We start from the raw sequence: 113,257 nt of genomic DNA, 5'->3' as shown, positions 1-113,257 counted from the left end.
CCCCCCCCCCCCAAACTCTGGTTTGTATGAAATACCTTGTTTTCTTGGCGCTGCTATAATGTAGTCCCTATGATTACTGTAACGACCCGTACAGTACAACTAAATTACTTTCTTAGTAAATTGGTCTGGAGCTTGTTTTTTTTTTTTTCTAGGAATCCACACGAAGAAAATAAACATTTAGTGGTTTGTTTTACCAAAGTCAAAGCTGATGTGTGAGAACCTCTTGTTTTCCCTAAAATATCTCGTTTAAAAAAAACACACATATGAAAGACTAAAATCTGAGGATATTAACTGGATCATCGATTAATTGTTGCGGCTCCAAATACATTGCGAGAAAGTGCAGAGTCTCTTGCTTCAGAAACCGTTGGATTCATTTAGATCAGGGGTGTCCAAACTGAGGCCCGGGGTTCATTCGCGGCTGTTTTTTATTGGCCCATAGCAAAATATTATATAAAAATAGGAATATATAATTCATGTTATTGGCCACATATTAGTATCAACCGAAATCAGTGGAAAAAGGACAGTATCGATATACTATGGCCAATACCCGTCCACCCATCAGCTCCGCCCCCGCTGCACTTTACAAAACAGGCCTCAAAAATGTCTGACCAGGGTGGCGCTTCAACAAGCTTTACATTGGTGCGCCATTTGGGGCCAACCACTTGGCAGGGTGTGGCGAGTTTGAGGCTCGCCATGTGATGATCTGTCAGGCTGCGGCTAAAGCCCCGGTCCCAAACCACTGTACTTGCAAGTGGGGGCACAATTTGGGGATGAGTACCGCCTCATGCAGACACTATGTGGCGCTTTTAGTGCAGGAGGAACTTTGGTTGTGTGCGGGGCCACGTCGGACTCGGGACGAGTGAGCTGTGCTTGAAAAAGGGGTCGCGCACGCTGATATCACATTGATATCGTATCTCCTCTCCGGGCACAGATGAGGGAGTCGACTGCATCTGCGCTTCAGAAGGCAGCGAATGCAGCTGGAGGGACCCAGCAGAGGTGGATAAACCTGCTTTTCATGCAGGTTTGCAATGAACAGTGTGGGAAGACTATAAATAAATGCATTCGTGCAGTCAGTGGGGATATGAGGTTGCGAGTTCAAGGACGAGACGGCATGAATGACCACGATTAAAAAGTAAACAGAGAATTTGAAGATGGACTTTCTGGCGTTCTGACAACATTCTTCCCCGAGAGGAAGTCTCTGCAGGTATCGCCTTTATCTGGAAAGCTTGAAGCAGTAGGTAAAAATTAGAGTCTGGTGTGAATCGATAAACACCATCAAACACCAGGGAGGGGTCCCCCAATTTTCCCACAAAGCACTCCACCCCCCGGGTGGGGGAGAAACAATGGCGGGGCATCAATACCTGCAATTGAGAGAAGGCGGAACAGAAGAGACAAGCGAGCAAAACGAGACGAGTGGGTCAGCTCTCGTCCACGCAGCAAATGGGTACGCAATTGTTTGCATCAATTGCGAGCTGTGGGAGATGGAGGACACGATGGGGAAAGTGTGCCATTAGGAGTCACCGGCATAGAAGGTGGGTGCTGGGGAGAAGAATGGGGTGTGGAGGTTTTTAAAGTCGCTATAGCGATGGAGACGCGGGGGGGATATAGGTGTTTTCAATTACGCGCAAATTCAGAGCATTTTCCTCCTCTCTCTGACCACCCCCCCGACCGCGAGGCTGATGGGAGTCCCGGACAAAGGGGCGTGGAGATCGCAATTGTTTGACGCTGGGTTGGTGGGGAGGAGCAGGAGGAGGTCGCTTTTTCATCAATATACCTTTTTCAACCTCTCTCTCTCTCTCTCTCTCACCTTGCAGCTTGGAGACCACTTTATCTTTCCACAGTGGCAGCCAACATGAACGATCCTTTTAAAATACACTCATGTTTAATTGTCACTTGTCACCTTATAATTAACCTTTTTAAAAACGCCTCACTCCAGTACAGGGGGCAGCGTGGTGGAGTTTGTGTTGCTATGGTAACTGTGCAACCACGCTTGTGTCAACTTTAGAATAACGAGACTAATCAAATAACAAGCACTTCATTTGGAAAAGTAAAAAAGTCATAATTTCATAATAATTGCATAATTTCATAAAGCAACACAGCAATCCCTCAAATTCCTGAATTTCTTACTTTTTTAGTTTAACCATATAAAACCTGTTCATCCAAAAAAAAAAAAATTAACATTATTAGAGCCCTCTGGACATGAAATAGCAACCCTATAGTCACCGTTACACCCCTAATACCCAATAACCACTCACAGCAGTTGAGTGGTTAGCGCGCAGACCACACAGCTAGGAGACCAGGGTTCAATTCCACCCTCGGCCATCTCTGTGTGGAGTTTGCATGTTCTCCCCGTGCATGCGTGGGTTTTCTCCGGGTACTCCGGTTTCCTCCCACATTCCAAAAACATGCTAGGTTAATTAGCCACTCCAAATTGTCCATAGGTATGAATGTGAGTGTGAATGGTTGTTTGTCTATATGTGCCCTGGGATTGGCTGGCCACCAGTCCCAGGGTGGACCCCCGCCTCTCGCCCCAAGACAACTCCAGCACCTAAATAAGACTTGTGTTTCGGTGCTTCCAGAGCTGAGTGGTGGGGCGGACAGGAAGTGATGTCGGGGGTTGAGAGTTCAGTTTTAGCTTCAACAGCAGTCCATGTTAGAGATTATTGTGCCTGCTGTGAGATCATTCAAAGCTGCAATTAAAGCCTGTTGTTCCGGCGATCAAGCTGCATATTTTATATGAATACACCAATGTCCTTCAGGTCCTTCAAATGGAAAGTAGCCTAAACAAAAAATAGGTGTTTAAAGCAATACAAATTCAGTCACCTCCAAGTGTGTGTGTGTGTGTGTGTGTGTGTGTGGTATGACTTCTTTCCGGATGGTTAGGCTCATCTTCCCTCCCATGCACCCTCACCATGTACGCTACGCCAGATGGCCATAGCAGACAGAGCCGCTAATAGCGCCACTTGATCATGTCCGTGCTCTGCTATAAATCTCTATAGTAACCAACACATGGCATACATTATCGCTCTCCAAAGTGCGGCCCGGGTTTCATTTGCGGACCGCAGCTACTTATTTTTTTTAATTGACCCATGACATATTCCACAGAGGATACAAAAACCAGAAAAAAAAATAAAATCTAATGGAGCTTGTTGTTCTAACTCCATCCAGTACATGACAACAATGGTTTGCCACAGAATAAGAAGATGAAGCAGGAGGGATCAGTGTTTATATACCAATTTAGGCACAATTCTATCAACTTTTTTTGTGTTACTGGACAGATTTGGAGACTAACATGAAATCACGTATCGCTTTACTTTGTTCTAATATGGATGTTTGTGCTACATGCAAATTTAATTGATGAATTTATTGATTACTGCAAGTGCGGATTTAATACACGATCACTTGTATCTGCAGAAATGTATTTCTTACCCAGCATCCATGTGCGTCTTTGGTCCGTTGGTCGTTTGAGTGGACTGGCGGTTGCAGGACACTGTGAAATAAAAAGATGAAAAAGTTTCAATCATATTGTCCTTCATTGACTATCATTGTGTGAATGCCGAGAAGCACCTATTATTATTCCTCTTATTATTCTTTGTTTACACCACATTGCATAGCCTATAGGATTTATTCTGGTTGTAATAATGATCAATATATTCAAATCACAAAAGCATTAAATGAACATTTTAAAGTAAAAAAGTATCAGGTTTCAGTATATTGATATCAGAATATGCTGGGTATCACATCAGAGCCAACATTTGCAGTATCAGCCACCCATAGCTGCTTGACCTTGCTGGCTTTGGCCTCAAGCATCATCCTGTCCTGGTCTAGAAAACATGTTTTAGCCAACACTGCCATCTAGTGACCAAAGCCGGAACCACCAATAGAAGTTGACGAGAAGACATCACTTTGGATGATCACTTATTAACAGAAATTCACAAGATCCAAGAGGCCCAGTTTACACACATACTTCACAGCTGTGGAGCAACATGGTGTGGCCACCCTTGGTCCCCCTCCGGCCACCCCATGGGCCTTTTGTGAGTACTGGTCTCCGTGGTCTCGTCAGTGAAAAATGTCTGGTTCCACTGGGAACTATCATGGTGACTTAGCCGGGTTAATAGCTAGCCACCTTTGTAGTACAGACAAACCTCGCTTTGGACTAAACATACCAAACACACCAACCCCGTTTGGCGAGAACACCCCTGCAGATATTTTGCCATCATGACATTACGGTAAAAGTATGAGAACACGTGGTACAACCCGGAAGTGTTGCACCAAAACTATGCTTATATTTATGTACTGCCTCACGCTTTACATCAATCTTTGTTTATTTACAGGCACTATTAGAATCTATTAGTCTACTAATTAATTTTCCACATTCATGGAAAACAAACAAGTGAAAATCCATAGTGTAGTAAATTTATTGCATTTCATTTTAAATGACAAAAACATTGAAAATCCGAGACAAAATAAACCAAAATATTCAACTGCTGAAATGATCAACCCATTTCCTCCTCATCGTCCTCGCCAAATTCACCTTCCTCCTCAGCGGTGGCATCCTGGTACTGCTGGTACTCGGACACCAGGTCGTTCATGTTGCTCTCGGCCTCCGTGAACTCCATCTCATCCATGCCCTCACCAGTGTACCAGTGGAGGAAAGCCTTGCGCCTGAACATGGCTGTAAACTGCTCTGAGATGCGCTTGAACAGCTCTTGGATGGCAGTGCTGTTGCCGATGAAGGTGGCGGCCATCTTGAGGCCTCTGGGAGGAATGTCACACACGGCCGTCTTGACGTTGTTGGGGATCCATTCCACGAAGTAGCTGCTGTTCTTGTTCTGCACATTGAGCATCTGCTCGTCCACCTCCTTCATGGACATGCGACCACGGAAGATGGCGGCCACCGTCAGATAGCGGCCTTGGCGTGGGTCGCAGGCGGCCATCATGTTCTTGGCGTCAAACATCTGCTGGGTGAGCTCGGGTACGGTGAGTGACCTGTACTGCTGGCTGCCTCTGCTTGTGAGGGGAGCAAAGCCGGGCATGAAGAAGTGGAGACGGGGGAAGGGCACCATGTTGACGGCCAGCTTCCGCAGGTCAGCGTTGAGCTGCCCGGGGAACCTGAGGCAGGTGGTGACGCCGCTCATGGTGGCGGAGACCAGGTGGTTGAGGTCGCCGTAGGAGGGTGTGGTGAGCTTAAGGGTGCGGAAGCAGATATCGTACAGGGCCTCGTTGTCGATGCAGTAGGTCTCATCCGTGTTCTCGACCAGCTGGTGGACTGACAGCGTGGCGTTGTAGGGCTCAACCACTGTGTCGGATACTTTGGGGGAGGGCACCACGCTGAAGGTGTTCATGATACGGTCTGGGTACTCTTCCCTGATTTTACTGATGAGCAGAGTGCCCATACCAGAGCCAGTGCCGCCACCCAGGGAGTGGGTGAGCTGGAAACCCTGGAGGCAGTCACAGCTCTCCGCCTCCTTCCTCACCACATCCAAGACAGAGTCCACCAGCTCTGCGCCCTCCGTGTAATGACCCTTGGCCCAATTGTTACCAGCACCGCTCTGGCCTGCAAGACAGTCAAGAGTGAGCTTCACAACGCCAAAATGTGAATACAAACCATATAAAACACTTACCAAAGACAAAGTTGTCTGGTCTGAAAACCTGACCGAAGGGTCCAGACCTCACTGAGTCCATCGTGCCTGGCTCCAGATCAACCAACACAGCACGGGGAACATACTTTCCACCTTGAAAAGCAGTTGCATGTTTAGACGAGGATCCAAGTCATTTTAAAAAAAAAATATATGGTCCTTACCCGAAGCTTCATTGTAGTAGACGTTGATCCTGTCCAGCTGCAGGTCACTGTCACCATGGTACGTGCCAGTTGGGTCAATGCCGTGCTCATCACTGATCACCTCCCAAAACTAAGACAAAGCAGAATGTGTTTCAGCGAATAAAAACAGAAGAAATCACTTGTGGGGTGGATACAACTCATGATGTCCACTCAAGACTCCAATGACACCAAAGAAAATGAAACCAAACCATGCATGGACATGCTCACATAGGGAAATGTCTCTTTATATAAATATCTCCTGCTATGAAATTTTATATAAAAGATTAAAGTGACAAAGCAATCATGTTATGCAAACTAAGAGTGTGAGCTAAATGTAATGATGTAATATAGATTTTAGTTGTCGTCTGTGATACTGCAAATGTTGGTATCCACTAATACCACCATTGCTGATGCTTAAAATTTCCAAGCTTATGAATTAATTTCCTTAAATTATGGATCGAATACTATAATCGCAAAAAAATATAGCAACAATATTTTTGGCAAAATTAAAAAAAAGCTTTTTAAATATCACTGCACTCTAAAGCTAACCTAAACAAAATCGATCTCCTGATACTGACAGTACCAGTGGTTTAAAAGTAATCGATGTTAAGGTCGATCCTACCACTAAGCACTTTAAAAGGCAAAATTGGGACAATTAAATGACTACGTTTCTTTGTTTTTCCTACACGTTACTATACTTTTACCCAAATAAGTTAATTGTTCGTGTTATTTAACATTTCTGTAATAAAAAAGGTAAGCGTTTCCTTAACAATGCCTTTTTTCCAAGATGAGAACATAACCGGTGGAAACAAGTCCACTGTAGAAAGGTTCCGTTTGTATTTTCTGATTAGCTTCCATCGCTGCCCATCAGTAGTTAGTCAACATTTTAGTCAAAGGAAAAACAAAGATGAATAAAATATTGTTGAGCGTAGAGCAGTATAAATAGGCGTTGACTTACCTTAGCACCGATTTGGTTTCCGCACTGACCAGCCTGAAGATGCACAATTTCCCTCATTTTCTCGTGCGACTGGCGTGTTTGAGTAAAACGTGTCTCGAAAGTTCCAAGACAAAGTTTGCGAAAGATGGCTGAAAAGCGTGGCTTTTACACGGAGAGCCCGCCCTTTCATCGCCCAAATCTACTTGGCTATTGGTTGATAGTGACACGGGGATTGAAATGACGACCAATGAAATTGCAGACTTTTATGCGATTGGCCGACTGCCGGAAGTCATGCGAAAACACCAAGCGGCTTTTCTTCATGGACAGATGATGAAATAAACTTTATGAAGAAAGACAAAGTGTAAAGTCATTATACAGCGCTAAAAAGGGTTCCAGGGGTTCTTTGTGTTTTGTGATTATTGACGCCAGAGACGTTATTGACAAGACTGTTATATTTTCAAAGAGGAAAACCCTAAGACAGCTACACAAAATAAATATACATTAGGGGTGAATCTCAGCACTGCGATTCGATAAACACATCTCGATGCACTGTCAGCGATACGATACTTTAACGATACATGGAATTTTCTGACGATACAATGCGATATGATTCACCCCCTTCATGATACGATAATCATTTAGTTCAAATCAATGCAATTCGATATGATATGGTGCAATTTGTTGCATATTTGTTTGTTATATTAGCTTTACACTTTTAAAGCCCATTTCCATTCAGACTGCCCTACAGTGGTGAATGATTGAATATGAGCTTTTTATGTTATGATTTTGTGGAAGTGAAGGCTTTCACAGCTCATCAGGAGGTGGTAGCTCAACTTGTGTCCGAACAGAAAGAACAGCAGAACAGAAAGAACAGCAGAAATGCTTCAAAGAGCACCTGGATCTGAAGAAGAGGCAGGAGTACCAGAACATGATGGATAAGATGGAAAAAGAGTGAGATGATGACAAACATATGAACATAAATAGTCGCAGTATAAGTGTTTCATCCTTAGTTAACCAGCAAGCAACAATGTTCCAGCATTTGGTCTGATCTATGGTATACTTTAAATCAGGGATGCTGCAATCAGGGTTTATGCTGCTGATTCCAATACCGATCATTTACAAGTGAGATCCTTCGATTCCAATCACAGTTTTTCAATTTATTTATGATGAGTGCTACTGGCCACGAAAGTTTGGAGTATAGGACAATTCAAAGCTCCCCCAGGCAAAATGGGTAATAATTAAAAAGTAATGGGGCCAACATGTTTTTTTTGTGGGATTCGTCAGAATTTCTGACTGCAGCCCTGCTATTGGCTGTATGATGTGACACTTTATGATACTTTATCAAAGCATGAAAGGACCAAAAGGACACTTGAAGTTTGCTATAGCCTGACAGTAGCCACTTCTACTTCAGGAAGAGGAGACCAAAAACAAAACAGGTAAGTGACGACTATATTATTTGTTGTTTAAATTAAAGACACTATTTTTTTAATCCATAAGAATCCCTAGCCATAAATGCCGTATGTGTACAGTATATCTGTTTTACTAATGACGGGGAATAAACCACAATCCAAACAGAATTTATGTCGGTGATATAGTATACATTTGAATAATACTGTAAAACACATGACTGTCTGTCACATGCCACAACCACTTGAAAATGTTTCTATACGTCACATACATACACGTCATGAAAATGTCATCAACACTGCCCTCTTTCGACCAAAGCCAGAACTCCAAGTGCAGAGTTGGGCACAAGTAGAACACATAACGGACACAAAAACGATACTTGGTCAATATTAAACATTCCTTCCAGAAACATTACTTCAGTAATTGGTTCTAGTAAAATTAAATGGGGCCATATCAAACTTTGCTAGCGCCTCAACAAAGAACCACACACACACAGCCCTTGTTCTTTGGTTTGATTGGTGCGCGGCATTACAGTACTCCGCGCTGTCATTGGCTGCCGGAACAAAACGAAGGGCGACGAGTAGCAATGAAGCTAATCGGAAATGCTAAACGCGGCTATGCTCTTATAACTACAGTAGCAATTAAAACTGGAGCCTGACAGGATTACACGTCCAAAAATTGAAATGGACAAATACATCTATACTGTGTATATACATTAATAAATCTCATTTGAGTATCTTGTTTGCATCTAAACTTGCATTTCACTGAGTAATCTAGCTTTTCTGAATGTTTAGACACATGATAGCTTTGTATGAGGTTTTTATCTGTTGCCTCACCTTTAGACAACTGAAAAGTACATAATGTGTAAAGTTATCCATATCTTAACAGGCAGTTTCAACAAATGTCAAACAGCCATTTGAGTATGCACAAGGACTTTTATTGACAGCAGACAGAACACTGAAAACTGGAAGAAACTTCAATGTGAAAGTTTGGAACATTGACTAGCTGAGCTTTCAAAGTGACAGGAAAAACAATTAGGCAATCTCCTCCTCATCCTCCTCGCCAAATTCACCTTCCTCCTCAGCGGTGGCATCCTGGTACTGCTGGTACTCGGACACCAGGTCGTTCATGTTGCTCTCGGCCTCCGTGAACTCCATCTCATCCATGCCCTCACCAGTGTACCAGTGGAGGAAAGCCTTGCGCCTGAACATGGCTGTAAACTGCTCTGAGATGCGCTTGAACAGCTCTTGGATGGCAGTGCTGTTGCCGATGAAGGTGGCGGCCATCTTGAGGCCTCTGGGAGGAATGTCACACACGGCCGTCTTGACGTTGTTGGGGATCCATTCCACGAAGTAGCTGCTGTTCTTGTTCTGCACATTGAGCATCTGCTCGTCCACCTCCTTCATGGACATGCGACCACGAAAGATGGCGGCCACCGTCAGATAGCGGCCATGGCGTGGGTCGCAGGCGGCCATCATGTTCTTGGCATCAAACATCTGCTGGGTGAGCTCGGGTACGGTGAGTGACCTGTACTGCTGGCTGCCTCTGCTTGTGAGGGGAGCAAAGCCGGGCATGAAGAAGTGGAGACGGGGGAAGGGCACCATGTTGACGGCCAGCTTCCGCAGGTCAGCGTTGAGCTGCCCGGGGAACCTGAGGCAGGTGGTGACGCCGCTCATGGTGGCGGAGACCAGGTGGTTGAGGTCGCCGTAGGAGGGTGTGGTGAGCTTAAGGGTGCGGAAGCAGATATCGTACAGGGCCTCGTTGTCGATGCAGTAGGTCTCATCCGTGTTCTCGACCAGCTGGTGGACTGACAGCGTGGCGTTGTAGGGCTCAACCACTGTGTCGGATACTTTGGGGGAGGGCACCACGCTGAAGGTGTTCATGATACGGTCTGGGTACTCTTCCCTGATTTTACTGATGAGCAGAGTGCCCATACCAGAGCCAGTGCCGCCACCCAGGGAGTGGGTGAGCTGGAAACCCTGGAGGCAGTCACAGCTCTCCGCCTCCTTCCTCACCACATCCAAGACAGAGTCCACCAGCTCTGCGCCCTCCGTGTAATGACCCTTGGCCCAATTGTTACCAGCACCGCTCTGGCCTGCAAGACAGTCAAGAGTGAGCTTCACAACACCAAAATGTGAATACAAACCATATAAAACACTTACCAAAGACAAAGTTGTCTGGTCTGAAAACCTGACCGAAGGGTCCAGACCTCACTGAGTCCATTGTGCCTGGCTCCAGATCAACCAACACAGCACGGGGAACATACTTTCCACCTTGAAAAGCAGTTGCATGTTTAATTGAGGATCCACTAAAACGAGGAAGTCATTTTAAAAAAATGAATTATATGGCCCTTACCCGAAGCTTCATTGTAGTAGACGTTGATCCTGTCCAGCTGCAGGTCACTGTCACCATGGTACGTGCCAGTTGGGTCAATGCCGTGCTCATCACTGATCACCTCCCAAAACTAATTCAAACGAGGAAGAAAAAAAAACATTAGAATTAGTTTTAGCAATTTACCGTTGGAATGTATTGCAATCCATAGCTCGAAATGGCAGCTCCCGCCATTATGCATGAAACGCGCGCGCGCCCTCACCCCCTATTGGCTGAGGCCCCATTTTGAAAATGGCCTACGTCACTAACCGCCGGTACAACCCACTGCCGGCAAATGCCCGGCTCAGCTCGAGACGCAATGCGGTGTAGGCCTCATCCAGATCAGGCTTAAATTAAATCAAACCGCAATCGTAACGGGTCACTCATCAATAGGGTTTATCCATATTCCCATTTTAAAAAAGGACGAAACTACTTTTGTACCCAATATTAAATGACAAAGTTATCGAATTATTGAAAACTCAATTGAAATGACTAGACACAACTAGAGTTCATATTCTTTAAGAAAATGGTTGCGTAAAAAAGAATTTGGAGCAAGAAAAAAAAACGACGAAATATGTAAAAAATGAGCCAGATGCACTAAATATAGACCATAAAAACGATCCTTCGACATTGAGAAAGGCATAATTCAGAACCGTTATAAGGAAATCTAAAGTAGGACACGTTAGTAATCCTTGGGTGTGGTTTCTAGGGCACCAACAGGCACAAAGCAAAGACTCCATCGCAGCAGACACGGTTTCTACGCAATTTCCAGACACAAATGTCAAACTGTGAAATTGTAAAAGCTTTACTAACCTTAGCACCGATCTGGTTTCCACACTGGCCGGCCTGAAGATGCACAATTTCCCTCATTTTGTCAGGCGTCAACACGAGTTGCTCTACACAGTTCTTTGGCTTGCTGGAAATGCGCGCACAATGGCTGAACACCCAGCTTTATATGTCAATGACCCGCCCATTCCCTGAACTCCTCGACTGATTATTCGTCCACCATGAGGATATCCTGACAGACACAATTGACAACCAATGGGATTGCACTATGACTGTAGCCCATTGGCCAGGTTTCTTGCCAATCATTCTATCTCAGCCGGCCGATGTGAGGAAGTCAGGAGGCTTCAACCATGATGAGATGGCGAAATTGAAGAAAAGCAAAAAGACGAATGTAATGTATCTTTACAAACATAGTTGTTGAATAATAATACAATCTAATAGTTGTTTGATCACACCTGGTTTGTATTTCATTGGGAAACGTAGGACTATACAGAGTAAACAGAAACAAATCGCCAGATAGATAGGAAATGTATGGAGTAAAGAATTATAATCTATAGTCAAATATGTCCATTTTACCCATCAAATGACCCTTTAGATGTACTATGAATATGTCTTTTACTTCATGTTGCAGTTGCTATGGTCATGTCTCCAAGCACAGAAGGGGGTTGGGAGTATTTCAGATGGTTGTCGCCATGACGATGAAGACCCCCCACCCCCCAGGCCTTACAGAATTCTATGCATTATAACAGAGTTTTATGTACGGGTAAGCTTTACATTCACCATACAGCATTTACAGCAGCATTTACGCATGCCGCACATTTTCATGCAGATAATCTGCCGTCAAGTCTGGCAACGACTGGAATTAACTGCGGCCGACGAACATTTTGTCCAAATATTCTTTGACGTTTCTGTTGAGCCTCTGAAGGTGTTTTTTTTTTTTTAAATGAGCGCCACCTGTCATAAAGAGTATGTAGGTCATGCTATCTGTAATCTGACACACAAAGGCCTCCTCTGTTTGCAACGTGACAATGCCGCTGAAAGGATGGATTCAGATGACCCATGGTAACACTTCCCCGTGTGCAAATCAGCAAGTATTTTCCTGTTTTTACCAGTTGAGCCTCGGTAATGTAGCTTAAACATTATGCTTTGTAAAATAATTCATACAATGCATCATGCAAAAAACAACAACAAAAAAGACAGGAATAGCGGGTAGACAGGTAGGAGTGGGGGAGAATGCCAAATTTTGTTATCCATTCAATACCAGGTAAATCCACGGCCCTGTGTGAAAAAGTGATTGCCCCCAAACCTAATAACTAGTTGAGCCACCCTTGGAAGCAACAAATGCAATCAAGCGTTTGTGATAACATGACATGAGTCTCTTCCATCACTGTGGAGAAGGTCTGGCCCACTCACCCCTGCAGCATTGTAATTCAGCCACATTGGAGGGTTTACCAACATGAACCTTCTTTTTAAAGTCATACGCATCATCTTAATAGGACGGTCAGGACTTCAGGTCAGGACTTTGCTAGGCCACGCCAAAGTCTTCATTTTGTTTTGTTTTTTTCAGCCATTCAGAGGTGGACTGTTGTGTTTTGGATCATTGTCCTGCTGAAGAACCCAAGTTGGTTTCAGCTTGAGGCCGGACAGGATTTTTTTGGTAGACAGTAGAATTCATGGCTCCATTCATCACAGCAAGTCTTCCAGGTCCTGAAGCAGCAAAACGGCCCCAGACCATCACACTACCACCACTATATTTTTCCGTTTGTTATGATATTCATTCATTTTCTACCGCTTATCCTCACGAGGGTCGCGGGGGTGCTGGAGCCTATCCCAGCTGTCTTCGGCTGAGAAGCGGGGTCCAGTCAATCACAGGGCACATAGAGACAAACAACCATTCACACTCACATTCATACCTATGGACAATTTGGAGTGGCCAATTAACCTAGCATGTTTTTGGAGACCCGGAGAAAACCCACGCATGCACGAGGAGAACATGCAAACTCCACACAGAGATGGCCGAGGGTGGGATTGAACTCGGGTTTCCTAGCTGTGAGGCCTGCGTGCTAACCGTGCAGCCCTGTTACGATATTCTTTTCTCAAATGCAGTGCTACTTTTAATTATTTATTGGATAGTTATCTGCTTGCAGTTTGCCATTTTTTATTTTAAAGATGTTTACAGTTTACAACAATTGAATATGTTTTGCATTGTCACCCCTTATTTTACTCAAAACAGTCTTTCAAAGCAACATATGTACTGAACAGTGATGATGCAGTACCATTAGACTTTACTATCACACCCCCACCTTGTTGACGTGGTGGTACTTCCCATGACTCAGCATCCATCAGAGCACTGCAGCATTTAGCGCTCATCCCCCCAGCACTCTGATCAATACTGTAGAGGAAACAGATGTTGTTCCTGCTTGGCTGACACGCCCTGAATTGATTGTGCTCGCATGCTGTCATGTGGGGCGGTCCAAAGATTGAAACATTTTCTCCTGGCAACATTACTGTACAGTCCTCAACAAGAAAATTATGCAGGATATGGACCCAAGGATACAGTATATCACAATATTTTTGGGATGTACCAAGGTATCATGATGTACAATTTTAATTCAGCAGTATTGTAAAAAAAAAAACTACAATCCTGAAGCCATATCATGAAATACACTTGTCTCAAATGATAAAGTGCTAACCTTTCTAATGGGAGGTCAACCTCTGCCCACATTGCTACTAAATCTTCTACAAACTAACGCCTGTGCTTGTGATGAAGGAAGATGTAGTCACCCATGCAATTCCAACTGCATATAGAAGATATATTTTATGACACTCTGTTTGCGCAAATGTCACGGTCACGGCCGTTTCGTCAATAGCAGGGTATAACCAGGAATTCTGGGCCTCGTGAAGATAATCATGTTTCACCCAACATTACAGTAATGACACTTGTACAAGTGTAGAATACTACATATGTCTCATCTTTGAATGTGTCTTCTGGATGCTTTATAGTTGTATTTTAATTCATTCAGCCATTTTTATGCTTGACCATGCAACTTCTGAAAAAAAAAGTCTGAAGTTGATAATATATGTATGCTGCTTTTGTGAATATGAACATGGGAGCAGTTGTGGAACAGGTGACTGGAGCAGCTGTGTTCATGTACAGTAGGCCGGCGAAGAGGAAACACTGATTCACTCATATCGCATTACCCTGGCCATATTTCAGCTGCGTTCAGTCATTTTGCTGAGAACCCATCCAAATGTGTCAGCATGTCAGGACACACTTTGTGTTGAATCCAGGTTACACCCACGCCCATTCCATTGTCAAGTAGGCTCAAAACACAAAGAGGTCACATGGGAAATAACCTGGATGAATACACTTTTAATGTAGATGTGAAGATTCATTGGCATACTATATACTATATAGTGGGAGCAATTCATACAACACAGATTAACCCGTAAGAAGTTGTGTTTTTTTTTGTGGGTTTCTTCCTGAGCTCTGTCTGTTGTTGCTAATGTAGCAATACCGCCCTCAAGCGACCATTTGTTGAAACTGCATGCTAAGTTGGTCCTCTGGAGCCCAAGAATGAAACAAACCTGAAATATGACAATATTTCGTTTCAACTGCATGCATACAATAAAAAAAACTGTTGTAATAAGTAGCTTTAATTTTAATGTACTCTAAACCTCCAAGATAACAATTTCCAAATCATTTGTCACATAAATGCTCTGTGTAGTGGCAGAAATATTATATACAATGCAGTCACAGACAGATAAATGATATACATTGAGATTGAGAATTGTCAACAGAGATTGCACGTTTCAGTATGTCAATTGTCAACATTATATATGAACATATATATACACTGTTGCCGCTGTCTACGCATTTGTTTGCAATACAGTATTTGGAAACGACGCAGCTCTACGTTTGTGTGTGCGCGCGCATGCACGCGACAGTTATTTCGCCCCGCCGTTTTGTCCGAACTTCCTCGTCGTAACTTTGCCATTTTTGACTCTTCGGCACTTTGTTAAGGTAATTATAGCGCAGATTCTCGCCATGGCGGTTTTATTGTCCTTTTCACTAGGTTACCTATTAGCCGAATTAACCGATGGAAGTCTTTGAGTGACCATATCCAAACTTAACGAAGTTAGCAAGCTAGCTTGTCCAAGTTTATGTATAGAAACATTCCATGGGGGCGCAGAGGAGTTGTACAATTAAAGTACCCCTTTAATTGGGTTACTTCAGTGTGGACTCAAAAAGTCCATATTTACTGTATATACTGTATAGGTATTACTAATTCAAAAACTTTACATTTGACAAATAATACAAGTGTACAGTGTACTACTTGACTTAAACTTGACTTAACTTTTTCACCCTACAGTACAGCTTCTTTGTCAATGAGAAAATGCAATAAGGTCAGTATTGATAATGTCTGAATTTATAAATCCATGATGGTGAAGCATAAAATGTACAGTAGAGTAGTACAGCAAACATGTGTGATGGAAGTCATGATGGCAGCGCCAAGTGTGGCTATGGAAGCGCTAGTTTCCATGGTCAACTTTGGCACAATCTCCTGCCTCAAAGCTTGCAGCAAGGTAAATACAATAATATGTCATTATTGGTATTAGAACAAGCGAGCAGTGGGGTTTATTAATACAGTCTCCTCGGCCACATTTCAGTTTGAATTTTCAGAGACATCACCACTTTTCTTGGGATTTTATTTTATTTTTTTCCAGATCGGATTCGGCATCCAGTATATCTGGCTGTATGTTAAAAGCAGACATTTTATTATCAGCTCCTATACTGTTTATAAACTAGAATGTTGGGTTCAGCAGCTATCCAGAAGTTCTCCTTGGGCGTGTGACCAACCAACCACAGCGGGGTGGTTGTGTCTGGAGGTGGGCCTTGGGTGGAAGAAATTAAAAGTCGTTTCTTTTCTGCAGGAAATGCAGCTGGACTAGGTGCAGATTCTGGAAGATCTACAAAGCTTTCTGTGCTGGTTAGCTGGACGAAAAATGAGCCTAAAATGTCCCCTTTAAGCAAATTGTACATTATTTTGCCCAAATATAGCAGTGCTATTTCATGTTTACAGCGCTCTCAAGATTTTTAAAGGTCCCAAACAGGTTTTTGGGGCCTGTTACAGGGTTGAGGCCATCTTCTAAACAAAATGTCTTACTATCTACCCCAAACAGCGGTACCCTGGTTCATGACAAAATGTAAAGTCATTCTTTCCTCAAGAAATTGTGGACACAACAAAAACCCTGCATAGTTTGTATCATTAGTGAGTACAACCTCTTGATGGGCATCATCTTCATGGATGGTTAAAAATTCTAAGACCTTGGGTAATATTGACTCTGTGCTTGGGCATTTACCCAAAAGGTACGACCAGTTCAGGGACTACCCTGCCTCTCGCCCGAAGTCAGCTGCATATATGGAGCTGTTGGGAGTTTTTCAGTTCATGCATTCATGTAAGTTTGAGTTATTCGATATTTGGTTTATTTTGACACATTTATTCCACAATTTTATTTCCAGAAAGGTTCTCAGGAGCTCAGCATCACACACACGTCACTAGAAATCATTCAAATGCCAGCATGAAGGCAAAGGCAAGGTACATGCTTGTCAATCGTTAAATCCCAATGTCCTTTGTGAATTTCAAGGATGTTGAAATGGGATACAATCAATAGGACTCATAGCATCCCATTATTAACATTAACATATAACATTATTAATGTACAAAAATAAAGAAATAATGGTATTTTGATGTTTTTGTTAATTGTATCAATCAATTATTCACAGGAGAATAAAAATGAATGTAAAGCCAAGTGCTACGCCTAGTAAAAAAATTCTACCTACCACTCAGAGATTCCCAACAGGTACAGTACAGTGTTTCTTTGTCTATAACATTTCAGTGTCTCACAGAATTTGATGTAAAGAGATGTCCATTTTGGAAATATGGGCCATTATTTTATTCCACAAAAGAATATGCAATTCGAAATCCCACAGTTTTTGCATGTTTAATGCGAGCACTTTGCTCAACAATATTTGAACACACCTTCTAACTTTGTTTCATGCTACTACTATACTGTATTTTTCACCTCACATTTGTTTCCAAATGCCGATACCAAAGTGGGAATGCATAAAGGTAACATTTGAGGAGCTTATAGTGCTAATGTCCATATTTGTTCAGTATACAACCGCTCTGAAAAGCAAAGTCCAGGCTTGTACTGGTGGATGGTGACTTCAAAAATAACATTATATTTGTGGAATAAAAAAATGTATAGTTGTGTGTGGGAAGACCATTCACAAGCCAGTGGATGATTTTATGCTATTTTTCTGTCTGCTGTGGCGTCCACCGATCCGACATACACACAGGCACGACTCTTAAGCTGAAAGATGTTAAACGTAGGAATCGCTTTGGTGAGACTTTGCTCCACGAGGCTGTACTGAACGCAGACATTCAGCTACTGAAAGACATCCTTAAGTTGGGACCAAATGTCAACATGTCTGACAATACAGGTAAGGCGGCGCTTGATTTTCCGGTTACTTTAAACCTGCGCATTTTATCCACAAAAAATATTCTAGGTTCATCTCTTTGCTCGCAGGACGGACAGCCTTACATGAAGCAGCTCTTCGTGATCAGTATGAGGCTTGTTTGTGTCTACTTAATGCTGGAGCTCTGGTCAATATCTCGACACAAAAAAAAGTTACACCACTTGATGATGCCATCACATTTGGCAATGAAAAAGTTGGTAGCTGCATTAACGATTCTTAACGATACATTTCTTTTGAACGTTCACTATAACATGCACGGTTGTATTTGACTACAGATAGTGGAGCTACTAATGAAACATGGATCACATCCACCGCTTCAACACAAAGAGGAAGAAACTGCATTTGGCATGACTGAAGGACATTCTCGTCATGTCCAAGTGGTGAAAACCAAAACGGAAGACAATCTGCCTGCTGGATCAACAAACATGGCAGAAGAATTAGGAGGTACGATGCAAACTAATTTTATGCCAATAGTTCAGACTGAGAATATCTTCAACTTCCCTAAAGTCAAACATGAATGCATAACAGCTATCACCATATTAACAGGTATTCCAAGTAACCGTGGATGGAGAATATGCATGCTTGATATGTATTACTGCATCATTTGTATATACTATGAGCTATGGTTTTGGTAGACATTTATACACTTTGTTGGTTTGCATTGTCGCCATTGCCAATGAGGTCTCCGACGTCCAAACCATGGATTTATTTTTTTTCATCTCAGACTGAGATTTGAAGTACTTGAAGTACAGACAGGAAATCACAATCGGGCCACAGCATTTTCAAATTTGACAGTGATGCTACAGAAATTGAGTATTGTCTGCATCCATCATTTTACAGCAAACGTGCAACATTCTTGCTGTGACAGAGTAGGTCATCATTACAGTTGTATTCAGTGTACTACGCCTCAGTCGTTGTCAATGGTAGTATAATTGCCAGAAGGAGGCTTACAGCATGTTTTTTTTCTTGGAGACAGAAACTTTCCTCTTTCTTGTTGCAGCAAAGAACACCAACACCGAACGACACATAGATGTGGGCCTGGAAATACATGTTGACGTACAGCTTGAAAACTAAAACTACAATAAATAATAATAATAATAAACTAGAATACGTTATATATTTATAACTTATGAACTCTTGATTTTACGATCAGTTGACAAATTGCAAGAGTTTACATTTTGCACTGTTGGAGGAGGTTGGAACAGACTTTCAAAATACAAGAGGAAGAAAAGGAATTGAGACAAAAAAATGAGTTTGCAATTCATTCCAGGCAAGCAAGTGAAATTGGCTGATCAAAAGTTTAAGATCACAGCCTTTAAAAGACTAAATTTGACAAAAATGTGGATACAATAACATTTTCTGTCAGGTATTTGCACCGTTATGATCTGTTGATGGCAAAGGCAAAAAAAACGCTCTCTCTTTGAATGTCGTCTGCTTGTTGAGCTGCATAAGCAAGGCCTCTTGCAGCACGCCATTGCTGCTGAGGTTGGAGGCAGTAAGACGTTTGAAACATCCGATTGGCTGTCTGTTAAGACATGGGACGATCCTCGACCCAAATGCCAAGTAGAAAGAACAAGATCCCACCTGAGATGCTTTCCACATGGCCTTATGATCTGGGGTGCTTTTTCCTTCAATTGAACAAAGGAGCTCCAGGTTGTGCAGGGGTGTCAGACGGCAGAGGCATCCCACAAGATTGAAGGCCCTTGTTTGTGTGGTAATGACTGGCTTTTTCAACAGAACAAAGGGCCTCTTCCAGAGGACTAACCTCTTTTGGACCACCTGCGCGTTCCCCTGATCTAAATCCAACTGGTAACAGTTGGCCATTGATGGCAAGGGAAATTTACAAAAATGGACAGCGGAGGCCCTCCATGAAGCCATCTTCACTACTTCCCACTCGTCTTTCAGGGCTGACCGACAGCCTATTTTGGTAAAAAAAAAAAAAAAAAAATTGTCTCAATCCCATTTCTTGTTTGTTCATTTTGAAGCTCTACTTAGAACCTCTTTAAGATCTGACAGTGCGAAATGTAAATTCTTGTCTCGTCTTATTTCTTCTTATTACATCTACGTATTTGGTAATATACAGTAAATGTACAGTTGTCTATGGGGTCGAGAGGGCTCTAACTCCGACTATATTCAGATAAAAAGATAAAAATAAATTCATAAAAAGAATCCTACTTTGTGGAAATGTACTCATCATAGTCTTGTCTGGAACCAATTGACGGCGATAAACGAGGCATCTCTGTATTAATTGTCGGAGTTGTAGTTTGGTGGTAATGCATTTCATTTCATTCTCTCTCCGTAGGACCTTCACAAGCCAGAACAACCTCCAGTTCCGCAGGGGGGGTGGAGTTTTCTCCTCCAGGAAGCCAGCTGTTTTCGACACCAAACCATACCAGCTTGTTTCAGGGAGATTCCGAAGAAGAGAGCTGTGACAGCAGTCAAACTGTTGACTATTTTGGGACTAGTTCAGACGAGTCAGTGGACAGGGCCAGTGTAGCCACACAGAACTTCAACCTATCTCCAAGCAATGTGGACCATTGCTTTAACTTCCCCACTGAAAGGGATTGAAACGTGTTGTTTCCAAAGACGCAGTTGGTCTTATCTCGTTTTCCTGTAATTCTGTTGTATAACAGAATTCATTGTTATGATATTACAGGTTCAAGTGACCATTGTCAGTTTGGATGTCATGTATTGACGGAGGTTAGTGATATACTGGAGCTTATACTCTGTTCAAATGCAGTTCTCGTATGAAGCAAATTCAGTTAAATCATTTATTTTAAGTTATGTATGTGTCTTTACTGTGATATTTATGGTAATACTATATTTATACTCTTATTTACTTGTTTATTGATTTCAAAACAAGTAATTTATGTTCATAATTAAACAAATGCTAACACTCATTTGTTGGTTTGTGGTTTTATGATGTGATTAGAATGTGACTGAAACAGTTTACATATATTTTAAAGGGGACTGATTATGCTCATTTTATGACCCTTTTGTGGACTCCTATAGAGCAGCTACACACAATAACCTGCACAGAAAATGTTTCGATTTTGCAGAATCTGCACCTATTCCAGCTGTATTTCTTTGGATTTGTTGTTCCTGCCAAAACGGTCTGTTTTCATTTATTATGGGCGTGCAAACGCCCAAAGTGCTTCCTAACTACAAACGAACCCCAATTGGCAGTTTATATGACTGTAGTCACCAATATGTAAATTAACATTCAACAAAGTTGAATATGTTTTTTTTTTTCAGGTGTGAAAGTACAGAAAAAAACTGAGGACATGTTCAATCGGGTCAACAGTCGTTCTTTAACCACTGGGTAAGTCTGATGATATTTTGCAGCTCTTTAGTTCATATAAAAAGCAGTAATAGTGTACTGCAAGGAATTTAGGAAGTACAGTGGAAGCTTTGTTAGCATCATATACCTGTGGGTTGGAGTACGTTTATGGGGAGAATCTGTCTCCCGGATCTTGAGTTTGAACTCTAGGCCCAGGAGCCAGATTCAGCCCACCGCATTGTTTTTTGTGGAAATAATGTACAGCCAAAATGTGTTCTGCAATTTTTGACAGAACATTTGTACTGCATGCAATCATAGTTTTTTGATTTCATTTTGTTTTTCACCCAAATGAATTCCATAGGCCAGTAAGAGGATATTTTGTTCTTCAAAATGTATTAAGAACACTGTACGCAGTGGACTTGAAAAAATGGACACGAAACAAGGCAAAATTTGGGTGTTCATTTTTGATGTGAAGTGAAAAACATTCTAACCAGGATGTACACAATTGGGGTTCGTTTGTAGTTAGGAAGCACTTTGGGCGTTTGCACGCCCATAATAAATGAAAACAGACCGTTTTGGCAGGAACCACAAATCCAAAGAAATACAGCTGGAATAGGTGCAGATTCTGCAAAATCGAAACATTTTCTGTGCAGGTTATTGTGTGTAGCTGCTCTATAGGAGTCCACAAAAGGGTCATAAAATGAGCATAATCAGTCCCCTTTAAAATATATGTAAACTGTTTCAGTCACATTCTAATCACATCATAAAACCACAAACCAACAAATGAGTGCTAGCATTTGTTTAATTATGAACATAAATTACTTGTTTTGAAATCAATAAACAAGTGAGGTTCCACTATAATCCAAAATATGAATATTTAAAGGGGACCTATTATGTTTTTTCCAAAGAGGCGGCCCGTTTTGGCAGGAAGCACAAATCCAAGGAAATACAGCTGGAATAGTTTTCTAAAAAGTTTTCTGTGTGGGTTATTGTGTGTAGCTGCTCTATAGGAGACCACAGGTCAATACAAAGGGTTGAAAAAAAGAGCATAATAGGTCCCCTTGAAACATGAAGTTGAAACTTTTCTTTTTTTTTGAGGACCGATGGCTACTGTGAGAAACATGACAGCATTGAAGATGAATCGACATCAGATGACTCTATAAGCCTGTTGAGTGAGCTCAATCCCATCCAAAGCAGAGGGAAAATGGAAGAAAGTGGTTTCATTTTAGCCACCGATAGCAATGAGCAGACAAATAAGGGGGGAATAAACCAACTCAACTCTCATCCAAGGATAGATCTGGGAAATATGTCAGAATATGGAGTGGATGATGCAGACAATGGTGAGCGCTTCTTCTAATATATTTATGTATGACCAGCTGTAATGCAAAGTGCAACTGTTATGTTTAGGCTGAATTTCATTTTCTAAAATGTGTTTTATGTTCACAGCAAATCACTGCCAACATGGTAATATCCACAAGAGAGATGGAAATGCAGACGATCTCATTCACGCAGCATGCACAAGAGATGTGGCTTATGACCAAATCCCCCAAGCTGGAGCCAATGTTAGTGTGGAGGATATTGCAGGTTGTTTGGACGTTTTGTTTTGTCTGATATTTCCAAGTGTTTCATTTCCCACTGTGAAATAAAATGTCTTCAATTGTAATGCTGTGCAGCTCTCCACGAGGCCTCTGCCCAGGGTAACGTGGTCAAGGAGCTGTTCAACACTGGAGTCAATGCCATCGTACAAAGCCAGGATAATGCTGTTTTTTCTGGACAAGACCAGGTGATGGAGAAGCAATAATATTTCTTCTTAACTATAGTGAAGAATTGATCCCATTTTACTAAAATGTGTTAACAACCTCAAAACTTTGAGAGCAATCAAACCCGCAATAAGGGCCTGTTGTTCTGGCGATCAAGTCTGGTGCCTACATAAGATTATACTGTATCTATTTATTTGGACAAAATTGAAAACAGCAAAATGCCACAAAATGGAGAGCAGTGAAGCACACAAGTATATTCAAGAGTCAAATCATCTCTGGGTTTTTTTCCAACTTTCTCCAACAGTTGAATCATTCGGTGCCCATAAGTCAGATTTTGGCAGCTGTGGAGAAGAAGCAGAAAGAAATGTCCACTTGGTCCCTGACACAACCACAGGATGGAGGTACATTTATTTCATCTGCAATGTACTCTATCATCGAAGCACTGACAACATATGTAGTTTAGATGTGTTGTTTTTTTCCAGTGAAATATTATTCAGCTGTCACGCATATTCACAATACACTGGCTGAGGTCCTCGTCAAGCAGCGTTTGGAGAAGGCTAAACTTGCCCACAAATACAAGTCAGTTGTCCAAGTTGTCTTGCTTTATGTTGGGAACAGCCAAATCAAATCTTTACACATCCATGTCAGTTGGCCTCTGCTCTGTGTTTCTATTTTCTGACAATATACAGCTTTACTTGTGTTGTTTGTGCTACAGAAGCATGACTTCATCCATTCTTCGACATGGAGTGAAAATTCAACTGATCTCCCTTTCTTCGCGGCAAAGGAACTTTGTGCGCATCCTCCAGATGCAAATGGATTTGGTAATGCCGCCTCACATGTCCAGATGTACCACTAGTCATCAGAACAGTCAAAGCTTATTGGCCCAGGACTCCTCATCCGAGATGACGGAGACGGTGAAGGGTTCCCAAGACAAATCTGATCAACTCATTTCAAAAAGCCGACCCCGCAGGTCAAGCAGACAGAAAGCCATGACCCAGACTAATGGCAGGATCCTTACAGTGCTACCAAGTCACTTTCCATCAACAGCCCAGCTGACAACGAAAAGAAGAGTTTCCCAACCGGGAAACTCTCTGCAAGCCAACAAGATTCAGGCCAAAGATAACGCTCCACTGTCACAGACAAGAACTGACAAACATGGCCGACATCTCTCTCAGCTTGTACAGAAGGGGCTCATCCCAAGTGGAGGTGCTCTCCAGCTTTTGTTGAAGGTGAAGGCTTTTATGTAAACATCTGACTTCATAAATCCTACAAAACGCATGTGCTACTCTAGTTTTGCTCATCACACAAACCCATTAAGATCATTTGCCAATATCTTGCTTAAATGAGGGCTACGTTTGCTACACAAGTACACATGTAATCAAATACAAAGGAATACTTGAAACTCCAATTTAATCTCCCAATCTCAGCTCACTGTTGTAGTATTGCACATGTCCAATAGGGGGCACTGTGGCACTGCCTTAAACAAACACAGCAGCTTTCCTCAATAGTGCTTTTCAAAACAGGTTAGTTAGCCGGGGTCAAAGGATCACAACAGTTTGGCTACATTTACATCAACCTTGCATGGTCAGTTTCAATGAGGACTTATTCAATGTTATATATTCAATGTTGGACGTATTGTTTGTTATGTGTTATATCGTATCGGGATGTTCACATCAGAATTCTATGCTGGCAATACTGATAATCCATGAGTGAAATTGGCCAATACCGATTAAAATACATACAGTGTAAATGTTTAAATGTACTACTGGCTATATTAAGGGGTCACCAAGGTTTTTTTCTTGTGAGAGCTACTTCTACCAAATGGAAATGACCAAGAGATATTAGTTTTTGTAACATTTCTTTTTGTATTTCACAATGCATTTATTTACAGTCTGGAGCACCCCTAATATCATATTATTATATGTAATTCATATTAGATGTTAAAAATGAAGAATAGGCCATATTCAACCACAAAGCAGCATCATTGTCGCAATCAGGCATGTCGGCGTTGCGTTGCGACCCCAAGATGCAGAGAGCAAGACCAAGTGCAAACAAGTATTTTTAATAATAGTTTTGCAGTGCAGCAGCAGGATAACGGATAATGAAGCAGCAAGGAGAGAACCATGCACCTGAATCAAATAGGAAACAGAAACTCTATCCATCCATCCATTTATTTATTTTGAAACAGTGACACCGCAAAATTTGAAGCATGAAGTGGTGAGGGCTTACTGTAAATTCATTTTAAAAAGTTTTATTAAAAGTTCTCTACTTTAAAGTAAACCAACCGTAACAATTGGTGTGTCTTTGTTATAGTAACCCTACAAAATGTTCAGGTCATCAAATATTTATTTCTCCTACTGTCATTGACTGGCGATAAGCCCCTCCACTGGGATAGGCTCCAGCTCACGTGTAACCTTGAATGAATGAATGGAAAATCCCATTGTGTGTTTCCTTCCTCAGGGTGACTGGCACTTTGCACGCGTGCTGGAGGACGGCTCAATAAAGGACAGCAAAGGAAAATCCCACTTGTCTCCTGAGTGCTGGCTCCGGTCTATCCTAGCTAACAACATCCCTGTCAGCTGTACATATGCCTGGGACAAGGTGAGCCACATTGCGACCTCGGTGCTTTTATCATGTAATAATACTTCATGTATGAACAAGAGTTAGTTAGGGGTTTCCAAATAGTCGCTCATGAGCTACCTCTACGCCCTAAACACCTTTCAGGTAGCTCTCCAAAGGGTTCCTTCATTTATTATTTACTCATATACCGACTAAATTAGAAAGTGGGGTTCGGTAGTAGTCTGGAAGTACTCCAGAGCGCTTGGGAGTCTGACCAATCACAGAGGAGTGGGCATGCCCAGAGTCAGGCTGTGGGTGGAATAAATTAAAACCAAGGAAATACAGCTGGAATAGGTGCAGATTCTGGAAGATCTAGTTTGCTTTCTGTGCGGGTTATCGTGTGGAGCTGCTCTATAGGAGTCCACAACTCTGTTGCTATTATTTATGCATCTTCCGAGCGTTCAGAGCCATCCCAGACGTCTTTCTGGGCTCATTTCCAAATGTGCAAACTTCATTATCTGAAACTTTAGCATTGTTTAACAACATTCAAACTACATTTATAGGTCAGAAACGTGGAAAAAAGCATAATAGGTCCCCTTTAGCCATATTTAAAGACAGGTAGACAAGATGACAGAAAAGGTTCTCCAAGGGGAGATTCACTGGGGGGCCGGTGTAAAGCAATGGAAGCAAAAGAGGATTACAAGAAGGGGCTGAGACAGTGATGGAAAGGAAAGCACAGCACTCACAGAGCACTTTGGAAGAAGTCATGGAGATCAGCGCAAAGTACGGAGAAACTGAAAGGTTTATCCAGGCACACACACTCTTGGAAAGATCCATTTATGGAAGACTGCAATCTTCTATCTGCAATCAGGAGGGCCAAAGAAGGCTGCGACTAACGTGAGTCTTGATGGCGAGACCAAACCTGGACACATTGAGAGACAGGTTGCGGAGGCATGGCAGGCCATTTCCACGTGATGATGAAGGAACTACAAAAAGGGGACCACAAGCGTCTGAGGGATCGGAAACAAGATGGAGCACAAGATATGCCAGTTTCACCCACCGCAGGCGATGGGGGCACCAGCGACGGAAGAAAGGCCAGCGCAAGTGCAACCCCCTCCAGATCAGGCCATCAAGATTCAAGCGACTCACCTACCCATCTTCAGTGGTTGCAGCAGAAAAGTATTACAGATGGAAGAAAGATTGGGATTCACTTGAAGGACTGAAATAATCCACATGGATCAGCAGAGGTTTTGAAGGTTCACTTGATGCAGTATAGATGAAAGATAATCAAAGAACTAAGACTGACGTCCTACAGTAGTGGCAAAGACATATTGACAAAGACTGCCTCCTCTAAAGGAAAACAAGCCAAGGTAAGCCATCAAGCTGATTAGAAACATATAAATAAAGTGTGTGTGTGTGGCTAATTAACCTAGCATGTTTTTGGAATGTGGGAGGAAACCGGAGTACCCGGAGAAAACCCACGCATGCACGGGTAGAACATGCAAACTCCACACAGAGATGGCCAAGGGTGGAATCGAACTTAGGTCTCCTAACTGTGTGGCCTGTATGCTAACCCCTTGTCTGCTGTGCAGCCTCAATAGAGGATGTTTTTATGATTAAAAACCATTAAAAAGACACCAGGAGTGGAACAGATTCATCAACCACACATTTGCCCTAACCCTGTGATATAAGTGACAACATTTTATGATACTAGGTGCTTGTACAAAGTACACAATTGGCAAATACAGTAGTAACAAATTACTATGATGATTACACTGGGGAACACTCAAAATGTTGCATTTAAAGTAAGACTTGTTTTTAGTCAATTTAAGTGTGCTGAGTTCAAATCTGAAGTTAGTTTTTTTCTGCAAGCTACAGATTTTATGCAATCTTTAATTTTTATTAAAAATAGAAAAAAATCGAGCATTATTATAGGATATTGCAATGTCAGCCACAAATCAGTATATTTAACAAGGCAAAAGAAACAGAACATTAAAATGTGATTTTAGATTAAAGTACACCATTGTTAGAAGTGCCATATGTTTTTCTGGAAGCGTTTCTCAGAAAACAGTCTTTATCGCAACGTGAGATAAGCATAATTTACAACGTTCTTCAGATAAGAGTCAATCACAGCTAATAACGCGTATCACTTTCTGTCAGTACAGTATTTTAGTCAGGCAGGAATTTGCGTTTGTAACTTTTGCGTTTGTACACTTCATCTGGGCAATCTCGTTTAATACTCCAGCAGTAGTCGGCCATCATACTTTTGTCCCAGCGACCTTGGTAGCGTTCTTCCATGATCTTTAGGTCTTGGTGGAACCACTCTCCTTGTTCGTCACTCACAGCCCCCAGGTTTTCAGGGAACTGGTCAAGGTGGCTGTTCAAGAAATGAAGCTTGATGCTCATGTTGCACCTGAGAGCATGAAAAGCGAGGAGCATTCTGTTCACAAGTTCATTGTAGTTCTCTGCCTTGTTGTTTCCAAGGAAGTTCTAAGCGACTGCCACAAAGGATAACGATGCTGCCCTCTCCAAGGCGGTCATCTTGGCAACAAACTGATCATCACGAATGAGGGTTCGAATCTGTGGGCCATCAAACACACCTGCTTTGATCTTCTCGAACGACAACCCTGGTATAGCTTTGATTATGTGTTGGAAACATTCACCTTCGGTATCCAGTGCCTTGACAAATTGTTTCATCAAACCTAGTTGGATGTGCAGAGGAGGAAAGATGATCCTATCTCTGTCAACAATTGGGTCATGTGTGATATTTGGCATGCCTGCTTCAAGGGTTTCACGAACAGGCCAGTCCTTCTGGACCCAGTGTCTGTCTCGTGCTCGACTGTCCCACATGCAGAGGAAACATGGAAACTTGGTGAAACCTTTCTGTTGACCAAGAAGGAAGTTTACCATTTTCAAGTCTACACAAATGATCCAGTTGTGCTCACGATATTTTAAGAATTCCATGACCATTCTGATGTCATCATAGTCTTCCCGCAGATGAACTGAATGACCTACAGGCACTGCCCCGTAAACATTGCCATTATGCAAAAGAACACACTTGAGACTGTGTTTAGAACTGTCTATAAAGAGCCGCCATTCAGTTGGATCATAGTGAGGAACACCCAGTTCTTTGAGAAGACCTGGGATATCATGGCAGTAAACAAACTGTCTGTCTTCAGAAAAGAAGGTCACAAAAAGCTGGTCGCGCTTTCTGTAATATGACACTTTAACAGTGTGATCAACAAGATTTTTGCCTCGTAATCTTGAAAGACCTAAATCCCGAACTAAGTCATTCAGTTCAGTTTGGTGAAGAGGCTTGGGGACTGGGGGAGATTCAGTCTCTGAAGAACATTCCTCGGATTGTTCCCACTCAGTTTCTGGCAATTCATTGTCACAACTGTCTTCCTCGTTCGTATCATGTCCAATGTCTTTATCGTTTAATGAAGGCAAACCTTTGAAAACTGGAACAGGAATGGAATCTATGTATATAATCTCAAAACACATAGATTTGGGTTACGTAAGTTCATATATTTAGACTATTTAATCTATCTCAAATTGCATGAAAACTAGAGCTTATGGAGAAAAACTAATTTCAGATTTGAAATCAGCATCTAAAAATCATTCAGAATCAGTTAAAAAATCCAATGCAACAGAAAGTTGAAAAAATATTGTTCCCCAGTGTTATTCAGATGATTTGAACAAGAGAATAATGGAGAGATCACTGGTATGTAACAATGATTTGGATATTCATTGTAAATGAATATCCGTTATGGATCATGTATTTTTGCTGATTATGAGTATGAAGCGAGTATAGCTGGCGGTTAACCACAGCCGTAAGGGAAATCCTCATTGTGTTTGTATACAGTTCTGTAGTTCATTTTAAAAATGTATTCACTATTGACTCTTCAAGCTCTGTGATTGGCCAGTCACACACAGCGACCCTGCAGCTAGCAAGTCTGTCTGGATTGTGTTTGATTATGCAGTGGTCACCAGCCGCAATACTTGGAGTGCGTGCTGTCTGACCTGAAAACCTAAGTATGTACAACCATGACCCTAAGAGCTAAGTACGTATGTACAAAGCCTTAGTGATGTTCATAGGTGTTTCTCATGTTTGTCTCTTTTGCTAGGTGATGTTCCAACACAAACCTTTGTCTTACTTCTTCCAAAAGGTGTCTGACCAAGGCGCATCAGAGGCGCATGTCCAACGTTACAGTCATGGATGTACTCAGGAAACCCCGACCACAGGTCTGTTCTCCCTATCTCCTGTTATATTTGACCCTGGCTACCCCACTCATTTCCTGTCGTTGGCCCTTCCTTTATCTCAATGCAACATAAGAATAGGCAAGCCGCCCACTTTGAAGGGAAGTGTGGGTTTCAATACGTTCATTATTAATGACATGTCTTCCATCTGGAGGTTCTCTCAACACCAAGGCTGACAGCTGCATTAAGACTCCTTGCCTGTGTCCTTAAATAGGTATTAAATGTGTTCCATATTGTTTTATGCCAGGTCAGAATCATCTACCGGCTATCAGGACGCTTTATTTGGTGGCTGATGAAGAGCTGATACCAAACTCGATCATCGACAGCTACTGGAAGAGACTGTTACAGAGTGACGTCCCGCAATTCTAATGGCAATTTCTTCAGCATCTCCAGGTTTGATTTGAGTGAAAAGTTGGAAGAAATGTTGTCCCTTGAAGTTATGTACATTTTACTTTTTACTTGACATGTCATGCGTTAGCAGTTAAATGTATGGTCACCATACCCACTAAACGCTCATGTGATACTCAAGTCATTCAATAAAGTTTTGGTACAGTTACTTCATCTGTTCTTTTGGTGGCTTCCTCTGCAATTGGCTGAAGAACCAAAACAAATATTACTCAATCTAATGCAGTAATGTAAAGTTCTACATCTGTGGTGTCCAATACAATGTCAGTCAATATATACTATGTTATCTGAGCAAAAAGTCGACATCTTGGCCTTGTGTTGTAGATGACAAAGCAAATTTGTGTAGCACGTGGTCTTCAGTCTACGTAGGAGTTGCGTACCCTCAATAGATTGAGACAAATGCAGCAAAATGGATTATACACCTTGTGTATTCTTTCGTGGCGCACCAAGCTTCTTACTTTGTCCTTCTTCCGTACTTAGTTTGAAAAACTGTCTTGAGTTGAGAACAGATCAATTGGAGGCTCGCTAGCCCAGTAGCATGCTAAGTGGGGGCCGTCCCTTGTATCCCTGCAGTGTTCCCGTAGCCTGCGCATTACAGTTGAACAATGGGGTGTTATTTCCTGTCTATAGGGCTCTAATAATGTTCAAATTCTATTTAAAGTCTACAGGTTTTCTGTGCGCTAAAATATTCCTTTCTAATATTGAATCCTACTTTGATAAAATTCACTTATCACAGTCGGGCGACTGTAAATGTTGAATGAAAGGAATAAATGAACATTAAGGTTACGTTTACCTTCACTGAAGACATGATTGGTCCCAAAGACATGATGTGGCAGTGAGACATCACGCCAACACCACCTTCCTGTTTTGCTATGAGTTTTTTCTTGAATTCAGTTGTGTTTCTGGCTTCAAATCTCTGCTTCTATTTTGACCACTGTTGCAAAATAACGGATTTTCTGCACTGTAAGGCGTACATTATATGTTATATGACGCATGCTAAACATACGATTGAAGCGCCAAAGAGTGTGGAATGCAACTAGCAAACTTTATTTTTCACACTCGTAACTGCAGCAAAAGGAGAGGTCACCCCCCCCCCCCCCAAAAAAAAAAGGCGACGGAAGCAAAACAGTGAGTTTAGTTGAACTTTATTCGACTATTGAACAACAACACTCAGACAATACAATTAAAGCAGGTACCTTAGCCAAGCTCCACTCGCCAGGCACGTCCTCCATGTTCTCGTCAATTTGGCCTGCACCATTGCAAACACTGAAAAACTATCATCAACATAAATAAGCAATACCTCTTTGACAGAATATATCAAAGGGAGTATTTTTAGCTTATTTGAAAGTTTGCAGGCATAGTGTTGTGTGCTGAGTAAGCCAGTGTGTAAATAATAGATATGTACTTGCCTTGCAGATAACAGAAGCTTTGCTGTAGTTAATCATTAGAGAGGGGTGGGTGGGGAGGGGGGGGATGTGTAATGCTAGTATAGTGAGGGCCAGTGGGCGGACTGATGCCGCCTGGACTCCTTCCTCATTCCCTCCCCCAGTCACTCCACCTGAACAAGATCCTGTGTGCAGTCACACAGCCTGTTCTGTCCAAATTTTATTCATGGGGAACTTTGGTGCTGCCTGGCTTCCGAATGTGCCGTCACAGCTCCAGGCATCTTTCAAGGTGACGCTACATGCACACACACACACACACACACATGCGGTATGTTATCCAAATGTTTCCGTAGCACCGGGACACACCATGTTATCAATACATTCCTTAAACGGTCCATAAAATCAATCCCAAAAACTTTCCGACATGATGTTTAGCCGGAGTCCTAAAACGCTTTTTTAATTCTACATCCAGAACTTCTTTATGAACTATACAAGTGTTTCTGTCAGATTGTTTTACCTGCATATTTATTTCTACGTTTGTGGTAAATGTATTCTTTATGCATCCCATTTACTCTTATCCTATTTTCTCCTATTGACTTCATCATTTTTATTTCTATTCTTTCTCATGATTAGTATTTTCTTATTTCATGCATGATGCTCTATCGTGTCGCTTGTTTTTTTCTGATTGCCTTATGTTTTGCTGACTTTTTTCCTTCCTTCTTTCCCTTCCTTCCTCACTACATAAGCTATCTAGCTATTGTTTCACTTTTTTCTTTCCCTTTTCAAGAATGACACGGTGACTTTTGAAAAAAGGAAGTGAACAAACATTCTTGTGACTTTGTATGTAATCACACAAGTGTCAGCATGTTTAACACGTGGTGTGACTGAATTAGGCGTAACAGCCATGAGGATGTAGGATGTAGGATTAAATAAGAAATAATTAACTAATAATGAAACCATTATGTTATGTGCCTCAACATAACTTCATAACATGATAAGTAACATAATAACACTATTTCACATCATCCACACAACAAGGTACTAACATCTTCAGCACCAAGTTGTCTTTTTCAGTACCTTACATGACTAGAAAAAAACACGAATGCATGCTTCAATAAGTTAGGTTTGGGCTACTAAGTGACTGGATATCACTGAAGAAAATGTCACATTTCCCATAGTAGACATACGACATTCCGAATGTGCTGTCACAGCTCGAGGCATCTACACACACACACACACACGTGTGTGGAATGTTATTCAAATGTTTTCCATAGCACCAGGACACACCATACTAGCCCAAAAAGGAACCATAAATCTGAGGATTATTCTGGAGTTGGCCAGCATCACAGGAAAAATCACCTGGCATGATGAACGTCAACCTGACATCGGTCTGCCGTTACATCCCATCCAGTATTTGGATCAACTCCCAACCATTGCTCCGATTTCATTTGTCACCCTTTGGGCGGCTGTCTGGTGTCTTGGCCTTGTCCTCATGTCCCCCTCTCCGACAAGCTGACCTTTATCAGGGGGTCCTTGTCCTTCTTGCTCACTTCCACGTCTTCCCACTGCATCATGCTGTGGCTGTGTGGGAGCACCCAAACCCTTAACTATGGGGGTGTCTAGTTTAAGGCCGCCAGTAGCCTACCCGGTTGAAGAAGGCCAGACGTTCGGAGGCTCCTCCTCCAGCCGCAAATCGGCCATGTTTTCATGTTTACCCTGACATCATGACAGGATGATATATGCTGTCAATCATGACAATAGAGTAAGAAAGTAGTGACATAATTACAGTGTAAGCAGTAATATTGATACCCCCTTTATTTAGTTATTACTTTTTGGCCTCTTCGTTCATTTGCTGATCAGCAACAACACAACAACACAGTCCAGTCTACCAAATGATCAAATTGGCCGCCACAGTGGTGCACTGGACCCAATTACCACTGAGTGGGCTGTGCCATGCTCCCGTTCCCCTCTGGGCGCTATCAAGTTTACGTCATCATTATGCAAAGCTTGTCTTACAAGGTGTACTTGTATCATTATTACTATTTCTTATTGTCTGCTGATTGAGACTGAAGTAGCACATCTGCGCCTGCTAGCTAGCTTCAGCGTTGTTGTGTCCTGTTAATTATTCGTCATAGCTTAGTTGTTAGCTTATTAGCCCCTATGGAGTCGGTGACAACAGTCGATAAGTAGATCATAACAATACACTTACCACTGCCTTTCTTTCTTTTCTCCTCCTTTTCCTTCCTCGGCTTTTTTTTGCTGCCCCACAGGATAAGTCGTCAGTGCGTCGCTCTCAAGTGGGGGAAAAAACAAATAAATAAACAAACACTACGGTCAACTTGGTTTTTCTCTATCGCTGTTACTTCCAAGTTGGCATTTGGCTATATGGCTCCCTAGCAACAGTTGCTATGTCGGTCCCACCCATACTCAGGAAGTCAATAAATGACTATTGCACTGAAGAGAGGTTGACACATATTCTAAATCAAACCATTGACTTGCACACAGTTTGGTAGGAAGTAACATGGTTCGTTACACTTTGTTCTACGTCATAAGATACACTTTTATACACCATTGTGTTTTTCATAAGCTTTCTCAAAATACCAATCATTTGTGAACGTGCACTCCTATATAAAGAGTCTTCTAAATATTTATGTTCATGTTCAATGGTTTGATACGTATATACTGGTTATTAATAGCCCTGGGAGGAATTCATGGGAATTAATATGTCATTCATAAAAAGGTAAAAAAAAAAACATGGAGACAGACATTTCATCCAAGAACTTTGGTTAGCGCCCTCATTTCAACCAAAGAATCGGAATGGAGAATCGTTAGGAACCGTAATCGCTCAAATTCAAGCGATGCCCAACCCTATTTATGAGTGATAAAAACTTATTTCTATTTGTGGTAAAATGGCTTCCATTCAGAGTTAACTACAGACAAAATGTGATTAATCGCGATCAAATATTCCAATGATTGACAGCCCTAGTATTTACATATCTCTTCAATCTTTCCACCTTGTAGAAAAATGTTGCATTTATTTTCCTTTCAAATGCTGCACACATCAAACTGTCTGCTTACACAAATAAATCAATACTTGGGATTTACCAGCAAAGGAACACTTATGTGTCATTCAAGTATCTTTCACTATGGAATGATTGGATGAAAAGAAGACCAGAGAGACTACTGATACGTGACATCTATAATAGTTTGGAAAGTTGACCGAAAACCTCTGAAGTTTGAGTTGAAGTGCTGGTAATAAAGTGTACTAATTGTTGCCATGTCATTGTACAGCGGCATTGTTGAACAAGTCCTCCTCGACCACTTTCCATAGCAAGGTAAGTTCTTACTTTCCTTCTCGCATCGCTCCAGCGTACCCCTGACTCTAGTGAGGGATGCACAAGCGGAGAATCGAATGCGGATCTTCCTGATCTCCTTCACGCCAACCACTCGGCCACTGTGACATGCTACCTTACTGATGCTACAAATGTTAACGTAATTCATGAAATTAGCCACCGCCATTAACTTAAGTACAGTCCAATGAGTAATATGCATATGCTACCTGGTGTTGGCGTGCTAGCACACACAGCAGCCTTGAATAATATTAATAATAATCAATGGTTTTTTATCCATCAGTCTGACTTTTTCTTTCTTTCTTTGCGTTTGTGCAGCCCTACTTTTGGGGTCTATTTAGCACTGACCTTTGGATGACCTTCACATTTGACAACTTTTACTTTCCACTCTATTGTATTTTTATTGCAATACTGCTTTATTCGGTCACATGCTTATACGTGGGTCTCTTTGTCACCCTTTCCAGAATGAACACAAGATGTGGACGCTACATACGTAAACTGAGACACAGGTGTTTCCTGTTTTCTGTGTCCCTGGTGGCGGTGTATCTGGTCTACATCAAAGTGAGCGTCTACATGCACCCTTACGGAGTCTTTTTCAGCCTACCTGGACTTCACGGCCACCGCTATGACGTCAACTGCAGCGCTATCTACGAGCTAGACCCCGTGGAAATCGGCAAAGCTCTTCAAATGAAACAAAAAGTCCGTGTTGACGTGGACGACGACAGCACCGTCAGTCTGACTTCCGACTGTCAGACGTTTCTCCAAAGGAGAACGTATGATGGCACTCCGGTATCAGAGGTCGAGCACAGCTTCCCGCTGGCCTACTCCTTGGTGGTGCACAAGAATGCACCCATGGTGGAACGCATCCTTCATGCCATCTATGCACCTCAAAACATCTACTGTCTGCACTATGACCAAAAGTCCTCTCCAGCATTTATTACAGCCATGAAGAACCTTGCTCGGTGTCTTCCCAACGTCTTCGTTGCCTCCAAACTGGAGTCTGTGGAATACGCCCACATCAGTCGACTCCATGCCGACCTCAATTGCCTCTCTGACCTGCTCAGGTCAGCGGTCAAGTGGGAGTACGCCATCAACCTCTGTGGCCAGGACTTTCCTCTCAAGTCCAACGCTGAGCTGGTGTCGGAGCTGAGGCAGCTGAAAGGCGGGAACATGCTGGAGTCCAGCCGGCCCAGTCAACTCAAGAAGCAGCGCTTCAGCTTTAAGCACGAGCTCAGGAATGTGCCTTACGAGTACCGCCGTATTCCTGTGAAAACCACGGCGGCCAAAGGTGCTCCTCCTCACGCCATCATGATGTTCACTGGGAGTGCGTATTTTGTGCTGTCCTGGAATTTTGTGAATTACATCAGCAGCAACCAAGTGGTGAAGGACTTTCTGGCATGGTCAGCGGACACTTACTCCCCCGATGAACACTTTTGGGCCACTCTGGTCAGACTTCCAGGGGTGCCAGGACACATTTCCAGATCAGAACCGGATGTTAGTGACTTAAAGAGTAAAACGCGACTTGTGAAGTGGAACTATTTGGAAGGAACTTTGTACCCACCCTGCACGGGCACGCACATGCGCAGTGTTTGCATCTATGGAGCTGCAGAACTCCACTGGCTCCTCCATCGTGGCCACTGGTTTGCTAACAAATTTGACCCCAAAGTGGACCCCATCGTGATACAGTGTTTGGAGGAGAAGTTGATGGAAAAACGCTACGCCACGGCCAAATGACGCTAATTTGATCTCCAACGTAAATAGGAATGATTGTCTACTGATGGTTCATTTATCTTTGCAATAAAGTTTTTTAAAGTTCTACATGTAGTTGCCCCCCCCCACCCCTCCACCCCAATCAAAACAAATGAAAGCATTCAATAATAAGTCATATGGAAGAATAACACACGGTTCTATAATTTCCCGGCTTCACTCTATCATATATGACTTCCTAAATCATGCTGCTTCGTGGTTGAACATCGGTCAGCAAAATATGCATTTTTAAACGACATCTTCAAGTAGAACATATCCTGAGCCCACATACTGTGAGGTAGTCCGGATGGCATCAGTAGAACTCGGTGTTAGAAAAAAAACTCAACTAACTAAAACTCAGCGTGCATGGTCATCCCAAACTTCTCTCAGGACTTCCAAATGCTAAACCTCCTGATCTGAAACTTTGGCATTGTTTAACACCGTAATGCAACATTAGAACTACATTTACGTCGAGGTCAGAAACGTGAAAAAAAACAATGAAATCTAACAATGAAAATATGTACAAACCTCAATTTCCCAACTTTCTTTGTTTCTTTTAGCTTTTTCCTGACAAATGAGTTCCTGTATAATTCTGTTCTCAAACTTTCATTTGTGGAAAGCGTTGTTGGCATTGAACGCTACGCACCATTACTCACATAGCCTGACTAAAAACATACGAGTCGTGTTTTATTGAGTGCAACATGTTTATTGAGTTGCAAGTGCGAGCAGTTTGATAAAGAAGGTGAGAAAGATTGAAGAAAGAAGTCATCAGGAAGTCCAAAGATTGTGACCCCTCCCCCACCCTCTCAGCTCCTCCTTCCTCGCCAGTCTTCAGTGAAGGTAAACATGAAATGCTCTTTTATACATTTCATTCCTCATTTACAGTATAATGACTTCATTTACTGCATGTCAGACTGTAATTATTCTGTATAAAATGTATTTGTGCATATTTTTAGGGTGTCTGATTATTATTAATATTTCCTATGGGGAAAAACAGCTTTAACCTCATTGTAGTATTTAAAAATAAAATATGGAATTAGCTTTTCTAGCCGTTATTAACAGACATTGAGAAACGCCGCCATGCATCTTGAACTGCGTCTGTGTCATCCGTGTTTTCCCACATATCTTATCTCCATCTTCGCCACCTTCATATCTCACACATGTTATGTAAATGGCGGTCAGTTTGGAGTCCGTTTTTTATGTTAATGCAGTTTGCTCCTGAAGACGGTAACGAGAGAAAACTAGACTTTGGTTCAAATATTGTCACGTTGTTTTCACTTACTTTTCAGTCTCATTTATTTGTTTTATACCAATGACGTGCACTGCTAACAGCTGTTAGCAGCTTCATAACATAACAATATTAACATTAACAATATTAGCAATATTAGTTTAAACACTTGAACGACTTTCTTTGCTGAAGTCTGGAAAAGTATGTAGTCGTTCAAACCCAGCGTAAATATATAGTAGCCTTCAAAGACAATTTCACTTTTGGGGGGAATTTTGGCCATGATCCACAATCCTCGTGTGTCTTTCTCTTTTCTGTGCCTTTTAAAGATATAAAAACAGATAAAAAAAGACCGCTAAGAATGCACGGGACACATGAACATTCGTGCATGAAAGCCACCTTTCTCCAGTGATCCGTTGATGAAAATGTTCCTGTTTATTTTCTATCCCGTGCAGGCGTTCTAATGGACCTTTGAAAATGTCCGCTTCCAATCACATCATGAGGAATGAATTGAGAAGCCATATTGCCATATTGTGTGCTTGCTTCTTCATGGCTGCCCTGCAGTCAAGAGGCCGTTTAGGAAGGTGAAATGTGAATACAAGCCCTCCTTTTCTGCAGGTATATAATGAACAATAACCATCATTCATTCTTTCTGCTCTGGTATTTGGGACCTGATCCAAGCTGCCTTTTTCCACTCTTTCCACTTGGCCAACATATTCTTACTGGTGGTGTACGTTTGGAAAATTGTCACCCTCGTTATGTTTTCATCTCTGTTTATTTCTTCGTCAGTTCATTGGTTTCACTTCTCTGTTGTTCACTCTACAGCAAATTTCTACCAAAGTTTGGCCTGGGTTGGTGATGTACAAATACTCTATTCCACTTTCACCGCTGCTTGTATCTGGGCCAAGTGGCCTACTCCATGCACAGGGTCAGGGGTGTCCAACATGCGGCCTCCAGGCTGTTTGTTGTTTTACCAGATATATTTTTAATGGGATTTTTCTAAGTCATAATAACAAAACAAAACAAAGTTGTATTTTTTAAACATTTGGTTGGGAAAAAAGGAAAAAGTAAAAATGGCGGAAAGAGCAGAGTTGATTGGAATAACAGGCTTTTTTCACCCATATATAAAAGTGGTAGAAAAGGAATGAATGAATGCTATTTCCATGTTTTGCTTCTATAATAGAATAGATAGCATATAGCATATGCTAGCATATAGAATAGAATATAAGTGGCCTTTGCCTCTTTTCATTTTTCACTGAAAAAAGTTTCGACATGGCTGACTTTGCTGTATCTACTTGGGATTGCGGTAATTCTTTCTAGAAAAAGACTTTTCCAGTATGTGTATGCCCTTAGTATGACAAGGCAGAAAAAGCAATGCTAACGCTACACAAAGTGGTCACAGCCAGGTTTCAAACCCAGAAGCGTCTGGCTGTGAGGCGGACGTGCTGATCAGACCACTTCCTGGCTGTGCCTCCAGTTTAGAAAGAACGTGGTTAACATGTCTTCCGGATTCTCCGCGTGGAGATTCCGTCGCTAATACATGCACGCTAATACTTTTACTCAATGCTTCATCTTTTTTTTAGATTCCCTGATTCTTTCTCTTTGCATTCTCGCAGCCACTGCTGACCGCTGGAGAAGAGACCGATGTCCCGTGTCTTGCAGTGAACACACCACGCAACCTCCACCTAACCCAACCTCCTAAGGTCCACCGTGATGGTGCAGAAGTCCAAGCTCAGAAATGTAACTCAAAGGGAACAACGAGGCCTCAGGGAAATCCATCATGGAGCCTCTTTGCGTGTTTCCTCCCCAGGCCGTCTCCAACATTCCCCTCACCTCAACACAAACACCCGCAACGCCCACGTATCAAAAGCCACCTGCTGGACCTGCTGGACCTGCTGGACCTGCTGGACCTGCTGGACCTGCTTTAAGGATGAATTTAGGAGTCATTATTTGTTACTGAGGAACTAGTGACTAAAGCACTTACATTTAGAGTAGTTACTGAGGAACTAGTGACTAAAGCACTTACATTTAGAGTAGTTACTGAGGAACTAGTGACTAAAGCACTTACATTTAGAGTGGTTACTGAGGAACTAGTGACTAAAGCACTTACATTTAGAGTAGTTACTGAGGAACTAATGACTAAGGCACATACATTTAGAGTAGTTACTGAGGAACTAGTGACTAAAGCACTTACATTTAGAGTAGTTACTGAGGAACTAATGACTAAGGCACATACATTTAGAGTAGTTACTGAGGAACTAATGACTAAGGCACTTACATTTAGAGTAGTTACTGAGGAACTAGTGACTAAAGCACTTACATTTAGAGTAGTTACTGAGGAACTAATGACTAAAGCACTTACATTTAGAGTGGTTACTGAGGAACTAGTGACTAAAGCACTTACATTTAGAGTAGTTACTGAGGAACTAATGACTAAAGCACTTACATTTAGAGTGGTTACTGAGGAACTAGTGACTAAAGCACTTACATTTAGAGTGGTTACTGAGGAACTAGTGACTAAAGCACTTACATTTAGAGTGGTTACTGAGGAACTAGTGACTAAAGCACTTACATTTAGAGTGGTTACTGAGGAACTAGTGACTAAAGCACTTACATTTAGAGTGGTTACTGAGGAACTAGTGACTAAAGCACTTACATTTAGAGTGGTTACTGAGGAACTAGTGACTAAAGCACTTATATTTAGAGTGGTTACTGAGGAACTAGTGACTAAAGCACTTACATTTAGAGTAGTTACTGAGGAACTAGTGACTAAAGCACTTACATTTAGAGTGGTTACTGAGGAACTAATGACTAAGGCACATACATTTAGAGTAGTTACTGAGGAACTAGTGACTAAAGCACTTACATTTAGAGTGGTTACTGAGGAACTAATGACTAAGGCACATACATTTAGAGTAGTTACTGAGGAACTAGTGACTAAAGCACTTACATTTAGAGTGGTTACTGAGGAACTAATGACTAAGGCATATACATTTAGAGTAGTTACTGAGGAACTAGTGACTAAAGCACTTACATTTAGAGTGGTTACTGAGGAACTAGTGACTAAAGCACTTACATTTAGAGTAGTTACTGAGGAACTAGTGACTAAAGCACTTACATTTAGAGTGGTTACTGAGGAACTAGTGACTAAAGCACTTACATTTAGAGTGGTTACTGAGGAACTAATGACTAAGGCACATACATTTAGAGTAGTTACTGAGGAACTAGTGACTAAAGCACTTACATTTAGAGTAGTTACTGAGGAACTAGTGACTAAGGCACATACATTTAGAGTAGTTACTGAGGAACTAGTGACTAAAGCACTTACATTTAGAGTAGTTACTGAGGAACTAATGACTAAAGCACTTACATTTAGAGTGGTTACTGAGGAACTAGTGACTAAGGCACATACATTTAGAGTAGTTACTGAGGAACTAGTGACTAAAGCACTTACATTTAGAGTGGTTACTGAGGAACTAGTGACTAAAGCACTTACATTTAGAGTAGTTACTGAGGAACTAATGACTAAGGCACATACATTTAGAGTAGTTACTGAGGAACTAGTGACTAAAGCACTTACATTTAGAGTGGTTACTGAGGAACTAGTGACTAAGGCACATACATTTAGAGTAGTTACTGAGGAACTAGTGACTAAGGCACATACATTTAGAGTAGTTACTGAGGAACTAGTGACTAAAGCACTTACATTTAGAGTGGTTACTGAGGAACTAGTGACTAAGGCACATACATTTAGAGTAGTTACTGAGGAACTAATGACTAAGGCACATACATTTAGAGTGGTTACTGAGGAACTAGTGACTAAGGCACATACATTTAGAGTAGTTACTGAGGAACTAGTGACTAAAGCACTTACATTTAGAGTGGTTACTGAGGAACTAATGACTAAGGCACATACATTTAGAGTAGTTACTGAGGAACTAATGGCAAACTGAGGAACTAATGACCAAGTCATATACATTTAGAGGAATTGATCATTTAGAGCTAATGAAGGACAAATGAGTAGAGTAGTTACCAAGTAACTACAGTTACGTTGATAACTACTGTCTACCATTTTGTCTACCATATTGTAAAGTTGTTATTGTTGTTATTGTTGTTGTTGTTATTGTTGTTATTGTAACGACGCTATTAAGCCTCCAGTGTTGCTTTGTTGGTAAATCTGGCAACATTCCAAAAGCGACGAGCTCCAAATCGAGCTGTTTTTTCTGGCGTCATCAGAGAGATCAGAGAGCTGGTATTTCTGATCTGCAGTTCGTGTTCTCATCAGCGGGGGCTCCTGAGACGTCCTCCCCACCCCAAAAGGGTGGTCAGCTCGGTGAAGCTCCACGCATCCATGAAGCAAAGCATCGGCTCCAAATGTTCTGGACTCGCTGCTGCCAGCCTTCAGGGTTCCAACTCCTTAGACGTGGGGATCATACGGTATTTGATTTATGAATTTTAGGACACCTTAACGTAGGATGTCTTACCAAGTCCAATCCACCTGCATGGACAGTAGAGAAGTCTAGCACAGAGACCTCAACCAACCCAGACCTTCCAGATCACCTGACCGTGTGGCCAACATGCTATCCACTAGTCCACCGTGCGGCTCACCTCTCATCTCAATGACTGTAATTCCTGTCTCAGGGGTCCCTCAGACCACATCACACCAATTCTATTTCAGTTCTACTGGCTTCCTTTCATGGTGGATGCTCCATTGTCAGCATTGTATGGCCTGTAAGGTGACCTTGGGGTCTTTTGAAAGGCACTAAAAATAAAATGTCAATTGTTACCATTCTTTTCTTATGTTGTCTACTAGAGTATGTTGGACAACAGGAGTGTAAAGGTTACAATATGGCTGCTACTCCATGTCTCCAAGGCTCCAAAGTGCTTTAGTCTTTGCCTTTTTCTCCTGGTTGTGGGGCCACAAGCAGATGTGAAGCTCGTGTTTTCCTGAGCAAGAACAGCAATGTTTAGAAGTCAAAACCGGCCGTGGAGCTGACTTGTCTCAGCATAATGGAGGCCTTGTCTGTGCAGACGGCGTGTCACTCCATGAGCTAACTGGCTGCCATGGTCGCCACGACTCAGTCTCTCCGTGGCTCCGTGGCTCCGTGGCTCCACAGCACTCAGGTCACGAGCCATCATGAAATACTAGAACATGCAAACACTTCACATCTTCTCATTAAAACACAAGCAAGAGTTCAAAATGGAAAACCTTCTTGCGGTACATCCAGCACTTTTACTCAGAAGACATTCTGCTGATGTAGAAAATAAGAATGGATGAACTCCACACAACACGGAACTAACCGTAGTCAACATGGAACACGCTAGCGTTTTAGCTAGCTTCTCTAGCTAGCTACTCTAGCATCAAATCCATCCTCAATCAGCGATAAGGACTTATGGGAAGGATTTCTACATTTCTACATTTCATACATTCTTTTTATTTTATATATGTATATATATATATATATATATATATATATATATATATATATATATATATATATATATATATATATATATATATATATATATATATATATATATGATTTCTAAATACAGTGTGGCTGAAACAGAAAGCGTGTAGATGGAGGCTGCCCTCTAGTGGAGAAACACGGAAGCACAGTGCACGTGCTGATTTCATGCAGGAAGTTGTGGATTTAAGAAGACGAAAGGTTCCTCGCAGACACACCAAAAAGTCCCACAAGACTGGGGGTAAAATAGGGAAAAGACTTTATAGAATTATTAAGCTTATGTCTGTCCAATACACTGAAAAAAACATGTCATTTTGTAAAGCAATGTTTGATTTTAATTCATTCTTTTTTGTAGAATTTATTTTGATTGTATTTATTTAGTCATGATTAAGTCTGTAATAATAATGATAATAATAATAATAATAATAATATTAATAAGCAATAATATTAATAAGCTGAACTGAACAATCCCATCAATCTCACGTGGGGAATGAATGAGTGAGTGAATGAGTGAGTGAAGGAAGGAAGGAAGGAAGGAAGGAAGGAAGGAAGGAAGGAAAGAAGGAAAGAAGGAAAGAAGGAAGGAAGGAAGGAAGGAAGGAAGGAAGGAAGGAAGGAAGGAAGGAAGGAAGGAAGGAAGGAAGGAAGGAAGGAAGGAAGGAAGGAAGGAAGGAAGGAAGGAAGGAAGGAAGGAAGGAAGGAAGGAAGGAAGGAAGGAAGCTAGCTTGTGTATGTTTTGGAGAGAGTCGGACATTGTGGTGCAAATTCCCGATGCTAACCAAGGTTCCAGTGTATTTATACATGATTACCATCTCACGGTGAATGACATGTGTTTTCTATGGAAAAAAACCTTTAAAAGCTTTAAAAGAAAATCTTTATTTGAACCACCAATTTGCAACTGTGTGACGTTCCAGTGTCTTTACTTTTAGTCGTAACAAAAAAGTGCAATTGCAGAAACGGGCAGTTCAGATTTTTTTATTGGAGTTGACCTTGGGGTGTTATTCACATGGTTTCATGGTTTCAGTGTTTGTTTCAAGTTGGCGGTGCATTCAAGTCCATTCAATCTGCATATATGGCCATGTTGACTGCCAAGAAGAAAGAGAAAGGGTATAAAAAGCAAGATGGTGGGTGCCCTGGTGACACAGTATTACTCTAAGTCTACAATAAGAAGCTACTATTCACATTCATCTGTACACATTTACACAGAAGGGAAGAGTCGTTACCTGAGGAGTTGTGTCTCACAATTAGCATCACGCATTGTTTCTAGGGCTTAAAACAACCAAAAAAAACAAACACTTTTGATTGAAAACTTTTCCACGGCCAAATTCAAACGCTGACCTCCAGACTGTGGAGAGCGTGCTAACCACTAGACCACCGTGCATCCAAGTCACATTGCATTCCAAAACTCCTAAAGTAAACAACAGATTGACAACAATGTCGGCACATATTTGACATTTGCAAAAGCATTTAAAAAGGCCATTGTTTTGGGGCAACATGTTGATGTTTTCCTTTGTCGAGTCCGTTTAAGCACGGGCACCTTTCAAAAGTACCGATTTGGCATCTGGTATCTGATAACTTGGAAACAATCCAAACCTACTGACAGCCATCGGTTACTCATATAGCGATCCCAAGTTCGTGGCGGTTAATTGGGTCTAGCAGTGGTGTGCAGTCGTAGCCAGCAAAGCCTTCTCCGCTGGCCTAAATACGATCCAAATCACTCACATACGTTTGCAACGTCAATTCTCGTCCAGTCGTCCCTGGTTCGTCGTGGTTCATTGGTTTCAGACGCAATTCATTCATTTCTGAGATACAGGATTTCATGTTAAGAATTTGACTATTTTTGCAACTAGAGCGTAGAAAACCTGTTTATGATGTTTGAAATACATTTTTCTAAACATTATTAGAGCTGTTTAGACTTGAAATAAAACCCCACGGTCACATTTCGTCTGATTATTCATTTTGAGATGGCTGATAGCTAGCAAGATAACCAGTTAGCCTCTTTCTTCTAAACTTAAGAAGCAAAAAAGTACCACTTCCTCACGGAATCGGAGGAGAAATTTTGTCAATTTTGTCAGGTTGGACATGCCGTGGGTGAAGTCATGCAGTGTGAAGGTAATGTTATGTAAGGTAATGTATCATCAATGGTTTGTGTCATTACTGCCCCCCAGTGACCACAATACATATCACTTGTCGTGTTATTAGATAAATATAGCTCCTTTTACCCGATATAAAGAAAATAAGCCCTATGACTTGTGCTTGTGTGTGTTGCTGTAAATGTGTTCCCTCGGGGAGCTGAGTGGGTGGCAAACAGGAAGTGATGTCAGGGGTTTGGAGTTGAGTTTTAGCTTTAACAGTACCCCCTGTTGGGGATTATTGTGGCTGTTGTGAGATCACGCAAACCTGCAAAAAACGATCAAGTCTGGTGCTTGTGTGTCTCATCCAACATTACAGTAACCTTACTGACACCAGTGTAGAATACTACATATTGTCCTTAAATGCATCTTCTGAATACCTTATGATTGTATTGTACTTCATTTAGACGTTTTTATGCTTGAAAATGCTGAATTTGGGACAAATGATCCGTTTTTTTATGACTAATAATAGACGGTATTCAACCATCAATCAGTATGATTAAGTCATGGATATATTTTTGGAAAACGGAGTGAAGCCGCAAAATGCAAAGCACATTCAAACCAATACAATTGTATAACAACATAGCACCCCCAACTTCCTGTTGGGGATGTTTGGGGGGTTCCCAGCATGTCTTGCGGGTTATACAGTGGTATCGAATGGTATTGTTTTGCACGTCTATTTCCATACCTGCATAGTCTGTGTGGCGCGGTCACACTTCACGCTATTAGCAAACATGCGAGGGATTCACTGCATGGACTTGTCATGTTTGCATCAATCTGGCACGTACTCGCCGACGACAATGAGCGGTGCATTCTGGATAAGAAATCATTTAAATAGTTTATTCTTTCTCAAATTTTGCGGGAACTCGAAGCCATGTTGTTGGTCGTTCTCGTACACGGTAGCCGTGGCAACACACAAAACATCAACATTTCACAGCATCTCAGCGGTGCAAATTTGAGGTGTCGGCGCCAACCAATCAGCAGCTGGAGGGCAACCAGGGAGTGAAAGTGTACAGTCTGGCGGTTCATGTAAGCCACTGCCCTGCAGCGGTGCTCGATGTGCTGATCAAATGCCTGGGAAAGAAGCACTCCTGGAGGATACGTCAGGTGACCGGCATGCGTTGAGGAGAAAGGGAGGACGCTATTAACAACAGATGCATGAACCAGCAGCCGTCATTGTTCCCTCTGGAGAAAACACACGTAAAACTAGACATGAAAAGAAAATCAAGCGCACGGGAGATAAAACACGATGAACAAACACGTCATACATGTGCAGCATTTCTTCCCAAGAACGGAACCAATAAATAATATATACGTGAATAAAAAGTCATTCAATAACAATCATTGTCTCCATTTAAGACGGCCGTTTGAGTGATCGCCTTTCAACTCAAACGGCCAAAAGTCAAGTCGTTGAAAATCCTCCTTGAAGTCCTCTGATTGGTGTTAGCAAAACGGCACATCCTTTGGAGAAACAACACATAAAAGACTTTTCTTTGGACACTTGGCATCCAGAAAGGGTGTGAGTGGAGTTGGGAAGCGCCGCAGACGAGCGGCCGGTCGAGCGGCCGGTCGAGCGGCCGGTCGAGCGGCCGGTCGAGCGGCCGGTCGAGCGGCCGGTCGAGCGGCCGGTCGAGCGGCCGGTCGAGCGGCCGGTCGAGCAGCAGTGAGCTTTGGATTTGCAGCAGCGTGGTCCAGTCCGGGGCGCTAAGCCTTGTAGCAGTTTCCCTGTGTGCTGAGCGCTAGCTGACCGTTGGGCGCCACCTCGTTGGCCTCGTCCTCCAGGAGGCCCGACACGTCGGCGTTGGGGATGCTGTCGTGATAGCTGCTGAAGCTGATGTTGTCCTCTTTCAGTTCTATGGTCCAGAAGGGGGCGTTGAGCTTGCGGTTCTGGTATTCTCTGTAAGTGTACACGCCTCCGACAAAGCCCAGCAGCATCACCACCACAAGGATGATGACGGCCAGGATGATGATGTTGAACTGCGTCCAGGAGACTTCGGTCAGAGACGCCGTGGTGTTGTCCGTGGGGCTGCTCAGGCTAGTCAGCATGGCCTGAGGTGTGGCGGCCGTGCTCCAGTTGCCGTTGGAGGCGGAGACGGAGGCGGAGACGGAGGCGGAGACGCCTCTCGCTCTGGTGGTGGTCAGGCTGCTAAAGGAGGAAGTACTTGAGTTGGGGACCTCTGGCGTGGGTCGCACTGCTGGTGGGGGAATCAGCTGAGGTGCTGAGGAGAGAGAGTCCAAATCGCAAGTTAGAACTGCAAACAGTCATAATAATAATAATAATAATACATTTTATTTGTATAGCGCTTTTCAAAATGCTCAAAGACGCTTTACAGAAAAAATGGAGTTGAATAAAAGCAAGTAAATAGAGCAAACAATAAAGCAACATTATTATTGTTTTCATCATAAGGAGCGGCCAAGTACAGAATGGAACTAAAAGTAAAAGCTGACACCTAGTGGCCATAAGACATAACTACACGTTTGCTGCGTCTCTCCGCTGTTTTTTGTTTTGTTTTTTGACTTTGAACTGCTACATTTGGGTTAGCATCTGCTAGTTGCAGACAGGCATACCCGAGGACAGCTACTATTTGGGGGCTTGTGTCAATGTGACCGTGACAGAAGATGAGAAGCGACGTGACTAACACTACCAGCCTAATATACGTATATGTACAGTACATGTACAGTACATGTATACGCATACTTACTTAGACGGCTGCAGTTATGAGCTCGGGCGTCTCCTGAGAATCCTGGAGCACAAAGATGGCAGCGGGCGCCGGCGGTGTTGTTCATGCAGCCGAGGCAGTGGCCGGTGTCGGGGTGACAGAGCTGGGCGCCACGCTGAGGGTCTGCATTCCCACTGCAGTCGCACGGCACGCACGCCCCGGACGCTTTGTAGAAGCCCCCGCTGCACTGGTCACACAGGGGGCCGCCGTACTGGGGAAGGCACTGCTCACATACTGGGGAGCCGCTGGGATCTGAGTGGGAACAGAAACGTACGAGGCAGGCGTTGACGTTAGCTTGGTGTTTCACACTGGAACTCTTTAAGTCTGCTGTCGCCATAACCAAAATGCTAAGCTGCCACTGCTTACACATTAACTTGACACTTTCAGCAAAACATTTTGCTTTTGTGCAAATTCATACGATTTTCATACAATACCATATGTCAACATGTCACATTTTAACACGGTGAAATTCTAAGTAGTTCTATTGCTGTTACGGTTTTACCCGGCCTGGACTACCGAGCTCAGCGATACTGCTCTGGTCAGGGTTAGGGGTGGGGTTAGGGCAGGGGTCAGCAACCCGCGGCTCCAGAGCCGCATGTGGCTCTCCAGCCTCTTTGTTGCGGCTCCCTTTGCAATGCTTGAATATTTTTTAGCACCCGTGTGGTGAAAATGCACGTCTTTGTTATGAGTTTACAAAAATCCAACTTTGTGTGAGACCATGAATGCATCCTGACTGAGTTCTGACTGGTGACTGAATGAGCAGACAGGATGCTATCCAGTTCTCTCTGACAGGTTAACATGAAGGGAAATGAGTAACACTTTGAGTTATTTGAGTTATTAATTATTATTAATGAGTTATTTGACGATTCTAAAAAATAAATTAGAGCTCATTTAAAAACAAAAGTTTATCTCCAGTACTAGCAAGAGTACTCCAACTCGTCTTTTTTTTTCCCCTCCAATGTTGTTTTAAACATACAACGTTTTGCGGCTCCAGGCTATTTTTCTTTAGTGGGCAAGTGGGTGAAATGGCTCTTTTCATAGTAAAGGTTGCCGACCCCTGGGTTAGGGTAACCCTAAAATATGAATGCTGATTCATGGTTGAATGTGTCAAAATGATGCATATTTAAGCACATTTTTGGTCTAAATTAGGAATTTAAGTACAATACAAATCCAAGGCATTCGGAAGATGCATTCAAAGACATTGTGATGATATGTAGTATTATACACTGGACACTATGTGTCAGCAAAGCTACCGAGACACACAAGCACCAGACTTATTGCAGGTTGGAATGATCTCACAATCGGCACAATAATCCCTAACATGGGCTGGTGTTGTGGCCTGTAACCCATGGCAACCTAAAACTCTAATCTGAAGCCCCAAAGTCACTTCCTGTCCACCTCCACTCAGCTCCGCTAGCAACACTCACGTGCAAGAGTCTTATTTATGTCTTATTTCTCTTCTTATGTCTACTATGTTGGGTCATAGGAGGGTAAAGGTGACTAGAGGGCCCCAACAATGTCAGAGAGCATATTGAGAAGGTCACCAACTGTTCTTCCATCAGCTTGATATCTGATCCACATTAAGGCATCCAATATTCCTCATCGGCAGCACCTTTGTGTTCCCTTTCAGTCAGCTTCCTCTCACAACCTCGAGGTCGCAATATGATCCCACAAAACCTGCCATGCTGGCCTGCGTGGACAGACGACAACATCTGATCAGTTATTGAAATGTTGTACCAAAGTTCTCCATTTAAGGTGCCAAGGTGTGCTCTACCTCCTATCCTGGCTGCTACTGTCCTCCATTTCCACATCTTGGGAGGGAATAAGACCTTAGGTTCCCATGTTGACAACTTGGAGCTTCTGCTTGAATTTCCACCACAGATTATATGATGATGGAGGACCGCGATGCTTGTGCACATTTCCACGTGACTCAACAAGAACAAAGTGCCAAGTATGAAACTCTGGACCGATACAAGTGAATGAAATGATACACTGGGCTCATTCAGCACATCACCACCGCTGGCTTCAACTAAGAAAACAGCTTGGAAGTATTCAAGGAAGATGACTTCTTCTCCATCTCACATAACCAGCACTTTCCTTGCAATAATGCTAATGCTCATGCTAATGCTAATGGTAATGGTTTCATTTCATTTGAACATGCATCAGATTCCAATTGAGTGCATCCCATAATCAGTTCCCAGTTCCACATGTCCAAAAGGAGTAGGAAGAAGCAAAGCTTATTAAATCCTACCCCTCCATCTGGTACTTTTACAATCACTAACTCTTACATTTGTTCACTTCCTGCTTTCCATAATACAGTTTAAGGTTTTTTTTTTAAATAATGTACCTCGTAGTGAAGTACTGTGTGATATGAGCATCCAATGCCATAATGTGTACCATAGTGCGTGTCAATATAGTGATATATATAGCACATCATGACTGGTTCAAGACTCTTCATCCTTGGATTTAGCAAACATCAACTGCTTGTATTGTTTCTTGAATTGGCTCATCGTTGTGCATTGTTTGATTTCCTTACTCAATCCATTCCATAGTTTGATTCCACATACTGAAATGCTATGGCTAGCATAACGTAGTCCTAGCATAGAAGTGTTTCAAATGTACTTCTTCCCTGAGATCATATTTCTCCTCTCTTGTAGAGAAGTATTGGATGACATTTTTAGCTAATTGCTTATTTTTAGCCTTATGCATTATTTGAGCTGTTTGAACATGAACTATATCGGCAAGTTGAAGTATTTGTAACCCTAACCCTCACCCAATATTTAAACAAGTATTGCAATAATGTCAGTCCAAAAGCCAATCAATATAATATGCTTGTCTAGTCAAAGGTCATCATATAGAGAGAACGTTCAGAAACGCTCATAGTACGTATAGTCATTTACAAGTCTTCCCCAGCCACTAAAATATCATTCCCCACTGTTTCCTTCAGACCCCCAGGAACCAGGTAGGCACCCACGATTTCCAAACTAAGCAAGTGCTGAAACGTTCCAAATGAAGGCAGGCCAGGCGACATGAGTGGGTGCAGATCCAATCATTCATGGGTAATTTAGTATGTGTGACCCACATTTTGAACTGGAGCAGTGCTCCACTTCACCTCTCTGGTGTCACAATGGATATTTCCACTGAGAAGAATCCAAGTCATCAACATATTCCCAACACCTTTCTTCTGCAGTGTGGAGCCATGATGCCGCTTCTGCTCATGTATCATGTCGCCAAGGCAACCTGGGCTTGGAGGTGCTTCCTGTCCATGCTCTGGTGTTCAGTCCGAACTCCTGTTCACACCATTTCCTTTTGAATGGGCTTATTCCTGCCGTGATGGCGGTGATGCCGCCCATCCCCCAGCATGATGTTGCCTTCGTAGCCTTGAAATGGCCCAGCTGTGATTATCCTGTCCCAGCTCAGCTCAGCCTGGTTCATGTCCCTTTCCCCCCGCCCTCCCACGCTGTAGAACATCTAGCGCAACCCCCTGCAGGCGCCAACATAACCTGACAGCCACAGCGTATCTAAACATGGCTGTTGCTATGCAGGATGAGGCTGATGACTCCAGATAAGTCGCCTGAGAAGAGGAAGGTGATGAGACCAAGGCAGATGGCCAAAAGGCTGATGCACATGGACGAGCTGCGGTGAACGCTAACGGGACAAGTGATGTATGTCATGAGTCCATATCTGAAAATGAAAAGGACTCCACCAAGTAGAAGAAGAGACCACGCTAACACAGTGAAACCTTGCTAACGAGACAAGATCCACTTGTTTTATTTAACTCGGTCGCTAAACCATCAAGATGCATTTTGACATGTTTATTGTCCTGCCCTATCCTAGTTAGCCTATCCCAGCTGTCACCCTGGACTGGTGGCCAGCCAATCCCAGGGCACATATAGACAAACAACCATTCACACTCACATTCATACCTATGGACAATTTGGAGTGGCTAATTAACCTAGCATGTTTTTGGAATGTGGGAGGAAACCGGAGTACCCGGAGAAAAGCATGCAAACTCCACACAGAGATGCCAAACAAAGATTCCAACCCAAATCTTTCAGGTGTCCTTACTGTTTGGCCAAATGTTAACCACTAGACCACCGTGCTGCCCTAACCCACTTTTGATAATATTACCATATCATAATAATGTGATACCTCCTTTAATATCTCATATTTCACGCTGTAAAGTTGCAGAATTGGCGTTTGTGTATTTTCTAGCAGGCAATGTGTAAAAATACTTTGCCCTTTGCTAAGTTTTTGTTTGTTTTATTTCTGCAATAAGCCACGTTCTACAGATGGCCCCTGCATCACACTTTGCACACCTGTGTGTATCGTCAGGAAGGCAACGTGTTGCAAGGTGACAGAGTGTCGAAGCGCCGCCATCTTGGCTCAGTTGCTGGCCAGGGGTTGGGTGGCATTGTGGAGGGGTTTATGCAGCTTTCATTGCATTGCAGTATGAAGCTGGAGCTCTACTCCCGTTCACCTGCACGGACGATGCTTCACCTTTGGATGCAAAAAATACTTCCTGTCATTCACTTGTAACGTGCAAACTTACTTGCTAAATTTAGCGACCATGTTGCTAAATTGCCAACACAGATCTCTGTGTTATGAAGTAGGTGCTCAGCCAAATGTAACGAGTATCGATAGAACTGCTCAGAGATTAAGGGTGCAGATACAACCAAACATTGCCGTGTTTTGATCTGACAAATCTTAGGTAACTTTGATCACATGGAGAAATACCACAGCATCTGCTTGGACATTAACATAACAGCAGCTGTTCAACTCCAATGCAAAAAAACGCCGACTCTGGGAACACCGTGGTAGGTTGGCTTGCAAGGTGTGCGCTTTCAATAATGCCTTGATCACTGCCTCGTCTCGTCCATATTACTATTTTAGCAATCATAAAAGCGAGTCAAATTGGTTCACAATCAAATTGGCCCCAGGCTGCCCTGTTCTCGCGAGACGGCTTTTCCTTAAGCAAGACATTTTCCAGCGATGTTTTAATCTTTGTCACAAGGTTGGTGAGCATCATGAACCCGTTCCAGAAGGATAGACTCCAACGGAAACCAAATGAACTTTTCCATGAGCAGCAATTTAAATCCAATTCATCTGTGTCAAACTCAGACCCGGGAGCCAAACCATCCCGCCATGGAACCATTTGGAAAATAGCATTGACTTGGCCCACCTCACGGACCTTCAAAGTCAAAGTCAAAGTGCTTACAGCGATACAACAGTGAGTGTTTCGTGTTTTTGGATTGTTTTCAGTCTATATAATTCCAATGAAGAACATGCCTATCAACTGCCCTTGCAGGACCTCCCATGAAGTCAGGTACTAAATGTGATGACGGATGTGTCGATGTGTGTGTGTGTGTGTGTGTGTGTGTGAGGTCATGGACTCACTGGTGTGACAGGTGCCAGTGGAAGAGGCGTTGGAGCAGGGGCATGGGACACAGGCTTCAGTCAATGTTGCGCCAGGGCTGCGGTAATGATCAGGCTTGCACTCCTCACAGTTGGAGCCTTGGGTGTTGCCCTCACAGTTGAGGCACACACCTGAGGGAAGACAGGTTAGACAATTCAATAGGGGCAATTTCAGATACAACAAGATGATGTGAATGCTAAAAAGTGATACTGAAATGCTTTGGAAAAGATATGAAAATAAACATTTTGAATGTTTACACACAGGAGCCGTTGGGAAGCTGAAGCCTGACTGAAATGCTGTGGAAAGATGCTAAAATGTAGAGTGAAAGTAAGAGTAAATTGGTAGTTTGCGCTCAAATCTGCCCAACCGACCATCTCTGCATCAGGAGCCAAGCAGTCTACCAACGCAGCCATACTGTGTTGGACTTGGGTGCCATTTCTCCACCCTCTTAGAGTGTGTCAATATCAGCACTTCAATGCTGTTGTATTACTACACTTTGACTGACTTGTGGATTATTTATAGGTTTATTTCTAAAAATGATTTACGGTGGGCTGCACGGCGGTCGTGTGGTTAGCGTGCAGACCTCACAGCTAGGAGACCAGGGTTCATCGGCCATCTCTGTGTGGAGTTTGCATGTTCTCCCCGTGCATGCGTGGGTTTTCTCCGGGTACTCCGGTTTCCTCCCACATTCCAAAAACATGCTAGGTTAATTGGCCACTCCAAATTGTCCATAGGTATGAATGTGAGTGTGAATGGTTGTTTGTCTATATGTGCCCTGGGATTGGCTGGCCACCAGTCCGGGGTGGACCCCGCGCCTTGCCCCAAGACAGCTGGGATAGGCTCCAGCACCCCCTGCGACCCTCGTGAGGATAAGCGTGAGAAAATGAATGAATGATTTTCGGGGTAAAAACGAATGAATTAACTGACATGTCACGGGAGAGAATGGTCAGCCACCCAGCCAAGGTCTAGGAAGGTCCGGCCAGCGTCTAAAGTCAAACAGAGTTCCTCTTCCACTTCCTGTTAACTGTTGGTGTATTGATCTGATCCTGGCTACATGGCTGGGGGTCTCAGCCAAAATACAGGAAGGTGAGTCATTATGAAACCGTGTGTGTGTGTGTGTGTGTGTGTGTGTGTGTGTGTGTGTGTGTGTGTGTGCGAGATGGTAGAAAAGCAGGGTGTGTTTGTTGCAAGGCCTTGTGATCATGTATTACAGGGGTGGGCAAACTTTTGGACTCGTGGGCCGCATTGAGTTAACAAAACTGTGCGGGGGGCCAGAATATATTTTTTATAACACACACACTATTTTACGCTTATAATTATAACAGTCCACCTTTAATTATTTCTCTAATTTTATTTATTTATTATATATTATAATGATTAATTATATTATATATATTAATTGTATTATTATATATATTATATTTAATATATTATATTATGTTTTATATATTTATTATTAATTTATTTATTTGTATATATGTATATTTGTATATATATTTGTATTTGCTTATAATTCTAACAGTCCACCTTGAATTATTTGTCTAATTTTATTTATTATATTATATTATATATTATATTTAATCTACATATATATATAATTTATTATATATTATAATTATATTATTAATTACATTATATATCAATTATATTATATTTTTATATGTTTAATATTTATTTTATTTATTTACTTATTTGTATAATTTTATCTGTAAACGTGTCAGATTATTAGCTATATGTTTTAAATATGTTCCATATATCCCTTTTTTTCCAGAGCATTTTAAACATCAGACCACATCAAACTACAAACTTTAATTTTACATTTTTATGATTATTTTTTTATTTTATTTTTATTATTATTTTTTTTTTACTGAATAAGACATCCGACATGCAAGTCATGTTGCCAGCATGTACGTATGTTAAAAGTTAGAAAGCAACTGGCGGGGGCGGATTCAAACGCTTTAAACACCAGACCACATCAAACAACAAACTTGAATTTTACATTAAAAAAAATAATAATTCATTATTTTTATTTTTATTATTATTTATTTTTTTGACTGAATAAGACATCCAACTTGCAAGTCATGTTGCCAGCATGTATGTTAAAAGTTAGAAAGCAACTGGCGGGCCGGATTCAAACGCTTAGTGGGCCGCATGTGGCCCCCGGGCCGTAGTTTGCCCACCCCTGATGTATTATCTCCCTGTTGAGAACAAGCGCAAAGCTTTTCCTAACACCATCCAGCAAGCGAAGCCGACCGGACGCCTCAGCATGTCCTGTTAATCGTATGATAATGCCTCTAAACAACAGCAATATCACCACTTTGTTCAATTAAAGTGTTTGTTCATTTGTCCTATTTAGTGCAGTTTTTTAAGTGTGTTTTTATGCTTTGTACTTCCTCTATCTGAGTTGTCTGAGGTGGTCGCTGGTCAGAATGGGGATGTTTGGGTTTGTGTAGCACAGGGGTCAGCAACCCACGGCTCCAGAGCCATATGTGGCTCTTCGACCTTGTTGTTGTGGCTCCCTTTTTTTTAACACCCGAAAATACGCATCTTTGCAATGAGTTTTTTTTTAATCTGACTTTCTGTGAGACCCTGAATGAATCCTGGCTGAATTTTTTTTTTTTTAGATAGACTTTCTTTATTGTCATTGCACAATAACACAGCAGTGAAATTGCCAACAAAATGTTGTTGTCTGGCTCCTGTATAATAATAAATAATAATGTGAAGAATAAATACAATTACATACATGTAAATATATCCATAAATAAATATATATATATATATAGAGAGAGAGAATTCTGACTAGTGATTGGATGAGCTTTTTTTGTAGTTTTCAATTCTGCCCGAACAGATGCCTTTCTCTTCTCTGCTTCTCTGGCTTACATTTATGCTTCGCATGTGGCGAGAAACAACAATTTGTTGTATTCTGCTATTAAAACTTATTATTAAATAAGTATTAAAAAATTGTATAAGTATTAAAAATTTGCTATTAAAAATTTAAGAAAGATTCAAACTTTCGAATTGTTTTTAAATTATGTTTTTTGCGGCTCCAGTCTATTTTCCTTTAGTGAGCATGGGGGTAAAATGGCTCTTTTGGTAGTAAAGGTTGCCGACCCCTGGTGTAGCATATGCTGACATCCTCCCGCTGCAGCCGACAGGGCAAGGTGAGGAGGCGTGAACATAGAGGAGTATGTACAATGATAGGGAAATTGACATTTGAAAAACACCCCATTCATAAAGGTAGAGTGATATGCCTTCTTTGTCATCAGGTACGAAGAACGAAGGTGTTCATCTATAGCCTGCCGCATCAATGCAAAGCACCCAGTCGCCAGTGCAGCTAACGTTAGCACTAGCACACTTGGACATTAGCTATTTAGCAAGCCATATCAAAGCTCTTTACCAACCTCAAGGAGAACCCCCCATGTATGATCTAGTCTGCAACCTGCAGGCTGACAAATGTTCTTAACAAGTGGATGAATCCAAATGAAAATACGTCAAAAAAGATTAAAAAGAGAGAAGTTGAATCCATTCCAAATGACATCATTACAGATAAGTCATCTTTCCAGTTTTGAAATCTCTTCACAGCACTAAAAATAAAAAAAACGGTTGCTGACATATATTCATTATATATTCATATATATTCCATGTGTTCAATTTCCGCACTTCCGTACTTGCACTTCAATATGTATGCTGTGTTCCTGCGGGCATCCATTTAGACAGTTGTAGCGTTTGTTGACAGGTGGACTTGTGAATCTTCGATTTTTCTATTTCTGTCAGTGTCAGTTGTCCTTAGACGCTTTCTGACTTAAGCATGTTCACTTTCAAACGAGCCCAACTCCGCACCTCTCCTCCAAATGGTTCAAGGACAGCTTCACATTTACTGTTGCTGGGACCTTTTCTGCTGTTTTAGCCCCAAAACCCTGGCATTAGAAAGCGTTAAGGTCTTGAGTTGAATCTCCACAGTGCCACACTGAAAGAAAGGAGATTTCATGGTCACTGGTGTTCAAACACACACATTTTCTCTGTGCAAGTCATGTCGACAGATGATTTTCATCTTCATATAAGGCGAAGGAAGAAACAATAGCATGGACAGCCGTGTTGTTCTTCAAAAGACAAGTACACAGACGAATTTCCTGGCGTTTATAGAGTGTTCTTGATTGAGTATCCCTGAAGACAGGCCAGTTTTTAGGGGGAACTGTCAAACCTTAGTTAATCCACAGCACTGCAAACACTGAGCCAGAGTGAGGCAGTCCATCTGGTCCTGCATAATAGCGGCAGGACATATGGCTTCTTAACCCCCCCCACCGCCCTGCCACAATCACAAGCATCACCGCAGACCCCTCCACCTTTCCTCCTTTTCAAGCGGCTCACTTTACTTGAGGGTTTAGACTAAAAGCCTGGGAGTTGGGAGCCTGGGAGGTGAGCAGCAATCCTCCTGACGAGGAGACGAGGATAAAGCCAACTCAACTCTCAGGCCTCAAAACAAATCAGACTGACGGTGAAAATGTGGAGGTTTATTTGACACACATCCTATCGGCCTGAGGCGTTCCACTAGAACAGGGGTCGGCAACCTTTACTATGAAAAGAGCCATTTCACCCACTTGCCCACTAAAGAAAAATAGCCTGGAGCCGCAAAACGTTGTATGTTTAAAACAACATTGGAGGGAAAAAAAAAGACGAGTTGGAGTACTCTTGCTAGTACTGGAGATAAACTTTTGTTTTTAAATGAGCTCTAATTTATTTTTTAGAATCGTCAAATAACTCATTAATAATAATTAATAACTCAAATAACTCAAAGTATTACTCATTTCCCTTCATGTTAACCTGTCAGAGAGAACTGGATAGCATCCTGTCTGCTCATTCAGTCACCAGTCAGAACTCAGTCAGGATGCATTCATGGTCTCACACAAAGTTGGATTTTTGTAAACTCATAACAAAGACGTGCATTTTCACCACACGGGTGCTAAAAAATATTCAAGCATTGCAAAGGGAGCCGCAACAAAGAGGCTGGAGAGCCACATGCGGCTCTGGAGCCGCGGGTTGCTGACCCCTGTACTAGAAAATCCAACATATGCAGCACATACACACAATCGGATGGCTTCGACTGCACCATTAAAGCCTCGTTGTCCAGACCCACAGGAACTGGAAGCCGACTGGCACGTAACTACTCTTTCTTATTCTAATCGATAAATCACAGAATGAACAAGCGCATTAATGCTAAATCCACACGTACGGGAATATTTCTAAAAATATAAACGATATCCTCCCCTCTCTGGAAGGGTGGGACTGTCCATGCCCCACCACAAAAAGGGGTATCGAACAGTTTCATGCCACAGGAGATATTTTGACTTGCATATACTACTGAGGTTATGTACAGAGCTAGTGAGGAATTATGCGTAAATAACTCCTCACTAGGGAATGCTAAGTCCATATCGCTAAACCCTAATTGACGTGCTGTCCAGTGTTACACACCCAATGAGAGGACTAAAGAGCACCTGCAGTGAATGTACAGTAAATACAGTAATCCCTCATTTATTGTGGTGAATCGGTTCCAGACCCAACCGGATTCCATTCAGTTAGAGCATACAAAGGCTGTTTAGCGCCTTCTAAATACATTGTTTTATCATTCTTAGAGTCAAGGTTAGAACCCTGACAGTTCTTATAGTCACCTTTATACTCCTATTACCCAACACAGTCGACATAATAGACAGAAATTAAGATGTTTAAGACATAATGAAGACTGCTTGTGTGTGTTTGTGTAAATGTGTTCCCTCAGGGAGCCGAGTAGGGGCGGACAGGAAGTGATGTTGGGCTTCATCTCAGCTTGGGTTAGTAGCCTGTGTTATTGTACATGTGGTGCGCACAAGATAATAAAAAAGCTTTGTTTTGTTTTGTTTTAATAGCTGTGTTCATGTAGAGCAGGACAACAACAACGATCACAATAATGGCACTGCTTCATTCAACATTCCTCACCTGACTGTGGATGGCAGTAGCTGGTGTGGTTTTGACACTGGCAGGGCTGGCAGCCTGTACTGCTGAAGTGGAAGAAACCAGGGTGGCACTCATCGCACTTGGGCCCATACACTCCTGGCTTGCACACACAAATCCCTGAGCTGGAAGGACAATACAGAAGATATGCTTGCTTCAACCATTTTGTATAGAAAGCATCAATTGGCAATGCTAAAAACACACTGGGTAACCTGGTACGACTACGTTTTGTCTTTTGTTTCAGTCTTTAGACTTCAGTGTCCAAGGCACATCCCACTCCCTGTTCGCTCAGGACCGGGAAGGATCAGGAAGACCTGGGTTCGATTCTCGGCTTGGGTGGGTGGAGTTTGCATGTTCTCTCCATGGGTGCGTGGGTTTTCGATTGGTTAGTTAACGGCGCATTCACACAAGTCAAAGCAATTACTTTGGAAGTAAATGGTGAATATGTATGTATGGAGACATTTCCTTCAGCATCTATCAACTCCAAAACAGCATAAAAGCAATTTGATTTGCATTTGTTTAGCTGGACTTCATTTTGTTGTGGTGTCCTATAAGTCAGGCTTCCAGAAACAAATGAAGAATTGAACCCGAGCATAACTCATCACTGCGATCCCAAACTCATTGTGGATCATTAATACGAAGAACAAACACAATGCCAAGTCAAGCCTGATCAGGCCTCCAACTCAGACAAGATGAATGACACAATATAACTTCTTAACAACTGAAGCAAATCACAAGTGACTGGGAGCCATTTCTAAGAGCGTGGGTGTGGGTCTTGATACAAATGGGGCTTTGTTTAACAAGTGCACTTAATGCAAATGAGCAAGGCCCAAGGCGATGCTTAGTGGGGCGTGGACAATGCTGAGGACAAGGTTGGGAAGAACACACACATTCACCAGATGGCTCAATGTTATTCTTAAGGTACTATCAAATATTAAGTGCATAGTATTCCCGAAGACAAAGTATTGTAGTTTCTTTTGATACATTCACATAGTACACCGAGTTGTACACGGATTACTGCCATAGCTCATTCACTCCATGCTTTGACTCTTCTATGCAAACATGCTAATACATAACTTCCATTTCTATGGTTGTTATGTCATATAACATACATAACTTCCATTTCTATGGTTGTTATGTCATATAACATACATAACTTCCATTTCTATGGTTGTTATGTCATATAACATACATAAGTTCCATTTCTATGGTTGTTATGTCATATAACATACATAAGTTCCATTTCTATGGTTGTTATGTCATATAACATACATAAGTTCCATTTCTATGGTTGTTATGTCATATAACATACATAAGTTCCATTTCTATGGTTGTTATGTGCTGTCTGTAACGGTTTAAGGCGTGTTTACATCACATTTGCTGTGGCTCTTGTGGTTGCGGTGCTCCACAAAGGAACCAAAGAACCACTGAGTGCTCCTTTGGTGTAAAGCTGCAACAATGAATCGATAGAAGATATTCACACGTATCAGCTTTGACATTGGAAGAACGGTGATGACCCAAACACTAACTGTAGGTGTTTGCTTGGTATTCATTTGGGTCCATCTACGGCCTAACCCATTACTCCATTCAGTGAAACAATTCATTTACAATTTACAATTCATTTTAACGGAATATTCCAGCATCAACCTGGGGTTTGTGCGCTTATTTGCTCTGACGGTGCAAACCTTCTATTTCTGAATACGAGGGCAGAAATGTAAAATCCGATTCATCAAAAAATAAAAAAGAATCAACAGATTGTACTAAGCTGCTAATCTAAAACTTCTCTTACGAAGTGGATTCAAATGATTGTGACTGACTGAAAAGCCAGTCAATAATTATTAATGTATTCATGGCTTGCCTGTTTGGAGCATTCCATTCTTACTAAATAAAGTGTCTCTTGTGACTTCTCACTTCCTGAAATATATCTAATTATCAAATAAGTATTTTTAGTATCGTTATTTAGAGGAATGAGAGGCAGCGAATCCTCTACTGACTAACGAAATGTAACATTTAATACAAAACTTTATATGAATTTTGGTGCAAAATTATTTTAGCTTTTAGCTTGATTGACATATTGTATTGACATATATTGTATATTGTAACGTTGCACTAACTCTGTCCTAACGCGGTCCTAAAATGCACCATAGCAAAGGTATGGCTACCGAAGCACGAGCTTCAACAGTCAATCTGGCCTCAAAAGTTGTGGCAAGATGAACATACATTCATAGACAATATGATGGGAAGTGCTCAGGAGAATTACAACCATAAGAAGTGTGTATCATGGAGATGCGGCTTGCCACGTATGTTCAGTTTCAGTGTTTCGGTGTTGTGACTTTGTCACTGTTAGCTTTGAAATGATGCTACATTAGACAGACCCTGGTATGGGATCCATCTGTCTTGAAATGTGAACCTAATATGCATTCTATTGAAATGAAGAGTAGCTAACGAACCAAATGGACTGATACTTGCCATCAAATTTGGCAGTTGGAATTAAACAATGGTATAGTGTACTTCACAGCGATATGGTGGGGCGGGGGCTGACAGGACATGGTGAAAACTCCCAAGTGGATAATTGCACCCTCGTGGCCAAGGAGGGCTTTGTTATTGTTTTGCTGTGATTTCACAGAGGAGTCACTCTGCATCAGATCAGCATATAAAATAGGTCACTAGAACATAGGGTGCAAAGCTTAACCTCATTCTATGACCGCCACTGCATCACTGGCAAGAGTTCCAAGTCTTGGAACAGAGCACTCAATTCCATATGTGCGTTTTTCTTGCTCAAGTAATATTGGATATGCTACTTGCCAAAGGACGGCACAAAATGAAACTACACAAAGCTGCAGATGGACACATTCACAGCGATACTGAGTGGATGACCACGTCACTTATCAATGTCACGATCGGGCTTGAGAGCTTCACGGTTCGACCCCAGGATGCAGAGAACAGGACCAAATGCAGGTACAAAATATTTATTTATGGCAAAAATTGCAGCAGCAGGAAAAAGCAACTCGGGGAGCAGACGGACAAACGATAATGATCCCACACGGAGGAGCACACACCTGAACTAAATACCAACACAAATTAGGGACAGGTGTGGATGATTGGGGCGACGAAGGAAGGCAGGGCAAAGTAGGAAGTTCCATACAAAATAAGGGTGTCAAAAACGGAAACTAAAGCCCAGACGGGGAACACGGACAAACTGTCACATGGGAACCCACACAGGGCGTGACAATCAATGTGCTTTTTGCACTTCATTTTGTCTACCAGGCGTACGTCAGGCTCTTCTGGTGGAAGTGTGCCATCACCATGAAAATGAAAAACCTGCTTTTCATTCAGGTTTCAGTTGATAATGTGAGAAGACTAGAAATACATGCATTGTGAAATAGAAACGTTGAGTTGTGGATACCAGCATGTTGTTCACGTTCTGGTAAAACAAGCATATTGGCTTTGTTCGGGTTGAAATAAGGGGTAGTATTTTATGTTCTTTGTGTGTTCTGTGTAGAGTGTGAGCGACTTAAGTTGATTTAAGTTGTACCAAAACTCGACTTACATGACGGTCTAGGAATGGAACCCGAGCAGCACCTGTAATATGCATAAATGCAGCGATTGCAATGATGAGTACCACAAGGCAGAGAGGAAAACATCACGCACAATAAATATTTCATCCCAGACTGTGGCGCCCTTTCATGCAGTATTTAGAAAAATAAAACATACATACAAAGCTCTTCAGTCAGTGCCTGCACTGGAGTAGGATAGGAGTTGATCCTAATAAATGTACACAAGTGTTATGACAGTAGTTTGGTCCAATAATTGCATTGCTTAACTCTCAGAGAGGGTAACTGTGTGACTCCATTTTACCTCACATGGACGCTGGAAAGGCCAGGACAGTGAATGCCACGTTAAGACCCAACAAGAGGAGATAATCTTATTAGGGCTCTTAAGTACAGTGAACAAGGATCCAATTACAGATGTCACCTGACTTTGAAAAGCTTGTAATCCACCGAGGAAGAACGTAGTGTGAGGAAAGACGAGTAGTTTAGCAATATGCCTGTGACTGCTCAAACACTGAAGTACCTTCAATGCCATACATACTGTAATAGCTCTTCTTATTGTTGAATTTATACGCAACTGGAAATATGTTCTACAATGTTATTTAGCAAAATACTTGCACAGTGACATGGAACACAAACAATACCATCACTTTGAGTGTTATTGCATACAAATATACTGTACAAATATATAACCCACAAGGCATGCTGGCAAACTCCCAGTTGGGGAAGTATGCGTGTGGGCTTCCCAGCATACCTTGCGGGTTACACATGACTATAAAATAGTAGTGTTGTGCATGTACTGTGTATACCATACCCACACGACATAACAAAAGAACAGTTTTACAACGCCCTCTGAAACCGAGCGTTTTCAGTCCTCCCAAACTTCTTCCAGGGCTCACTTCCAAATGCTCAAACCTCGTTATCTGAAACTTTGGCATGGTTTAACATGAGAATACAACATTTGAACTCCATTCATAGGTCTGTAAAAAAGTGGAAAAAGTGTACAGTGGATGAGAAGAGGGTTCACTCTGCATGTGTCTGTGTGCATTGACTCATATTGATTCATACATGAAATGAACACAAAAGAGAGCGAGCATCCTCTCAACTATCAAGCCTCTTCGTGGCGGCAGGGCTACACGAAGTGCAAGCAGTTAGCAAGCAGACGTGAATATGAATGAAGGCACAAAGGCAATAGTAACGCCAAATGCCACAGTTTCAGTGTGGATGTGCAGCACAGCCTTCCTTCTGACAGGCAATGCTTACTGAGGCTTTTGATCGGCGGTATGAATTTGAAACGAAACAGCGCAAAACGGTGCGCGTTCACACCGTCGCGGGCTGTGGTCCATCTTGTAATGCACACGAAGCCGTGATGTCCTAAGTGTCCCTCCTGAGCTGCCACAGCTTGTTGCATCCGGTCAGTGCTGCAGCTGTGTTTCATGCTCCCGTTTGTTGCAATATTTGATTTTCAAACACCTGCTTGACGGGAACTAAAAGCCACACGCAGCCATGGGACCAGTCCAGTGCTGACAAAACTAATCTGGCTTGCTGCTGCTTTTGACATTCCTGCTGCGTCACTCTTTGTGACAGCAACTATTTCTCTGCTTGGTGACAGAAGTTGCAAACAAAGCAGAAGGGCCCATCTGACAGGACCTGGAGAATGGATGGGATACTCGGACTTAGACTCGAATTTCATAGACCAAGCACAGGCGCAACGGGGCCAGCGCACTTTGCAAATTTTGTGAGCAGCGCAGTCTGGCGCAGCACCGCGCACCCACGCATCCATCCCTCCCGCCGGCGCAAGTGGCAAAGAAGGAGGAGAGAGAAGGCGTGAGAGGGGTTAACACAGCCGAGTGTAATCTTAAACAATCAAATGAACGCCTCTCATTGCCTTTAAAGTGCATCAGAGGCCCACCACAATGCGGGTCAGGCCCCACGTACCCGCCTGGTGGGACGCGTCATCTGGTCCTGACTGTTACATTGAACACAGTATCAGGCTAATCCAAGCATCTTGCTCCACCAGCATTCCTGTTCGACATCGGCAAATAGGAGAACCTTTCATGGTATATTTGCGGCTCCTCCTCATCCTCCTTCTGAATGAGTAGTCACTGGTCTTTAACAAAGGGAAGTAGAATTATAATACATGAAGAATTTATGTTTGTTCCATGTCCAATGAAAAAATCTGCACGATGATAAACAGCAAAACATCAATGGATGGAAAGAGCTCCATTGGGGCACATACAGCACAATTACAACGTTGCAGTTGGTCAACGCTCTTCATCCTGCAGCCCCCAGCCCTTCATCCTGTTGTTGGTGGTGGCAAGAATGGCATGGCAAGAAACCGGGAGTAATCCATTTGCCCATCAAAACGTCCATTTTGACACACGGCTCCCTGGCTGTTGTGCTGCCGGTAGTACTGATGCGCTGTGCCAAGTGGATTAACTCACCTCCAAATGTTCCACTTTCACTTCAAATCAACAGCTACACAGCTGCAACCTGGATGCCATCAGGTGTCAACAGCACAACAATCCCAAATACACCATACCCCATTCAAAACATCTTACAGCGTCATCTTACATCCAGCTTTATTTGGAGATTTATTTTGGACCAGGTTGCCGCCGCTATGAATTATTTGCATGAATTAAATGTCAAGTTCTTTTCTCTGACTAAGTGGACCATTGCAGTCTTTTTTGAGTCATTCTGATATTTTATGTGGAAATTTGGTCACTTGTGATCAGCAGTGATCCCAATGAATGAATGAAATGACACATCTTTAAGCACATGCATGTAGCCGCCGGTGGGTTGGACTTGAGTCTTTGGACTTTATTTCTATTATGAATGCTGTTGGTTATCATCCGCATGGACCAGCTGCATGAGTCATTTTATGACTCGCATGAAATCCTGCCAAAAGAGGGGAAGCATGCTGGTACAAGTGGCCTAGTGCGAGTACGCATCGTCTATTTATCGTCTTTTGGTCTACTGCTTCACATAATCCAACAAGTAGTAATTCATGACATCTTGTCAAAACAGCCTCGGATTGGCAGGATGAATTTAGGCGAGCTCATCGAGTGTCTTTTGTTTCCGATGCCAACACTGCAGTGGTCCCTGAGCGGTGAAAAGAACGAAGGCTCACATTACTTAATGAGAGCAGCAGCATGGCTAATTAGTGTACTCCCAATAATTAGCTCCATCAGGGGTCCCCTGCTCTGCGTTAGCAGTGGCCAGGCTCAGACGGTCTAAAGCCCCTTTTCCACCAAATGTCCACAAACTTTTAATTCTTGAGACCATTTCCCTGACTATGCCCGGAAACAGGAACGATACGCTGCAACGATGCGGCGCCAACTTGACGACTACTTTGAGCAAATCATTTCATTGGCCACGTATGAAAGGTCTACAGCTGTTTGCATACTCACCACTGTTTCCATGTAACATTATTACTCTGTGCTTCATATGTCAACAGTCATCAAAATGCAGGCTCTGAAGTTGTGCTGGGATTTTGGAAGAATCAGTCCGAAACGTTGAGTTTGGTGAGAGATGGACAACCGATACGTAATGTTAACCTTTCATTATGCTATTGTTATGAGAGCTGAAACTAATTATTATTTTCTTACTTCATTACTCTGAAGCCTGTTAACATTGTTAGAGCTCTATGAAATGAAATAACACCCCTATAGCTACCCTATAGCTAGAGAAAATAAGTCCATCTATAATAAGACTAAGACCATCGTGTGTGTTGCTGTAAATGTGCTCCGGTACTCGGGCAGATGAGCTGAGCCCAAAAAGCATGATTGATTAATTCATATATTTTTCACAAATTGACAAATTTGAAGCGCAAAGTAGTGCAGGATTACTGTATGACTAACATCTATTACTTCTGACTGTGAGCTCACTGAGTGGCATGTTTACAGCCCAAACAGGAACGTTGCTTCCGTAGGGTCATTTACATAAAGGTACAAAGAGCCTACCTGTTGTTTTGCATGTCTCGTTGGAACTTCTCAACCCTTTGCACAAGTTCTGGCTCCTTCCCCATCAGAGAAATGGCATTCCAACGCCTACATTTGGCAGACTGGGTTGCCCAGGCGCCCACAGCATTCATGCAGCCTTACGCCATGATGCTCCAGCCACCATGCTTGATGTAGGTAAGACACAACTATCTTGCTGTTCCCTTGGGTTGCTGTTTACGGTTTACACAATAATGGGACCTATTATGTTCATTTTCCGGCCCTTTTATTGGATTGTAGACTCCTACAGAGCAGCTACACATAATAACCTGCACAGAAAGCTTTCTAGATCTTCCAGAATCTGCACCTTTCCAGCTGTATTTTCAAAATGGTCTGTTTGAATGTATTCCACCCACAGCCCGACTCAAGGCACACTCGCTCCACTTGGTCACACTCCCAAGTGTTCCCGTAGACTTGTGGACTACTGCTACACAAGTACGGTAGACCCCCAGTATTCACCCACGAATGGCATAATTGCATGCAATAATACTAATAACATGAAAAACCATACTATTTTATGCTCATTTATAAACTGCATGCATGCTAACTTCCTCTTGGAGAAGTGTGCACAGGGGCTTTCCAGCATGGCGTGCGGGTAGTTCTAAATGAGTATAAATGAGTATTGTTTTGCATTTCTATTAGTGTGCCAGCATCTATTTTAAATAAAGCATCGGAGCAGGACACAACAGTACCTGTCACACAGGTGGCTAACTGCACCAAAGGAGTCACAGGCGCAGGGTAGGCAGCCACTGGTGCCGTTGGTGAAGTAGCCCTCCTCACAGTCTTCACACTGTAGACCGCTGTAGCCGTCCAGACACGAGCACTGGCCGGTGCTGCGGTTACACTCATCTGGGTACAAAATCCCCTCTCCTGCAGTGCTGCAGTTACAGAAGCCGTCTGGGGGGACAACAGGACAAAAGGGTAGTTAAGACAAAGGCTTAAATGGTGCTTTAAATGTCCTTTGTTAGCCATAAAAGCGGACTTCTTTTGTTTGTGTTTTAGGAAAAACAAGATATCCACACACATCAGCATTGACTTTGAAAACAATGATGGACATTTCTACGTTTTTGTTTTATGTAGCAGACCAACATACTAACGCGAGTATGCTTCACATTGATTTGGTCAGGTAGGATCAGGAACCAGTAACTGGAGTAGGGAAACCTTTTGAGTAAAGACGTGCAGTATTTATACATCAGGGCTCTACATTAAAAACCAAAATGACTTGCCCATGGGGAATCCTTAAGGTGAGAACTACTTGCCCGAACTTGCCCCATGTAAAATGAAAAGACTGCCATAATGATATCATATATCAATATATGCTGATAATTCATCAGATAATAGTACTGATGCATTGTATTTGGAGGAATGTCTGAAAAATAGTGTAGATGTATGTTAACATGGCAAGCCATGCTACCTTACACATGGTAGTCGTAGTAAGCAGTGATATTTAGAAGTTGTGCACCACAATGAAACATTTGACACATTTGTGTACTCGTAAAGTGTTTTTAATCCAGAAAAAAATGCTCAATGGTCAAACAATAATTTGTGAAGCAAAGGTGAGAAAAATACACAGAGAAATGGAAGCGCTAGGTTTTGTAGCTTGTGCAAAATCAGCACTTGGTATCGGATCTAATGGGTGGTGTTTCATTGTGACCACTTCAAATTGTCACAGCAATGTGATTCACTCACCTGTGCCATCATTTGATTTGCTAACCGCTAATAAAATACTTGTTTAGGAGGCACTGGTTCATCACTTTTTGCTGTTTTCCTTCAGAAGTTGTTGAAGAATTAGACCATGTTGGCAGGGACGCCATGATAGATGTTGTCCTAGTAAAACGATCGCTGATTGGTTGATCGCGAACAAGAACGGGTGTGGGTAAAACGCGGATTGTGGATTACGGACCGCGGTCTAAATAAACGATTCTGATTGGTCCATTTCAAGATTTGCAAGGATTGGTTTGCAAATTACCATCGGAATTATGCAGTCCGTGTTTTACCAACACCCAACAAGAACCGCTTTAAAAAAAACTCTTGGCAGTACGGCATGCTAAAGTGTACTTGCCCGACGGGAATATTAATGATTGGATTTACTTGCCCCAATTTTGTTTTAACTTGCCCCGGGCCATCGGTACATCGTTATTGTCGAGCCCTGTACATTTTTTTAAAAACTCAAACATGTGTTTGTCTGCAAAAAGCGGTGATGACGCAACTCAGCACCACTGTAGAGCAAGATCAAGTCATAACAACGGCCATGAAGTGGCACAAGTGCGTGTGATACGAGCTCGGCAACACTCATCGTGGCGCTCATGACGACACAGAAGAGCATGGAGGAGCGTAGCATCCACTGAAGGTGCATGCACAAGCACCCACACGCAGGCAAGAACGCACATAGCTGAGTTCCAAATAGTTCATGGTGTTCAATCAATCAATTGGTATTTTCATGTTACAAAAATGTGTTGTTTATATTGTGGTATAGTTGTTCAGATATTTGAGCCGCCACAAACACAATCAAAGTGAAAGTTATGCTTGAAATATATCTTTTCACAAAAAGTTGTTTTCTCCAATTTTTTGTTACAAAATGATATTTTAAGCTGTTGATTACCAAAGAAGGAAAAAAGGTAGCTTTTTGTGATATAAACGAGTCTAATCTTTCTTTTGGTAGGTTCCATGTTTACGTAGCCATAGGACACAATATTCTGTGTGCCTTGAAAGATCAGTCAAAATCATCTAAAATGGCTGCGATTGAATGAGTTAATGTACTGAAGTTACAGGGGATCCATGTTGTCAGAATGGGCAACACCTGTTCCAGTTGCCTCTATGATGACGTTCTTGCTTTTTCTATGTGCACACATTTGTTGATCACCTGTTGGGATGTGAAGTATGGACTTGTCTTGGACATTCTGGATTGTTTGCAGTCAACGAGGCCAGTGTTATGTATTTACTGACCATGGACAGGTTTTTCAAGATCATCACTTACCCGCATCATTACATAAGCAAGTTGGAGCCGCTGGTCCTCAGGACCTCCCTGTGCAACTGGCTGCTTGACTTCCTCACAGATACAACCCAGTTTGTCAGAGTGGGCAACAACACATCCGGTGTCATCTCCCCGAACACCGACCGGCTCACCCCAGGGATGTCTCCTTAGCCCCCTGTTGTTTACCCTGATGACCCATGACTGTCGCCCCAGATACAGCAGCAACCATATCCTGAAGTACGTGGACGACACAACAGTTGTGGGCCTCATTCAGGACAACAATGAACTGGCTTACAGGGAGAGGTGAAACACCTTGTGGATTGGTGCAAGACGAACAACCTGGTCCTGAATGTTGACAAAACAAAGGAGATCATCAGCACAGAAGCGACTGCACTTCCTGCCGCAGATGAGAAGAGCCTCCGTCTCAAGCAAAAGACCCAAAATAGTTCTGAGACTGGACCTTCTCTGCCAACGTTGCAACAGGAGGGGAATTAGCTCAAGTGGTAGAGCGCTTGCTTCGCATGTGAGAGGTAGCGGGATCGATGCCCGCATTCTCCAAGGAGTTCTTTGCTTTTTGTAGAAGAACGGAAAAAATCGGAAACGAGTCCAGGATCTGTCCCTCAGCGTCAGACAAATACCCCAAACCTAATCCTGGCAGCATTCTCGAGACTAGTCCCTTGTCATGTAATTCGGAAGAAACCCAGTCCGGGATTTATTGTTCCCAAATACCCAACACTAATCTGAGTCCCAATCCCGATTTCTATGCCAAATACAGCCATAGGTATCACCCTAAAACCAGTCCTAACTGCATTCTCCTGTCAAGCACCTTCTCTTGTTGTGTTACCAGAAACTCCAGTCTATCATTCATTGATGTGTTTTATTCGTATTTCTGTCGTCAGTCGCTTCAGGATGACAGCAGTTCGCAGACAGCGCTTCAAGATGACCCCAACCATTCGACAAAGGCTCCAGTCATAACCTGTCCAAAAGGCTGTTCCCTGACTGGGAATCAAACCTGGGGCCACAACGGTGAGAGCCCCGAATCCCATCCATTAAACCACCAGGGACTGCACTATGGTTGCACTCAGAAAGGCAGAGACTGTGTCGCTTTGACGTACTCCAGCAAAGGAACCAAAATAGTTCTGAGACTGGACCTTCTCTGCCAACACTGCAACAGGAGAGGAATTAGCTCAAGTGGTAGAGCGCTCGCTTAGCATGCGTGAGGTAGCAGGATCAACGCCCGCATTCTCCAAAACCGACTTTGTTTTTTGTAGAAGAGATGTTGGGATCGGAAATGAGTCCAGGATCTATCCCTCAGCGTCAGACTAGTACCCTAAATCTAATCCTGGCCACATTCTCTAGACTAGTCCCTTGTCATGTAATAGTGAAGAAACCCAGTCTGGGATTAAATGTTCCCAAGTACCAAACACTAATCCCGGCCCTAATTTTTCGCCTGAAGCGTTCTTGCCCGATCTTGACTTTGTTACCTGGATTTATGCTCCCTATGTGGGTGTTGCGTATCCGCGTTTGGTTGGCATTGGGTATCATAGATTCTTATGTTCTTTCATGGTTCTTTCTGCATGCAGAGGAGCGATCGCAGTAATTAAATGGCACAGTGTCTCTATTCTGACTTTGTGGACTAATTTGTAGGACCGTAAGTACCCACTTTTCACAGTGGGTTACATGGATCCGGGACCGCCAGCAAATGGCAAAAAAAACGTGGATAATTGATAATCGGCTGGCATTTTTATAGACTTAATACATTAATATTCAAAATGTTTTCAAATTGCAAACAATGGTCGCTTACCAGCTTCGTCAGCATATTCCTTTCCAAAAAAGTATACATGACTTTTCAGCATTTGCATTTTTTTGTGCAGTACTGCTTTTATTATACGCAAAATTGGCCGATAAGAATGTGAGCCCAGGCCAGCGGGGGCCAGGAGGGAGAGTACTGTCTAGCACAGTAGCAATAGTCTGGGTGGTCGCACCTCGGCCCTGCACACTGCATGCTCAAAGACTTTCTACAGGTTTTTCCTCATAATAAAGGATGGTGCGGAAGTTCTTCTTTAACCATGAATGTACGGTATTCTATTGCAGAATTTCGATTTTTGGAAAATTATACGTAGCATAGAAAGATTTGTATTCCTACTGGATCTGGAATATTTGTCTCCCAATGGTGCAGTTGGGAAGCCCGAGGATATGGTGACACATACTGTATGTGACCCTGACAAGCACTCAGCAGATATCTATTATTTATCTGATCTCAGATTAGGTGTGGCGAGTGTTGACTGCAGACCTCACAGTATATCTCTAACTCGTGCTGGGTTGCTAGTGCAAAGACCCACACCACACAACGAGTGTTTTCTCTCTAATAAAACTAACACTTGGGCTGAAATGAACACGTGAACGTCCACCTCCGACTCCCATTGAGATGCTATTACAGTACTTTTATGTAACTAATACAGGCATGTGGTTACGCAAGCCAATACTCAAGCACAGAGGAACTACTAGCAACGCTGATCATGCCTAAGTAATGAAGCACATGATACTTTACTTTTATGATTCTTTTACTTTAGATCACTTTGAATCAATCGTGTGGGAATATATTTGCAGCATTTTTAACAGCAAACTTTAAAACGTGTTTACAGTGGAAAGAGCACGGGGGCTGGGCGCATGTCTCTCCTATCTACTTCATCTGTTTGGCTGCCTCAACGTGTTGTGACAGCATGACTGTTATTCAAAAGGGGCAGGCTATTCAGAACAAGTCGCAAAATTCCTCTCAAGCACGTACTTGCCGACCCCCTTTTACCATAAAAAACCAAAACCCAACCTTTTACGGTCTTTTTTTAATGAAGGCATCCAACCACATTGTCACATTTTCTAAAACACTTAAGACGCCCGCTGGAGAGCCAATGCTTAATAGGGCTCATGTCCGCAAGACTCCTTATCAGGCAGGGGAACGCCTTCTCCCAGATGACGCATGATATTATCATAACTTACCTTTACAATAGAACAATAACATAGTGCAACTCGTTGAAGTCCAAGATTGTCCACAGTTGTCGACATAAACGAGCCATTGCTTGCATATTTACATAAGGAGAACAGACGATAAAGGATTTTCACCCCACGACGGCAGTTTGTTGATATATAATAAACAATGCTTCACCTCTTCTGTCTTCTGAAATCTCTTCACTGGCTTCCCATCCCGTTTAGAATCGAACACAAGACCCCCCCCCCCCCCCCCCCCCCCCCCCAATACCTCAAGAAACTCCTCATACTCACCCTCCAGACTTCCATATGCATCCTCCAGTCCACAACCAAAAATAACCTTTAAGTCCCCAGAACCAGATAAAACATTGTTATTATTTTTACAATAAAAGACATATACAGTAATCCCTCATTCATCGCAAGTCCTTTTGGTTTCAGACTAGACCGCAAAGTAGGATTTGTTTTTGTAGAGCATAGAAAACCTGTTCACGACCAACATTATTAGAGACGTCTAGACATGAAATACTAACGGTCATACAGTCACCTTTACACTCCTGTTACCCAATCGACTAGACATTATAAGAGAAAAGAACACATAAATAAGAATTGTGTTCATGTGTGTTGCTGTAAATGTGTTTTGGTACTCGGGGGTCTGAGAGGGGATGGACAAGAATTGACAAGGGGGGTTCAGAGTTGAGTTTTAGCTTGGCGTGGGTTACGGCCACAACAGTAGTTAGGGATTATTGTGTGAATGCCCTCAAGGACAAACATCAAATCATTCAGCTCACTCGGGACGGGCACTATCATTTCAGTTTTTTTTCAATAACTTCCCAGATTTGACAAAAATCCCAATAATTCCACTGAATTTTTCCAATAGACAATAAATGGGCCCTTTTTTTCAAACGTATGCCTTTTGCACATTTGTCAACCATTCGGATCACGTTGAAGACAGATTACTGAAATCACTGGTGAATTAGCTTTTCTGCTCAAATTTTTGGTCTGCGCCACAAGTTGTCGGCCGAGGATTTTCTCCTCGTGATGAGTCAGACGCGAACGAATCGGCTGTGCCACTCCTAAGATCTAGTGATGGGCATTTCACAGACAATACTGATCTCAGAGTCGGATCTTTGAAATGAATAATGAATTTACTGTATTTGTAAATGGTCTTTCACTTATAGCACTGCATGCCGTATTTTACTTCACCCATGTTCATGCTTGAAAATGCTTATTTTAGGCCAAAACTACGTCACATTTGCTCAAATATGCCTATTTTGGTACTAATAATAATCTATATTTAACCAGGTTACAGTGTGGTTCATGTATTTTTTAAACCTCTGATAGAGAAAATTATGAGGCAACTCTCTTTGATGTTACAATTTATGATGTGTGAGATATTCGATGGACACCGATGGGAATTATCTATCAAATCAGCGCACACTTACATGGTGCCCTGGAAACATGTTTTGTTTTGGTTTTTGTTGACCAACCCAGGAAATGACGATCTGACAACAACACCCGTAAATCTTCATGTTCAGCTGTGAAAGAAGGTTTTTAGACAGGCACGTCTAACCGACTAATCCCAACAACAGAGCGTCAGACTATGAAAAGAATCATTGAAAGATTTTAAAGCAAAAAGCGTCAATATCCGTATTCTGGCCAATACTGGAATGTACCTGAAAATAGCACGACGTGACACAGAATGAAATAGCAGATCCAGGCATTTACAATTGTAGCGCTGAAAACATTACCTTCATTTGTAATACTCCTTTTATCACAACACAATTGAAGTCGCAGTAAAAACAACATTGAACTGCAGTTATATGCATGTTATATAAATACCACAGCTCATTTCAAACCAGGAACCATGTTGGACCAAGACAAACACACATCCAGACCAAGTCAAGAAAAATACCGTCGGGTTTCAAACTGGCTGTGGTGAAATGTGCAGAGCTTCTGAGTAGATGATTCAGATTAGCCAAATAATATCTCCACTGCTGCCGTGGTGGCGGGGGCTCAATGAACATCCATTTGGATGCTTGCATGTGTAAGAGGAGGGGCGCCAGTGTCATTGCTCATTCATGGCTTGGGCTGCCTGGCCATTTTGTTTGGGTGGTCTTCTTCTATATTCAATATTCATAAAGACTCTGTGTGTGTGGGGGGGGGGGGGGGTGAGGCATGCATTCGTGCATCTGAATGGCATTTACTGTCAAAACAAGCCCTGCTTGGTCTGACACAAAATGATGATAGGGACTGTGTGGATGCTGCACTGAACAACAACAGGATCAACCCCATGCCCCCCCCCCCCCCCCACCCCCACCCCCATCCAATAGGCTGTAATATGTGGCGCATACTCATTCTTCTGCAAGAGGCCTCATGCTATTGGTTTTTGGGATGATTTGAGGGGCAGGCATGAAGTGAGGGGTCTGTCTATTGTTGCAACGTTGCTTCATGTGCTCTCTCTCTGCGTCAAATGAAGACACACATGCCACACGCCGCTATGCGTACCAGTACGGTTCGAATACGTAAAAACACCATGTTTCACTTTCACTTGCGTTTCATTCGACGGCACTCACCTTGGTCGTTCTCTACAGATGTCACAGATGTGTCGATGCTGTCCGCGTCGTTGGCCGAACGTGGCGAAACCATGGTCATCATCGTCTGGACAATCTTGTCCGGCGCATAGAGTGATGGATCGGCGGCTCTTTTCTGGGGGCTCCTTGACATGGACATTTCCCGGGCGGTTGAAATGATCCCGGAGTCGGGATGGCTGGCGATCGGCTTCGTTGCGGGATGGTGTGCGGAGGTTTGGGGGGTATGACTAGCTGGAACAATGGCAGACGACGGCGTCAAAGCGAACCTGCTGTCCGGTAAACGACGAGGCATGTCGGTATGGAGGGTTTCCCATGTGTCGGAGGCTGAGTCTGGCTTCCTGGAGATAGGCGACGCATCGTAGAGGCTGATGCGAGGTGCGGCGATAGAAAATCCAATATATGCATATAAAATCAATACCACAACCGACGATATGTACATCATTAAAGACGTTAATCTCATATTCAGTCTCAGCTCTCCATGTAAGCCCCAGTATCGGTCTCTGTCAGACCTTTCCCTGAATGGATGCGTACTCCACCATCGATGTCTTCCGGCGGCGCTTCATGAACCACACTCTGCAACCTACCATGTCTCCCGTCCCACCTGACGGGACGCAAGCCAATAGGAACTCAAGAAGCGCGTTTAAGTCCCACCTTGTGTAAGCTGATTGGACAAACGGCACAACAATCATTCGAAGAGGGCAAAGAGTGTTTGTCTTGACAGCATAACAGTCAAGCAGCAAACGAGAACAATTGCGGTGTTAAATAGTAGATTAGATGAGATTACATCCATATGTATTGCCATTTTACGTACAAAAGTACTTATACGCGGTAAGGGAAGTCGTTTGGCATCCATCCTGAAGTGCGTAAACAACATGTGCAGAATGACATGTTGACAGAATACAGGCTACATAATAGAGCCTAAGAAAATACAGCTCCACAATGAGGTGGCATGACCAAATGTACACACTTTAATAAGAAATAAGTATAAGGTGTGATGAACATAATATACTGATGTTGATGCATATACATAGCTAATATGTAATATATGTACAATATATGTACATATACAATACAGTGTGGCTTATCCATTAACAGGTTGGACAAATTTATTTATAAGAATGAATTACTCTCATATAGTCAATACGGACACAGAGCGAGCGTTTCAACCTAAGTGGCACTGATCAAAATTATGAATGAAATAATGCTAAACAGAACACTTGCAGCTGCAGTATTTATGGAGCTGACAAAATCCTTAGATGCAATCATAACGTCCTAACTACAAAATTAGAACGGTATGGAATCAGAGCATTAGTTAAGCTACCTTTACCTTTTGTCTTTTGGGGGTTAAAACTAGCTAATAGGAGGCAAAATGTAAAGCTATAGGAGAATATATATATAGGAGAATATATATATGCAAGTTTAAATATTACATGTGGAGTACCACAGGGTTCTACACTGGGACCAAAACGGTTAAACTTGTATATCAACCATATCTGTAAAGTAAAGTTTGTATTTGTATCAGTGAGTATAATCCATAGTGCCGCATGTAGAGAACAATCCATTCATCTATCCATCCATTTTCTATGCCGCTTATGAAATGGGATTGAGTAAGAAATGCAAAAATGCACCAAGATGAGTGAATTCAACAGTTTGCAAAATACAAGGGAAAAAAAGACTTGACATGTAACCAGTGTTTAATTAGTTGTAGTTAGCAGTAATTAGTTGCCTGTTGGGAAAATATCCGACTATGATCAGAAGCGTTAGGTACGACTCAGGGAGAGGAAAAATGACCCGGAGACACAATATGAGTTTGCTTAGGCAGTGTATTCCATATCATAAACCCCAAAACAATATAACAACAAAGAAAGAAAATACAAGGTATACAGTGACAATTACGGTTCAAAGTTTAAGTGCTCAAGGTTGTACCCGGTTGAATGGCCATTCAGTGGGTGCTATTTACAAGAATATACAAGTATGAAACGTGTGAGATTCAATGGTTCCGCTGATATTCAGCTAATAATTAGTCCATCTTCTTCGTCTTGGTGACCCAATAATGAGGACTTGGTATGAGAGGTAGTGACCAAAAAAAAGTTCAATTTATAATCTATGAGATGCTCCTCGGTAGTGCGCCCGGTCGCAGCAGTGCTGGTTGGTGCCAATAACGCATTTAGATGCAGCAGTGTGAAAACATATTGTTGCTTTGATACGTTTGCAAGCCTACCTGTGCAGCAAGTGTTTCCCCATGTGGCTTCCTGTTAGCTATTTATAGGTCATTGTGTGTCATGTGATCAAAGGGTGATATCCTGATTGGGTGCACAGAATCACAGGAGTCAACCCTCATAATTCAAATCACCTGGTTGCTGGGTGTTGTATATTAAAACATTTTATTTATACTTTATATAGATATATGCACTTATAATTATATGAAAGGGAATTATTAAAAAAGATATATTGTATACAAATATATATAAATAAATTATATTATCAATTTCACTTGGGTTACACTTGAACATGTTTATGTTTAAGTGTTTATGCTAACAACTAGCATGATAGTGCTAAGTGTTTATATATGTGTTTACCAATGAAAAGAGCAAAAAATGATAGTATGTGAAGGTTAGCAAGCTAACATGATCAATTTACCGGGAAGGCTAATTATTGCTTTTTTCATATAAAAATGTATAATACAATATTACATTTGCAACATTCGAAATATAAGCATATAAGCATGTTTTTTTAAAGCATCACTATTGGCAATACTGGCCGTGTATTTGCCTGGTATCACATGGATATCAAAGTGTGCAATACCACCCACCCCAGTAGACAAGAGATGGATGGATTTATAGTTCACTCTAGTGTCCAAAATAGGAAACTACATCAGCATGTCCTTGTAAGTGTAATGCTGTGTACAGACGGTAGAGGGCAGTAGAGAGATTCAAACCTCCCAAGACGGAACGACCCTCAAAGCTTTACCGGAAGTTGCGCAAGACAACTAGCTAGCTACAATGGCGCCTCTAGATTTGGATAAATATGCGGAGATCGCCAAACAGTGCAAGTACCTTCCAGAAAATGACCTAAAGGTAACCTGTGCCTCACGTAAACTCCTTTAGTTAATCTAGCTGTACTATTTTACCTAAACCGTGGCTCCATGTTTAAATACGGGCTGCTAGCTTCAGCTAACAAGTAACATTTAGCACACCCGCTTCGTCTCTGCGGCCAGGAAGTGAACGTAGTTAACAGTGTTACTAGTACGACTAACACCCAGTCACAATGATCTGTCTTCGTTTGCAACAGTTTGTAACATCAAAATGACGTCAAATGTGTACACCGATCGGTGCGATTGGTGAATTTTCATGTGGACGGCTATCGTTATTCGTCATAATATGTGCACTGCATGGCTGATACGCGACACACTACTGTGCTAAATCTCAACAGGCGAAGTGTAAGGACATATGCTTCCATTCTGGATTTATAGCAGCCATTTCAACCTATCCTTTCTAAAACGTTGGAAGTGTTGATAAATATTGGGAACGCACATTAAGAATACGCTTTAATCACAAGTAAGTTTCCTATCAACGTATGGAGGCTTACAGGGGCAAACCTGCAGAAATGAAAACTGAAAATGCTGCAGCCACATAAACGCTGCAGGATGGAAGAGAAATGCAAAATAAAGATGCTGCAAATGGCAAACACACACAAACAACTGCAGGAGAGATTCACTGCACCAAAGAGAAGTTATCTAGGTCACCAGGAGCACCAGACCTCAGGGGCATCACTCTCAAAAGATGGACAGACTGTTTTGCGCATTCCTACATAGTACCCCAGGGGTCAGTGCTGAGCCCTATAACGTCCAGATTATTTGCAGAGTATATACAGGAGTTTTCATGGTAGCTGACCAGTGCTGTGGCATCGGAATAAAAACCCTGCCCTGCTGATGAATGAATTGAGTTTGTCCTTGTCATAGCTGTATCGCTTCATAAGGACATGGCTGTACACCACCGGGAAGCTGTGTTTCATGCTTTGTTAGTAAACATTTTGTGAACCTATACCGTTTTTCCCCCACAGAGGTTATGTGACTACGTGTGTGACCTTCTGCTGGAGGAGTCTAATGTTCAGCCTGTTTCTACTCCTGTAACAGTATGCGGCGACATACACGGACAGGTAAAATCTCAAATGTTAAAACTCGTAAACATGGCTGAATGAAGTCAATTACAAATATAAGGCATTCAAAGATCATGTTCTGATATGTAGTATTCATATGTAGTATTCTACACGGGTCACTCGGTGTTAGTAATGTTACTGACATGTTGGGTGAGACACACAAGCATCAGACTTTGATTGCTGCAGATTTGAATGATCTAACAGCAGGCACAATAATCTTTACCGCAGGCGACTGTTGAGGCCGTAGCACACGCCAAGCTCAAACTCCACCCTGAACTACTCGTGTCACTTCCTGTGTTAGCTCAAGTCTAGATAATGTTAAATCAGGCCATATTTCGAAATGAAAGGAACACGCTTTGTTCCTTATCACCTTGAGCATCAAAGATGTTGCTTAGATCATCAAATCATTTTTGCTTCTAGTCTTCCACTGTTAGTATTTTAGACATCAGACATGGTGCCTGTTTTTAAAGGAAACAGCACTTTTGGAGGCCATTTTGGTCATCATCCGCAATCCTTATGTGGAACACGAACACACGTCTTTCCCTTTTCTGTCCTTTCTAAACTAGCATGAGGCCGCTAACAAGTGACGTGGCGGGACTCACCTATTTAGGCTATAAGACCTTCTAAAAAAATCCCTCCAAAACACGACAGTGTTTCATTTGCATAACAAGACTTATTAAAGGAAAACAGGCTCCCTTATTTATTTTTCAGGAGGTTGGTACCCTAAAGCTAAGAATGAGGCTAAAGCTAGCAGGAGCCGTTATGAATTGTATAGGTTTTTGGATTACTTGTTGATTTTCAGCCAAAAGTGGGGATATACTGTACATGTTTGTATATAATGTACAGGTTGATGTATTGAATAATATTTGTACTTTTTTCTTTCAGTTTTATGATCTTTGTGAACTCTTCCGAACTGGCGGCCAAGTCCCAGACACAAATTACATATTTATGGTTGGTATGATTTTATTTCAACTATGTATCTTATAGGTGTGGAACAGTATGCCGTAGTGCATTATGAGTACATTAAACACAAAGTTGCTGTCTGCTCTGACTAGCCATGAGGATTATATCCCGTGTGTCTCTGGCTGAATGTTGGTCAAATGTCTCTGGCTGAATGTTGGTCAAATGTCTCTGGCTGAATGTTGGTGGAATGTCTCTGGCTGAATGTTGGTCAAATGTCTCTGGCTGAATGTTGGTGGAATGTCTCTGGCTGAATGTTGGTCAAATGTCTCTGGCTGAATGTTGGTCAAATGTCTCTGGCTGAATGTTGGTCAAATGTCTCTGGCTGAATGTTGGTCAAATGTCTCTGGCTGAATGTTGGTCAAATGTCTCTGGCTGAATGTTGGTCAAATGTCTCTGGCTGAATGTTGGTCAAATGTCTCTGGCTGAATGTTGGTCAAATGTCTCTGCCTTCTCCAGGGGGACTTTGTTGACCGAGGATATTACAGTTTGGAGACTTTTACCTACCTTCTGGTGCTGAAAGCCAAATGGCCGGATCGCATAACACTTCTACGTGGAAACCATGAGAGCAGACAGATTACTCAGGTTTATGGCTTTTATGGTGAGTTCACGTACTCTGTTTGTAGCCAGCCTTAAACGTTGTGGTTAACGCTGTGTAATAGTCACCGCCAAATGTCCTTCTTTTTCCCGTAGATGAGTGCCAGACCAAATATGGAAACGCTAATGCCTGGCGTTATTGCACCAAAGTCTTCGATATGTTAACAGTGGCGGCTGTAAGTATGACCGCATCATACACTGGTTGGCTCGTCAAGTCATTCATGTAGGTGTCATTGTTCTCTGAGATCTCACATCAAGATTGCAGCCGCTGCTTGAGATGTCAGTGTTTGCCGTATGTAACTGTTTGTGTAGTTGGCCGTGACGTTTAGATATGTTTACAACTACAAATCATGACAAGATGGCCCTTGTAGATGGGGGAGGGTGTATGTAGGAATGGAACTGAAATCAAGGCCTGAATGCAAAACTATGTATGTTGCCCCACAAGCAGACTGGCGTGGAGCTTGCCATAATGGCTCTTTTAGCACAACCAGATATTTCTTCATCCAAGAAAGAGCAATAACAGTCCAGTAATCCCTCGCCACTGTGCGCTTTGACTTTTGTGGCTTCACTCTTATCACGGTTCTTCACTGAAATTCACTTCAAATGGTCTGTTCTGGATTACTGCGCTTCTATTGATGGGAACGGCTGACTGGCTTTAAAGAAGATCCCAGCTGCTTGTCATGCGCGTCACGTGTTGTAGCGCACACCTTCTTACTAGCAGTGACGTGTTTCTAAATATGTTTTCCATGTTCATGTATTAAGCCTTGTTTTTCTGTGGTCTGTTTGTGTCAGCTAATGGATGAACAGATCTTGTGTGTGCACGGAGGACTCTCTCCTGACATTAAAACCCTCGATCAAATTCGGACCATTGAGCGAAACCAAGAGATCCCCCACAAAGGAGCCTTTTGTGATTTGGTTTGGTCTGACCCAGAAGATGTCGACACTTGGGCCATCAGTCCGAGAGGAGCAGGCTGGCTCTTTGGTGCTAAAGTCACAAATGAGGTAGGTTGTCTTTATTTCTATTTCGGGTAGACTAATATTATGCCGAGCCTTTTAAAAGGACTAATGGGTGGGGGCGCCACCCAAATATCATGTAAACACTGCTTTCGAGGACGTCGTAATTATTGACCTGTTTCTTTTTAACCAATTTATCCATTATCGTGGCACATTCCAGAGTGACCGGTGAATGGTGAAAAATTGTGATTAATGTACACGTTCATTAATATGGCTATTTTTTACCAAAGGTCTGTGGTGTGTTCAAGGACTGCTGAACATAGTGCAAAATCTCAGCGCACAGTGAAGTCTAAAGATATACACATGTAATAATTGTTGGCTTTGCAACAGTGGCGGTCCATGTAGGCTCCATATTTGACCTGTACAGTAATCCTTCGGCTATGGCGGTTAATTAACTCTAGACCTGACAGCGATTAAGTGAATTCCCGTAAAGTAGGATTCCTGATTTATAAATTGAATATTTTTGTAGTCTGAGCATCGACAACCCGTTTATGACCTTCTAAATACAGTTTGTGGACATGAAGTAACATTGGTATAGTCACCTGTACTCTCCTCTTACCCGATGTAGTAGACTTATAATAAAAATAAATGTGCTGAGTGGGGGGGCGAAAGTGACTTAAGTAACAGTAGCCCGTGTTAAAGTCACATTACGAACAGCTAGTGACCAGTGTACAATACTACATTTCATCGTAATTCCTTTGAATGCATCCTTTGAATGCCTTATATTTGTATTTTACTTCATGTAAATGCTTAATTTAGGCCAGAGATATGTCAAATTATGCTTTATTTACACCTAAAATTATTATTAGGCCGTATTCACCCACGAAACAGCATGATTTATTATTGACTAAATATTTTTTTTAAACTGTAATAAACTGAAAATTCGAAGCCCAAAATGACTGCATTAGTATCAATTTATTATGAATGAGATTGAGATTTTTATTTTATTTTTTAACCAAAAGCCTGCAAATTTGCGAGGCTGCGAATGCTGTATCGTGAGTGACAGCGCAGCTATCCAATGAGGTCGTTTCTACTCCCGTGTTCCTGTTTTTGTGTCTCCCACCAAAACGTGCAGTTCGTCCACATCAACAACCTGAAGCTGATCTGCCGAGCGCATCAACTGGTCCATGAGGGTTACAAGTTTATGTTTGATGAGAAGCTGGTCACGGTGTGGTCGGCTCCTAACTACTGCTATCGCTGCGGCAACATTGCCTCCATTATGGTCTTCAAAGATGCCAACACGAGAGAGCCAAAGCTGTTTCGAGCAGTGCCTGATTCTGAAAGGGTCATTCCGCCCCGGACGACAACACCTTATTTCCTGTAAGATAATAAAACCCGCAACATTGTGTTTGAGTGCACAGACACTAAGGAGAGTGGCGGCAGCACTTGTGAGTCCTTATGAATTTTGTAGTGTAAATTTAGACTGTTTACAGTGCCAACTATTGTTTATCCCCCTCTGTACATTGAAAGCCATTTATCTGCAAGTCCTACAGGCTGGGAGTTTGCTCCATGTGAACATGTCAACAGTCTGTTGTACACGTTTAGCATGATGTGTTCCGCAAACCAACTCTAACGTCAACTCTCAAGTAAAATTGACAAGTTGACAGGAATTTTGTTGAATAATTCTATCATTAAATAAAAAACACACAGTCCAACACGGTTTTAATAGTGCTACCTTAGCTGCTGTCTGGTGGGTGTTGATTTTAATTTTGTTTTTTTCCTCATACGCTCACCCGCTTCACAGACTTGTAGCTCCTTCCTTCTCAAGTCTTGTGGAAATATTTGACAGCTCAGTAAGCTGGAATCAGCGTGTGGAGGTCAAATGAGCCTTGGAAAATATTCATGTTGTTTTGCTTTACAATAAAGATTTATTCGTCAAAATGAATTGCAGGTTTTTATGAGACTTATGTTGTGAATTCTGAGCACCGTTCTACACAATTTTTCATCCTGGACTTTTTAATCTCGCTCATTTCTGGTCAAATAACTCCGCTCACATTTCTCAAAGATTCAAACCAATCCAGTGACAAAATGTTCCACTCATTCAGGAAACATGGCCTGTCAGGATTGTTTTCACATCCACATTTACTGTAGTTTATTGACTTGACCATTTTCACATTGACAATAAATTGACAATTTTGTTGTCCCTGTTCGGTGGAAATATGTTTTACATTTAACATGTAACATTCTGCCTATTCTATGAACAGCGGCATGGCTCATGTCGTAGAGTGATCAGCTCCCGACCTAATGGTTGCTGGTTCGATCCTCATTCAGTGAACACATTTCTATGCAGGTCTTGGATATTTCAGCATTCATTCTTGAGGTTATAAATGCATTTGTATTAAGAGTATTTGATTCCCGGAAGCATTTGGAAGCCACAAATTGCCTGCAGAGAGTATTATCTTGACGAGAAAGAGAAATACTGTACATTGTTTACAAACACTGAAAGTCATTTCTTGGGGGCAAAAAGTCAAACCTATTGTAGATTTTACGTTTGTTTACTTATTTTGCAGTTTTTACTTAGTTTTCTGGACAATTGAAGCATTCCAATTGTTGATCTTTGTGTTTTAGCCAGATTACAGTCGTGATCAACAATTTAAAAGCAAACTCGTTCAATACAAGAATTGGCAGCTTCGCCTCCACCGGCTCATCCGTAGTGGGCGCGGCCGTCACGCCCCTGACGTTTCCTAACCAATCAAAGACGAGGTGCGTCATGACGTCGTCAGTCATGTGTGTTGGCCGATGACGTGTATCTCACCATCTGGGAGGCTGGCTAGCCTGACAGCAAACAAGCTCAGCGACTTCTTACTGATTGTCGCAAAGGAATTATTGTTGGATTGGGCATTACAGCGGGCAAAGGCAAGCGCAGAAAGCGCAAGAAAACGTCACAAGCTATTTTTTTCCTTGTGGAAGTTGATAAGGTAGGAAAAAGTTAACAATTGCTAATGCTAACGTTAACTTTCATTGTTATGATTATCGTGTGGCTCTTCCAGGCTAGGTGGCTAGCCTTCTGTCATACTCTTAAATAACGTAGTCATACCCACACATTTGTGTAGATTGTTCGCTTACAAGATATACCCGTAACAGTGGAGCTAAATATGCCACTTGACATGTTTACATATCTCAATGGACATTATAATGCCATGTATGACGTGCTTATTGAAACACAAACCAAAAAAACGCTTCAGTTTGTTTCGAATAACATTCACGTACCGTTCATATCTTCAAAATAATTTGGTTGCACAGAAAAGATCATGAACAAAACATCCGTGAAATAATGCAATTTGCTGCTAAAAGCACAAGGCGTATATATACGGTGGCTGACAGGGGTCAAAGTTGCAATATGGAGGCTAACTATTAATCGGACCAAAAGCTTGAATTTGTCATATTTGGATGAAAATGACCGTACATTCCCGATTGGACGAGAGACACTGCACAGCATCCGGCACACTACAGGATGTATTCTCTTATGTTTGCTAATTGCTTTAGGGCTTAAATTAGCCGACATTATTGGAATTGTTTGTAAATAATTGATCGGACGGAGAGCGAAATGATTTTACATATGCCATAACTATCATACGTCTGGCACAGCAAAGTCCACCACGCTGCAAATTGAAAAGATTGCAATCAAAAAACTCTGCTTCATCAAAAATAAGTGCAGCAAAAGGACACACAAACACCAACCTAAAAGAAGTGGATCGGAGAAATGCTGTGCAACTTCACGGAAGAAAACAAAAAATTGCCAGGATTCCAGGGAGTTAGCCAGGCCTGAGGGAACAAACTTGGTGCAAAAAAATAGTATGTTATAAAATACAGAAAAATATGTCTTGAATTGATACCGTATCTCACAGGTCTGTTTTGCAACATCTCTCTCATGCGTGCTTTTTGCCATTGGAATCATTGCCTTTTGCATTCATTTCTGATCCTGCAGTATTTACTATATGTATGCAGCATTTTTTAATTTGCAGCATTGTCCCCTCACATGTGTTTTATGGTGTTTGTTTCTTTTTGGAACACTTTCCTGTCGGCTCCTGAGTAGTTGAGAGGTTCACATCATCCATCCATCCGTCTTCTATGCCGCTTATCCTAGATAGAGTCTATCCCAGTTGACTTTGGTCCAGATGTGGGGTAAACCCTCCTCTGGTCACCAGCCAATCACAGGGCACATATAGACAAACAACATTCACACCCACGTTCATACCTATGGACAATTTGGAGTGGCCAATTATGGTAATGGTTTTATTTCATTTGAACATGCATCAGATTCCAATTGAGTGCATCCCATAATCAGTTCCCAGTTCCACATGTCCAAAAGGAGTAGGAAGAAGCAAAGCTTATTAAATCCTACCCCTCCATCTGGTACTTTTACAATCACTAACTCTTACATTTGTTCACTTCCTGCTTTCCTAATATAGTTTAAGTTTTTTTAATTTTGTAATTTTATTTTTGTCACGTTCTCGCCCAAAGACAGCTGGGATAGGCCCCAGCACCCCCCGCGACCCCTGTTAGGAAAAAGCGGTAGAAATTGAATGAATGAATGAATGAAGTGAAATACGAGTTGATATGACCATACAATGACATAATGGGTACAATGACAAACCAATTAACCAAACATTCATGTTTTTGGAAACGTTAATATCACAATATTCTCAAATTTGAATGTCCATTTGATCAATTTCATGGCTTGTCCTTGCGGCCGGAAATATTTTCTGTATGTTTGTCTGTTCAAAATGGATCCTGCACGTACACACTGCACTTCAGTTGCACTTCACAACAGTTGTGCTTTGCAGAAAAGTGTCGCCTGTGGTCATACTTCAAAGAAACGTATGTCTCTTTTTGTCTAGCTTTTGCAGAATGACACTATTTCGCCGTTGTCGGTTTGAGGGCTACACAAGGGCACTTTTTGGCTGGACCGAAGCGCAGTGAATTCCATGACCTGCATGGTGTCCCGTATCCTCCACAAGCTATTCAGGAAGACTCTATGAGAACAAAAATGTTTGCCAAGCTAAAGAAAAAGATTGCAGAAGAGGCAGCCACAGTGCCACGGACCGGTGTTCGAATCCCCCGCACCATCAGCAAAGAATCCATCACCTCAGTTGAGGCCGACTCGGGAGATGACTTTGTAAGTTCCTTCTAAGATTCATGTTTTTACCAGCTTATTGCTAGAAAACTTGACCCTCCTTTTTATATTGGGTAGCCTATAGAAAGGGACTGCAAAGTGCTCGTTCATTTGAATATCCAACAAATCTCCATGAAGCCATGAGCCATGTTACTGTGCATAGAATAATAAGAAGAATATGGTTAAATGTAATGTTGATTTCCACCAATAGGGGGCAGCATTGAAATTGTCCATTCAGTTTCAGTGGGAAAAATGTCAGAAAATATTGACGCATGGAAAATGTAGGAATATTTTAGAAAAGGCCAGATAGATAGCCTACATCCAGTCCTGAATGAGCACAACATTTTGATTTTGGAATGTGGGACAAAAAGGGTGGCGTATGAAATGTTGGAACATAAAAATGGAAAACCATTGTTGAAGTATACAATCATGTTGAATCAGGATTGGTGATCGAACTAGCAACCATTGGGTTGGCAATAAGTGGAATGTAAAATGATTTTAAACGAGTCGGGGCGCCATTCAATTCGTCCATGTGTTTTTCGATAAACTAAAGACATTGAAATGCTGGGAAGTAAAAATGTTGACTAAATGTTAAAATGTATCAATAATTGAATGATTGTAGCCATGGCACCCCTCTTTCTCATCAGGTGGTCGAGAGGTTGTCTGTGGTTGCTGGTTCGGTCCTCCGTTGTAGAATAGATTTCAACACACACAAGGATATTTCTACATTTATTCTACTTTTCACCATTCACATGTTCACAACTGACATTGCTTCATCTGGTTTATTTGTATGATTTTATGACTTGATATAGTGCCAGGTCACAACAGAAGCAATGCCTGGGATAAATGTCAAATAAAACAGGTCTGTACGTAATTTTTTGTTAAACAACCGAAAGATTATTTCTGTCTTGTACTTGTACTCGGATGGATAATGGCGACATTAGCATTTAGCAGTCAGGTGATTGGCTGTGACTTTGAACAACAATCATGACTTCAAGGGTCGGGCTGTTTGATTCAGTGCTCGCCAGCATCTTCTGTGCTTAAAGATGCCCTACAAACCAAAATAAACACGACCTTGACCTCCCCACCAAAAATGTCATGTTCATTTTAGTCTGTAGAATTCCAGGATTCCTTATAGATGGGAAAGAAAAAAGAAATGGGAAAGTCTATTTTTAATGCTTTCCATGATGAACGTGTTTGAGATATCTGAAATGTCAAAGGAAAGAGTGCAAGCCCAATCCAGTCGTGTTGCATGTGTGCAAGTGTTTTCCTGTTTTCGTCAGGACTTCCCATGTATTCATACACGATATTATGTCATATATTATTCTTCTTTTTAGATTTGGCACTGTCTGGTCGCTTTCACTCACAAACACATTATAATAGGACTGTGTGTGCTTTGTTTAACCTGTAGTTACAATTCCCCACACGATAATGGTGTTGGTTATCAGGCAAAAAATGAATATTGTAGTTTATCGGCCTGCGTTTCAAATCTTTGATATTGGCTCTCCGATACAAGCAATTGATTCTGGATTCCGGCAGACCGCAGCTAGATAGAACCCACGGGATCACTACAACAGTGAGGCCTAACCAAGTAGCAAGGAGTAGAAGTGATGTCAGCCATGGGGCAGTATTCTTTGGTCAAAGGTGCCCACAAGGCATGCTGGGTACTCTGGGCAACTGGCCCATGTATGTCATGTGTCATGTGTGCGTGTGTCCCTGCTAGGCATCTGATGGGAGTAGCTCCAGGGATGACCTGCCCGCACAACTCCTCAGGAGGAATGCTCAAGTTCGTAAGCTGGAGGCCAAGCTATCAGGTAGGACATTCAGTCTTGACTGGCACACGCAAACTCCAAATGACACAATACCCTTCCCTTTCAGCAATTGATACAAAGTCAATCTCAATGCCGAGGATGCGTTCATCATTTGTATTCATTTCTTTCAGTGCATTATCCATTTCAAAAGAAGTATTCCATCCATTGCTGATTGTGTGAGATACAAAGATATGACGTGTCCATCATTTTATGGCGTAACACTGAAAAACAGGAAATAAAGGTTAGAAATGAATTTGTATTGGATCCCAAGGCGAAACGCAGCCTTGTTGGCAAGCACAGAGGTTTTCACGTTTCTTCTTGTTGGTCGCGCTTGTCATCACCAAATATTGTAAAACAAGGACCACCTTTTGTAATGGTTGGCATCTGCTCCTGAAAGGATCCAATTAGAATGTCCTAGCAGCACCAGGTGGAAGCAGAAGAACTAAATCCAACAACGCTGTACTTCAATAACAATTTGCTGCTTTATTTGTCATTATTTCTCAATCTTGTTTTCCTCCCACTCCTATCATACGTTTGTCCTCTCCTCTGTCATCTTGTTTGCTTGTGTGTGTCCGTGTCCATGCCCCATGTCATGATCCTGCATCCCACCACTAGACTACGCTGAGCAGCTACGAGTAATGCAGAAGACCAAGGAGAAGCTTGAAATTGCATTAGAAAAGCACCAGGATTGTACGTACCTCTCCTCTTGTCCTTATCCTACCAATTAGATACTTTTCTCATTGGCCTCCTCAACACCTCATCCTTTTTGCTCCTCCAGATAAGTGGGTGATGTTTTTTTTCCTGCCTTTTTCTGTTGAAGGTTCTTGAAAGCCCAGACTGCTTATACTGATGTCCAGTCAGAGTCGATCATCGTAATCTGTAAATAGTGGAACCTTGCTTAGCGTCATTAATTTGCTCCACAAGGTCAGAGTCTATCCCAAACCTACTCCAACTGAATCCGTTTTTCCCAGAAGAAATAATATCCAATACAATGAATCTGTTCCAGAAAGCCAAAAATGTTCACACAAATGGCTTTTTATAGTTTTACATGCAGAAAACAAATAAAAATGCATATTAATACATGCTGTCCATAAATGTTTTTTCATTGTAGAAATAAAATGAAACTGAGCAACCCAGCAAAAGTGGAAAAAATACAGCAAAAATAGCAAAAATGTTTATATAAAAAGGGACCCCATGTTCAGTATGCATATTTTGGGTGAATAATAGGCCATATTTAACCACGAAACAGCATGATTTATTAATTATCGTGTTTGAAAAAAACGTGATGGAGTAAAATTGCAAAATTCTAACCACAAAGTGGCAAGGGACGACTGTATGTATGTATGTATGTATGTATATATATATATATATATATATATATATATATATATAAACCCATTTAAGCAGTCTGTTGAAAATAATGACCTCCCGCTGCTCCAACTTCAGTGGTCCTGTTTTTAATGTACCAAATTGGATTGGTACATTTGCATACTACAATCATACACATAGCAAACAAACTGCTCCCTGATAGCGATGCCAAAATGATAATAATGATACCATTTTTGAACATATAATAGAACTCTATGCTCTATGCACAATGGTATGAGGAAGCAGAATACTAACAACCATGTCACCGTCTGGGATCATTTTATTACTCAGTTCACTCATTCATTATTCATTATATATTTTCTATTCATTTATTCATCATAAAATGTCTGTGTAGTTTCAGCATTCATGACCATCACAACACCATATTTGTATATATACTATATACGTATACTAGTGTTAGGTAAATATATTTTCCGACCTGGGGGTTATCTTTTGATTTGAATTTGAAAACTGTGATTAATCTGTTAAAAAATCATTTGACTGCCCTAATAAATGCATGATGATACAAGTAAAATACGCAGCACCATGCAGCATGTTCATGGATCATCTTATCATTCATTGGGGGTGAGAGTATATATGGATGGATGGATGGATGGATGGATGTTTAACTGAAATTGGAGAACTTCAACCTCAAGCTGGCAGGAGGGTTTGCAGGGAGAGGAGTAAGCCATGCGTCAAAAAATGGACCTTAACAGTACTTACAGTACCTTTTCTTTGGATAATCCCACCCCAGCATCATTGTTTTACTTTCTACTAATACTACTACTAATGGTTTGGTGTTGCTGTTTATGCCTACTTCACGGTTGGAGGTTTTTTTATCTTCATCTTTATTTGTCTCTTGCTTGTTTCCGCCTAGCTTCCATCAAAAAACTTCAAGAGCAGAATGAGTTCCATCAGGCCGATAGAGCCAAAATGGCGGAAGGGATGACGCTGGCTCTGGACAAGAAGGACCAGGTAAACGCCAATCTCACCTATACGTACAGTTGCTCTTATTTGCATACGTTGATTATGGGTGTGAATTCCCTGAGCTCTGCTTTCTACAAGTTGGAATGATTATGATTATGATTATGATTATGCATTCCTGCGTGGATGGCAACTTGGGACTGCAATGGTACGTCTTTTAATGTTCTCCATCTTTTACGGACAGGAATGGATGGAGAAGATGGTGGTTATGGAAAAGGTAAGCACTGCTTTTCTGGCATAATACACTCCTGATTCAAATTTGAAGACCAGTTGAAAAAGTCCAATCATGTACAATTTGATCAGGAGTGTATTTTGGAACGTTTGAATAATGTTTTCTTCATTGAGATCACAAATGTCGTTATCACCCATTGTGAAACATGCCTTTCAGGAGAAGTCCGCCTTATCAGAAAGACTGAATGAGATGATGGAGCAAAGCTTGGCACTTTTCCAGAAGAGGGATGATATCGATGAACTTGAAGGCTTTCAGCAACAGGAACTCGCTAAAGTCAAACACATGGTACGTCTTGCCTACTGCAACCATCACATTGCAGAAGGATGGGAAGAGGTATAGCCCTGAAGCAGAAGTTATTTTTCATATTTGCCATTCACCATTTGTGGGAAAAGCCGCCATTTTGTGCTTCATTTTCTCCATGATCAGTAGAACGCCCATCCCATGTCCCCCACCTTGGGAAAGCTGGAGTTACACAGAAAGTAGTCGGATAAAACCTCAGCTAGCTTGCTCTTGAAGTATGAATCAGTGAAGTGGCACATCACAAACCAACAGGCGTTTATCAATCCTAACGCCTGCCTCACACCACTTGTGGACCACACAATGCAACTGTGCCACACTTCCAGCATCGTCTGTGTGGTGCACATACATTGTGTGTTGTGTAGAGTGGAACCCCCCTTTGGTTGGTAATCTTTTACAAAAAGTCCGATGAAAACCAAATGAACTTTTCCCATAAGAAATGATGTCAACCCAATGAGTCGGTTTCAAGAGCTAACGCTAAACTTAACTACTGTAATAAGAGTGGAGAGTTAGAGCCTAAGCCTAAGCCAGAGGTAGGGAACCTATGGCTCGGGAGCCAGGTTGGGCTCTTCTGATGACTGTATCTGGCTCTCAAGCATTTCTTACCACAATAAAAAATTATTTTTGCTAACATTTTAAAGTAAACATCACAGAAATGACTGTTAAAAATAATATTTAACAACTTTCTTATGCATTTTAATCCGTCCATCTATTTTCTACTGCAATACGGCCAACCATATCCATCTTTCTTGAAGATATTTTCCAGGTCAAACACCAAAACTCGATTATTACTGGGTAATGCGGTAGTCTACCTCGGTCATTGAGATGTCAACATGTAAATGTAAACTTTCCTCCTTTAGTCAAATAGTCACCTAGCTAAAGCTGCAGAACCAAGCCTTCTGGCAAAGATGGCCAAAAGAATGAAATATACTGAGTATGGTGCAAAACCATGCAGCAGCAGAAGTTGTATTAATGGCAACAAGTATTTGATTTATTATTAGACACTGCGCTGCTCACGAAAGTGTGCTGGCCACACCCCATTGGCGTGGGGTAGTGTGCCTGGTCTACGTAATTAGAGCCCATTATATCTAAAACTGTTGGTCTTACATAAAAATGCACACATTTTATTGCATTCAATATTTAAAAAAATGTATATGGCTCTCACAGATACACATTTTAAAATATCTGGCCTTCATGGCTCTTATAGCCAAAAAGGTTCCCGACCCCTGGCCTAAGCTGTCGTAGAGCTGCAGAGCTAGACCTCAATGTCATTGGAAAAAGTGTCTCCCTTAAATATATATTATATATATATAATATAAGATCTTAGTTTGTCTTGAATTCAGAAGTGCTTCTCACCTTCCTTATCAAAGTTCTTGCAACTTTTTTGCAGCCATATTTCACTTGGACTCTAAAAGAACCACCTTGCATTTTTTACAGAGTCACCGAAACGTTTGTTTGTGCACTGTTGGTTGTACAATAACCCAGATGGTGGACAAAAACTAAACGTATCAGAAAACAGGCAATAATGTCCATCACACATATAATAGTATATAATATAATATAATAGAGACTGAAATCAAGATTTGAAATCAAAGCGCAATTAATGGAATACGAAAATGATGTGGATTCATCCGCTAATTGATTGAACATTGATTGATCGTTAATATGTTTGTAATTGAAGCAAGCGTCCCTGTCAATGTTTAAAGCTGCTGAGAAAGGAAGAACAACTGGGCCAGCATAAGCGGGACCTCCAACAGAAGGCGGCTGAGCTTCATTCGACCAAGCAAAGGCTTTCTGAAAGTCAGGAGAAACTACGAGCTTTACAAACTCAGCACGACGAGAGCTCCAGTCTGAACACCGAGCTGGAAATAGAACGGTAAAAAGGAGCATTGTTATTTCAGTCTTTTCATCTTTGTCTTTTGTTGTGTCTTGATCCAATCGGGTAAGTCGGTTGTGGATCTGAACACTTGAATAACTGACCCTGGGCTCACACTGAATTCATCCCGTCTCTGTTGTGGCCGCCAGCAGCTTTCCACAAGATTGAAATGCTTGTTGAAGGCTAACAGCGGCTCCGTGGGGGGCGGACGCTGCAGAGCACCCTCATATTATATCATCATCATCATATCATCAATACAAGTAATGGATAATAGTTACAGTGATGATTTGATATCCATCAACATCGTACCCGTTGTACTCAAAGAACAAACAACAATATGAAGTTGTTCAATGCCACTTGATAATATTCAACGTTTTTGTACTTCCTCATTGTATGAAGTCAAAAGGCAACAAATCTGCAGGCAAATACAGCTATTGTTTACAAGAACCTCCTGTATACAAGGATGGTTATATACGTAAGCCAGAACTGGATCAGGACCGGGGCCGCAACAGATTCAGTGTGAACCCGGGGTCAGACAAATCAAATACTTGTTTCACTCAATCAAATACAAATTCATTTGTACCCTTTAAAATTGGAATGTTTTTCTTTTCAACTTCTTACTCTCTCGTACTTAAGAATGATGGACTGTTCATATCAACTTAAGTGTCATCAGGAGGAGTTTTCCCCACTTTAGCATACACAAAGTATATGTAGTATTTCAGTATACAAATGACATTTACAAATATACACATCCTGAAATACAGTCATCCATTGTTTATTGTGATTCATTGGTTCCTGACCCTGGATCATTGTGCTCATACAATACAAGCCTGTTGTTCCGGCAATCAAGTCTGGTGCTTGTGTGTCTCACCCAACTTTATAATCACATTACTGACGCATAGTGAGCAGTGTAGAATACCACATATCATCATGACTTTGAATGCATCGTCTGAATGCTTTCTATTTGTGTTTGACATCATTTAGCTACTTGTATGCTTGGAAATGATTGGCTTATAGGGTTAGGGTTAGGATTAGGGTTAGGGTTAGGATTAGGGTTAGGGTTAGGGTTAGGGTTAGGGTTAGGCCTAATAGGCCGTGTTCAACAAGAAACAGCGATGAGTGATTAAGTACTATAATGGTGAAAAACTGACAGTGTGACGCTGCAAAGAAAGTGACAAGCCATTACTGGAGCATTGAATTGACTGTCGGCTTGAATGTTGCATGTCATTGGATTTGTGCAGGGAGGAGCTGCTGCTGCTCAGAGAAGAGGCAGAAAAGACAGCTAGTGAGCTGGAGGGGGAAAACCAGAAGTTCCGGTCGGCCATCCAGCAGGTATCAGAAGACCTGCACGAGGTCAGTGGTATAAATGTTTCGTCAAGTTTGCCTTCAGTTGATTATGAGTTGCCCACGACAACACGGCATGTTTGTCTCAGTCACAGAGTATGGTGTCCTCCTTAGAGAGCTCCCTTCATGATCTCCAGACTGAAAATGATGCCCTGAAACTGCAACAAAAAAAGGTAAAAAGAGTAAACTGAATCCATTTATATGATTGCTATTGCTTCTAGCTTTTCAGAAGTTCAAATCAGTGTTGACTTTACTTGTCGACCATCTCTTGAATCCATTAGTCTGCTGTTACTGAGGAGGACAAGGAGCGCTTGTTACGGGACCTTCAGAAGAAAGTGAGCTCCCTGGAAAGAAGGCTACAAGGGAACATGACCCCTGATGAACATCTTCAGGAGCTTCTCCAGGAGGTGAAAGATGATTAGCTCTCAGACGTCTTTCCTTGCAGAAGTGGAAAATGCAGGCGCAGCATAATAGGTGACTTATAACAGGTGACTTAACATACAGTGGTTTAGAAAAGGGTTTGCCCCCTCCTGAGTTCTTATTTTTGTCACACTTAAATGTTTCAGATCATCAAACTAATTGAAATATTCGCCAATGACAGCACAGCGGAACACATGAGCCATTTTTATTATATACATTTTATTAGTTGGGGAGAAAAAACAGAACCCACATGGCCCTGTGTGGAAAAGTGTTAAAGACTTGTTAAATGTGTTCGATCCATCAGTCTGGAAAAGGTTATGAAGCCAGTTCTAAAGCTTTGGGACTCCAGCCAACTGGGGTGAGAGCCATTATCTCCAAATGGGGAAACCATGGAACAGCGGTTCATGACCCCACCATAAGAAAGACACTGGGCATAAACGGCCTGCATGGCAGACTTCCAAGACCAAAACCACTGCTGAACAAAAAGAACAATAAGGCTTGTCAGGATTTTTGCCAGGAAACATCTTGATGAAAGTACTCGGCGCTTGTTCTTTTGGGAAAGTACTGTTGTACAAATAATCCATAATATAGACTCGTATGTTAGCATTGGGAAAGTTATTTCTATTTTAAATTTCCCTCCTCAGATTTTAAGTTTATGGGGGATTTTAGCCCAAATGTGTACTGACAAAAAGGAAACTAGCCCAGACAAGGTCAACAGTTTTTAAGGTGAGCTCTAAATGTAAATACACAAGGATGTAAAAACAGGGTTAACCCAAAAGAAAAGCTTAAATAATAAACATTCTGTTGTCATACAGTATCATAGGGTGTAAAGCAGCTCTATCGTTTGTTTTCAACTATGCAGAAGTCCAGTCTTGAACAGAGACTGGAGGAGGCCAGAAAAGAGCTCCTTGACCTTCGGACAAAGCATGCTGATACTGTCAGCTCCTTGCAGGCGCAGGTACGCCGCTCACTGGATTTCACCTTTTTAGCTTTAGCTCTGTGTCATTTCTTTTTCAAGAGTTGAAGGTGAATTGATGAGTATATGTCATATACTATTTACAGTAAATCAAGTAGCCAGAAGTAAAAGAGCAAACTGATAGAAAGTCAAAGGAATGTTTTCATTGAAGCTTGCGCCTGTGACTACAGATATCCAGAACCACATGCAGCATTACCGAGCTGCAGACACTTCTACGACATAAAGATGAATCGTCCAGGTGCTACCGAGAGAGAACTGACACACAAGTATGTTGGACGCATCTCCAAAGTTACAACGTGTTTATTATTCCGTTTGTTTTGTGAAAATCTCGTTATTTCACTGTTGTTTTTCAGATAGCAAACCTGGAGCAGCAACTCCACGAAAGTTGGGACGGACTGAAGAGTGCAGAGCAGCAGACAGTAGAGAAAGAACAGCTCGTAGAAAAACAGGTTGGTGTCTTGAATTGAAAGAGAAAAATGTATTTCTAGCGGTGACTTGGGCCTAGACCAGGGGTCAGCAACCCCTGGCTCCAGAGCCGCATGTGGCTCTTCAGCCACTTTGTTGTGGCTCCCTTCACAACGCTCAAGTATTTTTTTTAAATACCCTAATGGGAAAAAATATGCATTTTTTAATGAGTTTTTTTTTTAATCTGACTTTCTGTGAGACCCTGAATGAATTGAAGTGAATGAGTTCTGACTCGTGATTGGATGAGCTCAAAGAGCTCACATGTGACGAGAAGCAACAATTTGGTGTAAAAATTTGGCGTTAAAACTGATTCAAACTTTCAAAAGTTTATAAGATATTGTTTTTAAATGATGTTTTGCGGCTCCTATCTGTTTTCCTTTAGTAAGCGTGTGGGTAAAATGGCTCTTTTGATAATAAAGGTTGCCGACCCCTGGCCTAGACCAAAGAACCAATTAGTTTCCACCAAGTAGCATCTCTATTCATAAATGGAATATTTTCAACCAGTTTACGACTGTTAAACATTATTAGAGCCCTGAAGTATTCAACCACGAAACAGCATAACTAATTCATCTATTTTGAAATTTGAAGCAAAATGTGGTGAGGGATCACTGTACAGAAAGTTTTACTGTCATTTTAAGAATGTAGGAATCAAACATGTGGTTGACTACCATACATGTATTTCTTCACAGCGAGTAGAATGGAGTACAGAGAAGGCCTTTTTGGATCAGCAGTTGTGTTTGGTGCAGCAGCAGAGTCAGGCGAAGATCAAGCAGCTGGAGGAGAGTCTAATTGCCCTCGAGACGGACAAACATGCCATGCAAGACACAATGGTAGGCTCCTTTCATCGTTTTGGCCAGCATTGTTCACATCAAGCATGTCTTCAAACTATGACTTGCTCTACTTTGTGCTGTCTTCAACCTGACCTCACAGGATGTCCAAATAAACACACAGGGGTGGGCAAACTACGTCCCGAGGGCCACATCTGGCCCGCCAAGTGTTCGAATACGGCCCGCCCGTTCTTTCTTTGTGAATAATGTCTTTTAATCTACGTGTGACATCATCACTCTTAGTCATTGCAAATACAAAGAAATGTCATATGAGGAGACATTGCAGTACTCGCTTCATCCTGAGGGGGGCAGCTGGAAGGTGCTTGTCACAGCCATCCTTCCATACAGAGGAAAATGCAGGGATTTTTTATTGTTGTTGTTTTAAAGTAGCAGTGGCTGTCTCTTTTTTATTGTCGTCTTAATGAGCACCCTATATGAACATCTCCAAGGAGTCCCTGTTTAGGAGGTTATGTTCCGATGTCGGTTAAGGTGGACCTGTCAGCGTTTGTATTGATTGCATAGGATTGCATGGATTGCGTGTTGAGCTAGAACTCAGTATTTTCCATGACTGTTCTTGCTTGGTAGGCCGACCTGGAAAGGCAAAGGGATCAGGCAAATGTCGCTCTGACGCAGCAGATGCAAGAACTGGATGAGTGCAAGGTATGATAGAAACTCTCATTCTGGTTCATTTTTAAATGTGAACATGTAATACTTGTACATGTACATGTACTCCTAGTCACCTCCATACTTGTACTCCTAACCCCACAATGATTTGCTGTAGGCGGAATTAGACGGCCAGCAGACCATTAGCACTGAAATAGCAAAAGCTCTAGAAGAAAGCAGGCGACACAGAGAGGAGCTCCAAACACAGGTCTGTGGTCGCACACATACGAACCCTAACCCTAAGTCAACTTTTTATTATTGATTTTTATTGGTTTTATTGATGTGTGTTCATGAAGAGTGCTTTTATGCGCTGCATTTCAGGTCGGGGAGCTGAACAAATGTCTACAGAGCTCCCAAAGAGAATTGTCTATGCTCGGTGAGACGCTGCTGGTGAGAGAGAAGGACATCCAAACACTCCATGATGGTACCACAACATCATTTCAATTACATTTCAGTCCTCGTTTTATCACAATCTTATGGATTCTTCATGACACTAATCAGGGTTCCACCATATTTTCAACCTCTATAGTTCTCCCCTGCGACATTTTGGTTGCAAAGAGGGAACGAAAATGTAAAAAATAATTCACAAGTGATTGGTCACTGTGCCATGGTTGACTGTGACCTATTATTATTTTAAAAAAGTAATATGTAGTATTCTGGTCATTTGCAGCAATGAATGTTACATTGATGAAACCGATGACATGACCTTGATACTTTGCATTGAGTCAGCCATAAGCACTTTATACCATAGCACGTCCGACGTAACGTAGTGGAAAAATGTTCTCCCAATGTGTGTAGATGAGGTAAGTTTTTGGCTTCTTCCTTTGTCTTTCTTCCCCACTCGGTTTGTGTTTCCAAGAAATCAATGGGAGGCTACCTAGTTAGGTATAGGTATATGGTTAGGTATATGCTATGAGCGGGCGTCTCTTACTGTATGTCCTGCAGTGGTCCTGTCGCCTGCACATTAGTGTCGTGCAAACGGTGTGTAAACAAAAACTAAAAAGACTATAGAGGTGTTATTTCATGTCTGGAGGTCTCCAATAATGGTAAAAAAAACTATTTAGAAATTCAAACTGGTTTTCTATGCTGTAACTACCAACATTTTCAGTTTAAGAGATAAGATGCCTTCATTTGTCCCTCAGCTTGGAAATACGCCGGATCCATACGTACTACATGTGAAGTATACTGTGTGTTGCAGAGGTACAAAGTGGGAAGATGGCCCATGTCCAGCTGCAAGAGGAATTTGAACAGCAGCGGGTCCAAGGAGGGCAGATGGAGCTGGACAAAGACTCCCAGCTCACGGTCTTGAGGGGGGAGCTTCTCAGCCAGACCCAACAGCTTGACCACTGTCAGGCTCGGGTCAGTACCTGCCCTTTGGTGCTCAAACCAAGATCACATATGCAGCATCTTGGGCTGTCAGCACATATGATGTGATTGCAGATCTCATACTTGGAGGTGGAGGTGGAAACTCTGACGGAGCAGCTTCACAGCCCTGCTGTGTGCGAGGAGGATCACAACGGCAGCATGACAGTGGATGACCTTGACAACATACACAAGGTCAACCGAGAGCTGGAGCAGCAACTCAGTGACAAGACCAGGGTACAATTATGGCACGAGCGCTCACTAAGAAAACCAGTCTTCCGTGATGTGCAGTCAGGGGAGGCAGGTGAGGAATATGGATAAGAATATATGATGAATATAGATAAATATGAATATTTATCATATATCAGCTTAGCACTGCCTACCATCTAAGTGAGCTGTGTGTGCACTTAGCGGCTTAGCGCCTGCCACTTTGTGTTTGTCAGCACGTGGCCAACAATATGATGTTGTCCAAACGTTTATTATACAGCATGACTTGCTGCAGCTTGTGTAATGTCTCTAATTAAAGAGTAGCGTCATTAGTTTTTGCTAATCCCACAATCAAATACACGGAAGGTGCCTGCAGTACTGTCTTCATCCTGAATGGGGCGGGTGCTTGTCACTGCCGTCCTTCCATAGAAAGGAAAAGCCAGCATTTTGTCTTTGGACAGCAACACAAATGCTTCTCATTGAATAAAACAACTACATCAATGGGATGAAGACGTATTTGAAAAGATTTCCCAGATCAACCAAAGGAGTCCGTCGGTGCCTCACCAGTCATGAACCTCACTGCACGTCATGGACTGTCTTGAGGCAAACAACTTGTCCATATGTTTTTTCATAGAACGTAAAGACCATATTGATAAAGTTTGTTGTTGGCAGACCATCAGACAGTTGCAGCAGCGAATGGCGGAATTGAAGAGGACGTTACAGAAAGAACTGGTAAGGTTTCATCTTGTGTATATTATTGCAAATGACGGTTAAGATCTTTCATACCAAGTATTACATTTATAGAGCCTGTTCAATGCAAACACCGGTTCAACTCTATTTCTGAATCAAATCTGCACCAGCCCCAAAGGGAAGGAACTAACGTTGATACAGGAGCTTGGGATACTTATTGTGTATTTTCTTTGTTTATACTCTGCAGAAGCTGAAGCCTGACCCAGAAGAAGAGGCAAAGGAGAAGATGCCAGAAAGCCGAGTCGAAAAGGAAGAAAGGCTCTGTTCTGAGCCCCCACCAGCATCCAGACCGAGCCCGTCCACTTCCAACACCACAGTGACCAACACCTCGGACCTTAACGACTCACGAGAAATCAACTTTGAATACCTGAAGCATGTTGTCCTCAAGTTTATGTCATCAAGAGACGCCGAGGTAAGTCACCCGTGGTGCCTCCACACGGGAACTCAGGTCACCAACTCAGGTCACCTCCAAAGAAAGGAAAAAGAAGCAGAAAGCGTGTGTTGTCTTTTCAGGCATACCAGCTAATACGAGCTGTGTCTGTGCTGCTCAACTTCACTCGTGAGGAAGAGGACATGTTGAAGCAAACCCTGGAGTATAAAGTCAGTGTTTTAATCAAACTCCTTTTCGTGTCATTTATCACTGTCAAATGAATATTTGTCTTCAAAAAGGGGCTGGACAGTAATCCTCGCCACTCGCTCTTGGAGATTTACAGTTCCACTCTACTCCGCTCTGTCAAAAATGATGGGATAAGCAGGCAAATATGCGGAATTCTGATGCCATACCGACTCGCTCTTCCCGACTACTACCCTTCCCGATTTCCTGACTGCATGGCCGCCATGCGACCCACAAACATGTATTTATAAATATAAACATAAAAAAATGTATATAAAAAGTTCTCGGCCCTGAGAAGCAGGAAGTTATTGCGTGTTATTACTTGCATCAGTTTGAAAATAAAAATATTGTGCAAAACGATATTACTAAATCATGCTGTTTCATAGTTGAATACAGCCTTGGATTAGTCATAAAATATGCATGTTTATGAAAATAATACGCGTTTTCAGCCTGGTAATGACGTCAAGGGTTCACAGTTTATCTTGATGTTGGCCATGGCCGCAACAGCCACAACAGTCGGCCGTGTTAGGGAGTATTCTGCTTGTTATGAAGTAAAAGCCTGTTGTTGCGGTGATCAAGTTTATGATCACCAGTTGCAGTAACATTACTGACACCTAGGGACCAGTGTAGACTACTACATCATCACAATGTGTCATCTGAATGTCTAATATTTGTCTTTTACTTCATTTCCCCATTTTTATGCTTAAATACACATCAATTTGCATATTTGTTTTACTAATAGTAACCATGAAACTGCATTATTCATGATTTTTTATATTTTTGATAAACCCTAGTGGAGTAAAGCTGTGGCATTGTGTAAGTGCAAAGTTGCGAGGTATTACTGTCTGTTCATATGTAGTTTATTTATATTTAAATCCCAGTGAATTATTGGAAATGTTATGTTTCAGATGTCCTGGTTTGGATCCAAGCCTTCTCCAAAGGGTATCATCCGACCTTCTGTCTCAGGCGCTTCGAGCCCCTGGAGCTGATGGCCCACAGGAAGGGCGGAAGGAAGGCAGGCATAGAAATAGGACCTACAGCACCTTCAGGAGGAAATGAGTGCAGTGGTCGGTGCTGACACCCAAATTCTGCTTTTGTCGGACAAGGACTTTTTAAATCTGTTTTAGGAGACAGGCTGCGTGAATTCTTTGAGGGATTGAAGTCTGAGTGTAAGCAGTTGTTGCCGTAAAATGACCTCCTTCAACACACATTTACACTGGAAAATTGGCACCACACATTCTTCACTTGTCTTTTATATGTTCATAAGTTCGTACCATTCCTAGGTTAGTATTTCATTTGTACATTGGTTCATTTGCCTTTTTCATTTCATGTCAAAGGACTAAAACATTTGCTATGTTGCAACTTGGTTCGTATTTGGTATTTATATGTGATCCACAAGTCCAGGACGACACGCTAAAGTCATGACAGGACATTATGGCTGTCACGTATTTGAAACAACAAGCGTTTTATAACCCTTTCCAATACTTGTTTGAAACTGAGAATGAAACACCAAATTTGAATCTGTTCACTGGGCTTCTCCAAAAACTTTTATTTTAAATGTTAAACCAACCACTAAAACACATTCTTCTGTTAGCCAACACATTTTCATCAAGATGCTATTTTTCTGGGGGATTTTTGTAAAACGCATTGGAATATTCACGGAACATTTTAGCATTAAAAATAACATTTTGAATACTGGTGTATTAACTGGAACGGAAACAAACACAAATATTTTGGCAGCTACCAATGCTGTTAATGTTTTATGTATATATACTGTATATACATGTATACAGTATATATATATACTGTGTATACACACACTGCATATATATATATATATATATATATGTGTGTATGTATTTGTGTATGTATAATGTATATATAAAATACCTAAGGAAAATATATATATATATATGTATATACTGTATGCTGTGAGAGTACGTGTGTGTGTATGCTTTTTGAACTTTATCATAGGGAGGGATGTGGCGTATAATAGGGAAGTGTATAACAGGGATGTGTAACTGGCTTGATGATCAGTTTAGTATTTGGCATCATCTGCAACCTTCACGCTGCTTTTGACTCATTTCATCATGTACTCATGTTCATCCCTCCGTGTCAGTAAAAGCATCTTCTACGCTGCTTTTGACTTATTTCATCATGTACTCATGTTCATCCCTCCGTGTCAGTAAAAGCATCTTCTAGTTGTTGGGGTTTTTTATGACAGCTTTTTACTGCTGTGAAAATGTGTTATTGTATCCCAGTCATTCCCAATAACCATCCTGTGTGAAGGCCTTTGTTTCCCTTATTCCAGGATTATGCATACTGTTAAAACACATGAATGCCGACAGGAGGTATTTTTGCACAATATGAAGGTGAATATTAAGTCAGAGGAAATGCGTGGTTCATGCAAAGTAATGTCTCTGTGAGAATTAAGGAATTTTGAATGCACTTTTTTTACCTGTGAACCTGGCAACACAACTGTACTTTCACTACAGCTCTCCTGATTTTTTTTGTCATGAAGTGACAAAAAGGCTTGATACTCCTGCCTTATTAATAAAAAGTGAATGATAAAAACATGCCATGCCTTCCTCCAGTTCCTATGCTCCAAAATTCTTTGTTCTTCTTTTTCTGATGACCAATGTTTTTAGTCCTACTATTTGAAATTATCTTGATTGAGATTTGTATTATTGTTTTGTTCAAAATAAATTAAATGAAATTGAAAAAAGAAAACAATATTTGCAATGTACAGCGTGGGCCAAAAGTAGGTTTACAGTTACTTCATTATCATCACCTTTCAATCACGTTTTAGATATCCATCCATCTGTTATCTATGCCACTCAATAATGCAGTATTAACTCGTAAAACTCGTAAAATGTTTAGTGTTAACTGTAACCCTTGAATATTGTGTACAGTATAGCATTTCATTTCTTAGCATTTTGACTTACTGTAGTGTAAATGTGCTTACCTGTTTGTTTTTCTTTCAATTTTAACAGTTTGCGTTAACATAAAGAACGCAGAACAAACATGCTGTATACATGCAACGTGTATGGATGGTATCAACCACTGTGCAGTCACGCTGTGATATGTTTCATGTCCAGGCGTGGCGCTGTTACTCGTGTGAGGTTGGAGGGAGAACCCAGGAAAACGAGGAAGAAGACCTTTTCCGGCAGCCGCTTTTTGTGAGCACGCGGTACGTCCGGCCTTTCCTCCGCGACAACTAGAGGCGACATGGTGAGCATAGATCGGTCCTCGCGAAATGTGAAAATTGTCATGTTTCTAACATTTCACCGCCACAAAATCAGCCATTAAGGAGCGTATGAAGCACTTATGTGGCTATGTTGATACGTGGGGATGAGAAGGCGACGCGTGGCAATGAGTTAAGCGTTATTTAAGAGGAGCAGCCGCATTAGCTTAGCTACATTGCTAAGCTAATGCAGTGATGACAGGCAGCTAGCGTTAGCTTAAAAACCGACCTTCTTGGCTATACGGTAATGGGTTGACTTCCCGAAGAATCTGTGTGTCATAAATTCAATTTTCGTGTCTTTCTTGCTAAACCGCATTTCTGAGCACAACCATGTTTATTAACACTATTCTCCCGTCGACGAAGAGTTGTCGTGAAACGAGTCTTGAGGCGAGCGAGTGCTATGTAATGTTCACGTTTAACTCTTGTCCAGGCCAAGATAAAGGCAAGAGATCTGCGGGGCAAGAAGAAGGAGGAGCTGCTCAAGCAGCTGGATGACCTGAAAAATGAATTGTCTCAGCTCCGTGTGGCCAAAGTGACCGGTGGAGCTGCATCCAAGCTGTCCAAGATGTGAGTACATTGCCAAGGAAGTCAGCAATGATGTGGTTCTGAGCTTCCATCATCCACTAAGGTACCAATGCGAAACGTATGCATTGGTTTTGTGCAGGGGTTGCGAATTTACAGTAGCCTTTACTGCGGGTTAGCCATCTTGCTTTTACTCTCAACTGAGTTTAAAAAAAACGACCGCCGCTGACCTGGTAATAATGTAAAATTATTGTTAAATGGGCAATGACGTGTGTTGAAAATCTTACATGAAAGTTTTATAAATGGCCTATGGGCTTGCATGTCTACGGCTGCATGAAATGAAACCAGCACCGGTAACTGGACACATTTATAGATACATCATTAAATAAAGTTTAAAAATATGGACTCATGCTTTGCTTTTCTGATGACGCAGACCAAAAAAGCTCAGCTGTCCCCATTTGCACACATTGACAAGAGTTTTGTGGAAAGGTCCACCAAAGCATGTGGAAAAGCATCCCTTTTCATCTGAATATGCCCTTAATTACTTCAACTTTCCTGCAAGTATTCACACCCGAACTTCCATTGGATTTATTTTCAATATGTGCAAACGTGTGTTGCACTTTGTAAATATTTTAGCAGCGAACGACTACAAGATCATAAATATTAGCAAACAGAATTTAAGTGCAACTAAATATTTATTTGACTTTGTGCTTTCACTTTTGTTCATACATTAAAATAATAACTAATAGAGACAATATATCTGGTGTCTGCTTTGGGCAGGAGTTTGCAACTGAACCAATGCTAATATTAAGCCTTAGCTCTTGTTGTCTTATTGGGAAAGAGCCAAATAAGACAAGCTGCTTTGGAAGCCGTTTTGTATGACGTTCAAATGTAGCCCTGGCAGGATCATTTGCTTTGTGGTGGATATTAGCAGAATAAGCTTCACCTGTGCCATCAAATTTTAGCATTTGTATAGTTGCAGTTGTCTTTTGGAAGTCCGTTATATTATTGATGCATTTTTCTTAAGCCTGCTTTTCTCTTGCAGCCGCGTTGTCCGCAAATCTATTGCCAGAGTCCTGACCGTAATAAATCAGACTCAAAAGGAGAATTTGAGGAAGTTCTACAAGGTGAGAACGGTGTCATGATCTTTGCACACACACAAAAAAAAAAGAGATTGCATGGGCTTGGTTTCCACTTTGGCTCTCTTGTCCAAGATGATCATTGTTGAGCTGAATGTTGCTGATGCATACCCAACTGCTTACCAAAAGACTGAGACTTGAGATGTCATGGTCTTCACAGCCCCAATGGATTGCGATCATGTAGTGTATGCTGGACTGTCCATCCATCCATCCAACCATCTTCTATGATGCTTACATGCCACATTGTAAGAATATAATGTGAAAAACCAGCAGTAGTTTAACAATAGTATGGCCGAAATGTTAAGAGAAAAGCACTACTGTAATTTTATGAGAATGTAATTTGATTTCATTATTGGAATATCAAAATATGGGAATAGTCAAAAATCCCCTCCTCCAAAAAATGTTGAATATTTTCTTTGAATTTTCCAAACATTTCAATTTTCTTCTTAAATAAGCTTTGGGAATGTTTTCTTTTCTTTCTCCCCAGATCATTATTGGCAGCTTATCTCCCCACCCCTTCCTTTCCCCCCAATAATGATCGGGGGAGATCATTATTTAAATCAAAATCTGACTTATTTTACCAAATTTCTCACTAATACACTTTTTCACTATCACAAAGCCGAGATGCAGTTTTTCCCCAAAGTATCAGTGGCCCTTGATGGTAAACATTTCAACACCACCACTGATCCATTTCTCCTTTGAAGCATGACCTAACATCACTTTCCTCCTTTCTATTGTTAAGGTGATCGTGTAAAGTTGGTTTACTCATAGTTAAATGTCTCGTTTTAGGGCAAAAAGTACAAGCCCCTGGATCTGAGACCCAAGAAGACCCGAGCTCTGCGTCGCCGCCTCAACAAACACGAGGAGAATCTGCGGACCAAGAAGCAGCAGAGGAAAGACCTCCTTTACTCAGTCCGCAAATTCGCCCTCAAAGCTTGAAGCTTTTTCTATTGACAAAATAAAATGTGTAAAGTCATACCTTTTTGTCCTCAATAGTGACCGCTTTGGCAAGTTTTGGTTTTGGTAGGGGTTCTTTGCTTTTCTAACCACATCAATAAAACTCCACAAAGCTCATGGTTGACACCATTCTTTGTCTGACAGGTCAGACACCTGAAAACATTCAACCAATGCAGTTAGCGTAGTGGAAGAGTCATTTGGTCATGTGATCTAGATGGGCGTGTACCAAAAGCCAAGTTAACCTATTGGATCATCAGCCCCTTGACTGCTTCAAGTGTCAACAGCTTGTACTTTACTGTGTTTGATGCAGTATGACAAAACAGTTGATAAACTTCAAATTATTTTTTTGTTTCAACTTGTGTTTTCAGTTTCAAGTTAAGTGTGAAGTCATCTGAAATGTCCCATCAAGACAAATCCCAAGAGGCTCTTAAATGGATAGCTGAAAAATGTTTAACTTGAAATTCTTTCTCACTGGACATTGATCCATCATTACATAGTAAGTACGTTTGGAAAAAGTTCATGTAAAAGGAATTTTACTTTTCTATAAAGATGAACTTAATTTGTACATACGTCCAACCCATTAGTGCACACTCCTTATAGTCTAACTTCTAATATCGCTCTTTTGTTTTATATGCGTTACTGTATTTATGCATGCATGGTATCCATGACCGGACGTTTATGTCTATGGCGCATCTGCACATACATTATGTGCGTTTGTATTTTTGACGTAGGCCGTCACGCTTGGTGAATGTCTGCATTCTGTCCAAGTGTCACTAAGAAAATAACCACCCTATATAGTACGCATATGACGTATGGCTATTGGTTTATTTATATATATGTGTGTGTATGTATGTATATATATCACAGCACTTGACGTCTGAATGGAGGAAGTGACGTAGCTCTCGCACATGCGTAGAACCCATCGCATTTCCGGTACGGATGGCGTGGACATCTCCCATATCACAGGCATGTTGTGGAAGAAATACTGCATAGTTGGACTCACACCATTACTAACACAACACTGTCAGTGTCAAGGAAAAGCGTTGTTATTTTGTTGTGAAACAAAAAAGATGGTAGCGACAAACTGGCACAAGTCATTGATTGGGTCGTCAGGTTTCTGCCTAGTATTTTAGTCAGGAAATGTACACATTTAGCGATTTTTACTTAACAATGTTCAATGTGACAATGTACAACGATCGAAATGTTTGCATTTCTATTCTTATAGCCATCTTGAGTACTACTGAGAACAATGATCCCGTAGCGCCCTCTTGTGGGCTAAATAAAGCATGCTCTGTTTGCCAGACAATAACATTGTAACGTAACCTGTTATGAATAAAAAGGGCATTTTACTATAGTTTTGTGAATTATTTGTTGATTAATAATTACTCCACCAATGTAGTGTTTAATGTGATGTATTTATGTTAGCGAGAGTGTGAGAGATGATCAGCCGTGATTCAGTTGTGAAAGCTCAACATGAAGGAAGAACTCCACTTCATCGTCGTCAAGAGTTCAATGACTTCCGCTCTTCACAATAAAAGTATTGCGTTTTTTCCCGTCGGACGGCCCAGAAAAGTAGCTTCCAATTACATGAACTTATTTTCAAACGGACCAGGACCGGTGGTCTTAAAACATAACCCTGCATGTCCGAGTACACACTGCGACTCAACGGTCCTTTCAAGAGGCTGATGTGAGCACAGTGACCCTGAGGAATGCCTGGAATGAACATCACCTCCATACTAATTATTGTCTCGGTGACACCAAGCTGTCATCTGCTGCTCTCGGGCTGAACAACAAGCACCCGGGTGTCTTGCTGCCATGACAGACGCCATGAGCTTTCAGACGCTCCGCAAACTCTCCGTATGTTGGAGTGTCATCCCTTTGTTCCTTCACCCGCTTGTGACCTCCAGCAAGAAGTCGGGCTGCTTCAGAGTCAACACCTGCAAGTGCATCATGAAGGACGGCAGCGGGGTCATCAACCTCCAAGCCATGGGAGATGCTGATGGTCTCCTGGGGCGGATGAAGCGTGTTCCTGCAGACCACCTGCCAGCCAATGAGGACATTCTGATGACTTTTAGTCCGTGCCAACCTTTCTCGCAGCCAGAAGACCTGACAGGAAGTGACTGCACCAATGTTGCTGCGTGCCTCATTGTCAGGTACACTAAATATCTTCTCAAAATATGTCACCTGCTTTTTCAACCTTCCATGTTGTAACCCTGGAAAGGGGGAATATGTGAATAAGGATGGTTGGACACGATGTCTCCCTCGGGCATCCTCATGCAGAATGCTTGTTTAAAATCCATTTCATCCATCCATCCATCCATCCATCCATCCATCCATCCATCCATCCATCCATCCATCCATCCATCCATCCATCCATCCATCCATCCATCCATCCATCCATCCATCCATCCATCCATCCATCCATCCATCCATCCATCCATCCATCCATCCATCCATCCATCCATCCATCCATCCATCCATCCATCCATCCATCCATCCATCCATCCATCCATCCATCCATCCATCCATCCATCCATCCATCCATCCATCCATCCATCCATCCATCCATCCATCCATCCATCCATCCATCCATCCATCCATCCATCCATCCATCCATCCATCCATCCATCCATCCATCCATCCATCCATCCATCCATCCATCCATCCATCCATCCATCCATCCATCCATCCATCCATCCATCCATCCATCCATCCATCCATCCATCCATCCATCCATCCATCCATCCATCCATCCATCCATCCATCCATCCATCCATCCATCCATCCATCCATCCATCCATCCATCCATCCATCCATCCATCCATCCATCCATCCATCCATCCATCCATCCATCCATCCATCCATCCATCCATCCATCCATCCATCCATCCATCCATCCATCCATCCATCCATCCATCCATCCATCCATCCATCCATCCATCCATCCATCCATCCATCCATCCATCCATCCATCCATCCATCCATCCATCCATCCATCCATCCATCCATCCATCCATCCATCCATCCATCCATCCATCCATCCATCCATCCATCCATCCATCCATCCATCCATCCATCCATCCATCCATCCATCCATCCATCCATCCATCCATCCATCCATCCATCCATCCATCCATCCATCCATCCATCCATCCATCCATCCATCCATCCATCCATCCATCCATCCATCCATCCATCCATCCATCCATCCATCCATCCATCCATCCATCCATCCATCCATCCATCCATCCATCCATCCATCCATCCATCCATCCATCCATCCATCCATCCATCCATCCATCCATCCATCCATCCATCCATCCATCCATCCATCCATCCATCCATCCATCCATCCATCCATCCATCCATCCATCCATCCATCCATCCATCCATCCATCCATCCATCCATCCATCCATCCATCCATCCATCCATCCATCCATCCATCCATCCATCCATCCATCCATCCATCCATCCATCCATCCATCCATCCATCCATCCATCCATCCATCCATCCATCCATCCATCCATCCATCAGTAGACCTGCACAGCAAATCAACAAGACAACAAACTGTGTCCCTTTCTACTTTTTCAGACAACTCAAACACAAATCATTTGCACGTTCTTTTAAACATCTAAAGAAATAACACATACTGCCCATGTCTACATAAACAAATACATACATTAAACATAAACCGCGCCATTACCCTCCTAACAGACGTCGGTTAGCTAGCTAACAGTACCATGTAGCATCTACAACGTGGTACCAAACTGTCTCAAAAAGTTTCCAAAATGCAACAAACAAAATGCTGAAAAATGCTGACATGTTGCAGCACAGCAACGAGTACATATGATGGCCGTGACATACCTGAAGAGGGGAAGTAAATATTAGGGGACTAATATCTCATCCAGAATGGAGTGCCGCGGCCAACAGCGCCCCCTTTCGGCCTTGGCAGACATAGACAATCGATCCCGATGAACTGATTCCGAGTGCATTGTAGATCAATTTAAAATAGATGGAACCCTTTTTAGTGAGCACCTTGCAACACAAACAATATATCACGCACCCACCCTGGTCATCACATCCTGTTGGGACAGGAAGGCGTATTTACAACCAACTTTAGTAGAGTCTGCTAGACGTGAAATAACACCCCTAAAGTCACCTTTCTAGTCCTATGGCCTAATATAGTAGACGTAATAAAGGACAATTCATGTTGTAAATGTGTTGTGGTGCACACAGGGTGGACGTGTCGGTTCGTCCACGTTAGCTGCTTCTTCTGCGCGGTGGCTTGGCTCAGGTTGTTGAGTGGCTCTTTCTTAAATCTGCGTATTTTTACTAACAGCAGGCCGTATTCAAGCACTATTCTCGATGTCTGTGTGTGCGAGAGCAGGTATCTGCGCTTCAACAGGTACATTCACCGCTATATCAACTTTGGTGGACACGACGGCAACGACTTCCACTACAACGACACCCTGAAGACGCTGTCGGTCTCTTACTTTGGTGAGTGGAACGTGAACGTACGCCTCTTTAGCCAACCGCTCCACGGACACGCTTCCTCCCAGGGCACAAAGAACTGGTGCGAACAAGGGTCCATTATCACTGTAATCCAAACCAGTCTACGTCCTTCATCCGGGACCTGATGTTGAAGGAAGAAGAGCTGCTGCACATCTGGGTGGAGAGTCCGTGTGCTTGTCCCAACGCCTGTGCCATTGGAGATCTGGGTCTCGGAACTATCTTCCTCATCATCCTAACTCTCAGTGCCGCTGCGTACTTCGTCCTCGGTTAGCATCCTTTCCTTTGGAGCACAAGTGGGTCTGGGTTCTCATCAGATGTCACAACAGAGCGTAACTTTCTCTGCTGGCAGGTTCCTGTGCTCTGAGGCCTTTTCGGAGCAGCAGCGGGGTTCAGATCTCTCCGGAACGCAGCGTGTGGTGCATGGTCTGCTACCTCTTCACTGAAACAAGGCCGGCAAGTCGAGACGACGCTGACAGGACACGTTGGGAAGTTCCTCCAAAAGACCGCATCCCGTCTTCATCTGGCGGAGTTGAGGAACCTTAACCGTGACAACGACCGCGTGCTTGGGTGGTTCTGCGTGCCATCAGACGTTCTTAAGCCTGACCGCTCCACTCGCTCGTTGCCAGATTGTTGCCATGCTGTCCTGCCATTCAGTCTGGGACTCTTGGGAATAAACTGAGTTTGCAGTTGTTGTTACTCTTGTGGCTTCCTTGTTTCTGTTGTACTTTGTACTTTTCTGTTGTACTTTGTACTTTTCTGTTGTACTTTTCACTTTTCACTCCTTTTTGAGTTCGCACTTTTCAGCCATAAAAAATGGCCACAAGGGGGCAGACGTGCATTTGATAAGCGCTTGGTGGAGATCATGTGGATGGAAGAAACACATGAGCGGAAGGAGGAAGTGGGAGAATGTGGAGAAGCGAAGGGGTTCTAGATGAAACCCTTGGAAGGTGAACAGGTTAAGATTAAGATAAGATTAAGATATGCCTTTATTCGTCCCTCAGTGGGGAAATTTGTTCTGGATGTCGCCTCCAGCAAGTGTTCTTTGTGGAACCTTTCACTGACAGTTCTAGGTGGGCTTCTGGGTCAAACCCTCCAAAAGAGTTCCAAATAGTTCTCAGAGGTTCTAGCAGGCAACACAAAGGTTTGAAAGAACCTCATGGTTCTAGTTAGCGCTTTGATTTCCAAG

At 42.1% G+C, this 113,257-nt stretch overlaps 9 protein-coding genes across 26 annotated transcripts; 7 read left to right on the top strand and 2 right to left on the bottom strand.

The window, feature by feature from the left end:
• Positions 1–4,400: 4,400 nt before the first annotated feature.
• LOC131127880 (tubulin beta-1 chain-like) lies at positions 4,401–6,947 on the bottom strand. Its single transcript, XM_058070187.1, has 4 exons — positions 6,780–6,947; positions 5,804–5,912; positions 5,625–5,735; positions 4,401–5,557 (listed from the first exon to the last, which is right to left on the bottom strand). Exons 1-4 carry the CDS (start codon positions 6,834–6,836, stop codon positions 4,497–4,499), a joined length of 1,338 nt encoding a protein of 445 aa, XP_057926170.1. The 5' UTR covers positions 6,837–6,947; the 3' UTR covers positions 4,401–4,496.
• A 1,174-nt stretch (positions 6,948–8,121) lies between these two features.
• LOC131127563 (uncharacterized) lies at positions 8,122–31,580 on the top strand. 11 transcript variants are annotated; one of them, XR_009129512.1, is made up of 12 exons: positions 8,202–12,084; positions 21,121–21,187; positions 22,244–22,485; positions 22,592–22,729; positions 22,819–22,928; positions 23,210–23,306; positions 23,388–23,484; positions 23,621–24,134; positions 25,366–25,506; positions 27,949–28,094; positions 29,634–29,709; positions 29,972–30,042. XR_009129512.1 is itself a non-coding variant. In XM_058069574.1 (11 exons), the coding sequence occupies exons 2-11, from the start codon at positions 21,150–21,152 to the stop codon at positions 30,091–30,093; spliced, it is 1,617 nt and encodes a 538-aa protein (XP_057925557.1). In that variant the 5' UTR covers positions 8,122–8,194; positions 21,121–21,149; the 3' UTR covers positions 30,094–31,580. The 11 variants fall into 11 exon arrangements, 4 of the variants coding, with proteins under 4 accessions (XP_057925557.1, XP_057925555.1, XP_057925554.1 ...); XM_058069574.1 differs by lacking the exons at positions 8,202–12,084; positions 27,949–28,094 and adding an exon at positions 8,122–8,194 and having other exon boundaries at positions 29,592–29,709; positions 29,972–31,580; XM_058069572.1 differs by lacking the exon at positions 27,949–28,094 and having other exon boundaries at positions 29,972–31,580.
• Positions 31,581–31,595: 15 nt separating this feature from the next.
• Positions 31,596–36,631, top strand: LOC131127564 (beta-1,3-galactosyl-O-glycosyl-glycoprotein beta-1,6-N-acetylglucosaminyltransferase 4-like). Of its 2 annotated transcripts, XM_058069577.1 has the most exons (3): positions 31,596–31,803; positions 34,806–34,849; positions 35,329–36,631. In XM_058069577.1, the coding sequence occupies exon 3, from the start codon at positions 35,330–35,332 to the stop codon at positions 36,596–36,598; it is 1,269 nt and encodes a 422-aa protein (XP_057925560.1). In that variant the 5' UTR covers positions 31,596–31,803; positions 34,806–34,849; position 35,329; the 3' UTR covers positions 36,599–36,631. The 2 variants fall into 2 exon arrangements, with proteins under 2 accessions (XP_057925560.1, XP_057925559.1); XM_058069576.1 differs by having other exon boundaries at positions 34,806–36,631.
• A 2,893-nt stretch (positions 36,632–39,524) lies between these two features.
• LOC131127562 (uncharacterized) lies at positions 39,525–42,597 on the top strand. Its single transcript, XM_058069570.1, has 2 exons — positions 39,525–39,575; positions 39,646–42,597. Exon 2 carries the CDS (start codon positions 39,971–39,973, stop codon positions 41,786–41,788), a length of 1,818 nt encoding a protein of 605 aa, XP_057925553.1. The 5' UTR covers positions 39,525–39,575; positions 39,646–39,970; the 3' UTR covers positions 41,789–42,597.
• Positions 42,598–44,138: 1,541 nt separating this feature from the next.
• On the bottom strand, positions 44,139–76,226 carry si:ch211-158d24.2 (multiple epidermal growth factor-like domains protein 9). The gene is made up of 6 exons (XM_058070431.1): positions 75,638–76,226; positions 67,798–68,002; positions 59,542–59,681; positions 53,553–53,702; positions 48,138–48,407; positions 44,139–47,654 (listed from the first exon to the last, which is right to left on the bottom strand). The coding sequence occupies exons 1-6, from the start codon at positions 76,113–76,115 to the stop codon at positions 47,140–47,142; spliced, it is 1,758 nt and encodes a 585-aa protein (XP_057926414.1). The 5' UTR covers positions 76,116–76,226; the 3' UTR covers positions 44,139–47,139.
• Positions 76,227–78,566: 2,340 nt separating this feature from the next.
• On the top strand, positions 78,567–84,269 carry ppp6c (protein phosphatase 6, catalytic subunit). The gene is made up of 7 exons (XM_058070432.1): positions 78,567–78,732; positions 79,718–79,813; positions 80,699–80,764; positions 81,233–81,374; positions 81,467–81,546; positions 82,163–82,372; positions 83,460–84,269. Exons 1-7 carry the CDS (start codon positions 78,658–78,660, stop codon positions 83,706–83,708), a joined length of 918 nt encoding a protein of 305 aa, XP_057926415.1. The 5' UTR covers positions 78,567–78,657; the 3' UTR covers positions 83,709–84,269.
• An 864-nt stretch (positions 84,270–85,133) lies between these two features.
• Positions 85,134–104,281, top strand: golga1 (golgin A1). Of its 3 annotated transcripts, XM_058071731.1 has the most exons (25): positions 85,134–85,302; positions 87,226–87,503; positions 89,224–89,314; positions 89,927–90,001; positions 90,132–90,235; positions 91,557–91,654; positions 91,848–91,880; positions 92,052–92,180; positions 93,899–94,068; positions 95,310–95,421; positions 95,502–95,585; positions 95,694–95,819; positions 96,695–96,790; positions 96,979–97,074; positions 97,162–97,257; positions 97,963–98,103; positions 98,686–98,760; positions 98,882–98,971; positions 99,085–99,187; positions 99,962–100,122; positions 100,204–100,362; positions 101,005–101,064; positions 101,270–101,494; positions 101,596–101,682; positions 102,604–104,281. In XM_058071731.1, the coding sequence occupies exons 6-25, from the start codon at positions 91,613–91,615 to the stop codon at positions 102,682–102,684; spliced, it is 2,166 nt and encodes a 721-aa protein (XP_057927714.1). In that variant the 5' UTR covers positions 85,134–85,302; positions 87,226–87,503; positions 89,224–89,314; positions 89,927–90,001; positions 90,132–90,235; positions 91,557–91,612; the 3' UTR covers positions 102,685–104,281. The 3 variants fall into 3 exon arrangements, with proteins under 3 accessions (XP_057927714.1, XP_057927712.1, XP_057927713.1); XM_058071729.1 differs by lacking the exon at positions 90,132–90,235; XM_058071730.1 differs by lacking the exons at positions 89,927–90,001; positions 90,132–90,235.
• A 480-nt stretch (positions 104,282–104,761) lies between these two features.
• On the top strand, positions 104,762–107,576 carry rpl35 (ribosomal protein L35). The gene is made up of 4 exons (XM_058071835.1): positions 104,762–104,926; positions 105,370–105,506; positions 106,507–106,588; positions 107,390–107,576. Exons 1-4 carry the CDS (start codon positions 104,924–104,926, stop codon positions 107,537–107,539), a joined length of 372 nt encoding a protein of 123 aa, XP_057927818.1. The 5' UTR covers positions 104,762–104,923; the 3' UTR covers positions 107,540–107,576.
• A 1,540-nt stretch (positions 107,577–109,116) lies between these two features.
• Positions 109,117–112,631, top strand: LOC131128724 (uncharacterized). Of its 5 annotated transcripts, none has more exons than XM_058071831.1 (4): positions 109,117–109,710; positions 111,965–112,056; positions 112,119–112,337; positions 112,421–112,631. In XM_058071831.1, the coding sequence occupies exons 1-4, from the start codon at positions 109,373–109,375 to the stop codon at positions 112,612–112,614; spliced, it is 843 nt and encodes a 280-aa protein (XP_057927814.1). In that variant the 5' UTR covers positions 109,117–109,372; the 3' UTR covers positions 112,615–112,631. The 5 variants fall into 5 exon arrangements, with proteins under 5 accessions (XP_057927814.1, XP_057927817.1, XP_057927813.1 ...); XM_058071834.1 differs by having other exon boundaries at positions 111,947–112,056; positions 112,172–112,337; XM_058071830.1 differs by having other exon boundaries at positions 111,947–112,056.
• The last annotated feature ends 626 nt before the right edge of the window (positions 112,632–113,257 follow it).

Source organism: Doryrhamphus excisus, chromosome 4 (genome assembly GCF_030265055.1).
Source record: "Doryrhamphus excisus isolate RoL2022-K1 chromosome 4, RoL_Dexc_1.0, whole genome shotgun sequence".
NCBI classification, from domain to species: Eukaryota; Metazoa; Chordata; class Actinopteri; order Syngnathiformes; family Syngnathidae; genus Doryrhamphus; species Doryrhamphus excisus.
Note: the sequence above shows the minus strand (reverse complement) of the source record. Positions and strands in the feature narration are given on the sequence as shown.

What these genes read in the sequence shown, in the direction of transcription:
- LOC131127880 (XM_058070187.1), bottom strand. Translation starts at nt 6,836, where the DNA reads ATGAGGGAAATTGTGCATCTTCAGGCTGGTCAGTGCGGAAACCAAATC. An exon ending in GAAACCAAATCGGTGCTAAG is followed by an intron (nt 5,913 to 6,779) that starts GTAAGTCAACGC and finishes GCTTTGTCTTAG; the next exon opens with TTTTGGGAGGTGATCAGTGA. An exon ending in ACCAGACAACTTTGTCTTTG is followed by an intron (nt 5,558 to 5,624) that starts GTAAGTGTTTTA and finishes ACTGTCTTGCAG; the next exon opens with GCCAGAGCGGTGCTGGTAAC.
- LOC131127563 (XM_058069571.1), top strand. Translation starts at nt 12,057, where the DNA reads ATGCATTATAACAGAGTTTTATGTACGG. An exon ending in TAGTGTGGAGGATATTGCAG is followed by an intron (nt 22,730 to 22,818) that starts GTTGTTTGGACG and finishes AATGCTGTGCAG; the next exon opens with CTCTCCACGAGGCCTCTGCC. An exon ending in GACACAACCACAGGATGGAG is followed by an intron (nt 23,307 to 23,387) that starts GTACATTTATTT and finishes GTTTTTTTCCAG; the next exon opens with TGAAATATTATTCAGCTGTC.
- LOC131127564 (XM_058069576.1), top strand. Translation starts at nt 35,219, where the DNA reads ATGACCTTCACATTTGACAACTTTTACTTTCCACTCTATTGTATTTTT.
- LOC131127562 (XM_058069570.1), top strand. Translation starts at nt 39,971, where the DNA reads ATGACTAAGGCACATACATTTAGAGTAGTTACTGAGGAACTAGTGACT.
- si:ch211-158d24.2 (XM_058070431.1), bottom strand. Translation starts at nt 76,115, where the DNA reads ATGAGATTAACGTCTTTAATGATGTACATATCGTCGGTTGTGGTATTG. An exon ending in CTACTGCCATCCACAGTCAG is followed by an intron (nt 53,703 to 59,541) that starts GTGAGGAATGTT and finishes GTCTTCCCTCAG; the next exon opens with GTGTGTGCCTCAACTGTGAG. An exon ending in CACTGGCACCTGTCACACCA is followed by an intron (nt 48,408 to 53,552) that starts GTGAGTCCATGA and finishes GTTCCCACTCAG; the next exon opens with ATCCCAGCGGCTCCCCAGTA.
- ppp6c (XM_058070432.1), top strand. Translation starts at nt 78,658, where the DNA reads ATGGCGCCTCTAGATTTGGATAAATATGCGGAGATCGCCAAACAGTGC. An exon ending in TCAGGTTTATGGCTTTTATG is followed by an intron (nt 81,375 to 81,466) that starts GTGAGTTCACGT and finishes TTTTTCCCGTAG; the next exon opens with ATGAGTGCCAGACCAAATAT. An exon ending in GTGCTAAAGTCACAAATGAG is followed by an intron (nt 82,373 to 83,459) that starts GTAGGTTGTCTT and finishes CAAAACGTGCAG; the next exon opens with TTCGTCCACATCAACAACCT.
- golga1 (XM_058071729.1), top strand. Translation starts at nt 87,363, where the DNA reads ATGAGAACAAAAATGTTTGCCAAGCTAAAGAAAAAGATTGCAGAAGAG. An exon ending in ATTAGAAAAGCACCAGGATT is followed by an intron (nt 90,002 to 91,556) that starts GTACGTACCTCT and finishes GTTTCCGCCTAG; the next exon opens with CTTCCATCAAAAAACTTCAA. An exon ending in AGATGGTGGTTATGGAAAAG is followed by an intron (nt 91,881 to 92,051) that starts GTAAGCACTGCT and finishes CATGCCTTTCAG; the next exon opens with GAGAAGTCCGCCTTATCAGA.
- rpl35 (XM_058071835.1), top strand. An exon ending in GCATCCAAGCTGTCCAAGAT is followed by an intron (nt 105,507 to 106,506) that starts GTGAGTACATTG and finishes TTTCTCTTGCAG; the next exon opens with CCGCGTTGTCCGCAAATCTA. An exon ending in ATTTGAGGAAGTTCTACAAG is followed by an intron (nt 106,589 to 107,389) that starts GTGAGAACGGTG and finishes GTCTCGTTTTAG; the next exon opens with GGCAAAAAGTACAAGCCCCT.
- LOC131128724 (XM_058071829.1), top strand. Translation starts at nt 109,373, where the DNA reads ATGACAGACGCCATGAGCTTTCAGACGCTCCGCAAACTCTCCGTATGT. An exon ending in GCTGCGTGCCTCATTGTCAG is followed by an intron (nt 109,711 to 111,943) that starts GTACACTAAATA and finishes TGTGTGCGAGAG; the next exon opens with CAGGTATCTGCGCTTCAACA. An exon ending in CGCTGCGTACTTCGTCCTCG is followed by an intron (nt 112,338 to 112,420) that starts GTTAGCATCCTT and finishes CTCTGCTGGCAG; the next exon opens with GTTCCTGTGCTCTGAGGCCT.